The sequence below is a fragment of the Apodemus sylvaticus genome, chromosome 13 (assembly GCF_947179515.1).
Source record: "Apodemus sylvaticus chromosome 13, mApoSyl1.1, whole genome shotgun sequence".
Classification (NCBI taxonomy): Eukaryota; Metazoa; Chordata; class Mammalia; order Rodentia; family Muridae; genus Apodemus; species Apodemus sylvaticus.
The window spans coordinates 12,636,543-12,780,721 of record NC_067484.1 but is presented as its reverse complement, the minus strand read 5'-3'; the positions used below and the strand labels follow the sequence as shown (position 1 = coordinate 12,780,721).

Genomic DNA, 144,179 nt, shown 5'->3' with positions numbered 1-144,179 from the left:
CCCAGGAGGAGTAGAAGGCAGGAAATCATCAAACTCAGGGCCGAAATCAATCAAGTAGAAACAAAGAGAACCATACAAAGAGTCAACAAAACCAGGAGCTGGTTCTTTGAGAAAATCAACAAGATAGATAAACCCTTAGCCAGACTAACCAAAGGGCACAGAGACAGTATACAGATTAGCAAACTTAGAAATAAAAAGGGAGATATAACAACAGAAACTGAAGAAATTCAAAAAATCATTAGATCCTACTACAAAAGCCTATACTCAACACAACTGGAGAATCTGGAGGAAATGGACAGTTTCCTAGACAGATATCCGACACCAAAACTAAAACAGGATCAAATAGATCATCTAAACAGTCCCATAACACCTGAAGAAATAAAAAGGGTCATAGAAAGTCTCCCAACCAAAAAAAGCACGGGACCAGATGGCTTCAGTGCAGAATTCTATCAGACCTTCATAGAAGACCTAACACCAATACTCTTCAAACTATTCCACAAAATAGAAACAGAAGGAACTCTACCCAACTCGTTCTATGAAGCCACAATTACGCTGATACCAAAACCACACAAAGATCCAACAAAGAAAGAGAGCTTCAGGCCAATTTCCCTTATGAATATTGATGCAAAAATACTTAATAAAATTCTTGCCAACTGAATCTAAGAACACATCAAAATGATCATCCACCATGATCAAGCAGGCTTTATCCCAGGGATGCAGGGATGGTTCAATATAAGGAAATCCATCAATGCTATCCACTACATAAAAAACTCAAAGAAAAAAACCATATGATCATCTCATTAGATGCAGAAAAAGCATTTGACAAAATTCAGCATCCTTTCATGCTAAAAGTCTAGGAAAGAACAGGAATTCAAGGCCCATACCTAAACATCGTTAAAGCAATATATAGCAAACCGGTAGCCAACATCAACTAAACGGAGAGAAACTTGAGGCAATCCCACTAAAATCAGGGACTAGACAAGGCTGTCCTCTCTCTCCATATCTTTTCTATATAGTACTTGAAGTTCTAGCTAGAGCAATTAGACAACATAAGGAGGTCAAGGGGATACAAATTGGAAAGGAAGAAGTCAAATTATCACTATTTGCAGATGACATGATAGTCTACCTAAGTGACCCAAAAACCTCCACCAGAGAACTCCTACAGCTGATAAACAACTTCAGCAAAGTGGCTGGTTATAAAATCAACTCAAGCAAATCAGTTGCCTTCCTATAAGCAAAGGATAAGCAGGCTGAGAAAGAAGTTAGGGAAATGACACCCTTCACAATAGCCACAAATAATATAAAGTATCTTGGTGTGACTCTAACCAAACAAGTGAAAGATCTATACGACAAGAACTTCAGGTCTCTGAAGAAGGAAATCGAAGAAGACCTCAGAAAATGGAATAATCTGCCATGCTCATGGATCAGCAGGATTAATATAGTTAAAATGGCCATCTTGCCAAAAGTGATCTACAAATTCAATGCAATCCCCATCAAAATCCCAACTCAGTTCTTCACAGAGTTAGAAAAAGCAATTCTCAAATTCATCTGGAATAATAAAAAACCCAGGATAGCTAAAACTATTCTCAATAACAAAAGAAATTCTGAGGGAATCAGTATCCCTGACTTCAACCAATACTACAGAGCAATAGTGTTAAAAACTGCATGGTATTGGCACAGTGACAGACAAGTGGACCAATGGAATAGAATTGAAGATCCAGAAATGAATCCACACACCTATGGTCACTTGATTTTAGACAAAGGAGCCAAAAACATCCAGTGGAAAAAAGATAGCCTTTTCAACAAATGGTGCTGGATCAATTGGAGGTCAGCATGCAGAAGAATGCAAATTGATCCATTCTTATCTCCATGTACTAAACTTCACTCCAAGTGGATCAAGGACCTCCATGTAAAACCAGACACACTGAAACTAATAGAAAAGAAACTGGGGAAAACCCTTGAGGACATGGGCACAGGGGAAAAGTTCCTGAGCAGATCACCAATAGTTTAAGCTCTAAGATCAAGAATTGACAAATGGGACCTCATAAAATTACAAAGTTTCTGTAAGGCAAAGGACATGGTTAAAAGGACAAAATGGCAACCATCAAATTGGGAAAGCATATTCACCAACCCTACATCTGATAGAGGGCTAATATCTAATATATACAAAGAACTCAAGAAGTTAGACCCCAGGGAACCAAATAACCCTATTAAAAAATGGGGTACAGGTCTAAACAAAGAATTTTCACCTGAAGAAATTCGGATGGCTGAGAGGCACCTTAAGAAGTGCTCAACATCATTAGTCATTAGGGAAATACAAATCAAAACAACCCTGAGATTTCACCTTACACCAGTCAGAATGGCTAAGGCCAAAAACTCAGAAGACAGCAGGTGTTGGCGAGGATGTGGAGAAAGAGGAACACTCCTCCACTGCTGGTGGGGCTGTAAGATGGTACAACCACTTTGGAAATCAGTCTGGCGGTTCCTCAGAAAACTGGACATGACACTTCTGGAGGACCCTGCTATACCTCTCCTGGGCATATACCCAAAGGATTCCCCAGCATGCAATAAAGACACATGCTCCATTATGTTCATAGCAGCCTTATTTATAATAGCCAGAAGCTGGAACGAACCCAGATGTCCCTCAAAGGAGGAATGGATACAGAAAATGTGGTATATTTACACAATGGAATACTACTCAGCAATTAGAAACAATGAATTCACAAATTTTTTAGGCAAATGGTTTGATCTGGAAAATATCATCCTAAGTGAGGTAACCCAATCACAAAAGAATACACATGGAATGCAATCTCTGATAAGTGGATATTAATTAGCCCAGAAGCCCTGAATACCCAAGGCACAAATCGCATAACAAATGACTCCCAGGAAGAAGTATGGAGAGGGTCCTGATCCTGGAAAGGATTGATCTAGCATTGGAGGGGAGTATCAGGACAGAGAAACAGAGGGAGGTAATTGGAGAATGGATGGAGAGAAGAAGGTTTATGGGACATATGGGGAGGGGGGATCTGGGAAAGGGGAAATTATTTGGAATGTAATCAAAGAATATAGAAAATGAAAATATTAAAAAAAAACCCAAAGACCACTCTAAAAAAAACCCACATTTAATGTATTTTGGAATATTTACCTGTACATGCTTATTTACAAAGGCTAAAAAACCCAATGTTGCAAACTATAATTACAATTATTCCTTTTTGGTTATGAAAATGAACACCATATTTCTCTTTTCTCCACACTGCTGGTGCTTTTCTGCATGAGTGATGTTATTAAGAAATTACAACAGGGCCAGAGGGGTCTCTGGAGACTGGGAAAAGGGCAAAGGCAGAATATTTTGAGATGGGGATAAATGGTCACCTTAGTGGTTTCAAAATGACACTAGAACATTTACTGAGCAATCGATTTTTAGTCATCTATGAGAGTATAGACACCAGGTAGCAGCCATGTTACTGTGTGGAATACATCCCACATTACAATGCATCTGGTAGGGAGCCTGTTTCCCACAGACGAGTAAGATGATCAACAGTTTGCAGCCGCCGCCATCACGAGATCTCTCCAAGAGGCAGGACTGGTGCACATCAGCTAAAGTCTCAGAACTCCAACTCCTCCTAAAGCTGGTGACACTGTCTGATGTAACAGAAGGATATTATCAAGAAGGCCTCCAGGTTTGCCTAGCAGGAAGACTTGAGGAAGCAGTCCACAAAAGCTCAGACTATCTGGGTTCAGTTATAGGATGATTACAGCTGTGCTTAATTAAGGTCTCAGTGGAGCAGAAGTCAGACTATGAGCTGTGATATTTCTAGAGACTTGTCATCAAGCCAGAGGTCATATTAATTTTTCTTTGCTTCATAGGTTAAAATCCCCTCCTGTTTTCCCACTGAGAGCTTCACAGTCCATTTGAGCCTATAGAAGCAAGGACAAGAAGGCCCTGTATCTGTTTCCTGCTCTAAGGATGTTCATGATCTTCCTATCAAGTGTTCCTCCTGCAAACACTGACCTCCAGAACCCATAGAGTGTGTGTGTGTGTGTGTGTGCATGCGTGTGTGTGTGTGTGTGTGTGTGTGTGCATGTGTGTGTGTGTGTGTGTGTGTGTTAAGTGTTGTAAAGGCTAGGATGGCAGCATGCACTTGCAATCCTAGGACTGGGGAGACTGAGACAGAAGGATTCCCAGAGGCTCACTGGGGCCAGCATAACCTACTTGGAGAGGTCCGGGACAATGAGTTTGTCTAGAAACACACACCTTCACAATATACACACACATACACACACACTAGAACAAACAAATGAAGGTCTTACTACCAAAGACCCTGGAACAAGACTTATACTGTATTTGGATGTTGAATTTCTTCCATACCCTATCAATATTTAATATGGAGAGGAAAGTGGCCCATTACAAAGACCAGCTTGTCTCTGCCCAAGTTCTCCCTGAGGATCCCAGCACTTGAGGGAGATAAGTCCCTAATTGGATATTATGTATTCTCTCTGCAACCGTAGAGTTCACATAACAGTGTGAAGGCTCCATGACCAAAAGTGTTTCTGGCTCATTCAGAGTTCAGTGAAAAGGAGGCCAGGAAGCATTTGGGATAATGAGGTGAGGCCAGGCTAACCCTCTAACCCATCTCCTGTTTCCCATTAAGTACTGCTAAGCAGTCTGGACCAGAGCTGGGCTAACTGGGAAGAGCTTATCCTACATAGCTATGTCCTCTCGTCCTTAATGAGTGGAAGGGTAGGAAGCTGCTCCCAGCCAAGCCAATATCCTATGAGTTATAAATGACATTTCATCCTCATATGCAGATTTCCAGCATGGAAGTGAATTATTTACAAGGCAGAGCTTGTGGCTCCAGCAATCAGCTGCCTGAGATTTACACCTACACTGTCTCTGCCTCCTGCTGGGAAAAGGGAAGCTTCCCACTGCCCTGCAAGGTCTCAAGATTTAAGGGGCCCAGGGAGGCAGGCAAGGGCTCCCTCCCCTAAGATAGTCACAGAACAAGCTCCAGAGCTCAACCTGAGGGGCTGCCAGCCCTGGGCAGGGACCTCTCTCCCTGCTCCCCCAGGACAGTGCGATCTGCCCATGAACACAAATGAGGGGCCCCAAGAAGAACCTAAGCTTTCTGAAAGGCACTCTGCACCATTGGAAGGGATTTTATGACCTTGAGTTTTAGTTAAGTAGTATGATGACCTCTTCCTGAATGTGTGAAAATCTAAATCTTCGTCTAACAAAAGCATCATGTCCAACAATGTGTTTTGTCTGCTTGTAAGTAGAGGTGTGCATTTATTTATTAAATATTAGATATCATTGTAATGTTTTTGAACAGAGATGTTTGTAGAGTCTTTCCCGCATCTCTACCATCTGCTACCATCCATGTTACTCCCCCCAAACCTGTAACCTCAACAATATAACTCATCATTTTGTCTCCAAGACCCCCAATTTACAAGTATGATATAAATATGAGCCTAGCACCATATAGACGGGCTTAGGGGTGAAAATAACTCAAAAACCACTCTAAGCATGTGTGTGTGTGTGTGTGTGTGTGTGTGTGTGCACAGTCACATGATAAAAGTGGCATGCCAAATTAGCGAGGGAGAAGTAGTTCATGTCTTTAAATATGTAGAATGAAAACAGCAGACTAATTCACTTAGAGAAATTAAAAAAAGATAGTCCCAATATCCCAAACAACAAATCCCTCTTACATTAAAGACATAACTAAAAAATATAAATCAAAAGCAAGACTTAAGGTAAGAGCTGAGTGGCAGAGTGACTGTGGGAGGCCCACAGCAACCTCCAAACAATAACGGCAGACAAACTGCAGAGGAGTGACAGGGCAACACACGTGCCTCCATGCTCACATAGCTCAGTGGGAGCACACAAAATGAAAAAGAGAGGGAAAGGGAGGAAGAGTGATGGGGAGGAAGGAGGGAGACAGAGAGAGGGGGAGAGAGAGAGAGGATGAGGAGGGAGAGGGAGAGAGAGGAGGAGGAGGGAGGGAGATGGAGACTGGGAATGTGACCCAGTGGGTAAAGTTCTAACCAAGCACACAAAGGCCTGGATGCAAACCTAGGCAGTACATAGACCTGGCCGGGTGGTGCCCAGCTGTAATCCCAATTCTCTGGAAGTGAAAGCTGAAGTTCCAGAAGTTCAAGGTCAGTCTTAACTACATAGGTAGTTCAAAGTCATCCTTGGCTACCTGAGACCCCAGGAGAGAAAGGGATGGGGAAGGAGGGAAAGAAAAGAGGATAGAGGAAATGATGTGTTCGGTTACAAAACATCACAAGCTTATTTATTTAGACTAGTGACAACCAGACTAAAGAAAACTAAAAGACACATGGCAGACTAGAGACAGTGGCAGTCACACAGACTAAATATTAATATCCCATATTCAGAGAAAGCCAACTCATCAGAAACCATAGCAAGGGATTCCCAAAAGAGATGATGGCCAGGTACAGACAAGAAGTTCAAAGACAAATAAATCCACCAAGCAAATGCTCAGCCGCACTATTGATTAAAGGAATACAGAAGTAAATAATGACACAACAGGTTTTCCAAATCTGATTGTTCTCTCGAACTGATTGCCGGTGTCTGCTGCGGCTAAGGGTGTAAACAAAGCAGACTGTGCCGTGGCTATTGTCAGGAGCAAACATGAATACAAAATTTGGGGGAACTATTTGGCATTAACTAATCAAATACATTTGCATATCCTTTGCTAAAGCAATCTCACTTTTATGAATCTATCAAAAGGATAAAAACATTATAAAGATATATGTTCAGGGCTGTTGATTGAGTACTGTGTAATAGAATATTCTGCTTAGTGCCTAAGTATCTATCAATAGTAGGATACTTTAATAAATTATGATAGAATCACAAAATAGAATGTCATAGTCTCATTAAAATTTGTGAACAACCAAATTTCCATCAATGGGGGAATAGTTAAATAAATTGTGTCACTCTTAAATTGAATATTAGGCAGCTATTAAAAAAGAATGAGATAGAGTCACACTCAGAAAGATGAGAAGACATCTGTTCTCCAGCAAATGGATAAAATAAGTTGTACACAAGCAGTATATGATACAGATGGATAGATAGGTTATTGATAGAATATGGGATTCATGAGTCCTATTTAGCTTTTTATGGAGTTTGTGTATATATCAATGGAAAGGGAAAAAACACAGGCATTGAGTCTGAAGGCACTATGTGTGTTTGTTATATTGTGTGGATGTATGGATGGGTGTGTTATGGTATATGTGCTTTGTGTGTTTATGCTTGTGTCATAGTGTGTACATGTGGTAGGTGTGTGTTTCTGTATGTGGTAGGGGTGCTATGGGAATACAGGAGTATTTGTGTTGTGCATTTGTGTCTACTGGTTTCATCTTAGGCGAAGACATTCCCACAGTCATTGGAGAGAGATCTAGTCACTGAAGCAGGGACCTTTCAGGACCCTTCAGATTCCTTTAGTCCTTCTCTTATTTTCTAAGTTCTTCTCCAACAAACCCAGAGAAGAAAATTGTGTCACCCCTCCTGCCGTGCTTGATCACAAGAAGCATTATGGAGTCATGGCTGTTCCTGCTCTGAAGTCTCTGAGTCCACTGGGTATGAGGAAAAAAAAAAAAAAACCTCATGACTCAGATTCCCCAGGCCATGTGAGGTGGTGGTACCTTGAATCAGAAACAGGGGACAGTATCCCATATGTCAGGAAGCTTCAGGGTCTGTAAGTCCCTTACCCACATGGTCCATGCAGGGTCTGTGTGTCCTTACCCACATGGTCCATGCAGGGTCTGTGTGTCCTTACCCACATGGTCCATGAAAGCTGAAAACCCTATGCTCAAGGTGTTAAGTTTGGGGACATGGCTCTGACTTACGGTCCACTGTAACAAATACATTTCTATAACCTGACTGATTTATGTTTCTTTCTGAATTCTTCTAGGTTTCTAATCAAGATTAACTTTTGTTCCTCTTTCTTCTGATGTCACCATCCCTGAGCATGAATGCAGATGCTAAAGCTACTACAGTGCAGGGTCCCCAAATGGGAGCAGTTAAGGGGAAGGATTTGGTCAGGATTTTAAAGTGCCAGAACTCTATATCTGTGTGTCTCAAGTGCCTAGTCTCTCCTGCTCTTCCCATTCTAACCCTTAAAAAACAGAAATGAAGCAAGAAATATACCCACACCTTCGTGTTGAGTCTCAAGAATCAAGAGCTGACTTAGGCTTAAGAGGGACTTCATCAATTCTACATGGACAGCAAACTAGACACACTCGGGAGCTACTTCAGTTCTCTGGAAAGTTCCTTGGTCTTAGGGACAGCCCTGTAGTCTTCCTCTCTGAGTCCTTCTTTCACTCTCCTCTGATACCTGAGAGGTATCCTGTACAGCCAAAAAAACATGTTGTGTAAGGTCTATATATGATCTATAATATGTATATGATATATGATAGATATGATAGATAATATATATGATTATATATGTGATATATGATATTCACACATATATATGAATATTCTTGCAACTCAATATTGAGTCCAAACATTCTTTCAGGACTTAGTACACACACATTCCTAATAAATAAGAGAACCTTTTTATGTGCGTATAAAGAATTTTGGAGAGCCAATGAGAGGGTTCAATGGATAAGGGTGTTTTCCATGATGCCTGATAACCTAAGTTTGATCCCCAGGAGCCACAGTATGGAAGGAGAGAATCAGTTCCCACAAAGTTTGCTCTTCCCTCTGCATGTATGTTCCTCTACACACCAAAACAAACAAATGCAACTTAAAATTAAAAACAGTTTCTAAATCAAGACACATTCTTTGCATTGCCTTGTTGCAAAAAATTTGTATTTTTTAATATGTTTTATTTCTGTGATCAGTAGTAATTTAGAACCTATCACTGAACAAATAATAAATATAGATAACAATATAGCAATATCTTTATGTGTGTGTGTAAGAGAGAGAGAGAGAAACAGACAGACAGACAAACAGACAGAAGGAGACACACAGAGAGAAAGAGACAAAGAATCTTAGAAATTATAATCCTAAGCAGATTTATCTAAGCAGAATTTTGGACATTTTTTTATTGTTGTTTTTTGTTATTTCCCAAAGTAAATACCGTGAAGGACACAGCACTCATTTGAATGTCTGCATGCCAGGCTTATTTTTGCTAATTCTTAAATGCATCTGAGTTGTCTGCATTGCATCCAATTACTGTCCTAGGTGATATCCATCCCATATTGAAATAGACAAGGTTTATTTGGGGCCATATAACCAAGAGAAAAGAAATATTCTGGCCATGGATGGGCTTTAGAAAGAGTGTTATAGTAAATATTTAATCTCAATGAGGGGTTCTACTCTGCCTTTGATCATTCAGTTCCCAGATAAAAGACTCACAATCTTTATATTTATAAGACTTTAATGCACCAGAGCTGGGCAGATATCTAGCTTCTGTGTTATACTGTCTACTTCCCTGCCAATAACCAAAGGTACGACTTACCCTGTTTCACCTGAGCCCTTCTTACTCTGACTGTCTGGCCTCATGGCCAAGTTTTCACAACTCTTCTATGGTGTCTTGTCCTCTCTTCACCTTCTCCTTGTGGTCCTGCCTGCCTTACATCCCTAAGCCCAGGAACCGAAGCCCCACCTACATCTCTTCTGCCCAGCTGCAGATTGTCTGAATCTTAATTCAACCAATGATTTTAAATTAAGGAGCAAGATATGTGCAAATTCTCTCATCCCTGGGGGCCACCAGGCCTTGGGGGCCAGGATTTAGTATTACAATACACAGCAAAAGACCAAACTTCAACAAAAGTACCTAGAGCAGAAGGATTCTGTCATCTTCTAAACACTGAGAGGTAGAACCTCTTCTGTCTAGGGCACCGCATACTGCAAGGTAGAGGATGAAGACAGTAAGCAAGGGATGCTGGGAAATAGTTTGTGAGACAGGCAAACCATGGAGGACTATCCCTAACTTACTTGTCCTGACCTACCCAGAGACACTAGACAACTAATTTTTGAGGATTTGATGTGTATGAGAGACACTAGCTCTCTGCTCTGAAAGATCACTGGGCAGCAAAATGTAAGATTACTAAAGAAGGCAATATTAGAAGCAAGATGCTCATTGTCATCCACAAATACAAATTACAAACAAATTAAGCTGGTCAGAGGGCAGATAGAAGCAAAGATGTATAGAAGTAGCAGTGGTGGGACTTGAAAACAGATGATCTTGGGTGTAGAAACAGGAATGGTGACAACCAGGTGATTATACAGGCTGGGATTCAAGATACAATGGTTGAAGAAAAAGCACCTCCAGGGCAGGGTCTTCTGGGTTCTGTACTGAAGTCATGAACTAGAAGTGCTCCAGAGACAAATGCCAGATAGCATCAGGACTCTTCACCAGCAGGAAGTCTCAGAATATGGCTCACAGTCAGAGTAAGGAGCAGTCCAAGAGGGGAGGAGGCTGGAACACAGCACAGGGTCCACATTAAGGTATGGGCTCGCACAGCACAGGCAAGTGGACATTCCAGGTGGGAGAAACACAGGAATCCTGGAGAGAGAGGGAAAAAAGACAAGAAAAGCCAGAGCTATCCAGGAAATACATGTCCTTGGGGTTTGTAACATATCCAATGAAGTATTTTCATGGTATTGAGAGTTCCATCAACCTGGCATTGGTGTTCCTGAGAGTCAGCTCTCAGAGCACGGACTCTTAACCCACAGACAACATTCCCCAGATGTTCTCAAAGAACACGTAAGCCAAAATCCACTGTTGACCTTGTATGTCAAAAGGACATGGGCTACTGTGTGTCTGAGTGCCCCAAGATGCCTTGTAGCTTCGTCAATGACAGTCGTTCTCTTCATTCAGTGGCAAAATCTCCAACTCTCGGTGTTATCCCAACACTTCTCAAGAAGCAAGGACGATCCTGAAGAACATTCTGAGCATGTGATATGAGGTTCCCATCTCAAGGCACAGGGAACCCCTGAGACCACCGGGGGTCTACACAGCAGTTTGATATTTCATTGCATTCAATTCAGCGGGGTTGGTCCTTTCGCCGTTCCCCTGTCCCCTGTCCCCTTCCTTCCTCTGCTATTCTCTCTCTTCCCTCGCTCCCACCTTCACTCAACTCTGCAGACACGCAGAAGAGGAATACTGAGAGGTACACCTGTGATCTCTTTCTAAGACTTGGTCAGAAGAGTCAGAGGTGTGTGGAGTGCGGACCCTCAGGAAGCCTCAGGGACATTTAGAAGTCCAGTTGTATTGGGGGGTCTGTGCTCTAGACTAAGAACTATTCACTCTGTGCGTGGCAGCAAGAACAACTGTAATGATTTGATTTCTTATGGCCTCTGTCACTTTCATCTGTGTATTTCCCAGTGATTTATTAATCTCTGTTCCACCTGCCCCAGTCTGCAGCAGACCTTGTGTTGCTGAATACCTTCTTCACAGTGGAAAGAAATGGAGAGAGCCAACAGGATTATGACTTATTTTCCAATGCTGAATTTATAAAAAAAGATCTTTTGTCAGGCATTACATAGTGGTCTGTAGGATGGAATTAATCCTATGAATAAAGCAGCTAACTCACCTGAAATGGGTGCTCTATTTGAGAAAGGATCGATGAGGCTTGCTAAATATTATTTTTACCATTGATAAAGCTTTTTATAATCTCAGACTGTAAACAGGGAATAAACAGACTGTCTTGAGTGTGTCACACTGGAGCAGGCTAACAATGGTCTGCCCTTACCTGTCCCCAGGATGGCTGTCTCTGCGCTGGCAGTCCTGAGTGGGAAAAGTGGCTTTCTTAGGGCCCTTGAATCTACACTGGAACACATCCCACATACAGCTTTTCCGAAGGAACATCATTTGTGACATAGAAACACATTTAGCTCATTTCCCTGCGTAATGAAAATCACCCCTGGTGTTAAGCCTTGGTCTCCTAGTCTTTGCTCCATGGCCTCATGACTTAGGTTTGCAAGGTGAACACTGATTGGTCTACCATGCTGTTCACACTCATGGCATAATTTATTCCATGGTATAAATACATCTGGCTTCTCTGTCGTCTTGGCCATGGGTCAACAAGGGCTTGGAGAAGTCCATCCACTGCAGGGTACTACTATTCTGTTGCTACTTCGAAAGTTATTCCAAGACTCCTAGCTTTGCTGAACTCAAATTCCCACATTGGACAGATCTAACTCCTGTGCCTAACCCTCTGAAGCCCCCAAAAATCTGGAAGGAAATTTAAATTTTAAAAGGTGTTCCTGGATAAAAGTAAACATTAAATTTTATTCTAGCATTTTTATTATATCCATCAAAACCAGACGATGTCTTCGTTACCCTTTTATCTTTTATAGGAAAAGTGTGAGCTCTTCTCTTAAGACAGTAGACATACAATAAATAACAGCACACTCGTGTCTCGTGGCCTTCATGTGATCCATTTCCCTTTCTCAAGATGAAAAGAACTTAAGGAGAAGTCAGATTCTAGAGGGATCAGCAAATTACTGCTCGCTCTTTTTTAAGAGCTCCACAGAGAAAGAGTAACATTTGATGAAACTGTGTCTGCTTGGCTCACAAGTCCCCTTTAGAACTCAGGGATATTCGGGAAGGGAGTTTCAGATGCCACTCAGCCCTGCGAGTCCAAACAGATGCATTGTGGCAAAGGGTGTCTTCATTAGGACATCAAGCCTGTGGTCATATTTTCAATCAGTACTGTAACTCCTCCCTAGCAAGGGCTTTCACTGACTTCGGGACCACCTAAGGCTCCAAGCGAACACAGCAACACAGTTTGAGACGTTTCTGTGATGTTCCATATATCATATAGTTGCTAACAACCTGTCAAAGTCATTCTGACACCAAACTGAGAAGCTGATGGTTTGGGTAACATATTAGAGGAGATGAAAAAGAGAGAGAGAGAAAAAAGAGAGAGAGAGTCCTCATTACTGTAATAAAAACCAGCCGAGACACACTGCGAATCAATTACTGATTGTGACCTAATGAACCAACCCTCAGTCAAGTAGAGAGCTGAGCAGAGCCTCTTACATTATCAAGTGATTTAGGATGGAACAGTGTCTGAAGACGGGCAACAAGTCGAGGCAGATCCGTTTTCTTAAATTGTGGCTGACTTAATTACCTTGTTCCTGAGCAGGAGATCAAACGAGCAACTTAAGGTGCTAAAGCTCTGAGCCAGCTGGAAATGGAAAGGAAATAATTAACACCAACAAGAGCTACGTGGAAGGTCACGGCACCTCCTGACAGGAGCAAGGAGATTCAAAGTTAAGGCAGGTGTGAAGTCCTTGATGAGCGAGCCCTGCCCTGCCCGCCTGGCTGGGTTTGGCCAGGTTGCTTGTGGCAGCTGTGTATAGAAGAATCCAGTTGGGAAAGGCAGCAATTCGGAGTCACAGCACAGCTGGGGGACCTGTCTGCAGATGGCTGGCTCCCCAGTACAAGGGACAGGGAAAGCCAAGGTGGAATTCTTATTCCACGGCCCACACTTGAGTGGCTGAGATGTGTGTGTGTGTGTGTGTGTGTGTGTGTATACATATATATAATATAATATGCACATATATATTATATATATGCACAAATGTGTGTGTATGTGTTGAAGATTGCAATCAAAACCTACAAAGTTCTCATCATTAAGGCGATTGTCTTTGTTGATAACCTAGAGTCATACCCAGTTGTCCTGTCCAGCATTACAAGTAGAGACACATAAACAAGAGCTCAAAATAGGCCAGTTTGAAGACAGCTCATTTCTCTGGCTTTTATATTAAATTTTCAAAACCCAGTTTTTCCTTCATTTTCCCCTAATGTCCTTCCCCTTATACAGGGCAAGGTGCAAGAATCCCAGAGCAAAGCATGGTGGTATCCTTCTTGCTTGACAAGATGAGCATCCTGGGTAAGGAAGTTCTTTCTCAGTGTCACAGAAGTTCCAGGAAGTAAGTAGTAAAGAAAGGGATGTGGGCTTTGGGTTCTCATTTCTACATGTTCCTCTGAAGGTCTGAGTTCCTCCTGGAGGATGCGTCCCTGCAGAATGTCTCCGCCCACCGCACCACTTCATAGGCACATTAGCATGAGAGATTGGCTTTATTAACACAAGGTTCCATGATGCCAGCTCATGTTCTACTCACAAAAGACTGTGTGGGATTCGTCTTTCCAGTCACTGACAAGGCCCTCCCATAAGCACTGCAGGTGGCAGCATCAGAAGGCGCTGACACACCTCAGGAAGTGTTCACAAAGGATTGACTCATCACTAAAGACTTGACACAGGAGTGAGTCACAGCTGGGACAGTGTTTGGACAACTGGGCTTTTAAGAAGTGGCTGGGGTGGGCTGTGCACGGTACACTGGAGGAGGCCCGTGCAATGACACACCATGAGTCAGAACCATCGACATGAGATGAGTTCCCAAAAGCTGCCCTCCTCAGAGCTAGGTATGCATAGGACTCATCTACTAAGGACAAACAAGGGTCTGGGTGGGGCCAGAGAGTATACAGCTCTAACAAGCCTCAGACTGCAAGTCTCTGACTTAACTGATCTTTGAAACATCCCGAAATAGCAAAGGTTTAATGTTTTCTTCTCCTGGGAGCTTCATTCAGACATACCAAATTCTAAAAGTATAGTTTAAGCTCAGAGGGCTGCTTACTATCCTAAGGGAGGTGGTGTAGTCAGAGGTCTCTGGAAAGAATTGGGGGGCCCAGACCGCTCAATTAGCCCATTCATTAAAGCGCTCTCTGAAGAGGATGCTCATTTCAACCCCATCCACCCACAATAAAGAGGCCAATGGGTGACAGGACATAGAATTCATCAGGGATGGGGGATACACTCTCATCAAGACCAGAAAAGAACAACACACACACACAAAAAAAAAATCCATCAGGCCTGTGGACGTGTGTGTGTGTGTGTGTGCGTGTGCGTGTGTTTGTGTGTGTGTGTGTGTGTGTGTGAGACTTCCTCACTGCTAGGCTAACCTGAGAGCCAGAGATTGTTATCAGAAATGATTCTCAATTCAACAGCAGTTGTATAAAGCGTGAGGCCATTGCTTGACCGGGTGCTTTGTGAATAAAGCAAAGACTGTAGGTTCCTTCCTAGACTGAAGGCGGCACGTGAGAATTATGCGACTCCCAGCATCTCCATCAAGAGGGGACATGTGACACAATGTCACCTCGGTAACCAAGTCCTTTTTGAATGAGTGCCTGTGCCTGCTCTGGTCCCCACCGCCACCAGGGACGCCTGGTCCAGCCATCTCTCGGTGCTGTTCCACAGCGTGCCACCCTGTCCTCCTGAAGGCTGTGATTCATTGGATTTAATATTGTCCTGAGTCTCACCCCAGGGAAAGCCGCAGGCTTGGTTTGTTTTTTTCCAAGCCATTTAAAGCAGTCTATAGTCACCATTCTATAAAACAGGCGCTTTATTAACTTAGGGCCATGGCAGCGTGCAATCTCAGCTGGTACACGGCCACAGGATAGGAAGGGGACAATTCAGATTACTTTGCCCTTCCTCACCTGCCCCTGTGGTATGGTTGTTGGTTGGTTGGTTTGTTTTGTTTCCGAACAGGATCGAGGCGAAATCCTTTGTGTGAAGTGCCAGGGCCAGAGTGAGCATAGCCCCTGCTCACCTCCTCTTCCTGGCTAATGGGCGCACTGTGAATTCATGCGGCTCACCTTGCTGACTCTCTGACCCCTCCACTCTGGTGCTGGATTATGGAAGGATGTTCTGAGTCTGCCCCTTACCTCCTCCAGAGGGGACAGCAGTGCAAGCGGACATCCCTGCTGTTTAAAATTACTCTGATTTTCTTCATCTTCTCACTCTTTCTTGACTCTAAAATAAATGCATGATCTGGCTCCCAGGACATACATGAGAAACAGCGTTCCTCTGGACCTGGGTTGTCCTGTCCTCTGGATATGCAGGAAAATTTGTCTCATCCAGCACCCAGATTCGTTTCCCTGTGAATCAAACTTCCACATCATATGGTGAGTTATGGCTGTGGAAAGTGCTGTGATTTAAAAGCCCCGTTCGGATCACAGCTAAAGCCTAGCGTGCATAGACAGCCATCTCCTCTCGGTTAGATCCCAACACGTCTTGTGCATTGAACAGCATTTTTGAATGAATGGTGAGCTCTCATTTCAGAGACTGATTTTCTGAGACCAGTTTCCCCAGCTGTCTTTCCAAGCCGACTTTCTGGTGTCAACTTTTGAGGCCAGTTTCCAGGCAGTCTTCAAGGACATTTGGAGGGTTACTCCCAGTGACTCCCAGAGGCCAGTTCCAGAGAGTAATTTCCAGAAACATGCTTTTGAGATGGAACTCCTTGATCTATAACCCTGAAGCTGTGGACCCGGCTGGTGGGACCATGATAGCTGTGAGTCTGTCTGACCAGTTCAGCTCTGCTCCATTAGGCATGATCTCTATGGAAAGCAGAAGCTGACTCAGGAAGCATGGGACCAAAAGTGAATTGCTTCCTAGAAATGTCTGGAAATTCCTGAGTCCTGTAGGATGTCCTGGACAGCCATGCGCCAAGGTTCTGCCAACACACTCCAGTAAAGAGCGACATGTCCTTAGGGTTTGCCTGCTGCCAGGTGGATACCATTCTAAACAACATTCCATGTGCTGTTTGTCTTCTATTTACTGTGGTGGTAAAACGTAAAATGTTTCCACAATGATTTAAAAATAGATAAAGAAGAATAACCATAAAGATGAGAACTTTCAAAAACCCCACCCTAGAGACAAACACAGGTACAAAGGCAGTCAAGCATCAGGTTTAGCTCTGCAACCTGGGACTCCAGGCATTGTGGGCAATAACCACGCCTCTTGGGACAATAGACTTGGAGGCACAGAACCCTCACCTGCATCAGCCTACACACACAAAGCCCACTCCAAACAACAGAATACGGTTCTCCTCCTCAGACATCTGATCAAAGGCTCCCCTTTACTGGGCAGCTCCTATTCAAACACATCTGGGAATGGGATAAAAGAGATGAATCCAGCCTAGACTCATTTGGAATGCACGCGCAGTAAACTTTTTGGGAAAACTTCCTATTTGTCATCATGAAACTGCAGAATTATGAGTGCATATGATTAAGTTTAGATGCATTATGCTCAGTAAGCAAAGTCTTACATAATCAAAGCCTACCATTCAAAACACAGAACTACCCTTCTATACCCCTTGCCAACCAAATCCGTCCTCCTTTTAGCTCCACTAAAGATAACCCTAACCAGTAACTGGGTCTCTTGAGGGCATTCCCACCCCAGTAGTGTCCTCCTCTCATGGAGTGATCTGACCTACTTTCTAGTCTGTAGCTGCCTTTACTTCAGGAGGTACCTAGGTACTCTAGGTGTTTGTTGTGGGACTAGTTCTGTCTTCCCAAATAACATTACAAAAACATCATAAGACTCAGGACTTGCAGGTGAGCATCCCTCTGCCTGTTGAACAGAAGGACCCAAGCTCATCGGATCTGGGAAAGGCTGAACTGTAGCAGCATAAGAAGGTCTTGCTGTCTGAAGCCATCTGGGGTGGCACCACGGGCTCCTGGCAGTCCTTGGAAGCCTTCTTCCACAGGAGCCAAGCAACGCAGATCCTGTTGCATTGTAGACACGTGACTGAGTGAGGGCTTTTGCTGCCAACCATAGACAAAAGCAGCCCTGGGGCTTCCGCAGACCTCCTGGTGTTCACTCTGGTCTCCATTAGCCTGGACAGAATTTAATACTGTCCGCCTCCTTCCATACTTCCACCTCTAAAGAACATGGACACTGATTGTCACTTGAGCTCCAGATCTTGAAAGAGAAGTTACTTGTGAACATTTGATGGGTAACTGAATAAATAGTAGAGAAGTGAGGGAGACAGGAGTCTTTTCCAGGACTTCAGAGGGCCAAGAACCCAGCCAAGGCCGCCCCACCCACCCACAGACAGCCTTTCCCCAGCCCCATTCCTCTAACCCATATCTTGTTAACTGTGTTTGCCACCCACCAAGAAAGCAACATAAAGCCATTGGGGTGCTCTGGAGTGCTGGGTGTGTGTGTGTCAGCTCACCTGGCTTCAAGCACACTCAGACTCTACCTGCCATTGTCTGTTGTTCTGAGAAGACAGGACTCCCTGCTTTCCATGGAGAAACAAGTTACCAGCTATGAAATGTCTGCATTCCCCATACTCGCCCCACCTGTCCTTGCATTTCTCTTAACAAAAATGAGGCTCTTCCTCTTTAGGTCTAACTAGGCTACTATGTTCACCCCGCCACCCCTGTTCATGTCCCACCCCCTGTCCCTTGATCTGTTCTTTCCATTGGCTTTTGGGGAGTCTAGAAGAGGAAATGGGGGCATAGATATGATCAAAACGTGCTGTGCATGTATTTGAAATCTCAGACAATTAGAATTCCTTAATTAATTATATGTACTATATTAATTAATATCTTAATTAATAATATTTAAGATAAATTTAAAATAAAGATAGATAAATAATATGTTTAAAAAACAATAATGCCAGGAAATACAAAACTCACTGTAGCTTTCCCTTTTGCCTCTCTTCCAGAGGGAAATGCACCTTTTAAAAGTGGAACTCCATTTGCCCTGTCACAAAATAGTTTTGCCCTCATAGTTACTGGAGTAGCTTGCTACAAAGTTATCAGTTCTTTTCTATTTCCCAAGTCCCTAGGAATATAAAGTGCATAGTCTCTCCTCAGCAATTTATATTGTTAACAATGCTTCATTTTTGCAACATTTTCTTAGCCTCCTGGTCATCACTATGTCCTGGCTTTCCTCTCTCCTTTCTGTCTATCCCGCCTTAAGCTCTTGGGCCTGGTTAATATGATTAATTGATATTTCTGAATAGCACTGTCTTAGTCAGGGCTTGTATTCTTGCACAAAACATCACAACCAAGAAGCAAGTTGTGGAGGAAAGGGTTTATTCAGCTTATACATTCATATTGCTGTTCATCACCAAATGAAGTCAGGACAGGACAGGAAGTCACACAGGGCAGGAACTTGGAGGCAGGAACTGATGCAGAGGCCATGGAGTGTGCTGCCTACTGGACTGCTTTCCCTGGCTTGCTAAGCTTGCTTTCTTACAGAACCCTGGACCACCAGCCAAGGGATGGCACCACCCACAATGGACTGGGCCCTCCCCCTTGATCACTAATTGAGAACATGCCTTACAACTGGATCTCATGAAGGCATTTCCTCAAGGGAGGCTCCTTTCTCTGTGATAACTCTAGCCTGTGTCAAGTTGACACAAAACCAGTCAGTATAGCCACTAACTTTGAAATTTGTGTCTCTGTCCTGACTTCTCCAGGATGTGAGAAGTATGTGTCTGACTGGGGCCCTAGCTGTGTGCACGGAGTGCGAAGCCAGCATGAATTATTGGCCTGTTGATTGGTTGTTCGATACCTGCGTAGCTCATCACTGGGGGGGGGGGTGTCAGTCTTCTAGATGGGCATCACCACAATCCTGCCCTGTGCTTCATTACCCAGTTCATCACGGGCATTTCAAATCTACTCTGAGAGTAAGCCAGAGCCTCCACGTTTCTCTTCATCTCTTTTACAGTTGCCTTAGATCCCAGTCTTTACCAATTTCTTTTTCCAACTTTCGTTTTCTAACTATAAATCTGATTCAGTTTTACAAAAATATCAGTATAGAGAGAACCCACAGGTGAGGACAAAAATGACTTACATGTTCCTATCCGTAATTAACTAATATTATACATAGGTGACTATGTGTAGTTACTACAGACTGGGCATATTGTCTTGCTGTCCATGCTGTTCTTTCTCATGATGCTTGTTTACTTGCTGTGTGGTATTCTATTTTATAAGTAGACAGATACTCTGTCAAAGAATCCCATAGCCTTGGGTATATGAATAGGAAAAACAAAACCATTGTAGCACACAGCACATCTGTTGTATTTTAATCATTTGAGTGCATGTGGATCTCAGAGGACAATCTTGGATACTTGTCCTCACCTTTCATCTTGTTTGAGACTACATGTCTCTGTTGATGATTTTCCATTGCAAACACGAGATTGCCCAGCCTGAGAGCCTCTGGTGAATCTCCTCTCTCTGCCTCCAATTTCCCCACAGCTCTGCAATTACAGACAAGCAAGTGCTCTTACCACCAAGCCATCCCCTGGCTCCCACTGTAGTATGTTAAGCACAGGATGCTTATTGCAAAGAATTAAGCACAAAGTGGGAACACAAAAACGGACGATAAAGTAATGCAGAGTTGGAGAACAGGAAGCCACCAGCACCCATGGCAAGGCTTACTCTTGTGTCTATTGGACACTGTTTACATGTCTTGTTACAACTAAAAGCTCTAACACAAGGATTGAAGAGTTTATCTTAGCTCACAGTTCCAGGGCACAGTGATGCTGGAGGAGGCACGATAGCAGGAGCATGAAGCAGTTTATCACATTGCCTCCTTTGTACTCAGTGAGGGGTGCTAGCCCGCGGAAGGGTATACCCACATGTAGAGTGTGTTTTCTTACCTTAGCTAACCTAACCTAAACAATCCCTCACTGAGCTGCCCAAAGACCCGTTGCCATGGTAATTCTAGATTCTAGCCCTATAATTTGTTGTTTGAGTTCTATTGTCTATGCCTTTCTTGCCTTCCTCTCTTGTCTGCAGCACATTAAGCAGATATTTTAAGTCTCACATGGGTGTTTCTGACCAGCTCTTGTGCATTATTTTTAAGGGTTGTTCTAGGGCTAACATATAGAGCTTTAACTTACATCTACTTCAATGGAAAATGTCACCGTTCAAAACATAGCACTGGGAACAACAGGGGTGTGTCTCCACTCGCTGCCCTGTCCCAGGGATCCTTAGCCTGCTGTTACTTAAGACTCTTTTTCTGCATACAATTTTTTAAAGAACCCCAGACATATAGATATGTAAAATAAACATACAAAGTTGATGTTTTCCTTATAATAAATCATAAAGAAATATGCTTTAAAACAATAATTTGTTAGGCTCATAATTTTAATAAGGAAGAAAGCAAATTTACTTAATAATAAGGTGGATTTATTTATTTACTTTTACATAAAGTCCTAAATCTTGGTTAGAAGATATGAGGACCAGAGTTCAAATCTCTGGCACCTGTATAAAAATGCTGGCGATAGCTTCATGAGCCTGTAGCATTTAGAAACAGGCACGGGAGGATCCCTGGGGCTCAATGGTCACACTGGAAAGTTCAAAAAGTAAGGTAGACAGTGATAAGGGAAGGCCTGATGTTTTTCTCAGGCCTAATCTTATGCACATACTTACACATACAGCTGTGCATACACCACACACAGAGATTAGACACTCGCAGACACATAGACACAACACAGAAAATTATTAAATCTCGGCTGAATATCTAACAGTATAGGACATAGAGCATCTTCAACACTTCTCAACATTGATTAATATTTCAGTTTTAAAATCCTTAATGTTGAAAAGTCACCTTGCCTAATTACATAGTACAAAATAGTAGTACATTAGGCCAGTTACAGAAGTTGTAAATTTTGTCCTATTCTCAAGCCAAAGTTTATTGAATAGCTGTTTTGAAATGTTAGTCAGTAACTCAAGCAGCGATGTCTAAAATCAATCATTTTAGCAACACAACCCCATGTGAACTGGTTTGAGGCTGAAGAATGAAGGTAAGATGATGCTAGGGCTTTGTTTCCTGGAACTAAGCCTCTGGGTTTCCAGAAGATCAGCAAACCATGTGAACACTGAAAGCAGTGTACAGTAGGAGCCAAGCTGAGCTAAGGTGTTTCCAGCTGTATTTATTCACGTTGTAAGTGTGCTGCCATGTGCAGTGCTAAATGAACAGCCTGTGCATTCAAAGGGAAGGCTGTGGCAAAGCTATGCAAGCCATGTGGGCGAGAGCTGCCAGCAGCACCCCAAGCTAATGAACATTTGATTTCAAATTGCATGTTCAGAAAGCCTTTTATGGTTAAAGCAGTTTTTGCCACCTCCATACCATATAGGGTTACAAAACCCAATAAGAGGTCACAGCCCACGGTTTAAGAACTGCCCTGTCCACCCTCTGTACAACTCTTGTCACAAATAGCCATCAATATAGAAGGTCTGTAGTACATCTTACATTTGCTTTAAACATATTCTTCCCATGTATTGATAGTTATCAGACATCAATATCCTTCCTAGATATGAATTTTTCATTGTCTTCTGTGAAGAATGATTTCCCGTGTACTACAAACTCTCTGTTTTCATTTACTTGAAATGTCGTGAATCACTTTTTTTCCAGGGATAGTTTCGCTAGCTATAGAAGGCTTGTCAGCAGTTTGTTTTCTTCTGGCCCTTTACAACACCCCTTCATTATTTGGGATCCTCCGGGCCGCTGATGAAAATTAACTGTTGTTTAGACCACTGTTCTTAGACTATAATCCTCACTTTCCTCTGCCTGCTCTCCATTGTTCCCTTCTATTTCAGAAGTTTGAATGTTAAATGCCAAGGTATAATTTTCTTTGATATTATCTTTGTATAAATTTCTTAGATTTGTGTGTTGATGTTTTGCACATAATTTCAGATAAAAAGGGAATCTGTACTCTCTAGCATGTCACAAAAAATACTTTAGGCTTCACTCATACATGGGTTTTTGGTCCACTCATCTTGTTCCGGTTCTCCTGATTGCCTTTATCCAAATATGATGCATAATTTTCACCCTTCTCTGCTTTTGCTGTGAACTAGAAATGGCCATTCTGTGATCCCTTTATCAGCAAGCTAATGTATTACTCATGCACTAAAGTATAGACAGAATGTCTGTCTGTGACCCTTGCCCACAAAGTCCCAGAAATATGGATGTCCCAAACGTTGCTTTTCTTCTTTTCCTAGGAAAAAAATCATTTTGTTGAATTTCACGCATCTTCCATTTGTCTTTTCTTGATGTTAAAAATTCCTATTTTCCTAGAGTCTCTTGTTTCTAGCACCATGACACTGTCTTCATACATGTCTGATAAATATTTATATTTTGAGTGGGTGGATTAAGGAACTGAATTCACTTAAGGTAGTTGTGTGTTGCAGGATTTTCCCTGTCCAATTACATTAGTGCAGAGGAAGTCTGTGATTGGACAGGGAAAAGGGAAGCAGAGCTAAGAGTCACAGAGAGAGGGAGCATCTCAGCGTAGGAGGGGAAGGAAGATTGCTGCAGATATAAACCCCTGTGGTGTTTACCAGCCACAAGTAGCTATGATTTCACAAGGTTAGAAATATTGGGATAAAGCTTTTATCATTATCAATTGGCTCTGAAATTATTGTATTGACATCTTGTAAAGTGTGATTTTATTGATACATAAATCTGATTGGTTAATTAAGCTTTAAGAGTCTTGATTCTACCAGGTAATTAGGTGTTGAGATGGCTGACCATGGGATGCATGGGACATTGTGCGGTAGTGAGAGAAACTTGCCCCACCCCCTAGCATGCTGGAGATAGGACAGGCCAGCAGAAGTGCCATCTTGGTCTGGTGTGGGACCTTGTAAGGCAGTCTGTAGCCTGGCTGAGCAAGGCTTACTCCAGAGACCCAGTAGAACATTCTACAAGGGGCGGAACTCATGAGCCATGCTCCCAGACTGCTGACTCCTCAACTCCATAATCCTGTGAGCATCAGTCATGTGTGGTCACATCCCAGGCCCCTAGCATTCTGACTGGACTCCACCCCTACAGTCACCTGGCTACAGTCAAGTTTCCCCCCCCCCCCACAGTTACCTGGCAACAGCCTCCACTATAAAAGGAAACTTCTTGCCCCTCTTCTCCCTCTCTTGACCCTCTCTCCATTCTTTCCCCTCTTTCCATGTGGTCATAGCCATCCCTCTATCTTCTCTTTCTCTCTTAACTTCTCTATCTCCTTTTCTCTTCCAACTTTTCTATAATAAAGCATTGAAACTATGAACTGTCTCTTCTTATCAAAACCTGTAAGAACATGGAGCAGGCCTCAGCATTTCCAGCCACCAAGAAAGGACCCAGCCTCTTCTCAGCCAAACTTCCTCAACAGGTACCCTGGAGGCCCAAACCAGAGTTGCACAGCCTTCTGAGCAAGGAGCCCCCTCCCAGGTAGCCAGGCAGCCTGTCGCTCTACAGGTACTCCGGTGCCCGCTGTCCCTATCCCGGTGTGAAATGGTGTGCAGGCCTAACCCGTTTCCCCTTATTTGGGCCTTGCCTGCCAGTTCTCCCCTATGCGGCCTTTGCCTGCCAGTGTTCTATGTGGGCCCACCATCACCACCGCCTCTTTTTCCCCACAGTCTGGCCCTTCAGAGAGTTGGCAGGTTCATTTTTAAATATTTCCTATAAAGATTGTGTGGTATTTCGACACACAAAAAAGTAGTGAAAGAAGTAAAACAACACCAATCCTCAGAGCTCAGCTCGATGATGACCAGCACTGTCTGGATTTTGACTGAGGACGTGTCACTCACTGGCTCCGCAGCAACTTTCCATGGCAGGCTCTCAGGTAGCTCCTGGATCTGGAGGCCAAGAGTGGGTTTAAAATCTGTGATGGATGCACAGAAGCAGAAGCGGTCTCTTTTATTATATATTACCTCCCCTGTCATTATGAAATCATTTTCTAGTCACTTTGGTAGCAACTATCATTAATGTACTCATTTGACATTCGTACGGCTCTCTTATGCACTTCCATAGGAATTCTGTGGTAATTAACTATTAGTTAATGTTAATAGTAATGGATTTTTGAAATAATGAGCCTGCAAATAGGGTCAGTGGCAGCCAAAGGATCAATGGATTTGAGCCGGAGAAACAGAGGAGCAATCCCTTTCACTGTGAAAGATCCTGAAGTAGATACAGAGCTTGGGAAGTCAAGAAGCTCAACATGCCTGGTGGGAGCCCAAAACAGGTGGTCACCTCTCTCTGAGAAAATCTTGGTTTGGGTTTAACAGAAAGCTATGACAAGGTGGCATTTAATTCAGCATTTTTTCTTTGGTTTGTATGCAGATCAACTAGGTCCTATATTATCTCTTATTTGCCTCATTTACAAGCTGTATTTCTCTGTGAAGTAGTAAATCAGATTTGCCTAGATGATTGTTCTAGAAAACTCACCTGGAGGGCAATGTGAAGATAAAAATGTATACTAATCTTCAGATCAAAGAAGCAGCCAGCTCTTGAAAACAGCACCTTGGTGCAGGTGACAGGGGGATGAGAAATTTAAAATGAAGGTTGCGGCGACCTTCACGGAGTTCACTCTGTGAATTGCTAGTGGAGAAGAAGCTTGTCTCTAGAATATGCCCAGAATTCTTTCCAAATGTGGCCCTTGTCATCATAAATACCAGTAATGGCAAGATCTGGCCAAGCAAGTGTCACGTTTCAACCATCCATCTGTGTCTCCCCCTCTGCGTGTCCTTGAACACACTTTCCATTTCATGAACAGAGAGCCCAGGGAGATGAGCTCTGAGGAAACTCTAGAATCACGTGCCTACGAGAGTTGTGGGAATCCTTTGGAGCTTCAAATCTGGACACAGGTGTGGTTCGTTGGCTTTTCCTATGTCTTACACCATATGATACCCTGTTGGCATTTTAGTCAAGGAAAGAAGTTAGACATATAATCTCCGCCTCTTTCAAGACCAGCAGAGTCACTTCTAACACTTCTCTCATCTGCATAAAATTTGACTATAAGAGTGAAGTCTGTTCCTTAAACAAAGAACTTCACATTTACAGTGAGATATAGTCCAAAGTACCACTATGACTCCTCCCCCCCACTTTGCACAGTAGGGCAACTCATTGGATTCTACACCTGGTAAAATTTGTTTGGTTTGGAGGAGGTGTAGAACCATTTGAGCAGTAAACAGGAAAAGCAAAGAATGGTCTCAGAAAACAATGAAATCCAAAGTGACACAACTTCAGAGGTGTTGGTCCTTGACCTGTTCACACACTTCCTACAGAGTAGCTTCTCGACACTGCCCCTCTTCCTAGATAGCAGGTACCTGAAGGGATGTGGTGCATACCTTTAAACTCAGCATTCAGGAGGCAGAGGCAAGTAAGGAGCTCTCCAAGTTTGAAGCCAGCCTGGTCTAGAGGTCATTCTAGAGCAGAACAAGTCCTAGAACAGTTACAGCTATTCAGAGAAGCATTGGAAAAACAAAACCAAGGCAACCAAAGGGAGTTGCTACCAAAGGAGGAAATGGTTAACCTGGCCTAGTAACATCCTGAGCACCTAGTATGTTAGGAGATATGGGAACCCTGGGACTGAGCCCCTAGTCTGTAAGGAGATTGGGGTACCCTGGGACTGAGCCCCTAGTATGTAAGGAGATTGGGGTACCCTGGGACTGAGCCCCTAGTATGTAAGGAGATCTGGGTACCCTGGGACTGAACCCCTAGTCTGTAAGGAGATTGGGGTACTCTGGGACTGAGCCCCTAGCCTGTAAGGAGATTGGGGTACCCTGGGACTGAGCCCCTAGTATGTAAGGAGATCTGGGTACCCTAGCACTGAGCCCCTAGTCTGTAAGGAGATCTGGGTACCCTGGGACTGAGCCCCTAGTTGTAAGGAGATCAGGACTCCCTTGGGTTCTGGATACAGTGGGGGGTGCTTATGGCGAAGCCATAGCTGAACTAGAAGGGTCTGGACTGTCAATGCCTTATCACCCATCAAACATAGTGGCTAACTATATGACTCTACCATCTCTCTCTCTGCCCTCAAGATGAATGCAACTTTCCTTTTCAAAACCTATCCTCCTTGATGACACAGTTGAATTCCAATCCACAGTCATCCACATCGCACTCTAAATTCTAGGTGATCAATACTGCACAGGCCCTGGAGTGGTTTCATCCAACACTTCTGTTTATAGATCTAGAAAACAAGGTCTCGGGTAGGAGATACACACTGAGTGCTATGGTCATCTATGCTCTCCTGGTGTCATCCTCGATATCTTTTGCTCCACCTCAGTTACTGAGAATCAAATATTCTATGAACTGTCGAGAGAGAAGGCTGTTCTGCTCAACCCTAGTATTAAAGTAAAAGATAAAGAGGGAGAGTGTTTCAGAGCTGGGACCTGACCTCTGGAGGGAAGCCATCCTTCGCTGGCCTTCTAGCCACTCATCTTACAAGCAACAGAGTGAGTCACACACTAACCATCCTGGATTTGGCCTGACCCATGTTAGCTTTAAACTACACAATCCAGCCACCAGTTGAGGCTCCTTGAGGTCTCTTTCCTGTAAGCAGGAAGGTATCTCAGTATTATTCACGGTGTGCACATCAGGACCAGCTGCAGAGACGGAATTCAGCCAGACATTGCCTTTTAAATTCATGCAGCAGAAAGCTTCCACAGTATCTACCTTAATCATTACGCACTTCTTGTCTCTACCAAACCGCATCTATAAAAACCATAAAGTAGAAATCTTTGATTACTCGGAAAGGTCAGGCTTCAAGTTGTATATTTAATCTGTATTGAAAGAAGCATGTTCTGTGAAGAGTTACGTTGTAGTGTCTAAACACCTGCTGCTTCCGTTTTTTTCAAGACATGCATGGGCACTCCTGGGCACAGACCCACAAATAACATAGCTATGCCTATTACCAGCCTCCTCCCTTCTCAGATGCTCCTTTTAGAATTTAAATATTTCAGCACCTGTCAGAAGACAGGTGATTTTTTTTCATGGTCAGCAGGAATAACAACAGTATAAAATAAGCTATTTCCACCTGCCTGGAGTGAATTGGGAAGCAGGCTATGCAGAGACTGGATATTCTGAAAATATCTGCTTCCTATCCTTCCTTTTTCTTCTCAGCCTTTCTCCTTCCCCTCTTCTGTTTTACTTTCAGACAATTCTATTAGGCTGCTCAGGAAGTGTAGGGAGCAGCAGCCAGAGCAGGTGGCCAGCTGCCATCTAGGAGGATATCAGGAATGTGTAGAAGCAGCAGGTTGGGTACAGGGGAGCTTCTTGTGAGGAGGTTGGCAAAAGGGACACCAGCTGGGCAAGCTTCCTCCTGTGGCACCTGGGAGACTCAGTGAGAACCCAGCCCCCTGCTTCGGACCAGGTGAAATTGCCATTGTGAAGAAAAATCAGACGAACTCAAATTGAAAAATGGTCTACAAAAATAACTGACCTTTAACCTTCAAAATTATTACTGCCATGAGAGTTGATAACACAGACTGTACAATGCAGTTCTTGGCTTACAGTGGACAATAAATCCCTACTGAATGTGTCTTTCCATGCCTGACAGTTCCTCTGTGAATAGAGCTTGGTCAAATACTTGAGGAAGCATTGACCTATGAAAGAGAATTTTTAACACACACACACACACACACACACACACACACGCACGCACACTCACATGACGAGAGAGTCAAACAATCTTCATAGACACCATTTTCATTTGTAATCCAATGATTTACAACTCTCTTAACTTGTAATAGTGTTTAAGGGAAACAAAAGACTTAGAAAACCATCCATTCCTGTGTCCTCTGATGTAGGTATGTCTGCGTCCTTTTTGGATCAAGTGAACTCCTTTCCAGTATTTGGATAGAAATGTGACCCTGGTTGCTGTCCAGCTAGAATCTTTACTGTCACTGCCTGGCTAAAGAATACTTAATGGTTTCAAGTACAGCAAGAATAGAGGAGATCAAGAATACCTGAGCTAAAGAGTTGCAAAGATTCTGGAAGCTGAAAGAAGAGTAAAGATATTCAAAACAAGTATTTGAGTTCCTCCTCTTGAATTTGAATACAAATACTTCGTTTAACATGTAAATGCAGAATAATGAGCTATTTCAGCTTTTAAAATCCATGAAAAAGGCTGAGGCCCCCCATCTTGGGAAGAAAACCCGGCTGTTTTCTTTGTTATGTATAAGCAGACTACATTCCTATTTACCACTTTCCTACTTGCGGGAGAAGGGGGTTGTTTTGGGAGCTGGTTGTTCAGGACTCTTGCCAGGACAAACTCTGACCCAGTCAGTGTTGCTAGGTCCTGTCTAGAAGTTTTGCCTGTCATTGACTGGGATATGAAACACTCAAAGTTGACACTAAACATTTCCTAGTAAATGGTATCTTTAAGAGATAATTTTTGGAGGATTTTTCTTGGTGTTAGAATTTATAGCAATATTAGCTATGCAAAGCAGGTTTTCTATGCAAATGAGTAATATAAATAGTATTTATGTTAAAGAAGAAGTTTATGAGGTTTTTTTAAAAAAACTATTCTCAGTCATTCAAATTCAGTCCCCTTAATACTCTGAAGTGGAACACTGTGGAAAGCAAGCAGACAAGTTTTTAGTGATGAGTCTCAACCACTCAAGAGCAGCCAGCCTCTCAGGCCAGTCACTTCATTCAAAGTTTGAGAAGGAAGTTTGTAAATTTGTTGTCATGGTTAGTTGGCTTTAGTTGTCAGTTTAACACAATCTAGAATCACCATAGAGAAGGGCCTCTGAAAACATCTATGAGAGATGATCTTCATTACATTAGTCAGTGTGGGAAGACTCGGTCACTGTGGGTGGCACCATTCCCTAGACTTGTTGACTCTAGCCTGTATATGTAAAGAAAACAACATAGCCTGAATGCGTTCATTCATTGCTCTCTTTTTGAAATAGAGTCTATGTGATCATCTGTTTCAAGGTCCGTCCTCCTTGACTTTCCCACAGTGACAGGAGGTACCTTGAACTGTAAGCTCAAAGAAACCCTTTCATTATTCAGTGTTTGTGTCAGGGTATTTATAATAGCAGCAGAAAAGAAACTAAGACCCTGTGTCTTCTTAAATATCTTACTATCAACAAGGTGTGCTCATATCCGCATCCCTGGCATTAGCCTGGAACTTTCCTGAAACACAACCACGGGCTCCAGAGTACCTTCCTCACAAGCAAAAGTAGATGTTTAAAAAGCAATGTCTTCCCCTGAATTGCCAGGTTTTGCTCTGCTCATTTTTAAAAATTAAAAATGTCATCTACACTTGATTTAGAACAATTGCTCAAGAGCAGAAATCAAGAGCAGAAAACTCTTAGGTTGCCCCACCAGGAATTCTCTTGGGCTGTTGAAAGGTTCTCTGCATTCTGTTTTAGCTGCATTCACCGACAGATTTGAGCCCCCCACCCCCTGGATGCTGGAGAGGGAGCCCAGCCACCAGCGTATCTCTGTTCTTCTCCTATAGCAGAGAACTCAGCTTGAACTGTTATGAATGGCAAGGAAGAGGTGTGCCCACACTCTCTTGGTTGGTCAAACTGACTCCGTGGGGTTGTCTCCTCAAACTCAGCTCCTTTTAGTGGTAGACACGCTTGGGGATGCTCCCCTAAAGACTCTTAACCAACAACCACAGCACTCACATAACCACCCTAATATAAAAGCACCCTAATTTAAAATCTAAAAGCAATTGAATCTCTATTTGACACATGATCAACATTACTGACAGCCATCATGAAAAGTAATCTTTCAGATCAGGAGTCACAGCTTCTGGACTCCCAGCATTTGGGAGGCCAAAGCAAGAAGGCCGCCACAAGTTGTTATCCAGCATGGGCTGCACAGTGAGTTCTGAGCCCTCCTGGGCTACAGTGAGGCCCTAACATACATATATACATACATACATACATACATACATACATACATACATACATACATAATCATCCCTTCAAAGTTCTTCAAGTAGCATCTCCAGACTGTGCACAATGGAAGGCAGGAGGCCTCTCTCCATCCCAGCTAGCTAATTATAATAATTGGGTTTTTTCCTTGTTCAGTGTACTTCCTCTGAAATAATAAGCTTTTCAACACACAAAGCCCCCCAAAATGGTGGCTGATGAATTAATTGGCTGGATGGGAATACTCGGAACACAAAAGGGAAATGAGAAGAGTCAGCTCCATGTCTGTCTCTGAGACTGTGAGAGGGAGGAACACACCAGCCATTACTAAAATCAGAGACAGATTGCTCAGCACAGTCTAATGACATCATTGTTTCTGTACCATGGGTAAACATGACATTTCTACAATTGGATCTAAATGGAAGATATCACATAGCAATTAGACTCCTTGTGCATTGTGAGACCAGTATCCATCTACAGGCTTGCTTGCTCTAAGACCCAAGCCATTCCTAAATATTCTTTAAATAAAGAGAAATACCCCAGTACTATCTGAACTTGTTCTTGAATGAACAAGGTTATGGGGTACCTTTTGCATCATGTAGGCACAGCTGGCCACCTTTAGGGTTAGGGTTAGGGTTAGGGTTAGGGTTTAAACATTTAGGAACATCATAAATAGGGGTAAGAAAATTCTGCCTCAGGTCTGTGCTCTCAGTGCTGGAGACATCTCACACAGAGCCTCAGTATCATAAATTCCCACTCCAGCCAGGGGCTGTGTTTCCTCCTATTTTGCCATGGTGCCTCTTGAATGCAAGCATTTTCTTTCGATTGTTTAGGTGGCCCCTCATAGTTGGCAGGTGAAATGGTTGCTTCCCCAAAGCACCTGCTGACAGATGAAGACATGGAGCTCCAGGGTAGAGTGAGGCCCTGACTGAGACTGTCCCCTAGCATTCACATTTCCAAGGCCCCATGTGGTAGTAGAGACTTGTAATCCCAGCATGTTGAAATGGAAAAGGTGGACAGATCAGCATGGCCTCCTGGCCAGTGAGTCTAGCCTGTTTGATGAGCTCCAGACCAGTAAAAACTCGTTTTAATAAATAAGGTGGACAGCACTTGAGAAACGACAGCCAAGGTTGTCCTCTGGCCTTTAACAACTTCTTCTCTCCTTCCCCGTCCACTCCCCCTACCCTTCCTCTTCTTCTTCCTCCTCTTCTTCCTCTTCCTCCTCCTCTTCCTCCTCTTTCTCTTCCTCCTCTTCCTCCTCTTCTTCCTCTTCCTCCTCCTCCTTCTCTTCCTCTTCTTCCTCTTCTTCCTCTTCCTTCTCTTCTCCTCTTCTTCCTTTCTCCTCTTCCTCCTCTTCTTCCTCTTCTTCCTTCTCTTCTCCCTCTCTTCCTACTCTTCCTCTTCTTCCTCTTCCTTCTCCTTCTTAATTTAAGATACACACAAGAGTCTCAGGTTGCACATAGGTTTCACATGTAGCAGCAGTGTGTCAGGTAGGTCCTATGATAGCAGGACATCAGGAATGACATCAGTGCCCTTGATGGCCCTTCCCTCCACTCTGGGATTCATTGCTGATAGAAGAGTAGAATCATTGCTGGCACATGGCCATTGTCAAGCTGCAGGTGTGGAAGACACTCAGCTAAAAGTGGCTGCAGTAATCAGAGCAGATCCACAGGGACAAGAAAGAGGAAGGTGACAAGGTACAGTGTAGTGTCACCCCAGGGAGGGCATAGACTCCACCCCCCAACCTTGATGAGCTATCAGGTAACAGCAGTAGCTATCTAGAGGCAATGGAGAGGAGTCCAGCACATTTGTCAATATCATACTCTTCATTATCATGAATGGTCATGTGTAATCATAAAATAGCAATCAAATACAGCTGCTCTGTAAGGAAGGACACCTTTGATACTAGGAGATTTGCATCCATCCCAAGTTGTTAGAAACCACTGACCAATGCCAGTGTCTCATCTCCAGGTCTTAAAGATCTTATGTGGTCAAGTTCCCAAGTTGCTTCTGATATATGTATATATATATTTTTTAAATTGGAACTGGTAGTATTTCCATTTTCCCTGATATGTTTTCTAATCTCAATGATTCTGTATGGCTAGTCTGTAAGTAATACTAGACAGTTCATTGGCTTATGTTCTTGCATTTCTTTTTCTTGTTTTTTCTCTCTGCTGGGCTCCCCTCCATGACGTTAGCTGGATGAGTCAGTTGCCAGTTAGGCTTGTCTTTGAGAAATGGACATGTTTCTGGGGCTTTGACATCTCATCGCTCCTTCTGTGTGCTTGGCCACTTTGCCTGTGCACCATCAGTGGCAGCAGGACAGAACTGGGCCACACACAGTGCCAGCCAGTTCCTTCAACCTTCCACCATTTGTCACCCTGAATGTCAGAAAGGCTCTGCGCGGCCATTCCAGGATGACTGGCTGATGCTGCTCTCTGAAAGAATGTCTGAGTCTGCTTGCTTCAAAGGTGAGAGAGAACAACACACAAAGCAATGGTGAACTAGGGAAAAGCTAATCTATCAGTGTTGGTTGGAGATAGCCAAACACATTGAGACCAGCAGGGAGGCTGAAGAAGGGAAGATGCCCTCCCTGTCGCAGATAGTGCTGGGTGCCAAGCCTATCAGCAGCAGGCCATGACAACCTGCCTGAAGAAAGGCAGGTCGTGGGGCATGCTTCTGAGAGTGGGATATCTGCCACTCGACCACTGAAACATCTACCTCAGTAACCAGGGACTCTGCTCTTATGGAAAGGGAATGACTCCGGTAGTTCCTCCCTACCTTCTTCTTCTCCAGACCTGTGGGAAGTAGCAAGCAACAGTCCCCCACAAACATCCATTTGTCAACTGTCATTAGGTCATCACTGATGATCTTCCATCTCTAGAAATAAAGCGCGCCGTAGACTGATGCCCAGCCCATCAGTGCATAAGGCAAGAAGTGTTTGCCAAAGCCAGAGGCCAGGCACCGGTGGTTTTCTTGTGACAAGAAATAGAGTTCCTCGCTGACATATTGTTCCAATGATTGATTTAAATGCTTCCCTCTCTTTGTAGCAACAGAAAGGTCTGTGAAGTTTCCAGTCAAAATGGCTCATGAATGGGTAATCACAACAACCCTAACAGTCTTTTGATTCCCTGACAGATCCAAGGAACACGTGAGTTTCTTGTGATTGATGGCTGTTGACTGACAGTGGGTTTTGTGGAATAATGAGAAGAGTCCCAGATGGCAAACGGCTCCAAGAACAAATGAAGTGCATACCCAGGAGGTGTACACAAGGAAAGATGGAGAACCTGCCTCCAGAGCCGCTAGGCAGTCCAACTCCACCCACCGAGAAAGTGTCGAAAGCCCAGTAGCCTCTGGATGGTGTTGAACATTGGTCCTTCTACTTCCTTCTTTCTCGGAGGTTCTTCTTACAGCCCTGGGATCATACCTGCCTTTCAGACAAAAACACTGTGGGCCTTGACCCCAGTGATGGCACTACAGGATGGGAAGGACTCTTGGCCCAGAAAAGACAATGGTGCCCAAGGAATCCAGCACTAGATTCATATCACATTAAGTTACATGCACATAAAAATTTTCAACTTGATCAACCTAGTGAATAATAAAAACATATGTGTCTGTCAGATACAAAGAAGAAAGCAGATTCTGCGACTTAGGGACCACGTGGAAAAGGCCTTTGGCTAGAAGCCAAGCCTTCAGCATGCTCACTGAAAGGTCATTTGGAAGTCAAACTGAACTCGATTGAAATACAATGTTCTCTTGCTTCCATTTTGGAAGCCAGCTGATCACGTACTAGGGAAGGGTTGTTAGAGAAGGAAGCAGCATCCCTGAATCCCCACCCTCCCCACACACATACACACTCACAAACACACATACCCTGTGTTGAAGACTAAAGACCTTTAGGTGCAGAGAGTAGGACCCTAAAGACGTGTCCACTAACAGTAAAGTGATGCAGACAGTACTATCACATGTGTGGCAAACCAGAAGGTCTATATCCAAAGCACAGAGCCTAAAATGTGAGCATGGGACCCTAAAGTCCACAGAGGCCACGGTCCTGAGACTCAGTCCAGTAGTTACACTGGAGATCACCACAGAAACCATGGCAGGCTTTGTAGAGTGCTTCTTATGCACCAGGCAAAGTGCTTTCCAGCCCCTCCTGACAGTAGTCCAGGTGGCTGTGGCCTCCGCTGCTATCATCTTCACCGGTTATTGTCTTTCATGTTGTCACTAAAGCAATGGAAACAGAGGACTGTAAGCATAATGGTTTTGGGCACTGTGTACAGGTTATCTTTGCATTATTCAAATGTCAATTTTTTTTTGCCCTAACATTTGTTTCAATATGGGCATGGCATTGCAATGCTTGTGCTGAGAATCTCCTGCCTCAAGTTTGTGTCAACAATCTTTACCATTTACTCTCTGCCTTGTCAATAAATGCTAACCACCCAATGGCTGAGCAGAAGAGAGAACAGGGCAGGACTTCTGACAGCCAGGGAAGGGAGAGAGAGAGGAAGGGAGATTCAGATCTGTCATAAAGAAGAAGGAGGAAAGAGTTCATAGAGTTTACCTGGATCATAGAAAGCCCTAAATGTAAGTGTTATGGGGATGTTGGCTGGTAGGAAGCCAGATTAGCTCAGGGAGTTAAGATAGATCATTTGACTGCCCAAGTACTGAGGTGAAGCTTGAAAATAAACTTTGGTCTCTTTGTGTTGTTATTGGGAACTAGTAGGATAAGGAAATACACCACGGTGTTAATTTACTGCTTACATTTATATTAAAAATAACACTTACAGGCCCCACCTCAGATGCCACTCACCTAAGAGTGACACGGGCCCTCTGTGTCAGACCAACGTTAGTAGCATCCAGGTAAGGCCTTCTCTGAAGGTCAACAAGTAGCCCAGATACAGGAACAATGGTGAGATCTGCTCCATAGGGAAACAGCAAGAGATCAAGCCGGACCTGCTATGATACAGCTCTGAGGGCTACCATCAGGACGGGTCTCCATCAGACACCAGTGTAAGAGGATCCTAAACTGTGGGAGTAAAGGTATAATTCTGTGTTCCAAAGAATACCACACCAGGGGCCAGAGATATTTATTCTGACAAGCACAGGTCCTGTGCATTCGTTTCTCCTATTATATCCCAGCCAGATATCTTCCATGATTTTACCAACCTATATCTTAAGGGTAAGGATTGTCTGCTGTGAAAAGAAATGTATATGAAAATAATATGTAGGATCTTTGCTGCCTTTGGCTTCAGATAGTGAAATGACCAACTGTTTAGCATCTCGGGCCTGAGGAAGAAGAACATCTTGTATATATTTTCTGCTTTGGGTGGAAGGTGGTGGAGGTGAGATTAAATTCACAGGCACAGGAGTAGACAGAGGTCTGCAGCTGCGTCAGCAAACATGAAGAGCAATGAGAGGGCTCAGGATCATGCACGTGGTTTCCCTTGCTCACTGTGGGGGTCAGTGCATGTCTACGGCTGTTTCCTGGACCTACAGACAGGAAAAGGCACCTCAGGCAGCTGTGAGAGGGCCAGGCTACAGGAGAGCTCGCAGCGGAGACTCCATGGCAGCATTGGGCTGTTTCTGTTCTTATTGCTCTCATAAGCACTGGCATAACCATTTCTTCTAGAGTGTGGAATCTCTTCTTTGAGGTCTAAAGCTGAGGAGACTTTCTTGTCTGTCCTTCACCACTTCTTTGGAGAAGTAGGCCTGTCTCCAGCCTTCCTGGGTCCAGGAACACAAGGGACTAGTGAAGTGTGTTTGTTGGCTCCCAGAGCTTGCAACAGTCAGACCAGCAAGACAGTAAGCCAGCACCCATGGAAGCCATTATTCAGCCTTTTTGTCCTTCTTATTGTTTGTTGGTTATTTGGTTGCTTTTCTTTCAGGATGAGGTGTGATTTCATAGCTCTAGCTGATCTTAATGTGCTCCGTAGGCAAGGATGATCTTAAGTTTCTGATCCCTCCTGCTCTACCTGCCAAGCCAGTTTCTGGGCTCTATGAAGTACTGAAGACCTAACTTAGGGCTTCATGTAAGCTAGAAAAGCACTTTAAAAATTGGGCTATATCTATAGTCCCACTGCTGTGGTTTAAAGGAGGATGTAGCCCATTCTAAAGTGTGTACATTCATACATGTGTGAGGTCATCATATGTGCCTCTGTGTGTGTATGCACATGCATGTGTTTGCCTGTGAATGCCTGTGTGTGTCTCTGTCTCTATCTCTGTCTCTCTCTCTCTCTCTCTCTCTCTCTCTCTCTCTTGCTTGTTCTTGTTCTGTGTGTATGTACATGTGTATGTTTGTGTGTGCAATTTACAATTCTGTGTATATTGAGGAGGTATAGGAGGATGTGGCTGTGGTTTTTAAAAGTCTTTCCAAACTAGAGCAGAAGTAACTCTAATCAGAGCCTTGGCATTTGTACACTCTAAGCAGATATACATCTTTTTTAATCAGCATTTTTTTACCTGAAGATTTCATAACTGGTACTACTCCAAGTCCTTCCTGACTCTATAAACAGTGGGATGAAATCCACAACTCCTCCCAGCATGGTGAGAGAACCCTTCTACCACTTCAGACACTGGCAGCAGCCACATGTAGTGGTAGAAGGAAGGAGTGTGTAGCAGGAGGGGAATTTGAGCAAAGCAAACTACATATATGAAATCAGCCAAGAGCACTGAAAAAACAAACCCAGCCCTGCCGTAAGAAGGCTTGACCCTACGTCTAGCCTACAGAAAAGGACACTACTGGTCCTTTCTTCTTCAAGTCTTGGCCATAGGAAAGCAGACTAAAAGTTACCACAGAGAGGATGACAACCCATATATCCAAGGTCACTAACTGCTGAACTGGAGGTACTCCAAGAATGCAACTCCTTGAACTAGCAGCAAAGAGAGCCTGGCCGAGGGTGAGGCAGAAACCAGAAGGTGTTATGGGGCGAATCTTTAAAGCCCAAAGGGTCTTGTATGCATTCACAGAAAGGACTGTGGTGGGATGGGCCAATGGGAAGGACATGAGAGACACCTGTCAGTCATCACTGTGGAAGAAGGCCAAAGGGAGGAGGCCTTGTGTTAGGAATGCTGTCTGTCAGCTTCTGGTCACCTTGAGAAAAGAGCCCACAGGAGGATGTGTCCATTTTGGCTCACGGTTTCAGGGATTTCAGTACACAGGTGATGGGTTCCATTGTTTCTGGACCCTGATGAGGCAGAGCCCATGAAAAAGGCACAGGGATATGGAAGAGCAACTTTGTTCATATTATGGTGACCAGCAAGCAGAGAGGGACAACAAGGGAAAGTTTTCCCAAACATTCCTGGGGAAACTATTTTCTTCAGCCAGACCCTGCCTTCTCCTCCCTACCACTTCCCAAAAATGCTGCCAGCCTACAAATGCCTTTAGGGATTAAGGCACTGAAGGTAGAGAGCTTCTGATCCAAGAGTCTCTCAAAAGCACCACTGGGCATCAGCCAGACATTCAGCACAAGAGACTTTTGCGGTGTTGGGCGTTACCTTACATCTACACTGGCAAAATACATAAAGAGGTTAGCAATGTCAGCTAGTGGATAGAGAAGGCATGTGCTTCAGGAGAGGCTCTGATAACTAGCCAGATAGCAAGCCTGAAGTGTTCCAGTTCGCAGGATAACAGCCCCATCTTTATTGTGTGCTGAGCAATATTCAATCAATATTTATCCCAGCATTATTAGCAGGTAAGAATGATAATGTAAAAAAAAAAAGTGTCATGTAAATATAAAGTCTTATTATAGCTAGCAAATTGGATTCCTAAGCTGATTAATTTGAAAGCTGTTTGGATTTCTTCTGGATGATATTGCCAAGTTTCTGGATTTGCAGTTTGAACTGGTGACTTTCAAAATTGATGCTGAGGGCAGGAGATGGTGCTAATTAGTGCGTGAGCTTTTCACATCTGAAAATCTGGGAATGAGTCCTGCTTGGGTCAAAAGTGAAAATGAGCTTGGGTCTCTCGCTCTGATCCCTGTTGACACTGTCGTCATCACAAAGCCATCGTGTTATCTGGCATAGATACTAGGCTGTCAGGAGAGCAGCACCCCAAGGCTGCTGGGCATGGTAGCAGATCCTGGCCACAGAGTAACAGCGAGAGCAGGTTTTAAAGGAAAAAATAAAAAGGAGTTCATGGCACACGTCCAATCTGAAAGACAGAGCCACTTTCGTCCACTGCGGTACCTCACTAGAAGTGTCCAGCAAGTGACCCAAGCATATAAAACGATGCTGTCTGGCAGAATACAGTACCACACTGCACAGCCCACCTTCCTCATGACAGACTACATGGCCTCATGCTTAGGATAGGGTGGAAAACAAGGCAATGTTTTTTACAGCAGTCCTGTGTAGGGTCTCTGAAATCAGAATTCTAGTGGCAAGTGAGGTTCAGGACTAGGAACGGGTGACAGATAGGCCATTACGAGGACACCCACTCTCTGGCTCATTCATTCGTCCATTCGCCTGTTGGTTGAACTACATTACCCGGGAGGAACTCCAGGATGCCAGCTAAAGTTCCCTGGGAGCATCCTCAGTGCACGTAGACCAAGCTCCCAACAGCATCGCAGAAACAATAAGGTATGTTCAGATAGGGTGTTGGGCCAAGCATTTCACCAAATGGGAGGGCACACACTCCATCATGGCTGGAAAGGGAGACAGGGAGATAGGAGATCCACACCTGGCTCCACAGCTATTGCCTGTTAAGCTGAGTTTTGAACTAAAGGCAGTGAAAATATAACACTAGGGGCTAGGCCTGGACTAAACTAAAAAGAGGAATGAGAAATGTAAACACAGGACAAACACAGAGAGAGGGGAAGAGGGGGAGGGCAGAGAGGGGAAGAGGGGGAGGGCGATGAAGAGGAGAAGGGGAGAAGGGGAGAAAGGGAGAGGGAGGGAGGGATGGAGGGAGAGAGAGAGAGGGGAAGGGGAAGAGAGAGAGAGAGAGAGAGAGAGAGAGAGAGAGAGAGAGAGAGAGAGAGAGAGAGAGTTGTCCATTGGCTTTTGGCTTTCAGGGACACCAAACGGCTTCATCAATCTCATTTCCCAAGTATGAAGGTCAATGGGAAATAAAGGTTAAAGGTCCGGGCAGGTGCCATATGGGTTTTTGGGTGCCAAGAGTCCCAGCTCTCTACTAGTTATCAATCAACAGGATGGGCTGGTAAACAGTGGAGCCCCAACAGGAAGAGACCAGGTCCTACACTGCCTGCTGGGGCTGTAGCACCCCACAAACATCCTCTAGGCCATCATTCCATTTCACGTCTCTCACATTTAATAACAAATTTCCAGTTTAATCTTTCAGACACAAGTCACTTATTCTCAATCCGGCTCTCCGTTTGCTGCTGTAACCTCACGGTGCTCATGCCAGGCGCTGGCAGGGAGCCCATTACACGCCCAGATCAAGCCTATTTTTTCATTAGCTCGCTCCTTCCCGAGGTGGCCTCCTTTCCAGTTGGCTGATCAGCAATCAACACTAGTTTGCTTCCATCAGAACGGCTCCTGTAACTTCTCGTTTAAGAACAGGCCCTCTCAAAACACATTAGGAAGAGGCATATGGAGTGAACGTGATTTTAACAATGAGTTGGGTTTTTTTTTTTCCCTTAAGGAAAAAAAAACCATGGCAGAAATCCAAAGGCAAAAGTTCATTTGCTTATCATTCTGTGGACTCCATGGAAGATTTAGTCCATCTTAAGTATTAATGTGATTAACATCCCCTTCTAACTAAAAGAAAATGATAGACACTATTTTCAAACATGGAAATTAAGATAGTGGTAAATTCCTTACCTGAACCATGGGCCATATGCACCATTCAGAAAATACAGGATTCTATGCCAATTCTAAACTTTGAACAATAATTTCCTTAACACTAGTTTCTGGGGAATAATTTTTATAAGGGGAGACTCAAAGATTCTCATAAGCCTTCCATCATTGGGATGCAGTTGGAAGTAGATATCGAACCCCTGTTGTTCCCAGGTGAGGCAGGAACACCCTTACAAAGTTGCTCACCCACAGGGGGTGAACTGAGGACTTCTAGATACTGCCTTATGTTGCTCGCTGTCCGTGCATGTACCTGTCTCAGAGCACACCACACGTGCAGCAATGACTGCACTGAAGGACAGCCTCAGTTGAAAGGACAGCCTAAAATCTCTTCCTGGTGAGCAACCATGGTCATTTCTAATGAAGGGTTTAGAAAAGGCATTGCTGGGTTTTACCATTTGACATTGGGCTCTTCACTCTTTCTACAGCTGGAACCAGTAGTGTCCTGAAATTCTGTGCCTTTGGAAGTGCAAGCTGTTCTGAATGTAAGGCATAATGTATGTCTGATGCTGTTTGCATGTATGTCATAGTATAATATGTGTCTGATTCTAACCCAGGAGTATAACTAAGAAGGTATACAGACAGTGTCATCTTTGCTCAGCATCATTAGAAGGCTTCTGTCCTCTCAGCCGTCAGGGCTCTACACTATCCTCACTTGGTCAGCAGCTCTAAGGCTTACAGACCACCTCTTTTCCCACCACACTCTACCAGGTGTCTTTGCCAGCTCTGTGAACTTGGCCTGTCGCATAGATTGAGGATCGTCTGCATGGAAGCAGCTTCGTTCCTCTCTCCCCTCCTCTTGCCAGACCTGTGTGAAGCTTTTGCCCATTCAGAAACAATGGATGGATGTGGACTAAAGGTTCCCTGACAGTCCATTGAGTGTTGCCTACCTACTAGGCATTTTGTGGCATGTGAGCACTCTCTTGTGTGAGGAAAAACCACCTGGACAATACATCACCCAGTAAACCTACTGGTTATAGACATGACAACATGTTTTGTGCCACAGTTTCTAAGACAGTACACCTCCTTACAGAAAAACTGTGAACCATCTTCTGGTCACTCTTCAGAACAGCACTGTCCTCTGACTGAACGTCTTTATGGAAGACATTGAGGAGGCTTGAATTGCCAGCAGGCAAATGGAATGGTCCCTTCTCTTACAGGGTGAGGTTCAGGTCTAAAGCAAGACATGTGCCCTTGACGATGTTCCAAAGGTGTACACCAACAAGGTGGTGTTAAAAGCAAACAAACAAACAAACAAATGAGCCAGAGTCCTTCCCTGCTGGAACACCCCCCCCCCATCACCTTAAACTCCTTCAGCCTCTGCCTGTCTGCTGACATTGATCCAAAAATCCCCAACTTCATATCCAATTGCCTGGGTCCTGGGTCATGTAGAATTGTTCAAATAAAACACAGACTCGTGAAAACTTGTCTTACAACAAAATTCACCGTAAACTTAAAAATAACCCTCCTGTGTTACTCTTTGTTGTGTAGTTACCCCTTCAACAGTGGTCTAACCTCAAAGGTGACTGAAAATAGATTTTTCAGGCCAATGGTCCACAAAGAGGATGGAGAGAGGCCTGTGGAGACAAGTGTGGAATAGTCACATGGTCATCTCATAGCTTACTGGTACCAAACCAGGACAAGTATGGAAAACAGAAGACTCGGAGCCTTTTGACAGAAACTGACACCACAGACCTACTTCCTGAGCTCTGTTAAAAGCCCAAGAAGTAGAAAAATGGGAGAAAACATGGACTTTAGTAAAAGAAAAAATATCATAGCTCAGGTTAGCATCCAGTTGCTTGGGAATTCAATAATCAGGAAGCCAACCTACTTTAAGCAAATACAAAACAGTCCTGTTATCACAAGCTAAGACACACACACCTCACACCAAGAAAACCAATAGCTACCCAGGACGGCCCATCTTCTCCTGTCTCCAAGGTTCCCAGCCCAGGAAGGGGTCCCGAGTCATTAGCATCAGTCATATATCAACAGTTACCAGACACCAGGAAACCTGAGTGGCAACTTGGCCTTCCGCTGCCTGCCCCTCAGGGACATCAAGGATGAAACCAATGGGTGGAGCAATGACTGGGGAGTCATTAATCCATGCATTCGACCCCAGTCCTCCATACATGGTACACCCCTATAACTCCACTGTGCTAACTTAAGCTTGGTCAGAAATGGTGGAATTAATCATCTCTCATATCCCAGCCCCATTTCTAGACCCTCTGAGTCCTGTGTCTGAACAATGGCTGTAGCCAGGGGATTCCAAGTCACTGAGCCATGCATCTTGCATCTTGTCTAGGGGTCTCTCCCTCCATGGCTGAGGGATTCCTAGCATTTCTGAGATTTCTGGGAAGTCATACTGGCTTGGGGAGCTACCTGGGGGACAGAGGTGAGCTCAGTAATCCAAGCCTCCAAGCTATATTTTTCTAAGAAGTACACACCAGGGGCAGCAGCTACCCAGTTGGTGCTAGCCACCATCTTCCACATTTGTCACCCCTCATGGATGCTTCTAGAATGAAAGCTTGGGTCCCACCCAAAGCTTGCGTCTATCCTCATGAGTAAGTCTCTAAGACATGCAGGTGGACAGAGTGCTTTGAAATCCTTAAATAAAGCTGATCTGGAAGGGTTGGCCTGTTGCCTACTCATTGAGATCAGCACAAATTAAATTTCATTTGTCATGGAGAAACACAAAGCTGTGTCACAGGCCTGTGAGCCCAGCGAGAGGAGTGCTACCTCAAGCTCTCAAGTTAAGTGCCTGCCCGGGCTTTCAAGAGAATTCAAGGACTGTTCGGTGTCTCCCTGGGCTGAAGAATGAGTTCAAAGCTTGGCTTAGAAACTTGATGAGATCCTGTCTCAATCAAAAAATAGGATCAGGGAGATAGCTGACTGGTGGGACACTGCTCTAGTGTATGAGGCTCTAGACTCAAATGTCAGTATTGAGGTGAGCAAAAATGGAAGAATGGGAGGGGAGGGCAGGGGAGGGGAGGGGAGAGGAGGGAAGGGGAAGTGAGAGAGGGAGGGAAGGAGAGGAAAGGAGGATAGGGATAGGGGAGGAGAAGAGACTGGAGGGGAGGGGAGGGAGGAGGGAAGTAGGGAGGGAAGTAGGGGTAGAAGAGGAAAAGAGACTGGAGGGGAGGGGATAGAGTGGACTAAGGAGGAAAGGAAAGGGGGTAGAGGGAAGGGATTGGAGGGGAGGGGATAGAGTGGAGGGAAGGAGGGAGGGGAGAGGAGGCAGGGGTAGAGGAAGAGAAGGGTAGCTGAGGAGAAGGGGGGGATTGGGGTGGGGAAGCCTGGTCAGCAGCCGGAGTCAGGCCAACCAGAATCTCATTGCACACTGAAGTCTGAAGTGGATGCTCAACTCACCTTGGTAGGGTCATTTTTAAAAGTTATTCAGAGGCTCCCCTCTTAGGATTATTTCTGACAGGAATGGGTTAATTGTGTAACCTTTTCTGCTCTCATTCCAGCCTCTGGGTTGTCAGTGGGGAGATGAACGAGCCTGCTGTTCTGCTGTTCCACTGTCTGTTGGACAGTGAGCTGGTTGCAGACGCTCAGCCACTTTCCTTGCTGTCTCCAAGTTGTCACCAGAATTGATAAATTTCAGAATGTTTTTCTTGCCCTCATTAGAATCTCAACATTGCCATGTAAATAAATGGATTTTGTGCCTTTTGTGGGTCCTCACTCTCTTCACTGGGAGCCATGTTTGTTCTTAAGACTATTTATGCTGTGAAAGGGGGACTCTCTGTGGAGAGGGGTGAGGGCTGGGCTTGGAGGCATCTCCAGAGCCACATGTCCTCCTGAGAGAACCAGCAAGGACAAAGGTGGGACATTCTGGATTCATTCCTGTGAACAATTTCCGACTGTGTTTTCTTTTAAATCGCTTATTTATTTATTTTACCTGTTTGTGTATGCACCTGCACACAAGCCACTCTGTGTGTGTGTGCATATGTACGTGTTGTGTGTGTGTGTTTGTTCATGTGTGTATGCATCAAGTTTGCATGTGTGTCCATATGTGCATGTGTATGGTATATGCATTATGTGTTTGCATGTGTGTGCATATGTACATGTATATGTTCATGTATGTGCACGGGTGTGCATATGTGTGGTGTGTGCATGTGTGTATGCACACTCACATATGTATGTATATATGTATCAGAGAACAACTTGAAGAGTCGTTTCTCTCCTCTCTTCATGCGAATCCTTGGGATCCAAGTCAAGTAATCAGGCTTCATGGTCAGCACCTGTAGCCACTCATCAGCCCAGCTATGATTTATGGGAAGCAGATGTGGTCATATGCAGATGACAAGGGACCTTTGTCTTCAGTGACCATTCTTCACATTGCTTCCGTCTGTCACATAAGGAATGTTCTAGACTCTAGAAATCTCTGAAAGGGAACAAATTGGTGATTCAGAAGTAAGATTGTGAAAAACATGGTGGTTAGAAATCGATGCAGGTGCTTTAGCAGGGCTGACTTCAAAAGTGACACAGTAGGACCACTAATTGGTGCCTAGGAAGATGGCTGCTGCACAGTCGTAAAGTACCTGCTGTGAAAGCATGAGGATATAAATTTGATCCCCACACCTACATCAAAAACAAACAAACAAAGAAGCATAGAGCCTCATGGTCTATACTCAAAAAAATTCTCAGTGCTGGAAATAAGATCCTTTAGGCTCTTGGGCCAGCAAGTCTAGCCTGACCAGAGAGCTCCAGGCCAATAAGAGGCACTGTCTGAGGAAACAAGATGGGTGGAATCCGATGCGTGACAGACAAGGTGTCCTCTGGCCTCTTCACATATGCATACACACATGTATGTGCACAGGTGCATTTGTGCAATCACACACACACACACACACACACATGGGCACACATACACATACATGGACACACACACACGTGAGCACACACACACACACACCCATACACATCACTAACTGCAGCTTCCAACTCCGGTGTGATAATTAAGATGACATAAACCTCGAAAACATCCATATACTGATTAGGTTTGGTTTGATTTTTCTGGGGTATTATTGTCAACCTGATACAAGACAGTCATTTAAGAAAGGAGAACCTCATTTGAGAAATCTCTTTATCAGATTGGGCTATAAGCAAGTCTGTGGGATATATTTCAAAATTACTGGTGCAGGAGGGCCGAGCCCACTGGCAATGGTGTCCTTCCTGGGCAGGCGGCCAGAGAAGGTATAGGAAAGGTAGTGTTCCTCCATGGTTTCCACTTCAATTCTGCCTTCAGGTTTCTGCCCTGCCTGATAGGGAAATTACCTGAAAGCGTAAAGAGAAATAAACTCTCCTTCCCAGGATGCTTTTGGTGAGGGTTTTATCACAGCAATAGAAATCAAACTAAGAAAACTCAACTCTTCAAAATCCAGCAACTACCATATAAAATGTTTGAGTTTCGTTAGTAGAAAGTTACTTAGGCCATAATAAACCCAAGCCAGATAAGACTGTCATCCTTAGAAACTGGATAGAAATCTCAGGGTGAGCACATGGGAGTGGGCAGTTTTCACTCCTGTCACAGACTCAGGCTTAGTGTGGGATCATTGTCTCAAGCACATAGGAACTCATGCTATTAAAGAGGCATTTGCAGTCTGAATTAAGCACAGAACCTACATGGGGGCTGGGAAGGTCTTTCGATGTTTAAGAGTGGGTGTTAGTCAAGCACGAGGTCCTAAAGCTAGATTCCAGGGCCCACATAAAAATGAGCTGAAGATGTTTGCAGCCCCATAGGAGGAACAACAATATGAACCACCCAGTACTCCCAGAGCTCCCAGGCACTAAAACACGGAGATTACACATGGAGGGACCCATGGCTCCAGATGCATATGCAGCAGAGGATGGCCTTGTTGGACATCAAAGGGAGGAGAGATCCTTGGACCTGAGAAGGCTAAATGCTTCAGTATTGAGGAATACCAGGACAGGGAAGCAGGAGTGTGTGGATTGATGAGGGGAGAGGAGGAAGGGGTTAGGAGATTTTTGGGTGTGTGTGGGGGAACCAAGAAAGGGAACAACATTTGAATTGTAAATGAAAGATTTATCTAATTAAAAAAAATCTTGAGAGAAAAGCACACACACACACACACACACACACACACAACAAAAAGTCAGCTGTGGCAGTGTGCATCTCTGTAACCCCAGCTTTATGGTGCTGGGAGCAAGGCTCACTGGGGCTTCCTGGCCACCAGCCTAGGAAGCTGGCACTCTCACTCTGAGTTCAGTGAGAGACCCTGCTTGAAAGGAACAAGGCAGAGATGGGTAAAGCAGGACACTTAGCATCCTTTCTTTAAAATTTTTTATTTTTTTTTTAACTTTCTATATTCTGTGTTTATGTTCTGAATGCTTTCCCTTTCCCGGTTCCCCTCTTCCTCCCCCCATTTCCCAATCACCCCCTCCCATTTCCGTGTCCTGGTACTCCCCTATAATGCTGGATCAAGCCTTTTCAGAACCAGGGTCCTCTCCTTCCCTCTTCTTGGGTATTTCTTGGGTATCATTTGATATGCTAATTGGACACTTAGCATCCTGTTCACACACATGCACACGGTATTCTCTCTCACACACACACATCTGGCACACGCACATACACACCAAGAAAGAGAGAGAGAGAGAGAATACATATAAATCTTGCACACATGCAAATACAAGATTAAGGTCTGCATACTCATCGGAAGGAGACATGGGCAAGAGGAAGCTGGAGGGAGTTTGAGGATGGACCCGAGAGTGGGGCTGTCTGGGCTGCCTTGTACCAGTTATTTTGATTTCTCTCTGACCAAATTCAGATCAAGAAGTCCAATTTTACCCTTGTACTATTCTGAGGGCCTGTGGGCTGCCTACTACACACAAGCTTCATGGCTTCTATCAGAGAACAAAGAAACCATACACTAGACTTGTTCAGGAGGGATCACACGCCTTTGTGAAAGTGTGACTTACAACTGCTGATAAAGAAGCAGACGTGGCATATCCTCAGATCAAATACTATTCAGCTAGTAAAAGTAACAGAGCACTAATACAAGTGTGTGGATTAGCTTCAAACACAGTCTGCTGCGTGAAGGAAGCTACCACAGTGTCTTAGTCAGGGTTTCTATTCCTGCACAAACATCATGACCAAGAAACAAGTTGGGGAGGAAAGGGTTTATTCAGCTTACACTTCCACATTGCAGTTCATCACTAAAGGAGGTCAGGACTGGAGCTCAAGCAGGTCAGGAAGCAGGAGCTGATGCAGAGGCCATGGAGGGATGTTTCTTACTGGCTTGCTTCCCCTGGCTTGCTCAGCCTGCTCTCTTATAGATCCCAAGAATACAGACCAGCGATGGTACCACCCACAAGTGGCCCTCCCCCCTTGATCACTAATTGAGAAAATGCCTCACAGTTGGATCTCATGGAGGCACTTCCCCAACTGAAGCTCCTTTCTCTGTGATAACTCCAGCCTGTGTCAAGTTGACACTCAAAACCAGCCAGTACACACAGCAACCACACACTGTATGATTCCATGCACACACAATACGCAGAACAGCTCATCCACAAAAGCAGAAACCAGAGTAGTGATTGCCTAGGGCTGGGGACAGGGAAGGACCACCAGTGCGTCTTCTGAGGTCATAGAAATGTCCTAAAGTCAGATTTGGATAGTAATTGTGCAATTACATAAATTCACTAAATAAACCAACTTGTAATCAAACAGGTGATTGTTTTATGGTATGTAAATTGTGTACTAATAAAGTTGTGTTTTTAATTGGTTAGAGATTTGAAATATTTTTCCTAAGAAGACCATAGATATGATTGAAGTAGTCTTTTGAGAAGTTCAGGGAAAGATCTGAAATAATGGATGCTTCTGTTCTGTTTTATTACTGAATATCAACAGTGTTTTCCGTATGAACACATCAGATTACAGTCTGTGTCCTCAATGAAACTGAGGACTTCCCTGGTTGATGGTGGAGCATGGGCAGGAGAGGAGAGAGTGAGACCACAGAGCTTGATGTGTGGGAACTCTAGAGTGGTTGAAAAGGCCCCAGTTACTCTAGCAACTGGCTAGGTAGACGCATTGCATTTAAATTGACCTCAAAACTTTCACACCGCGCACCTGGATATCTGGGATTCTTCTGGAGAAAAATTGCATCACCTCAACATGACAGCCCAGGAGACTATCAGAAGGTAAACTGAGCCAAATAAGGAAACAGAGCAACAATCTTCAAAATTCTAAAGAAAAGAGGAGGTCCAATTTACATGTAAAAACTTAGCAATATATATATATTATATATATTAGCAATATATATATATATATATATATATATTATATATATATATACCTGAAGGAGGTGGAGAGTGAAAGAAAGGGTAGAGAGAAACACAAAACATGCACATGCACACAGACATACACGCACTCACACACATGCAGACTCACACACATGCATACACATACACACACATGCACACTCATACATATGCACACTTATTCACATGCATATGCACACATTCACACATAGGCACACACACACACACATGCAGACTCACACATATGCATACATATACACACATACACATTCACACACATGCACACTCATACACATGCACACTTATACACATGCATATGCACACACGCACACACACACAGGCACACACACATGCACACACAGGCACATACACAGTCACATACAGGCACACACACACACTCATACACATGCAGACTCACACACCTACATACATACACACTCACATGCACATTCACACACACATGCACACTCATACACATGCACACTTATACACATGCATATGCACACACTCACATACAGGCACACACACATGCACACACAGGTACATACACACTCACATACAGGTGCACACACACACACTCACACACAGACACACACACACACACTCACACACAGGCACACACACACAGCTAATGATCTAGACACTGTAACTACAGGGATGAGTGGTACCTGCACCTCCTTCAGGCCAGACACTTTTGCTGGGTTCTTGCCCTTGGAGCACTTGATAAGAAACACATCATCACAAGTTAAATACAGTAGGGTTTCTGGAGTGTTATGGGATAAAGAGGTGCTCATGGGCAGGCATGCAATGTCACATAGGAATCCAGCAGAAGCCTCCACCTGTTCCTAGGCTGTTCTCAGCCTGGACCCCTGGCTGATGCTGTTGCTGCTGAGATTGATGTCAGTGTTTGTTGTATCAGCCTACAGTATGACGGGTTTCTCTACAGCATTTTTATATGCACTTAGTTTTGACCAACCTCCTGTGTGTCTCCTCCTCTCCTCATCTCTCTGCCCACATCCAGTATCCCTTTCCATGTCCATATCACAAACGTCCTATCACCCTCCCCACCCTTCTTCCTCAAAGTCTTTCTATCTAGTTTCTCACATCTATGTAATACACTCATTAAAGACACATGAAGTTGGATACCATGGCGCATGCCTTTAATTCCACCCTCAGAAGATCTCTGGTCTATGCACTGAGACCTGGACAAGCCAGGATATTTAGACTTTATCTTAAAACAAAACAAAAGCACAACAGTGGCAAACAAAACCAATGTAGATTTAATATTACATGTAGTAAACATTTAACACTGCATGTAGTATTTGTCTTTCTGAGACAGGGTCCTTCACTTAGTATAATATCTTACAATTCCATACATTTTTTTTTCTGAAAATCTCATGGTTACATTTTTTCTTTAGGGCTAAAAAGAATCTCAACATGTCTCTACAGTGCCAGTAGCTGGAGTCTTGGCCAGGGGTTTATAGGTTCTTGACCTCTTATTCCAAGAAATAAAAAATAAGGGCCCTCACAGAGCTAAAAAAACAGCAAGACAGCCTTATTGAAAGGCAGTTGTGTCGGTTACAAAACAATACATTCTCAGGACTGACCACTAGTCACATAGTGAGGGCACTGAGGAGTCACAATTGCTGTTTGAGGTTATGGAAGAATAGCAAAAACTATTTCAGACCTGAAGGTGATAGGAATTCCACGGGAACACCAACAGGGTCAACTAACCTGGATCCTTGAGGCTCTCGGAGACTAAACTACCAATCAAAGAACATACCTGGGTTGGACCCAGGCCTCCCCATACATAAGTAGCAGATGTGCAGCTTGACCTTCATGTGGGCCCCAAACTACTGGAGTAGGAGTTAGCCCAAAAGCTGTCCATGGGATATGTTCTAGCTGGACTGCCCTGTGTAGCCTCTGTGGGAGAGGATGCACCCAGCCTCGCACAGACTGGAAATGGCAGGGTGGAGGGATACCCAGGGGCCTCCACCTGCCTGGAGGAGAAGGGGAGGGGGGATCGGGGAAGGATTGAGGGATTGACCAGGAGGGAGCCGTGAACAGGATGCAAAATGAATAAGTAAGAAATAATAATAATAAATTATTTTTAAAGGCATCCAAGGGAAGACGTTTAACTACTGAGGGGCGTGGTTTGGGTGGTTTACTCTTTTGAGTGAGGTAATAGGTCATAAAATCATTTTTCCTACCATGCATGTCCTTTTCCACAGTGCCTCTGATTTGAGTCATAGCTACACCCCAAACAGGCACAGGTATAGGATGGTAAATTTAGGACAGAGTGTGTCTTACTGCATATGCACTAGAACAGGTTCAGACTGGATTGGCCTTTCCATCCGTCCTACTCAGATGTTTTGGGAATATATTTGAATGGAAACTGAGCTTAATGGAAGTTATTGGGGATTGGAAACAAATCTTATTTTTCAGAGAAGGGTAAGACTGAGGCTCCTAGGTGCATTGTTCCCGGGTGTGTGTGTGTGTGTGTGTGTGTGTGTGTGTGTGTGTGTGTGTGTGTAGTGTGTGCACATGAAGGAGCTAAGTGCAAGTGCATTCTCAGAAGGAAGAAGGAAGGGACACAGCAAAGCCAAGGCCAGTCGCAGGTGTTTAAGCTCCTCCCAGTGCCTCCCTGCCTCATGTGAACTGCGTCGCCATCATGTAACCATCTGCCGATGGACATCTAGGTTGTTTCTATTTCCTACCTGTTGTGAATAAAGTAGCAATGCACGTGAATACATCCGTATCTCCATAACCGGAAATAGACTCCTCTGGGTGTATCCCAGGAGTGGTATAGCTGGATGTCATGCAAGCTCTAATGTTAGCTTCCCAGCTACTGTGGAAATTGTGTGATCTTTGAAGCTCTTCACCCTTCCTTAGAGCAGAAAGCTCTGGGAGTGTCAGATGGCAGCATTTCTCCTGCAGGTTCACAGCGCTGTGCCCTGGGAGGATGTGGTCCCAGAGTTCACCCTGCAGGCTCAAAGCATCCTGCCTAGAGGAGGCAATGGATCAGGTCCCCAGCTGAGTGACCTCAGAATGCCTTTCTGCTCTCTATTAATTTATGGGGCCAGGGTTCACTTTCAGGCGTTGCATTTAACAAATTGTTAAGCTCTTTAGGAGAGGGGTCATGTGACCTCTAAAGACTTCTAAAACACAGCCCCTCTTTCACAGTGCCCCTGCTAACATCAGAAGCATCTGGCACCGTGACAGAAAGCTGGATAACCAAATGCTTTCCCTTGTTCGTCCCTGGAGCCCTCCTTCCAGCCAAGGGTCTTCTGCTTCCCTGGAATCAGTCTACACTCTCGGGAACTTGTGTATCGATAGCAGATAAGGTCCAGCAAGAAATACAAGCCCGTGACAACCCAACTACTGAAGCCCTGTCAAGTAACCCCTAATTTTGAAGCGAGTGGTTAATTCCCAGCAAATTGATTTATGCACTGTTTGAGGTTTGGCGAGTTGTGTTGTTCCTCTGTTATTACCAGGAATTCAGCTCTGCCTAATCACTCAGACCACTGACACAATTCAGTGCATCTCCCCAGAAAACCTCCTTTGTCAGCACATCTAGAATCTGCTAATTAAATCAACGATGACATTATTCACTTTCTCAAGAAAAAGAAAAAAGAAAGAAAAGAGAACAGTCCCTGTGCCCCACCATGGTGATTTCCTTTTCTCTCTCCTCTCTGTCTCTGTCTCTGTGTCTGTCTCTGTGTCTGCCTCTCTCTGTCTCTCTCTCTCATTGTCTCTGATTCTGTTTCACAAGCAGTGATCTCCAAGTTCAGCTAGTTTCTACTGACTTCCATGGTGTTGTGTAACAGCAGCAAAGTGGTGATAACTCCCATCTGCTTTGTAGGGAATTAGCAGTAATGAATGTATACACACACACACACACACACACACACACACATGCACATGCGCACACACACACACATGCACACGCACATGCACACGCACATGCACACGCACACGCACATGTACATGCATACACACATGCACACGCACACACGTGCACATACACATGTACACACACATGCACACGCACATGTACATGCACACACACATGCACACACACACACACATGCACATGCACATGCCTTCATGCCCTGGGTATATGTACATACAAGCTCAGCCATAAAACCACCTTTAGAGAAAAGAGGCTGTCCCACATGCCTCTGATGGAGATTTTCCATTCTGTGCTAAAAGTGTGGGTTTCATTAAAACGACAGGGTTGCCCACAGCATGTCTGTTGTCTGCCTTATGCCTGCTGAAGACATACGTGAGGCCCTAGGGACCAATAATCGTGGACCTGAGAGACGCTTCCCTGTGGACTTCACATGCTCAGAATCACAGAAAGGCTGAGATGAGTCGTGCCGCACATTGAGAACCTCGAGATCCTGGTTTCTCTTAAATTGGAATTTCCATCTTGGAATTCACAGAAATTACAGAGCAAAACTAGGGCGAAGTCAATTTGGACAATGTGTGGTCGTTTGGATCACAATCTAGAAAGTTTCCCTACACGGTGTGTAAGAGAAAAAAGAGAATTAAAGCAAGAAGAGGGATAGTTATGAAAATACAATTATTTATATAGTCATTTTTTAGACAATAGCCTTAAAATTCTTAATTCTGAGCAAGAAACGAGGTGTTTAAAATATTCTTAATTGACTGCAAAACCCATAGTCAATTACTGTGAGATGCCCAAGGGCATGGCCCTGTGACATTTTGAAAGGTCACTGTAGTTTATAGCCAGCTCACTTGGTCCCAGATCCAGGATGTGGCTGGCTGCCCCAGGGTGGCAGAGTCTTGCTGCACTGTACTCTCTGAAAGTCTGAGTACAGAAGAGAAGCTGCCGTCAACCCATTTGGGTTGAAATATTAGCCTTTTCTGAAGTGGTACCCCAAAGAGATAAAGTACTTAGTGTTTATAAATAAACGAGACCACTTCCGACCTGGCATCAGGCAGAGTCCAACCCACTCAAATGCAGAAAGTGGCCAGGCCACAGCTAGGGAGACGCCTAAAGCCACACATAGAACATGTGCTAAGGGCCTCACGTGTGCAAGCAGAGGGAGCCAGGATGGACCAAAGGGTACAAGCATAATCTTTGTGAAGCTGAGGCAGGAGGACTAAAGGTTTAAGAATAATCTGGGCAACATCTTGAGATTCTATAATTTATTAATTGGCTAATGGTTTAGAAAGATACTATGCCTGGAATCTGGAAGTCCTGGAGAGGGTCATATACTGAGAAGACCTGCTGCGTAGACAAGGGAGGGAACAATACTCTAGTCTCTCTCCTCTTGTTCTTCCATGTCTCACCTGTGCCTTCAATGGCCAGACCTCATGAGTGGATTCAGTCGACATCCAGAGCTTGCAGACACAGTTGTATCTGCAGTCACCTAGAGATAATCCACTTAAGATAGTTGTGGAAACAGGAGCGTCCACCCATAGATGGGACACAGTTTGAGACACAGACAACCCATTAGAAGTGTCCAAAACCATCTGGAAGGTGGATTTCTTCACGCTCTATTTTCACTACGAAAATAGAACAGAGAAAGACCCAAACATTGATGGTTAGTTTCATGCTACTTTAATGGAGCCAAGAGATGCTGGGATAGCCGAGGAAATGATAATTCTGGGGATGTCTAAGATGGAACTGGAGGAGACCCACACTTGGATCAGGAGACCGTAGACAGCAGATGGCCTGCCCCATTTGGGTGGGGACCACACACCCTGTGAGATTCCCTGGAAGAAAGTCATGAAGAACAGATTCATTCTCCACACTTGGCGCCATTTCTCTAGTCTTTAAACTCCAGCACTCCGGATGAACGGGGCCTCATATCTGGACTGCACTCACCCACTGCAGTCTCTTGGTTTTTCAAGTTGCAAGTTGCAAGTGGTGTATTGTCAGTCTCTCTCTCTCTCTCTCTCTCTCTCTCTCTCTCTCTCTCTCTCTCTCCCTCCCTCCCTCTCTCCCTCCCTCTCCCTCCCTCCCTTTCTCCCTCTGTCCTTCCTCTCTCTGTGTGACAGAGATACACAGTGTGATACATTCCTAAAAGTCTATTACAAATAACATAAGTCAAACACATGTGACATACCAAGCTTACCCTACACCACAGCTTAGCAACACAGAATAGTGTATCTTTTCTTTGCTCTTCTGAAGGTAGCTGTCTGCTTACCACTCAACATCATGAGACTGTAACGTGCCATTTATCACCATCTTGGGTCTGGTAGTTTGAATGACGATAACTCTCATGGGCTCATATGCGTGGACACTTGGTCCCTGGTTTATGGAATTGTTTGGGGTAGATTGGGAGATGTGGCCTTGTTAGAGGAGATGAAGGCTGGGTTTGCAGCTTAAGCAGACTCATGGCATTTCCAGTGCACACTCTGATTACTGTTTGTGGATTGGGATGGGAGCTCGCTCTCACAGGCTGACAGTACCAGGCCTGCCTGCTTGCTACTGTGCTCTCTGCTCTGATGGTGATGGACACCTCTCTCTCTCTCTCTCTCTCTCTCTCTCTGTCTCTCTCTGTCTCTCTCTCTCTCTCTGTCTCTCTCTCTCTCTCTCTGTCTCTCTCTCTCTCTCAACGTGTAAGTCTCAATTAACCATTTCCTCTATAAGGGTCCTCAGTCATGGTTATTTTTATCATAAGCAACAGGAAAGTTACATCTTAATATACTGGGAAAATATCAAAATTCAATGCATGGCTTCTGCTAAGCGTATTTCATGTTTGAACATGTGTGACATTGATAAATCTTTGGTCCAGTCATCATATCAAGATGGTAACAGTGTATACCCTATTGACTCTGTTTCTCTGAAGAACTCTTGACTAGTACACAGGCTAAGCATGTGTTCTAGTTCCTTCTTAGAAGTTGATCTTACATGACAGTTGGAACTACATGAAGCTAGGCAAGGGAACCCAGGGTCTTGGAAGGTGACATAGACTGTGTAGGCACGAGGGACACACTGTGACTGGGAGAAAGAGATATAGTGAATGAAGGTCCAAGGCTGTCATGTGATGGTAAGAAGCCCGTTGAGGCTCCATCTGATCATGTGATAGAGAGAGGGCTGATGAACAGTTGGGCTTTCTCGTTACAAATATTCACACCAAACTCCAAACCTGCTCATGAGAACGACAATTGTGCCTTTCAGCTTAAGCCTTCATTTGGGGACCTGAAGGAGAGTTTCCTCCGTGTATTGCTTACTAATCAACTCTATTTTTTTACAGCTTGTCATTTTGTTTAATGTTGCGAAACACTGCAATTTTTTAAAGTAGGATCTGATTTTGCAAATAGATGTCTAAACTTAAGTAAAATAATGGATGTAACAAATGCCACCCAATGTGACAGCTTTGCTCTGCCAATTCGATTTGCTGATTCTGAGGCTTAAGTGTAGAACAGACTGTGCCAGTCTAAGAACAGTGCTGCGAGTGACAGACACAGATCTTGGGTAGCACTGCACACTGCTGGCTCTGGTAACAGACTTCTGCACTCACTCCTGATTCTGATTCAGTTGAGGTTGTCAATCCTTTGGTGTTTTGTTGATCTATCCAGCCTAGCGACCCCTGTGAAGGAGGCCTTGCTTCAGAGCAAGAACATGATACAATTTAATGTGCCCCCGATTTTTATTTTATTGGCAATATTCTTTTGTGGTGATATTTCATGAAGTTGCCTTGAGTAAATTTCACAAATACCATATCATCCTTTTAAAAGACAGGTGGCATTGTTTGGCCTTGAGGGTCCTGCATAGTCAGGACAAAGAAGGGTCTATAGGCTTCACCAGGCCAGATGCTCAGGGAGGGCACATCTGCCATTCCTTTTCACAGGCAGTTCAGAAACCCAGGCAAGAGAAATAATAAGGAAGAATGATGATAGTGGATACAACTGACACCTAAGTAGTCTTACCATCAGTGCTCTGGTATCCTTAGGAAGAAAACTAAAGGACACACATTGATTTAACTAGGTCACGGGTCAACAAACTATAGGACATGGCCAGCACACCAGCTGTCTGTCCAAACATGCTTCTGGGACATGTTCATCAGATGCTGTGGGGTCAGAATGCAGACATGGTAATGATGGACTTCCTCAAACATTTGCTGTGTGACCCTTGGAGGAATAAGTTTGCCAAGCCCCAACACTATTGACAGGACTAAACTTATTGGTGGGTGACATGGTGTCCCTTGACAGTCACTTTCCTTCCCACACCCCTCACAAAAGAATGGCTCCTTGTCCCCACCCAGAGAGAAGCTATGTCTTCTTCATCCACAGGAGCTTTTCGGGAGACAGCACCTGATGGTCATGTCTCACAAGAGAAAATCAAGCCTATGACAGGAAATCCAGCCAACGACTCAGGGCTGGCAAAGTCTTGGGTCTTGGAGGAGATACAAAACCCACCACTCAACTAAACCAGTGTAATTCCTGTGTTCTAAACAGTTGTTCTTCTACCATGTGGTAAATGTAGGCCTCACCCCTCATGGAGGAAATATCTTTTTGCAACAGAGTCAATTGCAAAAAAACTATAACCAATCAAAATGCAGAGTTGCGGAGCCAGTGCCAACAGATCATCTACAAAACACTCCCATACCTAAGGCTCTGAGAATGCTGTGGAAAGGGGGCAGGGAGGAGGCGGAAAGATGGTAAGAGGACCCGGAGTTTGCTGTGAGATTGTGCCTTCTAGTTATGTCAGAAGCTACACCGATAAAGTCTCACCAACATACCTGCTTAAACATGAGCTGAACAAGGGCAACGGCAATCGTCATGTTAGCTAACATGAAAGTTAGCTAACATGCTAACATGCTAACACAGACAGGGGGAAGCCCAAGAGGCCTCAACCCCACGCAGGAACCACAGGCACCTAAGGAATGCTGAGAGTGGATATTTTCTTCAGCAGGGAAGAGCACACCAATTTTTTCGCCAATACCAAATCATCAGCTTTAAAAAACGTACAAGTAGCATCATATATGTGTATGAATATATGCATACATGTACATAGACATAGACATCATATACATATACATGTGGGGTGATTTGGAGGGATGAAAGAAAGGGAGAAATGATGTAATTATATATAATCTCCAAAATTAAGAGAAATAATTAAACATTAATTAATAATACAATAATTTAAAATAAAAGACATTGAGGCCAGTCTGGACCAGCCTGCACTGGTCCTCCTGGCATAATAAGGAATGCCAGTAGGTAGCCTAATAAGGAATGAGCACACCTAAGCCCTGGAGAAGTCAAGAATGATAAGCTAAATGCCATGTTACTGATTGAATGCGTTAGTTTAGCGGTGCCTTGCTACCCAACAAAGACAATGGCTATACTGGAAACATGATTGAGTTGCTGTCTAACAGGCATCTGCTCAAGGAGCACCACCCACTGGTGGAATGCGCCGAGGGGACTCACACCTTTATTTCCTCTAGCACAAGTTATCCAGTAGAAACCGGGACGTCCAGAAGCAGCAAGTGGAAATCCGACTTCAAGAAATTTGAGTAATGCAAAAAAGGGAGTGTGGCCAGAGCTGGAGCATAGCTGTGGTTAGAGCGCTGAGGCTCCATCCCTAGCATTATCGTAGGGCCAGTGATATAGCTCAGTGGAGAAGGGTGCTCGCCCCCAAGTCTGAGGACCTGAGTCCAACGCCCAGAAGCTACGTGATAGAAGGAGAGAACCAACTCCCACAGGGTTGTTCTCTGACCCCCCACAGGAATGCCACAACATGGCTGCATCCCCTCACACACAATTATAATTTTTAAAAACTTAAATAAGTAGAAAATAAACTAAGCAGCAAGCAACCATATCTTAGAAAACCACTTGTTTTCTCTTCGTCCACACAAACACGTGAGTCTTGGAATCAGAATGCCGGGCACATGTGGCAAGGACAAGAGTAGTTCTCCATTTCCATGAGGACTTACTAAGTGCTTGACACATTCTTATTTACCCTGGGGGGCATCAAGCTATACATTTGGGGAAACTGAGGCCTAGAGGGGCTAAGCAACTTGTTCAAGGCCACTTAGGAAGTTAATGGCAGAGGCAGAATTTGAGCTGTGTGAGACTTCAGAACAGGTTCTCAGTCCCTATGCTAAAGTCACTAGAACGGGAGTTAATCTAATAAGAATGAAAAAGACACCTCATACTAGAATCTATGGGGCAAATCACATTTAGGACCCAACTAAGCCAACTACTGGCAGGGCAATGTGGGGCCTAGAATGACAGCAGGCTTGTAGGAGGTGGGAAATGTCTGTGAGAAGTGACCTGCAGACCAGAAAGGGGAGGCAGAGGGCAATTTGGATCTCAGGCCTTCTTCCGGCACAAGGAGAAACATTGTAGCAGCAACCCCCAGGCAGAAGAACCTTCACAGCTGCATAGAGAGCAGAGGAGAGGGCTTCCGGGTCAGGGAGAAGGCAAGGTCAGAGAAGAAAGAAGTGGGTGGAGGAAAGATAATGCAGAGCTATTGCGGCCTCGGAGCAGGGGAGTACCTAGATGAAAATAGAACTGCTGGAGGTGATCCTGCTGGCTATGTATAGGCTGAACCTGGATAGGCAGCGTGGGAGGCAAGGAGCCCTGCTTTGCAGTCGCTGCGGCCATCCACTCACCATGCAGTGAGTAGGAGAGGAGGGACCCGCCAAGAAGAAAGGACAAACCAAAGAGGCAAGATGGATAAAGACTCCGCTGCCAGTTTCCTGGAGGCTTGAAGAATCGCCAAGGAACTTAGCTTCATTCCCCTCATTCCCCGGAAAGATGCAGAGAGAACCAGAGGAGCCTTGGGAACCCAGGCTAACCTTGACCTCGAAGGAAGACTGCCCCCCTACGGAGGCTGAGTTTGGGGACTGCTTTTGGCTCTGCACCTATGTGAACACTTGTCAATGTGGAGCATTGAAGGCTCCACTGGGCATCTCGGCATCTCATCTTTGAGGCTACAGATATCATGTGATTGGATTCCCTCTGCTGTGTTTCCGCATCCGGAGAGATGGGCCGTCGGAATGCGAGTCGCTTGGTTAGTGGATGGACATGACAGGCGGTGATGTCGCTGCTTCACAGAGAAATTACCATATGGAAACTGTTATTTGGTTCCCTTGACCAACATTGAATGAGGACATGCTTAATTACTGTAAGGGAGGCATCCTAGAAGGGTAAAGCACCAGAAACAACCCCATTTAGCTCTTCTGGTGAAAATCTCTTGGGTATTAGTACACCAGGATTTATCATCCTGTTTTTATTTTTCTTAAGTTTTAAGACAGGATCTCGATGCACATCCCAGACTCAGCACAAACTCATGATCCTCCTGCCTCAGTCTCCCAAGGGCTACGAGTGCAGGCATCTTCCACCATGTCAGGTAGAGTACTAGACTTACTAACAGGGCCCCAAAAGTTCTGATCCCCTCATGTGTGAATAGCTCTGTCTTTAAACAAAACCTTTTCATGGGCAGAAGCCTAAGAGAAGCGAGGAGCCCGGAAACTAGGAAGAAAATGAACTGAAGGGCAGAATGGCCAATTTTCAGGACACTGTCTGTCTCAAGAGCAGGTCTCCCCCTGAGGGGAACCTCGCAGACTCGTCTTGGTCTCTGTGGTTTCTTTTATATGATGTGAAACAATCCTTTAGTATGACTGAATGTAGTGACTGAGTCCCAGGGGTAGGATCAGGTAGCAACAGAAAGACAATGTTCTGACCCTCATGCACTCATGGTCATATTTACACACTGAAATGAAGCAAGCACCCCTTTGCACCAGATTCCAGTTATAAAGACTACCTAAGCTAATAGTGTTTCTGACCAACCACATCTATGTGAAACCAAGGTTATTTTCCGTCATCTCCAGTGTCTCACACATAGAGAAGATTTTTTCCCCTGAAACAGGCTTTCTTTCTGACTGCCAAGAACTCTAAAATCTTTTTCCAGATTTGTCTCAGGTTAAGTCCGATTATGTAGTGCAGATCACCAAGCAAATACCAGAACCTGTTCCACAGGCAACCAGAGCTGAGGGCTGAGCTCCTGGGCTGTAGGAAGCCATGGGTCATGAGACTTCTTGGAAGCAGGGATGCAGAGTGAGGGAAAGCGCCACCCCCACAGCCGCCAGCAGCACCTGGTATGTGACCCTGCAACATTGTTTTCCAGAAGCTTTAACACCTGGCTGAGTAAGAAAGGAGAGACTCAGTTGCTTTTCTCAAGTCCTCCTTCCGGCCAAGAGGAAGAGGAAGTGCTCTGCTCTCAGAGGGCAGGGCTACGTCTTCAGTAAACAGACTTCAGTAGAGGAAGAATGTCTCAATAATTAGACTGTCTCAAAATCGGGACAGTGAGTTCCCAGTTGCCAGACCTACCAAGGCAAAAGGTGAATAGATCGTGTCCAAACAACAACTACCTCAGGCACCACTTGATACTGAGGCCTCTCTCATCACAGGAAACTCATTTCCTCCTTGACATTCAAAATTGTCACTGACTTAGTTCACTAGGACTGCCATGTACCGCACTGATTGGGAAAACAGCAGAAATGGGTTGTCCCTCAGTTGAAAGACTAGACATTCAAGATCACTAGTCCTTCTGTGGCATCGAGAAGCAACATCTGGACCTCCTAATCCCTCCCTCTCATACTATTCTCCCTGTGTGTCTGTCCAGAGTTCATTCTTTAGAACACACTAGTTCCTCTGTATTAGAGATTTTCCACAGTGCCTCAATTTAACGTGTATGGTTCCTTAAACACATGGTTGTCAAATAGCTTCATGTTCTGAGGCACTAGATTATTAAGATTTCAAGCAGAAACAAAAACCTTTATGATAAGGATTTAGTTACAATTTATTGTTGACCTGTTATGAATGTCTGTGTCCAGAAATCCAAAATTCAGTCAGCTCCAAAGCAGCTGCAGACATCCATTTAAGTTTTTCCCAGACAGGCCATTTCACCCAGATAAGAGATGGCTTCACTTCTAAGTACATAGCCCAAGATCCCTGTAACTTATTGCATGCAATATGGGTGGAAACACAAGGGCTCGCTAACACAACGAATGCTTCTTGAACCCTCCACAGGTGCTACCAGCAAGTCCTGACAGGCGAGTCCTCAGGGTCACCCCTTTGTATAAATTACCGCTCGTGTGTTTCAGCTCCTCCGCAGTGCATGGGGACCTCAGTGGCTTCTTGTCCTCTCGTGGCAGCCAACAAGCGAGACACTTTCATATGCCTGAGTTATTCTTCTTGTTTCAATAAAGCCAGCCTATTTGGAGTTTTGCTTTGAATCTTGGTGCTAGAGTTGATATTGTTTTCCAAAATGCTGTGTCCGTCTGCTTGCTCAGCCCACATTTTGAAGGAAAACTTACTTGGAGATAGGGGCTTTAATCTATGATGTCGATTAAGATGACGTCACACTGGATTAACGTGGGCTATATTCCAATATAACTGGTGCCCTTATGAGAAGAGAGGAAAGACCTAGATAATCACAATGTACGTAATAATAGAGGCAAAGATCAGTACTATGTCAGTCAAGAGAAACCCAGAGCTGTTGGTGTGGCCAGACAGGACTCAGGCATGGAGTTCATTCTCCTGAAGCCTTCTGAGGAGGTCCTGCCAACACCTTGATTAGAGAGTCCTGTGATGCAAGTCTTTGTTGTTTTCAGCCCCAGTAAGTGGTCTTTGTTACAGGACACACACATACTAACACACCCAGGGCAAAGACGCTGCGACTTGCTCTTGCTAATAGTTTACCATCTATTGTTATTACTAATGTAGTTATAATAATACAATAGCAATGAACTTTTCCTCTGCATCCAGGATTCCTATGATGCCGCAGCAACTCCCAGGAAGTAAACGGAGCAGTTGTTAATTCTGCTTTTCGAGACAGGAAATGAAGAGACCAGTGGGTTAAAATGACTCGGTGAAGGTCAGACCACTGGGCTGGAGGACTGTGAATCAGCTGAAGGCTTGTCGGCCCCAAGAGGCCCTGCTGTCCAGAATATTTACCTTGTACTGAGAAGCTCACAATTTGCAGATATCAAGGCTTTATCCCAAGGTTATGGACAGAGAGAGAGCATAGTCCCCTTGCCAAAACTCTCAGTGCTTTCTGTTTTTGGAATCATTTGCAAAATTGTCATTTGGAATTTGTCTTTGATTTCACCCAGAAATATTGACACATATGCTGTTGTGACAAGGCAAAACAGTCATCATGCATAGTTTTTCATGAATCCAGAAATTAAATTTAACTGTATTTGGCTGTAATTCATCCAAAATTTAAAATTAATATGAAAAACATTGTTATATTTTTCGAAAGCAAGTCATTTCAATACAAGTGTAATTTGGATATTTAAATATGTCACAATGACAACTATATCCATACTTCGTGGGCTTTGTAGGAGAGATGTGCACACAGTGTAGACTTCAGCAATGCAAAAATGAATAAACACTCATCAGTTCTTATCAAGCAGAAATGAGGAACATATAGTTTTCTCTTATACTCTCTGGAATAAAATCTTATTTATTTATAATTACTAGGTGCTCATGTGTGGGATAATATTTTATTTTATTTATAATTACTAGGCATTTATGTGTGGGCTATGATATGTGAGTGCAAGTGTGTACACAGCATGGTGCACAGGTGCAGTGTTCAAATGTGCAGTGTGCACACACATGGAGTACATGTGCAGTGTTCACACATGTGCAGTGTGCACACGGCACGGAGTACATGTGCCGTGTGCACACAGCATGGAGCACATGTACAGTGTTCACACATGCAGTGTGTACACAGCATGGAGTGCATATGCAGTGTTCACACATGTGCAGTGTATACATATCATGGAGCACATGTACAGTTTTCACACATGCAGTGTGTATACAGCATGGAGTACATGTACAGTGTTCACACATGTGCAGTGTACACACAGCATGGAGCACATATGCAGTGTTCACACATGTGCAGTTTACACATGGCATGGGGCACATGCACAGTGTACACACAGCATGGAGCACATGTGCAGTCTTCACACTGTGCAGTTTACACATGGCATGGGGCACATGTGCAGTGTACACACAGCATGGAGCACATGTATAGTGTTCACACATGCAGTGTGCACATGGCATGGAGCACATGTGCAGTGTTCACACGTGTGCAGTTTGCACATGGCATGGGGCACATGTGCAAGTCAGTAGACAACTTTTAAGAGTCAGTTCTTTCCTACCTTTATGAGGTTAAGAGGTAGAGCTTAGGACCATTGGACTTGTGCTTTTTTTACTCATGAAACCATCTCACCAAGCTCAGAATGAAACATATAAATACACATTACACACTGCTTCATATTTTCTTCCTCTTCCTTTTGTCCACACACTCTGGGAAGGCTTGGTCATATGTCAGTCAAGGCTTCTTCAACTTGGCCATGTGATAATATTGGTCTCCCAACCTTGACTCTGTTGACATTTAGGAACAGATCCTTCTGTGCCACCCTGTGCATCCCAAGCTGTCTAGCAGCACTGGGGACATCCTATCCCTGAATGCTGGTGGATAATCCACTCACCCCACAAAACACATCTCCAGATATTGCCAATGCTTCTTTGGAAAGTTTTGAGCACGATAATTGATGGTACCACTTGTCTACGTTCTTTCTGTTTTGAAGCTGAAAGACTGGATACTGGTCTTGGACTCAAGCCACATTGAAACAATAATTCTGTAAGCAAACAGGAGGATGGAACAGATAATAAATTGTCCAACACATTCTGTATCTCCGCTCCTCTCAGTCCAAGCTCCTGGGGGGAATTCCTGTGCTACAATCCTATCTCCTTCCCCAGGAGCATACCACTCTAATACTACTGCTCCTTTCTCTGCTTTCCAAAGTTCTGCTCCAGATTGACCTGCACTGAATGAAAGACACAAGATGCCTCTCAGCCAACATATTGCAGTCAATGGTGGCCAAGAAATCTCTCAAGCTAAGAAGAATCCATCCCTAACATATAGTAGTGCTTTACCCTAGCATTATTATATTTGTTAAATACTATACTTTTTATTGTCCAAGAAAAACATACAAGGTCAATCTTGCCATCAAGATCTGAGCACCCTAAAGCTCATTCTGTGTGTGCCAGGGATGCTGTAACAAGGGGATCACCTTGTCGTGTGTTTGCATCTAACTCAGACACAGTACACACTGTGCCTGTTCGATCAGGCCTCTTCAGCCATAAGTCCCACATCCATCTACTCAACTAACTGGGAATAAAAACAGCTAGAAGGAAAGGGATAGGGAATGGCTCCCTTGGTTTAATGCTTGCCTAGCATGTGTGAGTCTCTGGGATCAATTTCCAGTTCTATAAAGTAGGCAGATCAGTGCATGATTGTAATCCTAGCTCTTGGAGAGTGGAGGCAAGAGAATTTAAAGTCCAAAGACATCTGTGGTGCATAATGAGTACAAAACCAGTCTGGATTATATAAGACCTTATCTCCTAAAGAAAAAGAAAAAGAAACTACCATACCAAACATGTATGTACCTCTTTTCCTGCCCTTATTCTCAAAATAATACAGTATAACTATTTATACAGCATTTATATTGCAAGGACTTATAAGTAATCTAAGAATGCCTTAAAATATGGAGATGTGCACAAAGGATATGTAGAGATAAGAGACTTGAGAATCACAGATCTTGGTATCCTCAAGAGGTCCTAGAACCAGTTCCCCAGGGATGCAGAGGATGGTTGTATATCTAGAGCAAATGAATAATCTTGGGCAGAGGGAATAAAAGAGCAGTGTTTTTAGTGGTGGTAGCCATAATACCTAGGTTTTGCTTTCTTTGTATGTTTGTACATGAATGTAGGCACATGTACATGCATTCGTGTGTGTGTGTGTGTGTGTGTGTGTGTGTGTGTGTGTGTGTACAAGTGGGTGTACTCGTGCCTGCATGCATGAAGGGAGGGAACGAACATCACTCGTATGTGTGAATGTGAATGTGGAGGCCTTGGGTATCATCTTCAGAAATGCTCCTTTGAAACAGGGTCTCTCATTGGCTTGGAATTCACCAATTAGGTTAGGCTAGTTGAGCAGTGAGCTGCAAGACTCCAGCTGCCTCCAGCTGCTGCATACTGGCACTCAAAGAAAATAGCCTCATGCCTGGCCTTTTTACATGGGGTCTGGGACTCGAACTCAAGTCCTCATGCTTGTGATGCAAACACTTTCCCAACTGAGTTATCTCACCAGCCTCTTCATAATGCTGTTTTTCTGTGACCTCATCTGACCACAAACAGTGACCACAGTCAACATAGGTGGCCTATGAGTGAGGACAGCTCTGAGGATATGCGTGGGAAGGGAAAGACTGGATGAGGAGGAGACATGCTGTCTATCCCGGGAAGGACAGCCCGAAAGTCATGGAGGAAGGCTGTTTTCAATTTCCAAGATGTACCAAACACCAGAGGCTCACACTCCATCTGAACGGTGCTTGAGGACAGCACGTGAAACTGTTCTCAGACACTGAGAGTGTCGGCTTGTTAATCACCTCATGGTGTTGTCTTAGACATTGAAGAGGTAGTGGAGACACCCCTGTGTGGTAAGTTCCCAGCATCAGGAGACTAAATGTTAAAGTCCTCACATGCTGTTCATTGAACACGCACACATCATGCCAAACAAGGCTTGCCGCACTCGTAAAGCTCTGAGTGCTGGGGCTCAACACACAGCACATTGCCTCTCCAGCAAGGTACAGACGCCACTGTTTCCTCACACTAGCGGCGCAGTTCTGAATCCACTGTTTAATAGTTGTGTTTTGAAATGGCCTTTCAGACGAGGCCTTGGTTTCTAAGCAGCTCTGATTTTTCTCAGTGGGTTTTGACCATTAATCACCCTCCAACTCTGGCTTACACTTACTACGTGGTACATGGTTTCTTGTTCCAGATGCATGCATGTGCCTTCGTGGAATCCAAGTTTGCTGCAGCCTCAATCTTTCTGGTTCTTGATTTCTGTTGTAAATCCCAAAGTATTCATTAAGACAGAGTCCCTTGCAGCACACGTGTAGCCCTGTCAACGGCTCAGCCGCCATGGTTGCTAACTGTATGCATAGGAATGAAGACCAATTAGGCTCTAGTGAGATCAAGAGGACAGATGCTCTCAGGGAGAGCGCTTTAGAGGCTGCTCTGCATGTCTTACTCTTTTCCAGGAGTCATAGGTGACTGTGGACTCCTGGACTCTGCCAACTGCACACCCGCGCTCTGCTCTGCCCTGCTCTGGGGTTATTTCTATACCTTTGCCTCTGCGTTTCAAAGGCACCCACATGCTTTTCCCATGGTCTTAGGTGCCCGCACATGCTAGAATCCACGGGCACTTATGTCCCATTGAATGATTTCTACAGTGATTGTTCTTCACTGCACAATGTCCTGTTAAAGGGCAAAACAAATTCTCTTCTAGAACAATGGGGGAGGGGGCATTGTAAAACATAACGTGGAAAAATCCCGGTGTAGGTTAAAAACAAGAAGCCATTCCTGAATAAGTCGCATGCTGCTATTTGAATTTATGCCCTGGGGAAAAGTTGAAGAAATCAGAAAACACAGTTCATTATTATTTGTGTAGATTATGCAAACTTTTTGCCTCTTTTTTTTTAAATGAATAAGTTGCAAAAGATCAGGCAGGAATTTGGACTGTGTGTAAGTGGGGATTAGGTAGCAGGGTGTTGATTTATAAACGGCAACAACTGATTCCTTATGTCTCCACAATGGTTGTGTCTCCTGCACAATAATTCCCACTGTTCCCTTTTGAAAGCCCTTGGTACTCAGTTAGCCCCGAGGTGTAATGTTTGATAATGCAGCTGCTGCTTCTGTCACCGCATTTTGTACAAACGCATTATATGTGGCCTGGAATAGTAGAGATTTATGTATGGGTATGGAAAATAAGAATCAGCATTGATTAAAAGCCCCAGATAGACCATCCAATACCGCCCAGAGAACATCAGTTATTTTGCATTTTGACGTGGCGATTGATAACTCATAAATGCAGGCACGAATGACAAATGCGGATGGAAACTGGCTTTGACAAAAACGATAACAGTATCAGTCTCCAGGGGCGGCGGAGGTATAAGCAGGAGCTGTTTAAAATATTTAATCATTTTATGAAGGCTGCAAGATGTTGTTTGACCCTGAAGGATCGTGAATGTCACATGGATAGAAATGGCCAAGTCTTTGAAGTGAAATAAAAAAAAATGGTGTTATTATAGATCCTTCTTGACACCCTATCATTTTTGTATAGGATTAAAAATATGTATACAAAGCACCAGATAAAGAGCTTCTGCAGCAGATGTCTTGAGTTGAAGGGAAGGGAATTTTCACTTCGGGATCCCAACACATTTTTATTTTCTTCCAAATAGGCAGAATTAGAGCTAGGAGTTCCTACTGGAAAAGATACCTTCAAATTTTCTTTGTTGTTGATGATGTTACTTAGGTGTGTGTGTGTATGTGTGTGTGTGTGTGTATGTGTATGTGTACACGTGCATGTATGTGTGCGGGTATGTGTTTGTATGTGTAGATGCTCATGTGTGAGCACCTTCACATATAAATGTGTATTGCTGCATATAGAGGTCAGTTGATTGCATAGCAGCTGGATAGTTTTTTGAGAGCATCTGTGACTGAAGTAGAAGCCCTGAAGTAGGCTAGGCTGGCTGGCTAGCAAGTCCCAGGGATTCATCTTCTGCCTCCCCTGCACTGAGATTACAAATGCACACCTTCCCGGCTTTTCTACGTGTGTCCTGTAATGAACCTAATTTCGGCTGCTTGCATGTCAGTCACTTTACAGACTGAAGCACTTCTCCAGTTCTGGTAAATTTGTTTTTTAAATCAGAGGTAGATCCTCTTTTGTCTCTGCTTCCTGGTGCCTACTGCTCACATTGTGTCCTCACCCTTCATCCCAGGCATTCCGCATCAATGGGGTTTTGTGTTCTCAGTATGTGTTTGTACACGGTGAATTGTGAAGCACATGTGGCTATAAATAAGCCAAGATGTATTTTACACACCAGACTCCATGGTGGATTGACTTGGTTCTTATCTATCTACAGATCTAAGCTTATTAGGTTGGCCCAGCCTTTGTTTCTGTGTGTATCCAGGTAGCTTCTCTGTGGCATCCCCCTCATCCCACTGAGTCAGCATCTCTGTGACATCCCCCCCTCATGCCACTGAGTCAGCATCTCTGTGACATCCCCCTCATCCCACTGAGTCATCATCTCTGTGACATCCCCCCTCATCCCACTGAGTCAGCATCTCTGTGACATCCCCCCTCATCCCACTGAGTCAGCATCTCTGTGACATCCCCCTCATCCCACTGAGTCAGCATCTCTGTGACATCCCCCCTCATCCCACTGAGTCAGCATCTCTGTGGCATCCCCCCTCATCCCACTGAGTCAGCATCTCTGTGACATCCCCCCCTCATCCCACTGAGTCAGCATCTCTGTGGCATCCCCCTCATGCCACTGAGTCAGCATCTCTGTGACATCCCCCTCATCCCACTGAGTCAGCATCTCTGTGACATCCCCCCTCATCCCACTGAGTCAGCATCTCTGTGGCATCCCCCCTCATCCCACTGAGTCAGCATCTCTGTGACATCCCCCTCATCCCACTGAGTCAGCATCTCTGTGACATCCCCCCCTCATCCCACTGAGTCAGCATCTCTGTGACATCCCCCCCTCATCCCACTGAGTCAGCATCTCTGTGACATCCCCCCCTCATCCCACTGAGTCAGCATCTCTGTGACATCCCCCCTCATCCCACTGAGTCAGCATCTCTGTGACATCCCCCCCTCATCCCACTGAGTCAGCATCTCTGTGACATCCCCCCCTCATCCCACTGAGTCAGCATCTCTGTGGCATCCCCCTCATGCCACTGAGTCAGCATCTCTGTGACATCCCCCTCATCCCACTGAGTCAGCATCTCTGTGGCATCCCCCTCATGCCACTGAGTCAGCATCTCTGTGACATCCCCCTCATCCCACTGAGTCAGCATCTCTGTGACATCCCCCCTCATCCCACTGAGTCAGCATCTCTGTGGCATCCCCCCTCATCCCACTGAGTCAGCATCTCTGTGACATCCCCCCCTCATGCCACTGAGTCAGCATCTCTGTGGCATCCCCCCCCATCCCACTGAGTCAGCATCTCTGTGGCATCCCCCTCATCCCACTGAGTCAGCATCTCTGTGGCATCCCCCTCATCCCACTGAGTCAGCATCTCTGTGACATCCCCCCCTCATCCCACTGAGTCAGCATCTCTGTGGCATCCCCCCTCATCCCACTGACTCAGCATCTCTGTGACATCCCCCCCTCATCCCACTGAGTCATCATCTCTGTGACATCCCCCCCTCATCCCACTGAGTCAGCATCTCTGTGACATCCCCCCCTCATCCCACTGAGTCAGCATCTCTGTAACATCCCCCTCATCCCACCTAGTCAGCATCTCTGTGGCATCCCCCCTCATCCCACTGAGACGTTCTCTAGCACAGAGGTGAAACACAAGGCTGTACTCCATATCCCCCCAGCCTCTGGGCTTCCCTGCTCCCAGTCTGATTCATCTGCTATGAGTGTGTGTCAGGAATGGTAGCTTCTGGGGTATTTTTCCTCTTTACTGAGTGTACATGGCTTCTCGTAGGGGCCAGTATTTAGCTGTTCTTAAATATTTTTGCCATTAATTTTTGGACTGTTCTATAGTATTCCTGGTAGCTAGAGTTACTAATCTTGGCTGAAGGCCTGGGTTCCTGGGATAGGAGCTGTACATGTGCACACACATCATGGAGGTATCAGAACAACGTTCCCTTTTATTCAAGTGGCTACTTATCTTTCCGTGAATTAATAATTTCCCCACTGTATTAACTATTCCATTGTGATAAAATCACCATGAACCAACATAACTTAGAGGACCAAGGGTTTACTCTGATCATCATGGCCCAGGAGGCACGGTAATGGTCACAGGAAGTGTGATGGCAGGAAAACAGATGACCACATTTCATCTACAAGCATGAAGCCCAGGGTGAGAACAGAGCATGAGAACACCAAAGCCCACTTCCACTGACACACTTCCTTCCAGGGAGGCTCTAAATGTCCCAAGACCTTCCCAAACAGTATGGCCACCAACCAAAGACCAAGTATTCAAATACATGAAACTATGGGAGACATTTCTCGTTCAAAGCCACCACACCCATCAACCTTTATTTCGAGTGTGAGGAATATCCCTTCAGAAAGATTTTCTGTTCTGATGAGGCAGGGATACCTGACAGAGACTTTCTAATGTCACTCCTTTCACATCCCTGCACTGAACACACCCTTTCTCATGCAAACCCTAACAAGCTCTACAAACACACACTCACACACTGGTACAGCACCTGACCCCTGGAGCAGACCTTCCCTCCATCCTGTACTCTGGAGGTACCAGGCATACCTTGATTTCTGGCATCTGGCCTTCAGAGCTATCTGTCACAAATTCCCTTGTTCCTGCCACAGTATGTGTGACCTTGTTAACTGCAGTTCTGCGAAACTAGGAAGCCCTGGGAGGATGATGCAAATGCTTATTCTGGATAGTTCTGAAGCCTTGGATGTAATCACATGCATTCTCATAAAGAAGTGGATTTGATCAGAGGAAGTAGCCACTGGTAGGAGTTCAGAGGGAGAAATGACCAGCTATTGGCTACTTGGAAGACAGAGGAGGTGATCAGAAGCTGAGGAATTAGAGAAGTACCAGACATCGGCAGTTTCTTCCTTTCTGGACCACCTAAGAGACAGCCCTGCTCACACTCTGATTTCCACTCACTGGGACTACCTTCTGGCCTCCATAAATATGATACAATAAATGTATGTCATTTTTAGATATTGAGTTAAAATATTTTGTTATCATTAACACAAGGAACTGTAGAAGAATTTTAATCTAGGAACATGGCCACTCTGGCAAGGGATCACATCCAAAGGTCTTCCTAGGTCTGTGTGTCTGGCTGGAAGGACACACCTTTAATCCCTCCTGTTGGAACACAGACACACCATAGTATACACCTTTAACCCAAGCATTGAAGGTAAAGTTGGTTTGGAAAAAGGAAGCACCCATGTTTGAAAGTGATATCTAATTGGGGGGCAGACAAATTGATCAATCAGAAAAAAAAATTGACAGAATGAGTCGGAGATAAGACACACCCAACTCTCATAAGAACAGCAGAGGAAGGAGAGGCTATGTAAGAGCATCACAGAGTTAGGGTTGAATCACTTCATGCAGTGCAGTTGAGTTCAGCTGAGTTCATTCATGAGTTCCACTCAATTTGTGCAGATCATGTAGTACAGGTCAACAGAGGCAGTTGAAGATGAAGGACCCACAAGATTAAAACAGATTTCCAGAGTTAGTTTGAGGCCAAGCAGAGCAGTTCAGTCAGAAACCGAGAAAAGCCAATTTGAATTGGTCAGCTTTGAGCTGTTTGAGCCAGAACAGCTGAATTGAACCAACCAGCCAGAGTTCAGAAAGAACTAGGAAGGGTGATTCACCAAAGTTACTTTTACAGGAAACTAACAGAGCCAACACAGACTACCTAGGAGGAAAGGCTAAGGTAAACATTTCATGGTTTGTTTGTTTTTTATGTCTATCTCCAGTGTTCCACTAAGATGCCATACAGAGAAGTATCTCTATGTAACATCACTTACAGGTTCCTTTCACACAACCCCATCCCACAGATGCAGCCTTTAGGGGCAAGGTCACTACACCATCCTAGTTCAAACCCGCAGGTGCTACAGAAGCCCTGAAGCTGTCTGTCACAGCCTTATGGACCTGAGCTGCCCACTCCTCCTAGCCTTCCGCACTCCCACAGCTCTTGGTCCACCCACAGGCCCACCACTGCCCCTCCAGAAGTCTCGCTGCGTAGGTCCCGGAATGCTCCCTCTCTTCTGCTTGTAAAGACACAGCTTAGATTCTAGGGAGGATTTTTGATTTTGTTTTCTTCTCTGCCGCTGTACTGTGTGCTAAAAAAGACTCTCCCACAATCCCAGCATGTACTCCACCACTGAGCTACCAGTCTTCTCTTTACTTTGCTTTTTATTTGGAGACAGGGTCTCACTAAGTTGCCCGGACAGCCTTGAAATGACTCTGTAGCTTAGGGCCAATCTTGAACTTGTCCTCCTCCTAGTTGGGATTGCTGGCCTGTGCCATGACTTGTCTTCTAAGACGATTTGTCAATACTTGCAGCCCATACAAATACCTCCTTTTACTGACCATCTTCCCATTGCATACTCAGATCCGTATACAATAACTCCTTGTGATGTCATATGTGTTTCTTTTAGATTCCGTAGCTAGACTGCATAGTTCTAAATGGTGCTGCAGAAGGCTAAAATAGAGCCCATATTCTGATTTCATCTCTATGGCTATACTAAAATACCTAAGCAACTTAGTGGAGGAAGGGCTTATGTTAGCTCACAATTCCCGGTTACAGTCTATCCTAGCAGGGGAGTCTCAGTGGTAGGAACTTGAAATGGCTATTCACACCCATACTCAAGGGCAGCGAGAAACGAATGTGCGCATGCTCATTTGCTGTTCTTGCTTATGCTCAGCTTCATTTCTCAACTCTGACAGAGTTTAAGACACCCAACACTGCTTAGGGTAGCCATTCTCAGCCTGTGGGCTGTGGCCCCTTTAAGGGTCACATATCAGATATTTGCCTTATTATTCATAACAGTGACATAACTACAATTATTTAGTAGTAACAAAATAATGTTATGGTTGGGGGTCGCCACAACATGATGAACTGTATTGAAAGGTCTCAGCTTTAGGAAGGTTAAGAATCACTGGCTTAAGGAAATGGTGGAGCCAGTCACAATAAGCTGGATCTTCCCATATTAATTAGTCAATTTAATCAAGACAGACTCCCATAGACATGCCTACCAACCAACCCAGTGTAGATCCTTCACTGAGAGCATCTTCCCTGGTGATTCTACATCATGTAAAATTGACATTTAAAGCCAACCATCACAGTCTTTATGTACATAGGATTATAGTTCAGCTGTGAAGATAAAACATCTGAACAGAACAAGTAACATCAGACCAGTCTGATAAGAAGTCTAAGTAATCCTAGAACACAGGACTAGAAGCCAAAAGACTTCAGTTCTGGCTCTGGGTCTGTGCCTGGGGAAGCCCATCTGCCCTGCCAGATTATTTTCTCGTCATCTATAACCTTAGTTAGACACGAGCTGGGTGACCTCTAATATCTCTGCCATCTCCACATCCTATGATTCAGTCCTGGCATGAGATGGTGCTCCTAATTGGGAGACACCTTTCTCCTGGGCCAACAACTCTGCCAGGGCCTGTGTGAGTCACAGTTCCCCATAAGCACCATGTGGCAGGTTATTACTCATTATGCAAACCTAGGTCAAGTACACTTCAGAGCTAGGGAAGCCCTACTTGCCACCAAAGTCTCTGTTGGCACTGAAGCCTTGACAGCAATCCCTGACTTCTGTTGCCTTGGCAGGCTGCAGTCAAACAAGACACTGTCATCCAAGGCCCTGGAACGAGGGATGCAGAAAGCCAATCTGGTATGGGCATGTGAGGAAGATGTAAACTAAGAGAGAAGCTGATAAAGCCATGGCTTGTTCTTACCAGCCCTAACAATGGGCCCTGCACTTCACAGTCAGCTCCTGGAAAGTTCTGTGTGCAGACATATTGCTCTACCTAATTCCAAGTGCAAGGTTATCAATAATGAGTTCCTGAGCCATAGTCAGTCATTTCAGTATCCTTGAGACAACAGTGGACATACTGGTAGGGATAGACAGCAGCCCACAGAGACATGAGGAAGGTCACTTGGAAAAGAACCCAGTGTGGTTTCCAAGAAAAAGATGGCATATCAACAGCAAAGGTCCCTGTCAACTACAATCCAGCATTTTCTAAAGCCACTATTTTAGTTTTGTTTCTGTTGTCTGATAGAAAGAAAGAAAGAAAGAAAGAAAGAAAGAAAGAAAGAAAGAAAGAAAGAAAGAAAGAAAGAAGAGAGAGAGAGAGAGAGAGAGAGAGAGAGAGAGAGAGAGAGAGAGAGAGAGAGAGAAATACCCAGACAGAAGCATCTTCAAGGAGAAAGGTTTGTTTGGCTCATTATTCCAGATTACATCCCATCATTGCAGAGAAATCAAGACACCAGGAACTCAAAGCAGGATGTCATAGGACATCCGCAAACCAAGAGTAGACAGCATTACAAAATCAATGTCTGCAGCCCAGTGCTCAGCTTGCTTTTCTCTACTATTATACAACCAGAATCCCCTACTCTGAGAATGGTGCCACCCACAGTGGATAAGTCTTCCTACTTCAATTAACATAATCAAGATAATCCCCATAGGCCATCCTAATATGGACGGTCCCTCATTTGAGACTCTCTTCCCAGGTGGTTCTTGATTGTATCAGGTTGACAAAACTAACATCACAGCTATGAAATGCCTTTTATCCAGTGTTCTCCATAGTAGCTGAGAAGGGCAGATACATTAGTATTAGTATTAGTATTAGTATTAGTATTAGTATTAGTACCCCCACACTTACCTGGTAACAGCCAGGTATGCCCCGCCCCATAGACCTGGCCCACTATAAAAGGGGCTGCTTGCCCCTCCTCTCTCTCTCTCTCTCTCTCTCTCTCTCTCTCTCTCTCTCTCTCTCTCATCGCTCTAGCCTATTGGCACTCTCATCTCTCTGCCTCTCTTAGGCTCTCCTCCCCTCCCCCTATCTCCACATGGTCATGGCCGGCCTCCACTCCTCCACTTCTCTATTCTCTACTCTCTCTCTCTCTCTGCCTTTCTGTACTTCCACTATACCATTAACTCCCATTCTCTGCCCTGAATAAACTCTATACCATGTCTGTGTGCGTGTGGTCCCTCAGGGGGAAGAGGTGCGTGGGCAGGGGCTGCCTGGGCACCACCTTCCCCCACACTGCTGTGCCACACTCCCTAAACCCCCCATTCTCTCTTTTTAAGCCCCCTTCAATTAGGATTAGTGTTTACATCTACGGTCAAGAGAGTGTCCTCTCTCCACACAGGTCTGATTCAGAGCTGCTCAGGTCTCTCTCTCACCCTTGAACCCAGACAAACTATCCCTAGCCCAGCTGAGATGAACAAAGCTCTGAGCAGGCAGGTCCCAAGACCTCCAGTCTGACTCATCATGCCTTGCCCATGCCTGTGCACTGTCAAGAAACTCTCCGACCCTTAGTGTTAAGTACATCTTATTATGTAAGTATAGTCACTACCTCTCCCTTTCAAAGGCATTTGCATGCAAGCCTTTCATCTTAGAGTTACAGATGTAACTCATCCCAGTACTAGTTGGGAAACCCTATTGACAGCCCTAGCCTTTAAAATCTTCCTCCAGGATAGAAATTTCCCATAAGCTAGGCAGCACCATGGGAAAGCCACCAGGCAAATGTAACTTCTGAGCACTTTAAACATTGGCATTACAACAAGGAAATGATTTTTAGTTTGACTTAATGCACGTGTATTCAAATCTAAAACTGAAAAACCACGTATGGCTTAGTGGTACCATACTAGACGGGGCAGTTTCTCATGCTTCCCTCCCATTTCTCTGTGTCAGTAATTTAACTGCCATTGCAGTGGACCCTGGACATTGGTAGCACCATTCTAATAACATAAAAAAGAAAGATGGAACAAAAATGAAGATGCTTCTGTTGACCACACCCTTGGTCTTCCCAGCAGGTATCATGGGTACTTTAGAGACAAATCTCTTTCCATGCCCACAATAAACAACAAGAGCCTTTCATAAATGAGGAGACAGACTAGAAAAGAGTAGACAGTGGCTAAGTTCTACAGACACTAAGTGGTAAAACCAAGATAGGAATCCAAAGTTAAATGTGATAGATCTCCTGAGAGGCGATAGCATGTTGACTGATTCTTACAGGATCCAGTGTGGGCTGGGTATGAGTTTGTGGGAGAGACATAGGGCAGAGTGAGGGTAAGTGGAGGTGAGAAACACTAGGGAAAGAGTGAATGGCATGTGTGACGATGGGGTTGACCACAGGCCCTGCACTGTGGCATCTGATAGGGAACATGGCAGGCTATCCTCTAGGGAGGAAGTGGCCAAGAGGGCAGGGAGAGTGCTGGTCTACCAGATGAGACTCTACCCTGAGGGTCATGAGAATGCTAAAGGCCTGGAGGGACAGAATAAATGTGTAGTAATTAGAAGGTCCTGGGTGGCACTAGAAGAACACAGAGAAGCAGGAGGACTTCGGAAAATGAGGAGGACAGGAAGGAAACAGGACCTTTAAGGAGTGAGAGGTCTGCAGGGCTTTGGAAATTGTGCACTTGGGCAACAGGCAGATGGGACGATCCCAGATTCTAGACCCAAGGACTTGAGGCAAAAGCTGCTATGGAGACTCCGTATTCCCTAGTTAGAGGCATTCTCTGAGCTGCTCAATTAGTGCCATTCCCTGTGGGAAGTTTCATTCAACTTCTGTGAATCCCAAACTCTCCTTACTTGTGGACTCTCTAGAAATGAAGATGCCCTCAGAGACTTCTTCCAGATCCAGAGTGCCCAGAGTCCCTTCTCCCACCAAGGGCCTGGAATAGGCTCCAAGTAAGTAGTGCCTACCAAAAATAACTGTAGGTGTTTTCAACTTTTTGTTCATTTACTTTATTTAATTTACTTGTTTTTTCTTTTTATTTCTTTCTTCATTTTTTAGACAGGGTATCACTGTGTATCACAAGCTAGCCTGGAATATACTCGACAGCCCAAGCTTACCACAAACTCATAAAAATCCTTCTGCCTCAGCCGCCCCATTTCTGTGATCACAGGCATGAACCACTACGCCTGATGGAAACATTTTAATTAATGCATTGTTCTCACTATTGATGTATCTAGTATCTTAATACCTTTGAAAACCTTGCTTTAAATTAAGTGGTTATTGGCATGTGACTTGATATACATAGGGTCCCCAGCACCCGTTTAGTCAGTCCTGAAGGCAAAACTAGTTTTCATTCTAAGAGTTAGCACTTAGTTTGGCTTCCCCCCTATTTTGTCAATTGTTCTGGAGTTTTGAAATCATCAGTGAAGGAGACCATGGATACCAGAGCACAGCCATCCTGGAGGTCACTATGTGTCTTCTGCCACATCCACACTGAAAAAAAGAAAGCCAGTCTCACATTCTTGATGAAGCCCTAAGGACTACCATTTTGTTGAGTCTTGATCTTCAATGCTCTCATTTACTCTTCTGAGTGGTGAAATGGGAACCCTTGCCTCAAAAGAAGATGGCTTCCCAAGACCAACATTTAGTCTACTGTTGGGTCAGGATCAGAACGAGATGCTTTGTCATGGGACACCATTTGATTACCTCAAAAGAATAACTGTTATTATTTACACAATTATAGGAATTTGACAAACACTTTCCAAAAGGAAACAAAGTAAGCCTATAACTACAGAGAAAATAACTAACAATAACTATTGCCAAGGAAAAACTTCAATTTCTGGAGAAAAAAAATACTATTTTTAAAAATAGGAGCTGTGAGGTAGCTCAGTGGATAAAGATACTCACCATGTAAGACTTCTGGCCTAAGTTCAGTACCCAAAACCCCACATAAAAGTAGGACCAGAGAACCCAATTCACAAATTTATTCTATGATCTTCACAAGTTCTCCGTGGCATATGCCACACACATACAGACATACCAAACAAACACACACACACACATGCATACACATACAAACACACACATACATGCATGTACAAACATGCATGCATGTGCATACTCATATGTACACACACAAAATTATAGTAATAAATAGTTTTTTAAAATTTAAAACAGACTGAGCATCGTGACATTGACAGCTTCACAAATCAAAATCTTTTCTGGTGAGATCGTATTATATTAATCAATGTGGTACTTTAATGGTGCATAATGAAGGTGCACATCGTTCTGTAGACAAAAGCATTTAAAAGAATGCACAGCTTTAAGCCAGTGGTATAGAAGCATGTGTGTATTGATTCTGATGTTGAGCATAGGAAGGTAACAACAAGGAGAAGCACTAAAAATGGCTGGGGCGGGGCTCCTTCCTCACCGACACAGCATCTGCAATCCTGAGAGCTCTTCATCCTACAATTGGAATGTTGAAAAACAAAGCAATAGACATCCCAAGGAAGGGTGTTTTGTGTCCTGTGGTGAGTGACTTTCATAGTGGTCACATTGTGAATGATCTTAACCCTGATCATCATTCAAACCTCTCGTGGTTCCTTCTGATACTGAGCCCACTAGTTGGCTTCTGACAAAAGACAAGGAAGCTGGCCTCATGCAGTCATGTACCTTGAAAGACAGCCAGCAGGAGGCATCCACTTCTGGTTCTCCACATTGACTAGGCCAAGCCCAGCACTGAAGGGAAGAGGTTGTGGCATCTGCAGAGTAAGGCCATTGTGGGAGTGTCCACACCCAGCATCAGGCCAGACAGCGTTGGGAACCTTAAGAGCTAACTGCAACCCAAAATGGCACCAGAAGGAACAACATTATTCTTAAGAAGTGACCCAAGGATTTTAACATCTCTGGTGTGTGTGGGGAGGAGGTGGGTACGAACTCCATAATGGAATGAACTTAAAGCTCTGTGACCAACGAGGAATTCCTGCAATGTCTTCCCCTTCTCTCCCACCCTGTCTCTCACACTGCATAGATGATTGTTTCTAGAAATCCACATTAATAAAAGCAATGGTAACTAAGACCAGGAGCCATTCAGAGAAGGTCCAACAGGCTCTGGTGCTCCTGCCTATCTCATAAAGTGGAGCCGTTGCACACAGGGGTCACCAGGGCTGCCCCACCCGTCCCTCCCCTCTGAGTGATGCAATACTGGCATCAGGCTGCCCAGTGGAAGCCTTTGCTTCTAAGAAGTCATTAGGAAAGTGCTCATTGGTCTTCCAGAGCATATCTGAACTCTTTCCCGGAGGAGGACGGCACATTACCAGACCCCCATCTGTTTTCCAAAGAGGCGATTTCAAGGCCCGGTGTGCCGCCCAGTCATGTAAGTTGATGCTTTTCCACCATCTCTGACTTGCTTTAACCACAAGGTAAAGGGCACTGAATATTCTGGAAGATTAAGGAGTTTCCACATGGCCAGAGTTTGGACTCTTAAATCATTGCTTCGTGTGGCGGAGAGGAGGGTGTGCAAGGGGGGATGAAAGCCAGCACCAAAGATGGATTATCTCATTCCAGCTGTCCTGACTCTGCCCATCAAACCATGCAATTAGCAGCCGTGCAAACGGAATGCCCTCCACGAAAACAGAACACAAGTCCGCTTTAAAAGATTTGCTAGCAAGGCCTTTTGGATGGAGGTTTGTAGGTCTTTCTGAAGACAGTGGAGAAGTTGGACTTTTGTCTCCTCCTGCCTCTCCTTCCCTACCTGTTCCCCTCCCCCCACCCACTGAGGCCCTCTCCACATCCCTATAACAAAATTGGAGACAGTGTGTAATTATACAGCAGAAAGAAACTGTCAAGAGGATCGCTGAAGTTGCTTAAATTGTGCTGATTTACTGAGATAAGAGACTTTTTCCTAACTCAAAAACAAAACAAAACAAAACAAAACCCTTCTTCTTTTTCCGGAACGGCAAACAATCTCCCCCCAAAGTCAACTCCTTTTCTGAAAGTCATTGCTAGTTTTCTAATCTCCGAGTCATTAGATAACAGATAGAACTCCACACTCACTGCTTCCAAATGTTTATGGTCTGCAATTCATTCTTAATGAGCTCTCTCCACGTCTTTATTCTTCCTCACACCCTCCTGCTGGGAAGTGTCTTGCTCTGCCTTGCCTTGCCTTAATGATTCCACAATCATTTCAGAGCCATTTCTCCTGCCTTATGTAATTCTGACACCACAGAAGAGCCCAACTCACTGCCTCACAGTTGGAAATGTAACCTTTAATGTATTAATTTCTCTTGCTCAAAACAATTTAACCTCTGTCTTGGTTTTCTGATTGCTAAGTGTTCCAGTCAAATGCCTCTTACGTTTTTTCGGTCCTGGGGGGCTTGCTCATACCCGATGCATGTACAACACACTCACGGGATGAGCGTGCTGGGCGCCTCGCGTGCTAACCATCAATCCATTATCTTTCTCATGATTGCTGGTCTCATTTTCAAACGTCTCCCTCCCCCCAAAAGATTAATTAAAGGAGTTTCAAGTGCAAGTCAACATTGCATGTGGAGAAACAAATCGAATGAACCCAGAAGATGGAGGTGTCCTGGAGTGACCCTCTTATCCCTTCCTCCATGACTGGACCAAATGACTTGATCAGTACAGCTAGGGAACAAGTGCTCCTAAGATGTGTGGACCATCATCAGACTCATCCACACAAGAATCATAGGGTGTGAGATGGAAAAATTAACATTAACAAAAGTCTCTTGAAATGTGGCTTTGAATTTGAGCACCTGCCTCTGTGCAAAACAGGGCTCACAGCATGGAAGATCCACTGAGGGACTCCCCTGCAGAGGCCTGTGAGTTCAGCCCACCACAATCAGCCCTGTCAGGGAACTCAGACTGAACATAAAAGCAAAGGACTATTCTGGACACAGTTCACAGAGTGAAGGTGCCATGGAGGCTGGCCTCCATTTCCCCAGGGTAAGAAACACCTGTCTGCACACTCAGGCGTCTCCCTCTTCTGGGCCTCACGTCACGCTGTTCTGTCTTGTAGCGAAGAGCCCACACTTTAAACAGCCTCTACTGTGTGCTGTGGAGTCTTAGGAGATGTGGCATTTCAGAGCGGGAGCCATGAGCCCACTACCCATTGGGAAAATGTGCCCTACAGTATCAACTCCAACTTAGACTGGGGGTTGGGAAGGGACAAGGAGCCGTCCTGAGGTCCAAATGTACCAGGAGCTGGAGCCACGCCCATCTCTAATTTACATGCATAACACACATTCATTAAACCCATCTCTATCCTTAAGGCCCTTTTGTATTAATCCAGAGTGCATGGACTAATTAAACAGGCCTGTGGGTGAGGAGAGGGAAGCCACCTGATGAACTCTTCTTCTGTGAGTCAACAAATAGATAATTTGGATTTGTTTTATAAAGAAATGGAAATACACTATACAAGACGTCTGGCTGGCCAACTGGTGCATTTTTTTTTAATTGATAAGGATTGTATATGCTCCAGTGTACCCGAAGCCTTATCACTTTCCTTCTGGGAAACCCACCACAACGGAATATCCTTTACTAAAGAGAAATGAGACCAGCTGACCTGTGGAAGCTGATAGGTGCCAGTCAAAAGCTTCACCAAGTTCTGGATTCCTTTTCCAAGAACTCCTTTACCAGCTATCTTTCAGAAGAAACTCAAGTGCCAGGCAGAAGATCAGCTCACCAAAGTAGGAATGCTCATATTTGTGAAACACGGCTGAAATGCACGGAAGTGCTATATTTTAAATAAGAAGTAGAAGCACTTTAAAAATAGTTTCAAATACTGCTTAAGTGTAAGTTTTCTTTAACTAATGTTACTGGAGCATGAATCATTCTTAACAAAAAAGAGAGTGAATTGAATGAATGAAACAGGAATGAATGAATGAATGAATGAATGAATGAGGGAAACCTGAAGGTGACCTAGACCCAAACACTACTTCGGGAAATTTCAAAAAATGAGCAGCTGCGAGATGAACATGGAGAGGCCATTGATGGAGAGGCTGGCTCCACAAAAGAAACGCTCCATTCTCCAAAATGTCAACCACATACAGAGGGGAAGCCTATAGAGGAAGACTCCATAGGAAGAGGTGTAGTCGCCATGCAGTGTGTGGGCCTCACCGAGGTGTGGGTTTGAAAGGGTGGCAGAGAATCCGCAGAAAACAAACCAAGACAACACAGGCTCTGCAGCCTGTGCCTTTAAGAAAGCATGGCTACGGGCTAAGGAGTTGGCTCAGTACGCACATGTGCAGCACTTATGAAGTAAGCTTGAGACTCAGGACTCCCTCCTGTAATCCCAGCCCCAGGAGACAGAGACAAGCACCCTGCAGAGCAGGCTGGAGAGCTAGACTGGCTGAATCAGTGAGCTCGGTGCTCAGCAAGAAACCCTGCCTCAACAAATGAATCAATGAGCTCTGTGCTCAGCAAGAAACCCTGCCTTTAACAAATTAAGTAAAGAGCAATTGAGGAAGGCATTCAGCATCAGTCTCTGGCCCCCACGTGGACTTGCACTGGCACGCACATGTCCTCATTCAGGGACATCTCACACACACACACACACACACACACACACACACACACACGTACAATGGAAGAACTGTGCTTAAGGTTGATGTGATAGTGATAGGTTAGTATGGTTTTGGTTTTGTTTTTTTTTTTTTAAGAGTCCTTCTAGTAAAATGAAGTATATCCGCATGAAATACAATAATAGTTGGGATTTGTTTCTCAGTTGTCTGTCTGGAGAGGGAGGGGACCACAAAGATGTGGCCACGGTTGAAGCTAGGTATTTGATATGCACAGTTCCCTCCTCTCCTTTCTACTCTGTGTGTTGTGAACAGTTGAGGGAGGCTAGCTCCCCAGCCCCTCTGTGGCCATCTTCGTCTTGCTATGGAGACCCAACCCCTTCCTCAGCAGGCTGAGCGGCCACTGCTAAGAGGATTCATGGTCCCCATAATTAAGACTCCCCTGTTCACAGAAGCATTCAAGGCGTGGCCCAAAGCATTTAAAGGTAAGGCAGCCATTGCAAAGCTGGTTCTTGACACAGCAGAATCAGCATTTCCCAGAAGGGGTTGGAGAAAACCGTCGGTCTCCCACCTGTGACCTTTGCAATGCAGACATTCATTGAGACATAAGAAGGTCTGATCTGACCCTATATTAAAAAAATAAATAAATGCCCACATGTTGAATTTATCCACCAAGCCTAATTAACACATTACATACAGCATTATTCACTTAATTTTTAAGATGTCTGTTTTCCTTATTATATGCATATATAAAAATTAATTTCTGCAATGGGCAGAAAATAATTTAAACGTGATAAAATGGATAAATTAAGACTTGACACAATCCCATCCACCTTTTTTGTTTGTGAAATGCCAACTACTATTTACAAATTCCCCCACATGATAACTCTCCACAAGTTAAAAAAGAATCTTATATGCTTTCTGGAATTGGGTTAAAATGGGTTTGAAAATCTTTGCACCTCGCCTACTTGCAAAGAAATTTTAAGAGGAACTTGGACCATTTTGTTTTATTTATCTTTTATTTTAGAGTTCTCTTATTTTAAAAGCAAATGAATCTTGAGCAGTCCTCAAGGTTGCATAAGGATACCGAATGCGGCAGACGCCACTGCGGGTACTTCTGTAACAGGCCAGCCAGGGAATCAGAGAAGGAAATCATTGGGATTCTCACCCAGCTTGGGAAAGGCTGCCTGGCTAGTCTGATAGTAGGATGTCAGGTTCCCACTCCCTGGGTGTTGTAATAGCCATCCTCAGCAGCCACTGTGGCATCACAAGCAATGCGTAAATAACTCCTAAATTATTCATCTTTGATAATGATCATAGGCTCAGAGCCACACCCTGAGTGTGGAAAGACCCATCAGGGTATTTCTTGAATGTGTATGTTAGAACCCAAAATGATGGGGGTTTTACCAATCAGGAAGACAATGGTGGCTCATTCTGGGTTTGTACAAACTTGCTATCTTTGTCTGTGGTACACTGAAGGAGCACAGCCCTCTAGCAATTGGTTTATTGTTTCTTTTCCCTCACAGACGGCTCCCATTCTGGACCCCAAATTTCATGTGTCTTTTTCAGAATGGCGAAGAATAAGAGACCTTTATCTTCAACCGAATTAAATAAGGAACTTTTCTAGAATTAATTTCCCAGGTAACCATTTCTTGCCTTGTGGCTGAATCTGTAAAGGCAATGTCTTCAGGAATACTGTGTGTGTACCTGCCAGGCCGCACTGCTGCGTTCCGTCTGCCAGATCTGTGCTTTCCTTGTTTAATCCTTTCAAAAATGGTTTCTTGGAGTTATTCATACTAACACAGTCCTGTTGCCAATAGGCTTTAAAAGCTGGGTCACTGTAGCTAGAGATGCAGTAAAGAGGATTCTGGGAAGAGACCTGAGGGAAGGTAAACCTCTGCAGCTGAGCAGCCCAGGGGAACAACAGTGTTACCTCTGTGGACTCCAAGCCCCACATACAGAATTCTCAGCAGACACTTTATGGTTTGGCCTTTCTGCACTGACACAGTTGGCTGGCTGGATGGTAGTGTGGCTGGAGTTGTTGTTTGTTTCCTTGTTTGTTTAGAGACAGAGTTTCATGTAGCCTGCACCTGCTTCAAACTTTGTATGTAATCAAGGATGAACTTGAACTCCTAGTTCTTTCCTCTCCACTTTCTGAGTTCTGGAATTACAGATATGAGGCAGAGTTGGTACTGGGGATCCAACCCGGGGCCTTGCGTCTGGTAAATAAGCATTCTACCAACAGTGATCTGGCCTATCCCTGGATCTGCTCAGTGACTAAGGAAGGAGGCGATGGCCTGGGAAGCTTGCAGCTCCACAAAGTGCAACCTGGGCCTTGAGCCACAGCCCCACAGTCCGGACAAGGAAAAGAGTAGTAAGCAGTCGACCCTGATGGACCGCAAAGGAGGCAACGCCAAAGTACATCTGTCCCAGCAGCCAAAGGTAAGAGCTTGGTGAGAACCAGGAATAAGCCCAGAACCCCTCTGTGTTTCTAGAGAGAGTATGAAGAGCCTCTGACCACAGACCTTCACCTCAGCCCCCTTACAAAAGAAATATGGCTCAACTGAAAACCAAGCACCTGCAGTCTGGGTGTAGTCATGTGCTAAGGGCAAAGGGCAGGGGACAGACAAGGTAGAAAGCACACTTCTGACCTGCTAGCCACCTTCCTCAGGAGAGGACTCGTGGCTCATGGCATAACCTCTGTCTCCTCTTAGTCACCATATCCTTTTGCCGTCATTCCCTAGGCAAATGGAGGGACAGGACCACAAGACACCCATGCAAATCTCAGCCTCCCCAGCCTGCTTGCTGGACTCTGCTGCCTCCATGGGGGAGGGGTAGTAGGTGCTGAATTGTGTCTGTCTCTCCCGGAGGAAGCCTGCCTGCCCCTCACCTCTCCTGCATCGCTCATGATTCACAAGACTGGCTCCACTCTCTGGGGGATCCTTGTGGTGACCTGAACTAAAACTGTGCAGGCCACTGTTTCTTCTCCGTCCTAGACCATGTGAACACAAACCTCTCCGTCGCTCTCAAGGGAAATCTTCACCTCAGAGCACATCCTTGATCATCTTTTTGTTCAGCTGAAACAGGATGTCCTTTAAAGGGAGGGAAGGAGCTGGTTTGTACCATTCTTCCTAATTTAGGAAGTTCATGGCGCAAAACCTCCTTAAAACCATGTTCGTGCTCACGTGCGCTGCTCATTTTGTCTTACAGGGACCGTGTTTCTGTAGCAATGACATGAATTGTTTTACATCTTAATTCGATGCAATTCTCCCAGGCAGCCATGTGATACTAGAGCATTGGACCACAGGGTTCAGACATCACCAAATCTGATGAGGGTTTTTCCCTCTAGACAATAACGCGGGCCCGTTGACTATGTCAGTATCTTTCACAAACCCACCAGACTGACCTGTGGAAATGCAGCCCCTGGGACAACCTCAAGGGCCAGCCCAGAGAAAGGAGCTACAGTGTGTTATTCCCACCTCTAGCCTGCCTCTACTAACTGTTAAAAAATGGCAAAGGAGGACATAGGTCATGTCACTATTGATGCTTTGAGATGATATCTGTCCTTAGGATACTGGGTGAACCAAAGAAAATTTAAGCTTGTTTCAGATGCCTCCTGGAGACACTAGCTCTGGGGCTGATGGAACCAGACCGACCCTGACAGCAGCTTCCCCGTCTCCCCATTGCTCCAGCCCTCAGCAGCTCTGGCGGAAGCACAGAAAAAGATGGGCCTGAATTACAGAGCATCATTAGAAATTCTTGCCTCATGTAGCCAGGGCTTTAACAGCTAATGATTATTGTTGCAGATGTAGACACCAGTCCCTGGGACTCCTTCTGCATCTGAATTAATCTCTTAAAAACAATCGTCGGCTCCAGATGAAAAACAATTTCCCAACAGCTGGAGAATGCTTGCAGGAGGCAAGTTTTAAAGAACTAAAGAACGGAGCCAGAAAAAAAAAAGACAGAGAGAGAGAGAGAAAGAGAAAGAGAGGCAGAAAGATAGAGACAGAGACACAAAGAGAGACAGAGACACAGAGAGACAGAGACAGAGACAGAGAGTAACCATAGCACTGTTGTCTGGAGAAGTCTGCTGTCTTCAGGCTGCTCACTATTAATTACCACACCTACAGCTACTCACCCTGTGAAGCCGCGGTTAAACTGGCTAGTTAAGTCAGAAGAGTGTCCCAGGTTGTCTGCACAGTCAATCAAAAATTATCCTACCTTTAACTGCAAACCATCAAAGGGAGAGATGCCCCCCCCCCCCAGTATTGGCATCTTCTTACTGAGTTTTAAGGATGAAAGATTGAAGCCAGAATACCAAGCAGATGCCTGGCGGATCCAGCTGGATCTTGGGTATAATAAGCAGCACAGCACAGGAAGACCTCGTTCTATTCGCCTGATGCAACAGGTCAGGGAGCAGCCAGGGGATCATGGGTAAGGACCAAGGACGTGAGAAGGGAGTGACTGCAGTGGGTTTTATGCTTACATAATTAAAGAATTTATATTGGAACCAGGCTCAGTGAAGCAGGCCCATCTTCCCAGCCCTGGGAGGTAGAGGCAGGAGGATCACGAGTTCAAGGCCATCCTTGGGTATGTAGCGAGTTCACTATATACCCACTATAAACAAGAGCCTGTCTCAAAAAAACACGAATAATTTTTGCAAATAATTTAGCTCAGAAAAATTGGTCTAATGCTTAAGAACACATAGTAGAGTTGGGTACTGTGACACACACTTTTTGTTTTGTTCTGTTTTTGTTTGTTTTGGTTTGGTTTGGTTTGGATTTTTGGATTTGGTTTTTTTCGAGACAGGAGTTCTCTGTATAGCCCTGGTTGTCCTGGAACTCACTCTATAGACCAGGCTGGCCTCAAACTCAGAAATCTGCCTGCCTCTGCCTCCCAGAGTGCTGGGATTACAGGCATGTGCCACCACCGCCCAGCTATGTGGCACACACTTTTAAACCCAGCACTGGAGAGGCAAAAGCAGATGCATCTCTATGGGTTTGAGGCCAGCCTGGTCTGTAAAGGAAGCACGGAGTCATCCAGGGCTACATAGTGAGACCCTGTTTCCAAAAAAAACAAAAACAAACGAACAAATACACTGCTCTTTCAGGGCGCGTAAGGTCAGTTCCCAAGACTGGCATCAGGCAGCGTCTATCCAACCCTGCCTCCAAGCCAGGGGGTCCAATGCCCTCCTTCACTTTCCATAGGCAACTGTATTCACATGCACAGATGCACATACACATGTAATTAAAAATTAAAATCTTAAGAATTTTTTATGTTGTGAGAATTCAGACCAATGTTCTAAATTAAATACCTATGGTTTGGGTCTTAATCGGTCTTATTCTGTCACCATAATATAGATTCAACACAAAGGGTAAGATACCATTAGCACCCATGTGAGGACAGTGGCAGACACTGGCCTTCCTGGAACATAGTCTGTGTCTGACTTCCCTCCGGATGCCACGTCCTGTTTATTCCTCACAGCTGATAAGAGGTGGAAGCTCTTGTGACTCTGTTGCAGAGGAAGAAACTGAGGTCCCTGCTCCAGAAAATGGCAGTTCTCAGTCTGGAGCTGTCTGCACTGAGTCTTCTCTGCTGGCAGGGAGAACACCCAGGCTAACATGGAATCATTTTAAACACACTGTTTCTTGCCTGAAATGGCAACCACCAAGCAGAAGGCCTGCACCAACCAGGCCATCCCCCAGGGTCAGGATAGCCCACAGCAGAGGGCAAATCGCTAACCGTTGCACTTACCTGCAGCTGGCTAGGGTATGCCTGGAGATTTGATTTGTTTTGACTCTCATAAATGGGAAAGGTGATTTAGGAAAAGGTTAAGAGCTATGGCACCTGACAACAACAACCTAACAAGCAAAGGCTAGCGACAGAAACACAAGAATCACCACTCCTTACTCAGCAAGATCACAAAAGGCGAGCAGAAAACAGCCCAGATTGGCGACTCGTGCCTATAAAATTGGCACTTCTGGAGATCACCACAAATCTGAGACAACCCTGAGTTGCATAAAGAGTTTTGGGCTAACCTGGACAACAGTGTGAAATAGTGTCTTACAAAATGCAAAGAGAAAAAGAAAAGGAGAAACATTAATTTGCCTCCTACTGTTAGAGAGCCCATCTGAGTTCATCGCAGATTGAAAGATCAGTTAATGACTTCAGAAAGGCATTATAAATAACAATACCCTGAAGATCAACACACAGGAATTGGAGACAGCAATCTACAAGGCAAAGGAAAACTATATTAAGTAAAATAGCTTGAAATATTTTATTTCACTAACATAACCAATTTTGCTTCTGTATTATACGTGCTTCATGATGCATCTAAAATTAATTTCAACATCTATACCTGTTTTGTAAATAATAAACATGTGCAGAAGGAGATGTTTAAAGATCTCCTTTTGATAAGATTGTGCAACCAAAAAAGTTTGGATGGGAAGGAAGACCAATGGCAGAGCAGAGCACACCCTGTGTACACTCTCAGGTAGCAAGGGTAACGCTAATCCCTGGCTAGCTTTTGGCAAAATGTTGGCAAGCCAACAGGGAAGTAGGGAGGCAACAGTGGACAGAGCTCTGCTCTATTTTCATCCAACCACACCGTTACTGTCACAGCTTCACCACCTTTGGTGGGTTTCTGGTGCTCATTCCAAATCACCAGAACACTTTGTAAAATACAAACAACTTCTTCTGTGAGTTGACCCTACTGCATGTGACCTATGAAAAGTTGTGAGTTTGAGATTGCCTGGAATCACAGAATCCTCACTCTGTGGAGGTAAGAACGAAATTCATGAAGCAAGATGTCACAGTTCCAAACAGTCACAAGAGGAAGGATGACCCTTTAAATATGAAGAAGTAAAAACTCAAGAAAATAAAAAGAGTATCATGCAAGATGGTAATTATGCCCCCAATTCCAAAAATCTATTCAAGTCAAACTACCTGAAGGAAGTATGAGATGGTGAGTCGAGAACTCCAAATCCCCAAGGTCCACCCACTCAGCCTATCACCTTCCCCAAACCCGGCCTCCTTCCCACAGAGCATGTTCCTGCACAACAGGTGCTTTCCCTTTTCTGTCTTCAAAATGAGGACCAGAAACCAGTGGAATTTCCAAGCCATCAACAGAAATGATTTGGCTAACACATGTCTTTGAGCCGTGGGCAGGTAGAGGCTTCATGGTAAGGATTCAAAGCCAGCTCAGCAGCTTTTACACTCGGTGCTTTATAAATCATTAACATGAGCAAAGTACAAACCAAAACAGAAATACCCATTTCATAAGTGTGGAGACAGTTAACCTTTACACAGATGGGTAATCCAAGACAGCTTAGTAAAATTCATAGAGCTGAAACCGGAAGTCTCCAAGCAGCAGAACTCATCTTGGGAGACACGGTTTAGAGATCATCATGAATCAACGTTTTCACCGTTATTCCTTGACCTTCCAGGCCATGAAGATGTGTATCACATCCACCACAGGAGCCAGCATTCTGGTCCTGTCTGGTACCAGGGGTCAACGGGTATTTCCCCTGACCTTCTTACCACTGGAAGCAATTCTTATGGTAGGATTGTTACCTGGATATAATGTGGCACCAGGAAGGTGACAGACACCCTTTTACATTCATGGCCCAAGCCCCAGGCACCTTCAGGCACTCCTGCCCTCTTGGGAATAGCTTTTCTGTTTCTCATTGGTAAACACTCGCTTGTTAAATCAAGGTCCTTCGGAGGAGCCATTTCCTTACTGAAACATGTTTTTTGGTCACCAAATTAGTGATTTGGTGGCAATGGGCTGTCCTCCAGCAACCGCTGCCTAAGCTGTGAGGGGGCTATCTCCCAGAAGACTGCTGCCTTAACTCTCACAAGAGACATGGTGGGCTGGTCTGCAGGAAATTATACAGAGAAGGGAAGAAAATGGCTGGCCAGCAGTGTTCAGGTTAGCATTTCAATTTCTCAAGTCTTTGCAGGAGTGTTTAAAAATTGGATTAAATTCACAAGCCCTGCTAGAATGTGGATTTGAAAGCTGCCAGCCTCAACCACACCAATCCCAGGGTAGCGAATGGGAAGACAGGCTGTGTTGCGGAGCAAGGCCTTGTACCAGGTTGTTCCTTGCCTTAATACCTCGAAGGCTACCACACACCATGAAGCTATGGGCCATATACAGGATGCTTATATCAGATATTGGCCAATTTGTCATGTTGCTTCACAGAGACAGGAGTTACACACCTCACAATGGGGAAATACAAACTGTCATAGCAATGTCACCTCAGTACAGAGCAACGTACGACAGTAAATCACCCTGCCGGGGGGGGGGGGGTCACAGTATTTGGAATTTTCCATGCAAGTCCCACATTTTTCTCCCTTGCATTGAGGAACCCTGGAAAAGTTCATAATGTACATATTCACAGTTAGCATTAGTAGGAAAGTCAATTAAGCATCATCATGCCGTAACTGTCAAGAAATGTGAGCAGTCTAAGAATCCAGTCAGGGCCTGGGCGGAACACAGATGCCCATGTTGCCCACACATTTAGAAAATGTACCTCAGGAAGTCCGTGTTGGAAGGAAGTGACATGTGAGCTTCCAAGCAACCTGTGACCTACTGTAGTGAGGCCTTCCTTCAGTGGCACATTAGCATGAAGGCCACACACTGTGCCTGTGTGTCTGCTTTATCATTGTTATAGGTATGTCATTATCCAGAGGGGCCTGTTACCTTCTTCTGGACGTAGAAGTCTACCTGTGTCTCACTTTCTAATCAGCCTGTGGTTGCCCTCATGAACTAGCTGGCCTGCAAGTTCTCTGACCCACAGCACACATGCACAGCCATGCAGTGGACCAGGCCCCCTGTAGAGACCCTTCCTGATGAAGGCAGCGTCCCAGCATGTGTGTGACAGGAGCTCTGCTTCATAAAAGACATAAAGAGTAACGCCCCGTGACTGGAAACAGATACTGTGCCCGTGAGGATTCACAGATTCCCTGTCAGTGATCTGGGGGAGGGGGGCATCTCTTCCTAGACTTGCCTTCTTTAGCTAATTGGTAGAGCCACAGTCATCAAACCCAGTCAGTGGCAGTCCCAGACAAATGGCCTCTTGACCTAGGAATTTTTATTCAGAGATTTCTGAAAGACACCTGCCCGACCAGTTGAAAGTTTAGTTCTTATAATTGTTTTCCTTCTTTCATTTTCTGTCTCCTTATAAACACAGAATAAGCAATCCAACGTTCTCCAGTCCAAAAATGTAAGCAAGAAGAAAAGTGTCTCCATCTGTTAACGTGTGTGTGTTGTGTGTGTGTGTGTGTGTGTGTGAGAGAGAGAGAGAGAGAGAGAGAGAGAGAGTTGAGGGAAGAAGGAGAGAGGTGTATACGCTTGGGGAACTTGCAGGAGGGGCTTATGTGAAGGGGCTAGAGGTTGGCATTAGTTTTCTATAGCTTTGACGTATTTTTGAGACAGGGCCTCTCTCTGAGCCTATAGGCCACTCGTCTATTAAAGACTGGCTGCGGGTGAGCTCTGGGAACCTTCTTGCCTCCACACTCCTCATCACTCAGCGCCCATGTAAATGTTAGGGATCCCCATGTCTCCATTCTAATAAAGGACATCAGCACTCTGTGGACTGTGTATCAGGGTTCAAGAGGGGAAGAATAGGATGACCCTTAGAGCCAGGAAACTTCCAGACGGTGGCCTCGGGTGCAGCCGGAAACCTGTGGGAAGCACATTCTTGCCTTGGTCCCCGGCTCCACCAAGTTCTTTTAGAGACAGACTAAACTCAAGCAGCTGCCCTTCTGCTGCCTGGCCTGGCCTGAAATTGATCTGAGAGAGAGACGCTTGTTGCCCCGGGTCATGGCTGAGGCTTCCAGGATTCTGAAGCCCATCCACACTGGTAAGTAGCCTTATAAAATGGCCAGCTCATGATTAGAGGGGAGGGAAGCCATTGTGAAGGCACCTGAGGGATTACATCAGCTCAGTCCTGCCACCTAGAAAGTTATTTTCTATAATGAAGATTAGAATTCTATCACCAAGTCCCTGAGTAATATGCTCACCGTTAAACAAAATTTTATTGTCTGCATGTTTGTTCCATGAAATAAATACATACTTTATCTAATCTGAATTACATCCGCCTGTTATAATTTGTGAGAGATATTGAAGTGCTTTTCTCATTATTTTTAATGTGCCTTTCTAGGTAATGAGCTCGGACTGGGGATCACAGAAATTAGAGATTGAGAAAGTCTCTCAGACAAGCTGGGAGTCTGGCTGCCAGTCTTGGAAAGGGCCTGACTCTTCAGGATCCCAGTCAGAGGGGAGAGGGTTCTAGTTTGTCAAGGCTACTCTGAGGGCACCAGTTTGCAACTCCTCCTCACAAATTTGAGTGTCTTTACCTTTATGGACAGATATTTTCCTTTTATTTGGGGTTAAAGGTCACTGGGAATAAAGCTCCATCCCCCCAGGAAATCTATAACAGTTGATAAAAAAATAATACAAAGGTAGTCTCCTGCCTCCACCAACCGAAAGCCTGCTTCCAACCCCATTTTTTAGATGAAAGCCTTTTGTCTTATTATCTAATTAATGAAGATTTTCATTTAAAACAAAATCTCTATATTAACCAGTGCCTCACTGATGTGACAAAAACACCTAAAGAAAGAAAAGGTTGAGTCTGACTCTGAGCCTGAAGTTAGAGTCCACCAGGGTGGGGAAGTCCTGGCAGTGGGAGCCCAAGGCCAGCGGGAGTGCACACTGTCACCAGAGGTTTGCTTGAAGATACAGACCTAGCCTTGTCTCTGGATATCATATGAACCATGGCCACTGTTCAGGACATGTCAATAGTGCGCATGCACACACACACACACACACACACACACGATAAGAAAGTCAAACAATCTGCATAGATACCATGACACTGTTTTTCATTTGTGTACTTGGCTGGGGCCTCTGGGGACCACTCACTGGTGGAGCCTTCAGAGCCATTTTCTTGGGGAGTTCCTCGGATCCTTTGGCCTTGAGCTTGAGTGATTTCGTATCAGAATCATCCACAGTGGAGAAAAGATATCCCCACCTGTAGGCAATGACATCATCTCAGCCAGTGAAGACAGAAAGGAGGCAGCCGTGTGAGCAGCACTTCTTCCAGACTCTTCCCCACTGCAACCCTTGGGCGGCTACTGCCTCATCGACCGCTTACTTATGCCTTTCTGTTGAGAACAACAAACAACTCTGTCCATGAAGTTAGTGCTGATAGTTATCATGTTACGCATTAAGACAGAGAAACTTATTTGCTAAGTCATCTAAAATAGCAATAGAAAACTCATTATATGAGACCATGTCTTTTATGAAAAATAACTATTTTTAAAGGTGAGGATAGTAGCATCAATATTTCATCTTTCTGAATCTTTCTACAAGTCCGGCTTAATAGAATCTCATCTCCTGCATTTGGTCTGCTAAGTCCAGCTCACTTGTGAGGATAAGAGAATATCACCAGGTCAGCATTATTATTAAATATGGTGAGCTACAGATCCCCTCAGCATCCTGTGCAGACCTCCAGAGGGTTGTTCTTGAGAACTGGTGTGTGCCCTTTTGAGGATATTTCACTCAGCTATATGATCAGGAAAACATAGGTGACACATATTTCTTCTGCTCCTCGGTGCTGAATTTGGAACAGTAAATGAATAAAAGAAATAAAAGCCATCCTTGAGCAAGTAGCCCAGGGATGCTGTTCTGGGGTCAACAAGGCAGGAGATGCCGAATCTCTCCTCCCACAGTCCTGGCAATGGTCTCTCTTCTGAGGTCCAGCAAGGTTGCCATGACAGTGAGAAACTCCGTCTCAGATGGGGAGAGGAACTGTGACTGATGGAGCACTTCCTAACTACTAATGATTTCAACTCCATCATTTAACATTTTGTTTGTCAGCTCTCTATTGCCTTGACAAAATACCCAAGGTGAACTGCTTAAAAGGGGAAAGTTCTTCAGGCTCACAGTCTTGGAAATTCCAGTCCATGGTCATTTGACTCCATTGTTTCTGGCCCGATGTGAGGCAGAACATGATAGCAGAGAACATCCTGGTTGAGCCACTTCATGGTTGACAGAAGGCACTCTTCAAACCCATAACTCAGAATCATCTTCCTCTAAGCAGCCCTCACCCTCTGCGTTTCCTCTCAATAGCCCATTAAACTATGAATTCATCAATGGATTGCTCCATTCATGACGTCAGAGACCACATGAACCTATCCACCCTCAGTGGCTCTGCCTATGAGCATTGCTACACTGGAGAACCAAGCCATCAACATACAAGGTTCTGGGTGATGTTCTACATACATAGCAAATCCTTTAAAGAATTCATTAAGGTAAGGTGTAAAGAAAGACCAGGCGTTAACCTGCCTGCTTGGCTGGGGATGATCTCAGTAGGTACATTTTAACAGTGTGCCGAGGGCTCTGGACCTTCTTTCTGGTATTATCAGAGTGGCCAACACCATTTCAGGCTGGGGGTGGGGTTCAGCAGTTCTGTGGTTCTCCTTCTTCTTCCCTCCTTCGCTCAGAACTCAAGTTCAAATAAGGCCTATAGATATAGAGAAGAAAATAATAAGAGAATAAAGTTACCAGCGCTTTGAGGCATGGAAGCTGGTCACACCTGGCAAGTCCCTTTTGGAGATCTCTCTACAAAAAGGGCCACAGGCCAGTTCTCAAGAAATACCAAGAGGCGGTTCATCCACCTTTACCCTTGCTAGGAGGAACAGAGCATTTCTCCCTTTTGCTGTCTGACTCTACCTCCTCTACCCTTAACACAACACCATAGACCACACCAGGATGTCTACTGAGGCCCTTCGGGGGTCTGTTACCACAATCAGGAAGGTATCAAAGTCAGTTAGATTTTTACCAATGCATAGCTCCATAGAAATACACTACTATGGTCTTTCTAGCAACACAGAGAGACTGCATCCTCTGCAGACTGCAACTTACATGGAGGTCCTTCAGGAATCTGATCAACGTTCTCAGTCAATCATGAGAATGAATCACGGCCTGTGTGCAAACCAGAAAGTGCTTCAGGTCCTCAGCTGCCGCCTCCTTGCATTGAGGTTCAGGATAACAAAATGTCTCAGGGTTTCTATTCCTGTACAAACATCATGACCAAGAAGCAAGTTGGGGAGGAAAGGGTTTATTCAGCTTACACTTCCACATTGCTGTTTGTCACCAAAGGAAGTCAGGACTGGAACTCAAGCAGGCCAGGAAGCAGGAGCTGATGCAGAGGCCATGGAGGGATGTTACTTACTGGCTTGCTTCCCCTGGCTTGCTCAGCCTGCTCTCTTATAGAACCCAAGACCACCAGCCCAGGGATGGCACCACCCACAAGGGGCCCTCCCCCCTTGATCACTAATTGAGAAAATGTTTTACATCTGGATCTCATGGAGGTATTTTCTCAGCCGAAGCTCCTTTCTCTGTGGTAACTCCAGCCTGTGTCAAGTTGACACACAAAACCAGCCATTACCCTAAGAAAGAAGGATCCCACCCTCCAGTCAACCACACTGTCAAGACTGTATGTGATGCTCTATTTCATGGAGGCAGTCCCAAGCAGGCCTGAGTACTGCATGGAGCTGTTGAGTCCCCCAACCCACCAAGGAGAGAGAACCCAGACTCTGGAAGCAGGTGTGCCAAGCTCCTTGGCCAGCATCTGCCCTCCCTAAGCATTTCAGTGTCTGTGTGTCTAGTGTTCCATGAAATAGGAACACTAAAGCCACTCTCGGCTGCTGGAAAAGGCCAAAGGAGTGACCTGTGTGAACTGTTTCCTAAATACATTGTTTTAACCAATTCAATTTACCGTCAACTCTATTAAAGCTGCAATGGCTCCCCCTAGCCTCCCAGGCATGTGAAGAACACACAGAGGGCATAAAATACAGCCTCCGGCTACATGTGAAACACACTTGGATGTGGGAATCATACATAGCTATGCATAGCTTCATCCCTGTCCGTCAGACTTGATTCAGAACCCATGTTTCCTGTATTCAGAAGCCCAGGCAAGTACATGAGTGCATGTTCACACGCCTCTAACCTGCAATACAGCTCACTTTCTGATACTAAGAAAATGATATAGCTTCTGGGAGGTTTTACTTTTTTCTAACCCCCCCTTTTTTTCCTTTTCCTTATTTTTCTTTTCTTTTCTTTCTTCTTCTTTTTTTTTAATTCACAAGAGAGCAGTGTTTGTCAGATGCTAGGTAGAGAATAATGACACCGTATAAAAGAAATAGCCCTGGTGACCTGCTTCTTCCTCTGGATGTGGATGGGTGCTTTTGAATTACAGGGAAAAGCCCTCTGCTTTTTGAGCTACTGAGTAAAAGGGGAGGGAGTAAACACAACTCTGTGCATTAACGTTTTACATGTGCTCTCTGGGTGTGTGGCGCGGAGCGCTGCGCAGGAGGATGGGATTTGATATAAATCTTTTCTTATTTTGTGTTTGGGAAGGTATGCAATAGAAAACCCATTCTAACAATAAATGCGAGTCACCCGAGGTCCATAGCTTGTTTTGCAGCTAAGAAAATAAAGCCCGTGCTCACCCTCGGCCAAGCAACTTACATTTTATGCTATTATTAATGCATTGCAAGGCTTTTTTTTTTTCCATAGCAATTTGAAATTATACATCTGGGAAATCCCTGCACAACAGCACGCAATGCACTGCTCCTCCGCGTGGCCCTCTGCAATTACGAGAACGCGCGACTATAATTTAGCACAGGTAAAATTCAATCACTCACCCCAACCACAAAGAAATCCGTGTCTCACGGGAAAGGGGAAGAGGAAACAGGAAGGGGGGCTGGAGAAGGAGAGGAAGAGGAAGGAAAGCAGAAAGGAAAGAACAATAAATCAGGGAGGAGTCCCTGGAAGGAAGGGACCCTGCAACTGAGGGCTTTTGAAACAAGTTGATTTGGTCCGTAGATTTGGTGGCTGTACGAGGGAGCTCAGGGACGAAGACAGCAAAGCCAAACCAAAGCCGGCCACACAGCTTCCACACGTTCTCTATCAAAGAAGGGTCTTTGTTTTCAAAACTGAAACAGAGGGCTGGAAAAACAGCTCAGCTGGTAAAGTGCTTGTCATGTACCTGTGAGGACCTGGGTTCCGACCCCAGAAGTCATAAAGGAGAAGCGATCTGTGGGCTGGGACAGTGGTGCATTGTGGGAGACTACTTCCTATGTAAATGAACGGACCTGCTTTTGATCCAGCATACAGGTCAATGTTGAGCATGGCTCCGTGCCTAGAGCGACAGTGTTGGGAGACAGACAGACATATCCTGGGAGCTCACTGGTCAGCCAGGCTCAACAAAAGGGTGTTTCTGTCTCAAAAATAAGATGGACAGAGATAGAGACTCACAATGCCCTCTGGCCTCGTGTGTATTTATAATCCCAGAGCTGGGGGAGGCACAAATGGATCCCTGGAGCTCCCTAGCCATCCAGCTTAGCCCGCTAGCCAAATTCCAGGCCAGCCAGAGACCTGTCTCACAAACCAAGGTGAAGGGCACCTGAGGAACACACCTGAATCTGCTCTCTGGCCAACCCACAGGTATATACACACAAGTGCACATGTGTCCTCACGTGCACATACATGAGCACACATTCATGCACGAGCTCATACCAAAAAGAAAACTTAAAGGTAAATAAAGAGAAGGGAAATTTTATAGGTGTCCTAAGATCCACAGGAATAAACAGAGATGAGTACATAAATGAATTTAAAAAATAGCCATGTACAGAGGGTCCTCAGCTGTGCCTGACGGGAGGGGGAGAGAGCACAGAATGAAGTAAATGCCAAGGCTGCTCTTCATTTATTTTCTTAATATATGTCTGTGAATTTTAGTTTTGTTTTATTTGTGTATGTGTGTTTGTGTATGTGTATATGTGTATGTATGTGTATATATGTATGTATAAGTGCTTATGCCTATGCATGTGTATATATGTATATGCATGTGTATGTATGTGCATGCATGCATGTATGCATAAGTGTGTGTACAAGTATGCATATGTATATATGTATGTACATATTTGTGCATATATGCAATGTGTGTGAGTGTTTGTGTGTATAAGTGTGTGTCTACAAGTAAGCATGTGTATATATATATATGTACCAGTGATTATGCCTATGCATGTGTATATATGTATATGCATGTATATGTATGTGCATGTGTGCATGCGTGCATAAGTGTGTGTGTACAAGTATGCATATGTATATATGTATGTACATATCTGTGCATATATGCAATGTGTGTGCGTGTTTGTGTGCATAAGTGTGTGTGTCTACAAGTACGCATGTGTATATATGTATGTACAAGTATTTATGCCTATGCATGTGTATATATGTATATGCATGTGTATGTGTGTGCATGCATGCATGTGTATGTATAAGTGTGTGTATGCAGGTCTGCATATGTATATATGCATGTACATGTCTGTGCATATTTGCAATATGTGTGCATGTGTGTGCATGTTTGTATGCATAAGTGTGTGTCTACAAGTATGCATATGTATATATGTATGTACATATCTGTGCATATATGCAATGTGTGTGCGTGTTTGTGTGTATAAGTGTGTGTCTACAAGTATGCATGTGTATATATGTATGTACATGTGTGTATATGCATGTGTGTGTGTGCCCTTTGTCTTTGTAGGCAGACGTTCATGACAGCTAGAAGAAGCAACTGGGGGTCCTGGAGCTGGAGTTAGGTGGTTGTAAGCTGAGCAACACAGGTGCTGAAAATAAAACTTGTGTCCTCTGGAAGAGCAGCAAGTGCTCTTGACCACCGAGTCATCTCCCCAGCCTCTCTCACCGTTTAACTCATCCTTTTTATTCTATGATTTCTATGTGCCCTGTAGGGAAGGATCTGTGTGGGTGTTAATAGAATCGTGTTTCTAGCCTTTTGTATTCTGTGGTCTCGGTTCTACGGACATCATGTGAAGATGATAGACTGTTTATCAGTCATCCACAGAGAGAACCACAGTTTTCCTCCTTGTTTTCCTCCTTGGCACTGCTTGGTGAGCACTCTGCTCTGCAACCTCCTTATAAAGGCAGTATTTTGATTTGGCACTGAGTTTAGCTAATGTTTGTCCACATCTGGGCAAAGGCCATTGTAAGCTCACATTGTCCTCTCCCTGCACTAAATCAACAATACAAAGTATCTGGGGTTCCCTATGATATGTGTACTGTCCAAGATCACCCCGTCGCATTCCCTCCCACCCCATCACAAATTCGACAAGCCCTGACCTCTCCTGTGCCATCATTTCAATGAAGTTGTGTGGATGGAGTCACACAGAATAGAACCTTCTCAAAGAGCTTTAATCAATAGCAGAAGCCCTACAGCTCCGTCAAAGCTGTGATGCCCACTATTGGCTCATGTATGTGAACATGTGGTCCACACTTTGTGGCACTGTCTGCAGATGCTTAGTGGTTTTTGTCTTTTTGGAAGAAGGGAGTCACTGGAGACTGACTTTGAGAGGTAAAGTCCTCACAGCAGTTCTGCACCCTGTTACCACCATGCCTACCACCTGTGTGATGCCTCCCGGCCATGATAGACTAATCTGTTCTGGCCATGGTGTCTCCTCACAGCAACAGAAAGAGGTAGTGTGCACGTTGCTGCATTGATGGCGATCCTCTCCTTGCTCTTACTGGGTGGGGCTGCTCAGCGGTGCCGTGTATACCTTGCTTAACTGGTCTTTGTTCTGCCTCATTTATAGCTTAGGAAATGGTAATCAAAAGTGCTAGGTGTGTGTGTGTGTGTGTGTGTGTGTGAGAGAGAGAGAGAGAGAGAGAGAGAGAGAGAGAGAGAGAGAGAGAGACTCTCTGTGGGATCAATGCCTAGATGTGACATGACTAGGTCATATGGTAGCTACGTGTTTTTTTAAGGAACCCTCAAGCTCATTTTTGAAGTTTCGATGCCATCTCACATTCCTCCCAGCAGGCTAGAGTATCCGGTTTATCCTTGCCCTCAGTAGTACATGCTATTATCATGTTTTGCTTTACCCATTCCCATGGATTTATTGCTCGTTGTGGTTGTTATTAGTGTTGTAGCTGCTGCTGCTGTGTGTGCTTTCTTATTGTTACTTACCACCTATATGTCCTCTCGAGTGAGTGCCTCTCTTCTATCCTCTGGGATAACTTACTCTCAGGCTTTGAAAGTTCTTTACAGTGTCTGTCTGCCAGTCCTTCCATGACAGGCTTGGCAAATCTCTCACGCTCTGAATGGATCTTCTGTTCTCTTGATAGAATTCATCACAGAACAGGGTTTCATCCTCAGTTTATACAAGTCACCCAGATTTCTTTTATGAGTTGCACTTTTGATTTAGTATCTAAGACCTCTTTAGATGGCACCTCAATTTGCAAATAATTTCCCTATTATTTTTCCTACTTGTTTTGGAATTTTAGATTTTATGCTCAAACCATTGATCTGTTTTACAGGGCATTTTTGTATGCATGCTGACATTTAGGCGAAAGGCCCTCCTACTGACATATGGATGTAGTATTTCTCTCCATATCGAAAAGGTCATCTTTCCTTCATCAAAGTGTGTCTATGGCTACCTTGCTTAACTGGTCTTTGTTCTGTATTCCCTGTTTTGTTTCACTGATCTATGCTTCCTGCCTCTGCCAAAGTCATACAGTCTGGATCACTGTAGTTACAGCAGTTTACAACTGGGTAGAATGATCCTTCTAATTTTATTCTTCTGTAAAATAAATAAACAAACAGACAAACCTTCTAGTCTCTTTAATGTTAACATCACAATAATGTAATAAACATTTACAAAAATTCTTCTGGGATTTCTGTAAGGAATTTTTTTAATTTGAATATATATTGGTGGGGTGGTGTTTCTACAAAGTTGAATAAATTTGGTGTCTCTTCCTTCATTTGTATATGATTTGATTTTATATAATTTTGTATATGTGCCAATATATTTAACGATATATATATCTAAGTATTTGGATATACATTTGGATATATATTTGGACATACAGTTGAAAATTGCACTAAGTCTAATGCTTTAAAAGGAAATACAGTTGACTTTTTTTATGTTCCTCTTGGATAGAACCACCTTGCCTAACTCATTTATTCCTTAAAGAAGGGGGCTTTTATAGTTTCAGTATGATTGTATTAACCGGATGCGACAGACACACAAACCTTGCTCTCAGCCTTAGAGAGTGGATATCCACTCCTTTAGTATTAAACATGGCCTTCATTGGCTCTTGGTCCTTTAAAGCTGAGGACGTTGTTGCTCACCCTCATCATTATTAGTTGTTTTTTTATTTTAATCAATGGCTGTTGGATTTTGTCAAAGCTACCTTGGCATTCACTGTTATGAGTGTGTGCTCGCCGTTCTAGTTTGTTCAAGTGGCAAATTACATTAATTGATTCTTGAACACTGAGTCAGACCCATGCACCTGGAACTTGACCATGATACAATATTCTTCTCATGTGTCTACATGACAATTCTAACATTTACTCTCATGAAGGATTCTGGTCTGTAGTGTGCATTTTTATGCTGCATTGTGTGGGCATCTTTATAATACAAGCTTCATAGAACATTACGACACACCCCTCTTCTATTTTCTAAGATAGATTTTATAGAAGTGACAGTATTTTTCTTTGAAATTTTGATAGTAAACATCAAAAGAAACAATCTGATGCTAGATACTTGACTCAGAAAAAAAATAAACCAGGAATTAATTTTTTCTAGTTAGCTACAGGGCTATTAAATTGTCCTGTTTGAAGTGAGTATGTTGTGGCAATTCGTGTTTTAGAATAATTGCCACATTTATGACTGTAGATTTGCTTGTGTAATTCTTCTACTATTCTTTGTGCTACCATAAGTTAGTAGAGCCCCATTCTATTCCTGATCCCTGTTGATGTCAGTATTTGTTCTTTTTCTTTTTATCAATATTATTGATCTGCTCACAGAAAACTGGATTTTATTTCATACCTTTTCTCTACTGTTTTTTCCTGTTTTCACTGTTATAGATTTCTGCCCTTACACTTATTTCCCTCCTTCTTGCTTGTATTTGGATTTATTTCACTGGTTTCCACTTTCCCAAGACGAGGGCTTTGAGAATTGATTTGATTCTTTTCTGCTTTTCTTGTATATGTATTTGATTTGTAAATCTCTCTCGGTGTGATTCACCATGCCCCACATGGTCTGTAAGCTGTATTCTCATCACTTAGTTCAAGGTATTTTGAATTCTTCTGAGACTTCCTTCTCACTCACACCTATATGGTTCCTATCCCGTGTTTGAAGTGTCTCCAGATTGTGTGGAAGACGGTAGCAGCCACTCCACTTTAAGAACTAAGAGAAGGCTCCCTCAAGCACAGAGACTGTTGAAACTCACTCAGTCCCAGAGGGCTTCATAGCTCCAGTGGTGAGAAGACACGGAAAGCACCTGGCCAGGACCAGGCCAGAGCTCTTCCTGGCTCAAGGCTAAATCTGCAGTGTCCAGATGCGAAGAGAGAGATGTCCTGTGCATGATCTGGTTGGGGCCCATTAGGCCAGAGGAAGTAAGATCAAAGAAATTACAGAGAAAAATTCTCAAGAGAGGCTTTATTTTCATTTCATTTTTTATTGTTATGATAAAATAATTAACTTATTAAAATTAAATTAATTTAAAAAAAATAAAATTAGATTGCCCAAAAAGGGCAACTTAAGGGAGAGAGGGTTCAGTTGGTGCCCATTTTCAAGCTAGGATCCATTATTGTGTGTAAGTCAAAGCAGTGTGAAGTTGAAGAAAGTAGTTACCTGTCTTCGGCTAAGAACAGAGAGCAATGAATTGGTGTAGGCAAGTGCTCAGCTTCACTTCCTAACCTTACACGGTTTAGAATCACCTGCCTATGGGATGGCGTCACCCGCAATGGGCAGATCTTCACTCCAGTCAACACAATCAAGACAGTACCCCACAGACATGACCCCCGTTCTGCTTCCCAGGTGACTCTAGATGTATCAAGTTGACGGCTTTAATAACTATCACAAGCCTCCAACTAAAAATTCAAACTTCACGTGCCTCTCAGTACAGAGAATAAGGTCAGCAATCAGGGAATGAAATTATTCACAATGAAATGTAAAAAATCTTGAAACAGTTTTAAAGAGACACACACATACACACACACTATCACACATAGACACGGAGAGAGAAGAGTGAGGAGAAAATGGGAGAGGGGGAAGAAAAGAGAGAGAGGAAAGAGCGGAAGAGGGGGGAGGGGAGGAGGGGGAGAGAGGGCTGGAGGGAGAGACAGGAAGAGATGTGGGGGGGAAGGGGAGGGAGGAGGGAGAGACAGGGAGAGATGTGGGGGGAGGGGGAGGGGAGGGCGGTGCTTGCCAACAAGAATGGAGAGTTCAATGCCCAGGATCCACACTGCTGGGGGAGAGAACTGACTCCTTTGGGTTGTCATGGCCTCCCCTCCATAAGTGCATGTGGTATGAACCCGCACACACACACACACACACACACACACACAAATATGCACACATACAAATAAATAAACAAATATAATTTTAAAAATAGAATAACAACTTTTTTTACATTTATTTTTTTATTCGATATATTTTTTATTTACATTTCAAATGATTGCCCCTTTTCTGCCCCCCCACTCCCTAAAAGTCCCATCAGCCCCCTTCCCTCCCCCTGTTCTCCCACCCACCCCTTCCCACTTCCCTGTTCTGATTTTGCCCTATACTGCTACACTGGGTCTTTCCAGAACCAGGGGCCACTCCTCTGTTCTTCTTGTACCTCATTTGATATGTGGATTGTGTCTTGGGTATTCCAGTTTTCCAGGCTAATATCCACTTATCAGTGAGTACATACCATGATTGGTCTTTTGAGTCTGGGTTACCTCACTTAGTATGATGTTCTCCAGCTCCATCCATTTGCCTAAGAATTTCATGAATTCATTGTTTCTAATGGCTGAATAGTACTCCATTGTGTAGATATACCACATTTTTTGCATCCATTCTTCTGTTGAGGGATACCTGGGTTCTTTCTAGCATCTGGCTATTATAAATAGGGCTGCTATGAACATAGTGGAACATGTATCCTTATTGCATGCTGGGGACTCTTCTGGGTATATGCCCAGGAGTGGTATAGCAGGATCTTCCGGAAGTGAGGTGCCCAGTTTTCTGAAGAACCACCAGATTGATTTCCAGAGTGGTTGCACCAATTTGCAACCCCACCAGCAGTGGAGGGAATCACAACATGAGTAAACAGTAGGAAAAACTATGTCACTAAGTCTTGTTACTGACAAAAAAATAAAAAACTTTAAAAAACAGTTAACTGTTGTAGATTGAATGTAAAAATGTCTCCCATGGGCTTATGTGTTTGAACATGTGGGCTCTAACTGGTTGTGCTGGTTTGGGAAGTTGTAGACTTTGGACACAAGTCTTGGCTGGCTGCTGTGGGCAACCAGGTGTAGGCCTTGAAAGTTAAAGCCTGGCAGGCTCCAGGTTTGAGTTCTCTGTTTCTTTGCAGCCACAGGTATTCCTCACTATGAAGGCCTGTGTTCCAGAAATGTGAGTCAGTAGACATCCTTCCATCTTTGATGTGTCCTGTCAAGTGTTTGATTCCAGACATGAGAAATCTAACTATACTAATAAAATAAATACATGCTGTTAATGCAAGGCATGATAAGATAAAAACTCCCGATCAGTTTAATTCCTAATCAGGACAGGAAGTTTGAGAACCTCACTGAGTGGATGCTTTGCTGTGATGTGAATAAGCTGAGAACAGTGGGTTCACCCCGGAGTCAAAGTACGCCAAGGTTCTCCTCTTTTTGTAGGAAGTGAGATGTAAGGAATAAATTTAGATTTAATTAGAAATTTGTCCATCTGCTGGGAGGTGTTAGACAAGTGTTTGCCAGGTTTTTGTAAGCCATTTTGGGCTGCTCGAACAATTAGCATCACTAACACAAGACACTTGCACCCTGGGTAAGATAGTATATTTTGCCATTAAAAGTCATCCAAGTAGGTTTCTCCCATCCTGAATGTCTCGAGATTACCCTCTAATGTATTTTGCATTTTTTTTTTAGGCAGCAATAACCTCCACTTCCCAAGCAAACTGTTCTAGAAACCCGTCTGCTGAGGTTTCTGGAGGATTTGAACAGCGATCAGAATGGGAAAGGTCGATTAAGCCACCACACTTAATGTGCAAAACTTTTTACTAACACAAGGGATACTCTCTGCCTAAATGTATTGCTAATGAACTCCGAATATCAAAATATTGTAAATGTCCATCAGAGCCCTAGTCTGATACTTTTCAGCATAGAAAAGCACGTAAGTTTTCTTTTTAAGGACTTGAGAGGGAAAAACAGATCCAGTTACGTCCCTAACACTTTCTAAATATAGCAGTGGGCACTGAGGCAGAAGGACTGCTCTGAGTTTAAGGCCAACCTAGGCAGTACCATGGGTTCCGGGCAAGCTTAGCCCAAAGAGTGAAACCCTGAAGGAAAGAAGAGGGAAGTCAGCAGGGAAGCCAGGGAAGATCTTAGCTGGACAAGGAAACAGGGCCGGTTATCACCGATATTTTAGAGCTGACCCTCTTACATTCAAAAGCAACGCCTGGGTTCTAGGAAATTGCTCAGCTGGTAAGGTGCTTCTTGTGCAGGCATGAGAACCTAAGCTTTCCATCCTAGGCTAAAAGGCCAGATGAGGTGGTGTGCATTTGCAATCACAGCACTGGGGAAGTAGACGGTGGATCTCTAAGGGTCACTAGACAACCAGCCTAGCCCAGGTCCCAGTGTGGAGCCCTGGGCTAAAAATACAAAACTTTGGTTTTCTGAAGAGAAATAATCTCCAAGTCTTTTCTCTGACCTCTACATTCATGAGCACAGTAACAAGCATGGAGTGTACACTCTAAATAAATAAACCCATTTACATATGCACACACCTACAACTGCATACACATACACACATATACATACGCCTACACATGCACACACACTAAATAAGTAAGTAAGTAAATAAATAAATAAATGTGTTTATTCACTACATAGAATTTTGGAAAACTCCATTTTATTTACATCTGGTTTTTAAGACAACACATGAAAGGTGTGTGTGTTTACAATGCATGTGTGTGTGTTATTCCAGAAGATCTATACTCACAGCAGCACCATGGTTCTGGGGTGTTATTCCAGAAGATCTATACTCACAGCAGCACCATGGTTCTGGGGTCTTTCCTTCTAGATCCTCCTTCTGCCCTGTCGGTCACTGTGTCACATGTTGTCTGGCACTGCCTTGAGCCAAGTGGCAAAGCCAGCAACTCCTTCAAGCATTTGAGTTGAGGAAATGGAGCCACAAAGTTGTGTGTCTCATGTCAAGGACACAGTGCTGCCAGAGGGGCAGTTTAGGGGCTCACACAAGGCCAGCCCCCCAAGCTCTAGTTTCCCACCGCTCTCTACCATGGAGAGTCAGCAGCACGAAGTGTGCTGTCAGGCAATGCTCCCCCTGCACTGCTGTGAATTCTAACAATGTTGGGACATGATAAAACAGGAAGGGATTTCCAGGTCCAGAGGTAGGACAGGCGCTTGTGGCTGTGTCTATCTCTTCTGATGTTCCAGGAGGCAAAACATGGAAGAGCAAAACCAAGCAGAGTGAGAAGGCTGGGGGGATGGAGGTGGGAGGATGGGGGATGAGGCATGGGAGGATGGGGGATGAGGCATGGGAGGATGGGGATGAGGCATGGGAGGATGGGGATGAGGCATGGGAGGATGGGGAAAGAGGCATGGGAGGATGGGGGATGAGGCATGGGAGGATGGGGGATGAGGCATGGGAGGATGGGGAATGAGGCATGGGAGGATGGGGATGAGGCATGGGAGGATGGGGGATGAGGCATGGGAGGATGGGGGATGAGACATGGGAGGATGGGGATGAGGCATGGGAGGATGGGGGATGAGGCATGGGAGGATGGGGATGAGACATGGGAGGATGGGGATGAGGCATGGGAGGATGGGGATGAGGCATGGGAGGATGGGGATGAGGAAATGAGGGATGGGAGGATGGGAGGATGGGAGGATGGGGGAATGGGAAGATGGGAGAATGGGGGGATGAAGAAATGGGAGGTGGGGGATGGAGGGTAGGGGATAAGGAAATAGGGGATGGGAGGATGGAGAAATGGGGGATGAGGAAATGGGGGTGCACTTGCTGGTTTTGTGTGTCAACTTGACACAGGCTGGAGTTATCACAGAGAAAGGAGCTTCAGTTGGGGAAGTGCGTCCATGAGATCCAGCTGTGGGGCATTTTCTCAATTAGTGATCCACAGGGGAGGGCCCAGCCCCTTGTGGGTGATGTCATCCCTGGGCTGGTATTCTTGGGTTCTATAAGAGAGAAGGCTGAGCAAGCCAGGGGAAGCAAGCCAGTAAGAAACATCCCTCCATGGCCTCTGCATCAGCTCCTGCTTCCTGACTGCTTGAGTTCCAGTCCTGACTTCCTTTAGCAATGTGGAGGTGTAAGCTGAGTTTATTTGAGTCACTTACAGAAGCATGAATGACTCACAGGTAGCCCACGTCACTAAGAAGTTTCATTCATGGGTACAATTCAAGAAGGTTGGAGCACTAGACCCCCACACCAGCTCTACTGCCTGTATACTGTATTCTGTCTAGGCTACACACATCTGAACAGTGATTTCTAGAACCTCAGATAAGGGTCTCCTACTTGCATGAAGTGTTAAAACCCCCATTTCTGTTACTATAGAGATGGCTATATACCACCATCTCTCACCACAATTACAGCCAGGTATTCTGTAGGTCACCAAAACCACTCCCCATGATGACACAGGCTGTGCTAAACTGGGAAGATAGGAAATACCTTTTCTTTGGTGGACTGAAGATAGAATTCTTGCAGGCTCGCTGGTTTTCCCAGTCATTTCTGGGCACTTATCTGGGCAGTAGCATGTGAAACTGGGTGGCAGCCATCCTTACTGACTCTATGGTGAACTTAAAAACAGGTGATTAAATCATAGCATTTCAATAAGTAGTAGAAACGAGCACAAACACAGATTCCTGCTAAGGGCTGACTGTTCACTGTAGATAGGAAACCCAGGGATATTTGTCAGCCAGGAAGAGAAATATGATATCTTTATTCCACCAGAGGGTCCCTTGAGGCCCGTCAGAAGAACATCGATTCTGGATTAAAATTGAAAGCAATTATAGACCAGAGGAAAAACAAGAAAGCAAAAGTGAAAAATTGACAGTCACTGCAAACAGAACAGCAACAGTGGCGTTGCCTAAGAAAGTCACAGGGCCTGTTCTGGTGACCGTTTTTCCACCACGTCCGTGGACTTACGTCCCTACCCTGCCTTGGTGGCATATTCTAAATTCATGTATTATTTTCGACCATTCCCCTCTTCAGCCCAGGGTCGGGTGTAAGACCTCCTGCCTCCGCCTTTTCTGCTCCGTCATTCTCCTTACTGGTCAATATCCCAGGACGACAACCATTGACCAGAGACTCTTCTTGCACTCATGGCCTGACATCCTCCTCACTCTTCGTTGGCTTTCTGTTGCGATTTGAATATAAAAGCCCCCATAGGCATGTGTACTTGAATACGTGTCCCCTTCCCTACCTGGTAGTACTGTTTGGAAAGGTTATGGAGGTGAAGCCACGCAAGAGGAAGTACATCACTGGGAAGGAAGTTTGTCCAGGAATGTAGGCTTTGAGGGAAGTGGGGCCATTCAGGAGGAAGTGTGTCGCCAGGCGTGGGCTTTGAGGGTGATAGCCTCACGCCACTTCCTGCCCTGGTTTGCTGTTTCCATGAGTCTAGGTGAAATGTGATCCGCCAGTATCCCGATCCTGCTGCCTTGCACCACCACCTCCACCCCTGCCTGTGGCTGTGTCTTCTCCACCATGAGTCCATTTCTCTGAAACTGCACACAAGAATAAAGCTTTCCCTCCCAATTTGCCTTTGGTCAAGGTATTAGATCATAGCCACAGAAATGACTATTTCCTCTGGAAAGCTTCTCCTCCCACCCTCTCTGCAGAGATGCTCCCCTTCGCTGATGTTTATTCTTCTGCCGTCCACTAGAGGACGCTGTTCTGACTGTGCTGCTGCGATCTTGGGACACTTGTGTGGACACACCGTCTGACTTCCTGACTTCCCTGACCCCTTACTGTTTGTATCAACATCTTGCATGTTTTGTTGGGTTTCTATCTGTCTTTCTTCAGTGAACTGGGACCTCGCAGGTCAGGGATTCAAAACAATCCTATTTACCACTCAGTTCCCAGCATCCTTCACAACATCTGAAATCAGCACATAGTAAGTATGTGTGAGCAAATAAATTAACTGGATTTTAGGGCATCGACATCATTGAGTAATCCATTTGATGTTGCCCTGGTTCAAGAGGCCCAGGTGTCACCTTATACTCTTTGTACCACAAAGAAGGAAATGTTTCTCATATTCTACTTGGCCCTTGGCGAATACTATTTACACAGTGCGTAAACACAGCCTTTTCCTTTTAAACTTTGGGAATCCACCTGAACAAATTTGTTTGTGGTTGTCGGATATAATGTAAATGTTAGCAGCCTTGTGACGTTGCAGCTGACAGAAAGCAGGAGGCAGAAGACAGAATAGAAGCCTTCATCTATTCATCTTACAAATTGGATATTCGGGTTGATGGAGGAAGAAGGAAGTGTAGGGGGGTGTTTGGCTTGTTACTCAAAGCCATAAAAGCAGCCATAAGAACAACTCAAAGCAAGAACAGAAACCCCAACAATGTGAAGATGTCGGAGGGAGGAGACACACTGGAGGAAGCCAGGTTCTGCTTTCCAACTGGAAAGCACACTGCTTAAAGGGCAAGCGAGGCTGCTGTCATGAGATGTCATAGGGCATCGAGGGCGTGGACAGGAAAACTACTGATCCCCTTCTTCATGTGAGCATAGGTGGATAGCCCAGGCTAGGACAGCTGTGCTCTCCTTGGTACTCCTGGAAGCAAGAGCCCCCCGCCCCGCCCCCACGTCCAGGCTCCAGCACTTGCTTCAGTACTGCTTCCTCTACTGGGATGAACCAGGCTCCCCTCTCAGCTCCTATAAGGAAAAAGAGAAGAAAGGACAACAGCTTCCGCTCCTGGTTGCCACCCAGAAATTTCACTTTCCCTCCGACATCTCATTGGTGACACATCATTACAGTAGGGCTGCCTTGGACTGTACTCTTACCTCTCAGAGAAGAAAGGATGGCTGATGGGTAATTGTCAGGTGTTAACACAATGTATAGTATATGTTATATAAGTTACAAGCCAAAAATAAATCTGAAAGTGTATTGATATTCACATTGGTTGAGTACAGTGGCTTGAAAAATGGTTGGTGTTGTTCATACTGTGTCCTGCCTGGGGCTCCGTAAGTGCTGTCCTGTTGAGGGACCAGCTGGCAGAACTGGATGTCTTGGAAGTCATTGCTGGAGGCTGAAGTGCGCCCTTCTTGGCTATTTGTTGAAGGCCTAACACTAACACTCACTTTGTGGCCTTATTTGAAAATAGAGTTGTTGCCACTGTAATTAGTAAAACTAGGACCTACTGGACTCAGGTTCTATGTCTCTATGAGTAGAGAGGAAGACACCGAGACACGGGAGAAGGCAGATACAAGCACACTAGAAGGATGTTATATTAGAACAGAGAGAGACATGAGCCAAGACATGTCACAGGCACAAACATAGATAGTGTCCAGAGGGTAAGTGACCCCAGAAGGTAAACTCCGTCTCCCACATCTGTGAAATGAGGTAATATCTATCTAGTTGGCAAGATGTTGGGGACAGAGAAAAGTTTCATTATCTACTAATATAATGTATATGCACTGCCATGACTACACATGTATGTGTGTATATGTCTTTAGAGGGCATACAGTAGCCTCAGACAAGCAACATCATGTTGACTTGTTTTCATGCTAAATAAAGTCTGGAGGTATCAGCTGCTTGTAGAGTCTAATAAGATGTTCCTTACAGATCTCATCATTGGTTAAAAAAAATCTCCTGTGGACTGTTCTCAGAATCACATGGGACAAGGTACTTACTTACAGGTCTGGGGAGCTTCCCATGGATTATTTAGCCAGGCATCATTCCCTGAATCTGATGGTTGCATAGGGTCATTACCACTCATCCTTGATTTGGAGAAAGAAGGATCCCAGAGGCACATGTCAGCAGGTTTCCTGTTTGGAAACTCAAGAAGGAATGTCCACTGAATGAGTGATGGGACCCAAGATGTGCAAAGGGAAGGTGCTTGAGAGGAGAAAGAGCCTCCCCCTCAACATTCTTGCGATAAAACACGTCTCCTCAAAATTACAAAGTCATGTAAACTGAGAATCTTTTTGGACCTTATCTTACCTGGTAGAGTGCTTCCCAAGTATCTACAAAGTGCTGGGTTTGATGACCAGCATTACATAAAGCACTGGGCGTGGTGGCTTACACCTGTACACCCAGCACTTGGAAAGTAGAGCCAAGATGGCCAGAGGTTCATGATCTGATGCAAGCTTAGGCGATGTGGAGCCAGCTCTCAAGAACAAAAACAAATCAAATTTTGCTCTCAGATCTGCCTCATTTTAGAGGGATCTTTGGAAGGCAGCATCCTCTGTGACTAAGGCAATGCTTGCTGTAAGAATGAGGAAGGGTGTTAGCAATGCTTAGAATGCTGGCTCTGTCTTCATGGGGTTGTGTTCCTGCTTGCTGTGTATCTTATCAGCAGATTTGACACTTAACTGTGCTGCAGGGCATATTGGCACTCCTGGGACTCTTGGTTTGGGATAACTTCTTTAAGAAAAAGTGTTGCTCGATGTCAGTTGTCTATCTATGTTGCATTACTTTTTGTTATCAATTAATGCACCCAGTACTTAACTTAAGGAAGTAACTTAAGGAAGTAAAGGTTTATTTTTAGCTCATGGCCTTAGACTTTAAGTCCTTCATGGTGGAGAACGCATCATGGAACATGGACTCCTCATGGCCAACAGGAAGCAGGCAGGAGTGATGCTGGCACTCTACTGCTTTTCTCTTTTCCCGTTTGTGTGTGTGTGTGCACACACACAAACATACATGCTCACATACATTCTATGCAGAGGGCTTATCACCAAGGAAGACATCAGCAGACACACATGACCTGCTACTTTTATCAAACAAACCTCTTGTCTACAGAGCACCCATCACCTGCTCCATGGTTCCTCTCAGCTGAGGACAGGCAGGAGGGAGGACTGGGTCTGTGGGTTGCTGAGAACACACACGGGAGGGCAGGGAGCAGCCCAGTTCAAGCTGTATGAGAACTCCCCAGCCGTGTCGCCTCTAGGAAGCACTGAAGAAATGAAGTACAAATCAGAAGACTCATTTCACTCCATAAACCCCACTAATCCTTCTTCTTAACCCTTCAAATATTTATAAAAATAGTCTGGGTCTCTTGTCGCAGTAGTTTGAGTGGGAGTCCAGGCAGAGAAAAAACAAGATACGCCAGAACATGGAGGAATCTTCCAATTCTGATAAGGCCAAACTGAAGACAAGGGAGATTTAGGAGAATATAGTGCCTCCCAAAGACAAGGCTAAGCAGAAAGAGTACGCTGAAGTTCCCCCAAAGCCTAGACTGGAAGATAGCTGTCCCCACTGGCTCCAAGCTATACCCTAAAGGAGGACCCTAGGCGAGAGCTGCCCTGGGCACCCGGGCACTCTAAACTGATGCCACTGGCCTGTAGGGCTCTGAAGGGAGACCTTCAATCAGACTGCCAAGTTTGTTTGGTTTGCCCTGGGATATTGAGGAATTATTTATATGACTGATGAAAACAGAACATATCTCACAGCAATATAGAGAAATAAATAAATGAGTGAATAAATAAATAAGTTCCAGAAACATATTTTTTAAATCTAAGTGCTTGAAGGCACGGGAGAGGCTAATAAGGTTGTGTGCTTCAAAATTTGCTAACAGGGTTGATTTCATGTTAAGTGTTTCTGTCACAGAAAAATACAGAACACACAGAAAATTCTGGGATGGGTATGTGTCTTACGTGTATTGGTGATGATGTCAAAGTGTTTGAAAATATCCAGAGCTTTTTAATATGCACCAAATATGTATAGTCTTCTTACTTAATTATATCTCAATAGAGTTGTTTTAGGGAAATCAATTAACTAATCTGTGTCCTGAAGTGGTCTATTAAATTACTGGACAGGCCCACCCATCATCTTCTTACAATTAGATATACCCATAGAGATGAGAGTGCAGGAGTCTACCAGTGTACATGAAAATATGTGCATACGTGAACACCTATGAGTACATTGTGAATATCTGTGAGTACCTGTGTGACCACTTGTGTGTCTATGTGTGAACACCTGTGAGTACATGTGTGAACATCTGTAAGTGCATGTGTGGACACCTGTGTGTCCATGTGTAAACACCTGTAAGTGCATGTGTGAACACCTATGAGTACATGTGTGAACACTTGTGTATCCATGTGTGAACACCTGTGTGTGCATGTGTGAACACCATGAGTGCATGAGTGAACCCTGTGGGTGGTAGTGTTGGATTGAGTTTGAATAAAGACTACTTGCATCAGGGATTCTCATTTTCATATACTAGTCTATAAATACTATACAAGTTACAGAAATGAAGAATAGAATTACCTTCATTGATCATCTTGAGGACTGCTAATCAAAGCATCTGAAAAGAGAATTCCTAGTACTGCTGTCTGAATTTGGGACTGAATTGTGAAGAACATTACACCTTGACATCAAAGTGTACACTGCATTTGGACTCAAGAAAGAAAATCTGAAGAATTATGCAGACAGATCCCAGTGAGTGGCCAGGTTTAGCAAACATGTTGCTGCTTGTTTCTGCCTTTATTACCTATAAAAGAACACTTCAAATGGTCAACCACTCAAATTTATGTGGGCCTAGAGGTGAACTTCCAGGACTGGGATGGGAGTCTCTCACATAGTTCTCATTATTGTTAATATAGATTGTATGTTCCCCTTCCACTAGGAACAGCTTGTTGAGAATAAATTATGTGTGTGCATGCCTGTATGCATACATATGTGTGTGTTCACATATGTATGCATGCATGCATGCACACAGGTGTTCATACCCTAAAAGTCTCTAACCACCAGTACTTGGCAGTGATCCCACAGGGGAGAGGGGCATTGAATATAAGCAGAAGTCTATTTCTCAAACAATCTTTCCACTGTCTTTTTGCTAATGATATGTTTTATATTAGTCCTATTAAAGTTGGAAAATTCTTAATCCCAAGGCCACGTTATGGCCCACAGAATACGTTGTAATTAATGTGCAACCCTGACATATGGAGGGAGCATTTTATGATCAGTCTTGCCATGAGAGTCAATCTGGCCACCACATATGTGCCCATTTGTGTGCATGCAAACCTACACAAATATATGCAAGTGACAACAGGAACATGATGTCATATACACAAAGAAATGATAAACCCAATGGGATTATGTGCTTTAAAAGCCGTAGCTTCTTCTGTATACAGACTACGAGGAGCCAAGCATCTCATCAGGCTCACTTTCCCAAGGGTTTCTAACCCTAACCTTGAGTTTACAAGAACTTATCAAGGTGAAGCAACTAAACTTGGAGAGCCACACCAGAAGGCTGCAGAGACTCAGAGGAGCAGGGAGGGGTGTGTGTGCTGATCCTTGCCTACGCACATAGTAGTGGACTGTCAAAAGCTTAGGCATCGAGACTGTAGCCCTAAAGACAATTCTATAAAATAAAACAAACCCTCTTACCACTCAACTCTCTCTTAGATATTGCACATGCATACACTGAAAGAGGAATGAACAGTGATCTGAGCAAAGAGAAAATTGTAACTACCAAACTATGTCACACACAGAAGTCCCAGAGCACAAACAAAAATCACTCATCCCACATTAATGAGTCCCAGAACTTCAGGGTCCTTTGGCTTCTGTATCCAAAGAGTAGGGTTATAAGTATATCAACCTTCCTGGCTTAATTTAAATTTATTTTCAAACTGACAGATTAAAAAGTTTATATTTATAGGGTCATATATAAGGTTTTATATGTTGAACTACTGAAATCAAGCCAAACCTATTTATCTCCTCAAATACTGTGCTTTTTTATGGTAAAAACTTTCAAATCCTTTTACCTTTGTGAAACATGTACAGTACATTGCTATTGTCCATAGCAATCACCCTTCTGTACAGTAGGACTCTAGGATGCCTTGTTCCTTTATAACTGTAGCTTAACATCCTTCAACCAACACTTTTCCAGTCCCTTCTCTTGGATATCAACATTCAGTACAACTTCAGTGAGGTCAACCTGCTCAGATTCTGTAATTGTGATGGCATGCTCCTTGATTCTAGCTTCTTTCGTTTAACATAGTAAACAGTTCCATTCATGTTGTCACAAATGCCCGGATTCTGTGTGTGTGTGTGTGTGTGTGTGTGTGTGTGTGTGTGTGTGTGTGTATACCATCTGGTGGCAATCATACCACCATCTTTATCAATCCATCTACTGATGGACAGTTCAGGTGTTTCCTTCCGCTCTCAACCACGCTGAACTGTGTTGTAATGAACAACTAATGAGGAAGGTGCTTTCCTCAGGTTTCAGATAATCTCAGAATTCCCAGAGATGGGGGTGTGTACCATTTGATATACTCCATAGAGTGATCTGGGTCCCTCGTGTGGGACCCATTCAGGAGCTGTCCCAGAGCTTTTACTTGAATGCAGACGACAGTTTTCTTTCATTTGAGCATTTTGGGGATTCCATTCCATTAACTGTCACAACATCCTCCTCAGGCTGCCATCAACCCTGGTGACTGGGGAGGGAAAGGAGAAGCGCATGAAAGTCAGATTGTTAGATTTCAGGAAGGTAAGAGGACTCTGCTTCTCACATAGCAATGAGTTCTCAGAGACAAGCATAAAATTTCAATTTTCTACGTTTTAAACTGTCTCAACTACTATTTTATTATATTGAACTGTTAAACCTGAATGGAAATAGATAAATGGTTTTCTTTAAAACTATTGAATAATAAATTATAGCTAAGCTGAAAAAAAAATACTCCTGAAGCTGAATTGCAGTAGTTGTCTAAGAGATGTCAATAAGTCCAGGGTGGGGGAATGTTTGTAATTTTAAAAATCAAGACCAGACAAAATTGGAATGTTCTCATTTTTCACTCTAAGTTTGCCTCAGAGATCTAGTATAGCACTGTCATATATTGACCAATTGACTTGAATAAAGCTTCATGCAATTTCCAGAAGATTTTGGCAATTATTCCAACCTCACGCAATGAAGATAGATCACTCTCTTCAGTGTGTGGTATAGGACCAGTAGAAAGCCATATGCTGTCTAGAAGGAATTAACTCAACCATATATCATATAAAAATTAACTCAAGGTGAGCCACACACTTAGACATGAGAGTTAAAACTACAGAACTCTTAGAAGAAAATATATAGAAAGTGTTTGCAGACAGTGGATCTTGTGGTGGATCTTAGATAGAAGACATGAGCAAACATTTCCTGAGAGAAAATGTAATGATCTGTGATGCATGGGAATGCGGCCCACGTCACCAGTACTCAGGGAAGGCAAAGTATTGCCACTGGGAGCTATGCTTCCTACCCACCTGCATAGCATGAACAAAAGCAACGAAAAATTACAGGGGGTCATGAAGATAACGGAGAAGCTGGACTCCCTGAGGATTACTGATGAGTGTGGATGGTATAGTGTAATATTAATTATTTTGGTAGATTGTCACATGATGTTTGAGTTCACTGAGTGACTGACTCCAAACATGGGGTTGGCTACCTTATTGCAGATCCTAGGTATCCCCTAAGACCTCCTGTGTGGAGATGGGCTACCTCCAAAGTCTATGACATAAAGAAAGAGAAGAGAAAACATAGCAAGAGTCAAAGCAGTTAGATGGTAAACCATGCCTGCAGTGGGAAAGCAGAACGGGAAGCCCAGCCAAGATGAGCTCAGCGTGGGGAGGAAGTCGCATCAGGGGTCCAGCTGGCAGCTTTAATGAGGCTTCCCCAGCCCTATCTGCTGGATGCCAGACTCTCCAGCAGGAGCACAGTTGACTGCCTTCACAGGGCTTCCTCAGCCAGTTTCTGTACTGGTTTTTGTGTTTCAACTTGACACAAGGTGGAGTTATCACAGAGAAAGGAGCCTCCCTTGAAGAAATGCCTCCATGAAATCCAGCATTTTTTCAGTTCGTTATTAAGGGTGGGAGAGCCCGTTGTGGGTGGTGCCATCCCTGGGCTTGGTAGTCCTGGGTTCTATAAGAAAACAAGATGAGCAAACCAGAAGAAACAAGGCAGTAAGCAGCACCCCTCCATGGCCTCTGCACCAGCTCCTGCCTCCAGGTTCCTGCCCTATGTGAGTTCCTGTCCTGACTTCCTTTGGTGATGAACAGCAACGTGGAAGTGTAAGCTGAATTTCCTCCCCAACTTGTTTCTTTGTCATGTGTGTTTTGTGCAGGAATAGAAACCCTGACTAAGACAGAAGATCAGGTGTGGATTCCAAACATTGAACCAAGAAACTGTAATGTTGTTGCCTTGGAGACCCCAGAGATGTTCAAGATGCCAGAGCCATGGGTTATCTGCTGAGGAAAGCTGCTAATATGGAGTGGAACCAACTCAGCAGAAAGAAATTTGTTGCAGTCAACACAGATGAAAAAGGAGTGAAGATCTGAAGACCGCTTTGACATCAGACATGGAGATGCAGAGTCTGAAGTTTGCCCAACTGGTTCCTGTCTTGCTCTGGGGATTACAGTGAAGTGATTGGATGAATCTCAGAAGAGACCTTGAACTTTGGACTTTTAACACTGTTGAGACTGCTATAGACTGTGGGGACCTTTGAAGTTGGACTAAATGTATTTTGCATTATGCTATGTTTAGATATGGCCCCCATAGACGAATGTTTGAAAAAGCCTATGGGGGCCAGGGAGTGGAATGTGATGGTTTGTATATGCTCAGCCTAGGGAGTAGCACTATTAGAAGGTGTGGCCCTGTTAGAGTAGCTGTGTCACTATGGGTGTGGGCTACCTGGAAGGCAGTCTTCCCCTGGCAGACTTCAGATGAAAATATAAAACTCTTAACTCTACCTGCATTATACCTGCCTGGATGGTGCCATGGTCCTGCCTTGATGATAAAGGACTGAACCTCTGAACCTGTAAGCCATCCCCAATCAAATCTTGTCCTTCTAAGAGTTGCCTTGGTCATGGTGTCTGTTCACAGCAATAAAACCTTAACTAAGACAATTTCCGCTGGGCTTTTTCAGATATAATTTATATCTAGGAGTGTTTTTCCTACATGCATGTATGTACATCATACTCATACTTTATGCCCTTAGGGAACTGAAAGAGTGGTCCTACCCCCTGGAACTGAAGTGGCAAATGGTCATAAGTCACAATGTTGGCGTTGGGGAACCGAACACAGGTTCTCTGCAAGAGCAATGAGTATCCTAATCACTGAGCAGTTTATCTAGTCCCAGTTTCCTTGAATATTTTGAGAACATGATAACACTTTGCTGGCTGACTGACTGACTATATATTCTTTTACTTTGCTTGCTATATGCTTAATGACCTCGCTCATTCATTCAAAACCAAAAGTGTATCCACCATAGATCATTCCCAGGACTGCACAGAATGTATAGGCATGATGGAAAATAATTTGTTGGCTGCTCAGAAAGTTCTACTCTAAGATTATATCCAAAGAAATTAGAAATTAAAACTCAAATAGTCACTTGTACACCCATGTTTATAAAAGCTTTAACCACACTGTCCAAAATATAGGAACAATTCACATCTACACTGAATAAACACAACACCATGTACATGTGAATGCACATGCACACACACACACATATATATATACACACACACACACACACAGAAAGAGAGAGAGAGAGAGAGAGAGAGAGAGAGAGAGAGAGAAAGGAGGAGGAGGAGGAGATTTTATCATATACCACAACATAATAAACCATGAGAACATAATGCTAAGCGAAAAAAGCCAAGCCCAATTAACAAATGTTGCATGATTCCATTATAGCTAACTATATATAGCCACCTATATCACCACCAGAATCATCCATATAAAAGTAAAGTGCTGGCTGACAGGGAGCTATGGGGCATGGGAGTTAGCATTTGGTACGTAGAAAGCATCATTTTGGGAGGTTGGGAAGGTTCTAAGACTGGATGGTGGTAATGATAATATAGCACTGTTCATAATAATGTCACTGAACTGTGTGCTTTAAAATGACTAAATGTTGTGGGTTACTGTGATATTTGTTTTTGATTGTCAAGTTGATATAACCTAGCTAGATCCACCTGGGAAGGGAGTCTCAGTGAGCAGTTGATTGTCTGCATTTGATTTGCCTGTATGCATATCTAGGCGATGGATTTTCTTAAGACATCAATGCATGAAGATCCAGCCCACTGTGGGCGACTTCATTCCCTAGGTGGTAGAGGGATGTGTAACTCTCTTAAGAATGCTAAAAGCAATCTGCGTATAAGCAAAGCAAGCATGGATGCATGCATCCACTTCTCTCATCCTGTGATATAATCTGACCAAATGTTGTAAGTCCCCACCACCTTGACTCCCTGCTATGATGGATTGTAACCTGGATTGTGAGCCAAAATAAACCCTTTCTCTCTTAAGTTTCCTTTTGTCATATTTCTGCAGAAATTGAAACTATAAGTTATTATATGTGTTTGTGCATTACCACAAAACAAATAAATAAAACCCTAAAAGCCAAATATGATAGTTCATAGTCTTTACTGAGAAGTCTCCATTAAAGCTGGCTACAAAAAAGGTCTCTTTATAAATAGGGCTGCTATGAACATAGTAGAGCATGTATCCTTATTATATGGTGGGGAATTCTCTGGGTATATGCCCAGGAGTGGTATAGCAGGATCTTCTGGAAGTGAGGTGCCCAGTTTTCAGAGGAACCGCCAGACTGATTTCCAGAGTGGTTGTATTAATTTGCAACCCCACCAGCAGTGGAGGAGTGTTCATCTTTCTCCACATCCTCACCAACACCTGCTGTCTCCTGAATTTTTAATCTTAGCCATTCTGACTGGTGTAAGGTGAAATCTCAGGGTTGTTTTTATTTGCATTTCCCTAATGACTAATGAAGTTGAGCATTTTTTAAGATGCTTCTCCGCCATCCGAAGTTCTTCAGGTGAGAATTCTTTGTTTAACTCTGTACCCCATTTTTAATAGGGTTGTTTGGTTTTCTGGAGTCTAACTTCTTGAATTCTTTATATATATTGGATATTAGCCCTCTATCTGATGTAGGATTGGTGAAGATCTTTTCCCAATTTGTTGGTTGCCGATTTGTCCTTTTGATGGTGTCCTTTGCCGTACAGAAACTTTGTAATTTTATGAGGTCCCATTTGTCAATTTTTGATCTTAGAGCATACACTAGAAAGAACCCAGGTATCCCTCAACAGAAGAGTGGATGCAAAAAGTGTGGTATATCTACACAATGGAGTACTATTCAGCCATTAGAAACAATGTATTCATGAAATTCTTAGGCAAATGGATGGAGTTAGAGAACATCATACTAAGTGAGGTAACCCAGACTCAAATGGTGAATCATGGTATGCACTCACTAATAAGTGGATATTAACCTAGAAAACTGGAATACCCAAAACATAATCCACACATCAAGTGAGGTACAAGAAGAAAGGAGGAGTGGCCCCTTGTTCTGGAAAGACTCAGTGAAGCAGTATTTGGCAAAACCAGAACGGGGAAGTGGGAAGGGGTGGGTGGGAGGACAGGGGGAGAGAAGGGGGCTTATGGGACTTTTGGGGAGTGGGGGGCTAGAAAAGGGGAAATCATTTGAAATGTAAATAAAAAATATATCAAATAAAAAAAGAATACACAGAGAAAAAAAAAAGGTCTCTCTTTAACCTAGTGATCCCTAAAGCCACTTGAGCAGAGAAGCATCTCCTGCCTCGTGTACCGCCAGCCCCCTCTCCTGGGCACTGACTGGTCTGGGGAACTCAGTTTCAAACACTGCCTTGATGAGGTTTTATCATCAAGCCAGATTCCTTAGGGCATCTGTGTTGTGGATTTGGCTTAACACTTGTATTATGTTAATTGGGTCCCCAAGGAAATCCACATATAAGACTCTGAGGGTCCCTGCCCCCCCACACACAGTTGATTTTGATTGGTAGATAAAGTTGCCAGTGGCCAATGGCTGGGCAGGGAAACAGAGGCAGGACTTTAGGACTTGCTGGCAAGGGTACAGAGAGGAAGGATTAAGAATCACCATGCAGAGAAAGGAGGACTAGGCCTGAGGGGTATGAAGGAGAGAGCATGGAAATCATGTAAGAGCCAGGGAAGAGCAGCTCTAACCCCCCCCACTCACCCCACCCCCACACACACTGGGTCTAGGGCAACAACAATGGAATATAGATTTTTAGTAAGCAATAACTCAGGAATATTGGAAGGGAGGTGTTAGACATGTAGACATGTTTGGAAGTAACCCAAGCATTGAGCTGACTGAGGCATATTAAATATAAGGCTGTGTGTGTTTATGTGTTTGTGTGTGTGTGTGTGTGTGTGTGTGTGTGTGTATCTGTCTTTCATTTGAGAATCCAGAACATTGGGGCAGGTAGCAAGGGCCTTGTGCCATTGCCACTGGGGTATTTTGAACAGCGTTAACCACCTACTACAACTTCAGCTTTGAAGCAGAGTGAAATATTTGTATATAAAGATGGTTCTGAAAAGCAGAGAGAAAAAAATTAACAAGGGGATGCTGGGCATGGGAAGAGGAAAGACTCCTCTTGTCCGGAGGACAGCCTCCGACTTTGTCTTGCATTCATCATCAACAGGTAGGAGACATCTCCTCCATGATAGAGCATCCGCAGTGCCCCGCATCCCTGAGAGCAGTTGAGCTGAGTCTGACTGGGGAGTGAAGAACTGGCAGACTCTGGGGAAGAACTCCAGCTGGTCTCCCTAGCCGAACATCCACCCTGCCAGATTCCTGTTGGGTTCCTTCTCCAGCTAGCCTCTCCATGGATTCTAAACCCACCATGAATCTTTCTGGCAAGGGCATGGACTTCAGATACCAGACTTTTTGCCCCCAGTACTCTGAGCCAGTTGTGTCTTTCCTTCCGAGTGCCCACGCATGCCCAGCATCACCCTAATGCTGCAGTCATTCATAATTGTGAGGCCATGTGTTCTCATTCAGTAGTAGGGATTCCTGGGAGAGAAAAGTTAATGGGAGGAGATACCCTTTCTAATGGGCAGAAGGACTCTGGAGCCAGACCAGAACCAAAGCAACAACTGGAGCACTGCAGTCCAGCCTGTGGTCCCCACACTGATGCCACAGTGTGCCTGGTCCCTGGAGAGACTAGAACTTGACCTCATCCCAGTAGGGCCCCCTGTGCCCTGAGGTGGTGTTTTCGATACCCTCCATCTTCCTGTGTTATCATTAGTTTGCACCTTCCACTTAGCAACGTCATTGCTACATTGGCCTTCTACAGGTGCACCTAGGTGGGATCCTATGACAAGGGTGGAGGATGGTGAGGGCTAGTAGGCTGCTCTGCCACACGCATCCAATTAGTTACTCGTGAGGACGAGGACATTCGCTAGGCACACTCCCTTCACTTGTGCCTGATTATGCCTCCAGCTGGAAGCAATGCCTCCTCTCAGTCTCCTCTCGCCCTCCCCCCTTCCTGAGAGTAGTTCCTTCCTGTGTCTTTGTCATCATCTGCTCCAGGCTCCCCACTGTCCGCTTATTTCACAAGCATGTCGCTCTCCAACAGTCGCCTCTTTCAACAGCAAAACCTAATGGAAACAAATTCAGTCCAAGGGTCAATTATGGGCTTATTTTCATATTTATGGACTGAATACTTTCCCCTAAAAGACGCTAATGATAGCCTAAGGGACAAACTAATCAAAACACCAGCCAAGAGCAGAGGGAAGGGAAGCATCAGCTTTGAAACGCTCCCGCAGCCCGCCCTGCTCTCGCCTGCCTCCTTCCCGGGTCTCACTTCAGTCCCCCCACCAAATGAACACTTTTAAAATATCTTGACAAAAATCAGTGTCTTCACAAAGGAAGGCTTACCATTCCCTTCCTCCACTGGCAGAAATAATAACATCGAACAAACAACCCCTCCTGCTTGGGGCCTCTGGAGGTTGTAGCACTCAGATCCTGGTGAGGGTCACACTTGGATGTGAAATTTCAGGGACATGTGAGACAATCTCTCACCGGCTTGGTGACACACATGGCACCAAGAGAATCCTGGATGACAAGCTCTGACTTAGCCATGTTGGCATCCAAGCCGCAGCTAAGGAGCACAGTTGAGACCACCACCACTGACTTACCCCATCGGCTACATGATTTTTATCAAAGTATTCTAGGGATTCCTGGATTGCTAACGATTCAACAGTCTCTCATTTATTTAGCTGGAGTGTAGCTATATTATAACTGTTTGGCAAACCAACAATTACCAACATGGAAGTTACATCTGTAACTTGTAAGATCTAAAGTCTGGAAATACTTCACAATGGATATTTAGTAGCCCCTCATTTACCTGTGTGTGCATGTATGTATGTGTGTGCATGTGCATGTGTGGATGCATGTGTGTATATTGTGTATGCAAGAGCATGTGCATATGTACATATGTGTGAAGGCAAGAGGTCAGCCTCAGGTGTCATTCCTCAGATGCCATCCTTATTTTCTGAGATCACATGCTTCAGAAGCATCGGTGCGCCTGCTGAGCCTACAAGCAAAGCAGACCTACAGACCCGGCGATCTGCAGAAGATCTGCAGAAGATCTGCAGAAGAGCTGCAGAAGATCTGCAGAAGAGCTGCAGAAGATCTGCAGAAGAGCTGCAGAAGGCTGTTGACTGCCACTATGCCTGCGGCAGTTGGGTGTCCCTTAGTGCAAAGCAAATAGCATAGAAGAGCAACAGAAAGAAGGAAGAGTCTTCACTATGCTGTGAAGAAGTGATGTGAAGTCCAACGTTAATGATGCTGAAGACTGTAGTTCTGTTGTCACTGGAAGTGGCTCTCAGTATCCATGGCTGTATGTGACAGCAGTGTTGTTTGGAGCATGACGTCCCCTCCATGGAGATTGGACATTGAAGGTCATTTTGTAATGAGCTAAATCTATATTCATGCTAGTTAAAAAATAAAAAGTGCATGAGAAGATTTTTATGAGCAGACCTTGGTGATAGGTTGGCGAACTGTAGAAAGAATGATGAAAACCAAAGTAGATGACAAGTCAAGATCAGAAACAGCTCGAACAGCTGAGACACCCAGCTGCAGACAACTGACGGAGAGGCTGAGGCTTGGGAGATCACTCAGCAGCTGGAAGCACTTGCCACACAAGGCTGCCGACCTGAGTTCTGATCCCCCGAAACCATGAAACCCTAACTGAGTGAGGTCCATATCTGTGATTCCTGTGCACCCAGTGGGAAGGTGGGAGGCAGACACCTTCAGAAGCCTGGGCTATAAAGCAGCAATAGGCCCCAAACAAAGGGGAACTGTGGGGACTGGCTGCAGAAGGCTGTCCTCTACCCTCCGTGCCCTACCTATCTATCCTCCATGCCCTATATGGCAAGTGTGCACCTGTACCTACAATCAGGAACAATACACACATACGCACACGCACATGGGGCAGGGCACAAAGGCTGAGAGACTTGTACATCAGACACATACACAATGAATACATTTTAAAAAATAAAAATGAAGAGGGAAAAAAAGTAAGGCCAGAGTGGTAAAGACACGTGATGGGAGACCTTCCAGGAACAGAAGGCGAACATCACCAAGACACCACAGTGGAAACAATCAATGCATTTGCAGAATGGGATCACCGTTTCTCTGACTCACCAGCTCAGGTCCTGTGGCAGAAAAGAGTGTGTGGTCTTCCCTGTGGGATGCCAACTCTCCCACCTACTGGCTTCACCCTCAAAGCCAGGGGGAGCCTCAGACTTTCCTGGTCCTGGCCCATACCAAGCCAAGGAGGAGGAACCTGAATTCACATCAGGGCCAAATACAAGGAACAAGATTTGGTGAGACTTTGGTGGAAACAGAGCAGAGTCCAGTTCCCCCATTTATTTTGGCGGGCTGCTCTTAGAACTCGTCAGACCCCACCCCAACTACTAAGAACTAAAGATGAAATCCTGGTAAAGGACAGACTGCTTCTGCTGGGGTCTATAAAGGCCAGAAAATCCTCCTGACCACTTGTTCAGCTAGCTCTCCTGCCCAGCTGCTCACATTGCAATCCTCATCTGTAAGTTAAGAGCAGACTGGAAGTATAGCTGGCTACAAAGTGGTAAGGCTTACCCACTGCTACCCATTTTCTCCAGCAAGACTCCATGGATCTCCTAAAGGCTCCATAACCTCCCCCAAATAGCGCCACCAGCTGTGGACCAAGTGCTCAAACATGTGAGCCAGGGGACAACATTGCACATTCAGAGCACACAGGTGTCCAATAGTGCTAAGCATCAGAAATGCACAACATCAACATGCGTGTGGGCAGAGGGAGCTGGCTTACTCCAGTGACCCGTAAAAAGCAGGGTCATCCTGAGCTATAGCTTTCTAGCCTGCCCCGGCTCATCAGCAAGCTAAGAATGATTCTGCAAGTGGAGAAAGACGGACCCCACTGTCACTGGTCTTCCAAATTCACCACAGGACCAGATACAAAGACAGGGCGAGCACTGTGTACAGGGTGGGGGGTGGGGGACAGAGCAACTGAGTCTGAAGACAGCAGGACCAGTCTCTTCCCAGCGCAGGCTTCAGGTCTCTCTGGCTCAGAACTGCATCTGTGTGTGATGAGTCTTGAGAGAAGGTGGGATGGCGGGTGCGAAATGATCTGATAGCATGGAAAATGGTTGTTAGGAGGTGTTGGCACTCGAAAAACAACACATCTCTTTCCTGTTGGTGTCAGCCTGAGCCTTCTCCCAGATACCATGCTCCCGTTAAGAATTAGAGCTGATAGTAAGCACAACGCACTCTGACACCTGCCCTCTCCTCACACAACACTGAGAATCAGTGGGAGCCTCCTGTCTCGGGCTCTGCTGGGTTTATCTTCTTGTTTCCTCTTGTTTTTAATTGACAAATACTCATTGTATATATTTAGGGGTAAGATGTGACGTTCTGAGGCGGGTATGTATCGTAGAATGAGCAAATGAGGTTACTTAGCATATCCATCACCTGTCTGTTTACCGTATACAGGTGTATACACACTCATATATTGCTCATTTGTGTGTGCACACATGTATGTGCATGTGGAGCCACAGTTAAGCCACTGATGCTGTTTCCTATGGGCCATTCACTTTGCCTTTTTGAAGCAGACTGGGACTGGGGACTCGCCAATTAGGCTGGCCTGGTGGCCAGCAGATCCCAGGCATCCTCTTGCGCTCGCTCCCTTTTCCAGCACTGGGATTAAAAGTGCACACTATCATGAGCAGTTCTGTGTGGGTTCTGGGAATCCAACTCAGGTCCTCATACTGGCATGCACACACACACACACATACACACACACACTCACACACAGTATGTATATGCATATGACGAAAACAGAATATACCTGGCTTTTTTAAAGTGGGAAGTTGTGTTACTTGTGAAGACACACATTAAGCCTGAGAGTGTTACAGTAAGCAATGTAAGCTGGGTGCACGGAAGCCATGTGAAACTTGCGTGTGGAAGCTGAACTCATACAGGTAGGATGGTGGGAAACGAAGAAGGTAGACACAGTAAGGGAAACGCTGCTGTATACACATTACTTAATTTATTCCCTAAAATCACACAGCATGGATGGATGTACATGCAGATACACACTTGCATATGCATGCATGCATGCGAACACATATGTGCATGCCACACACATACAGGCAAAAAGAATTCTGGATGTTTTTATGATTAAGGATTTAACAGCCCAATTTTGTGTGAATAAAGTTCACAAAGGATGAATGCCAGTTGATGCAGCCCTGCCTTCTCTTCTGGAAGACTCTGTGCGGATTTCATTGCTCTTGTGTGCTGGGAGGGCTGGGAAGAGTCTCCGGAAGATGGACTATGACATGTTCATATGTTCCCCAGCTCTTGGTGCTGCCATGACTGTCCTGTCTCTACTTACTAACCCCTGCTTCCTCCTGTCTTCCTATCCTCCATTCTTCACTTTGGACCTCTCAACCTCTGTTCCCGTCTCAATGAGCATGGTGATGTTGAGCAGCAGATTCTCTTGTCTATCTGCTTGTTATATAAATATAAGTGCTTTGGAGCACACTGACCACTTGTCCAGGAATAACTCTCATCTGTTCTTACATTGCTTGCTTCCTGGCTTGCTTGCTTGCTTTCCTTCTTTCTTTTTAAAATGTGCTCAGAGGAAAGGCTGAAAAGGTATCCATGTGTGCCCATGTGCGTGTGCATGTGTGTCCATGTGGGTGCATGTGTGCCCATGTGTGTGCATGCATGTGTGCCCTTGTGTGTATGTATGTGGCATGTGTGCCCATGTGTGTGAGCATGTGTGCCCATGTGTTCCCTTGTTTGTGAGCATGTGTGCCCATGTGTTCCCTTGTTTGTGAGCATGTGTATCCTTGTGTGCATGCACGTGTGCCCATGTGTGTATACACATGTGTGCTCATGTATGTGTGCTTGTGTATACATGCATGTGTGCCCTTGTGTGTATGCATGTAGCATGTGTGCCTGTGTGTGAGCATGTGTGACATTGTGTGTGTGCATGTGTGCCCATGTGTGTGTGCATGTGTGCCCATGTGTGTGTGCATGTATACCGTTGTGTGTGTACATGTGTGCCCTTGTGTATATGCATGTGGCATGTGTATACATGTGTGCCCATGTCTTTCCTTGTATGTGGGCATGTGTGTCCATGTGCACACACATGAGTGTCCTTGTGTGTGTGCATATGTGCCCATGTGTGTATGCATGTGTGCCTATGTGTGTACATGTGTGTGCATGTGTACCCTTGTGTATATGCATGTGTACCCTTACGTATGTGCATGTATGCCCATGTGTATGTGCATGTGTGCCCATGTGTATATGTGCATGTGTGCCTATGTGTGTGTGCATGTGTACCCATGTGTGTGCATATGTGTCCATGTGTATATGTGCATGTGTGCCTATGTGTGTGTGCATGTGTATCCATATAGGTGTTCATGATGGCCCATATGTGTGTCCATATGTGTCCATGTGTGTGTGCATACGTGTTCAAAGGAGAGGGGGTTGGAAAGAGAGAGAAATACAGAGCACCAGGAATTATCTATGCATAAAGAAATTAGAGAGAATATTTCCAGAGCAGCCGAAGCCCATCTCGTGAACAATGACGACAGCTCCTCATTTCGACAACAATAGAGGGCACGTAGGAGTCAGCTCATTAGAATATCTGCGGCTCTTTTCTGTTCTCTCTGCATTAAGCCCCCATAATGTCAGTTGTCACTTATTAATGACAATTAACTAGTAATCAGCAGTGAGACTCTTCGAGGTGGTCTTTGCCTGACAGGTGAAGAAAGAGAACACTGCGTAGTGCCACACAGTGACATGGAGCCTTCAAAGGGAGCACGGCATTTCCATAAATTATTTCAGAAAGAGTTTTCTTTTATACATTCTCTCTAAAGCTTAAAGATCTTTAACCCTAGACAGGCCACGCTCCAGTTCCCTTTTGCTGATGTTTTCTTTACCAACTGACATACCCAAACCATCTACGACTGTCAGATCTGGGTCCTTCCAAATGCTTAGTTTAGTTTTTGTGTCTCTGTGGCATATAAGTTGTGTCCTGTTCACCAAGCATGCATTACCTCGTGGTCACAGACCCAGCATCGCCTTCTCCAAGCCAATGCCCATGCATAGTCTTGGTCATATCCGCCATGATGCATAGCTATACCTGTTGCTTTCACCAGATGCTTCACTGGATCTGTGGCTTGATTCCAGCTTTGTTCTGTCTCTCTTCTTCTCTCTCCTTGGTGACCACATACTTTTCTTTCTTCTTTCCACTGGAGGTGACAGAATGCCACCATGAACTTTAAAAAGATAACAATGGTCATGGTGAACTCTGCCCCACAATCCAGGGCTCTCCAGCCTGTCTGACTTGTCTACAATTCTGTTCTCCTAACTCCCAGATGCCCTGCCATTCTTAGACTCTCTCTGATCCTCTCCTATGCTTAATGCATTAAAGACAAAGTAAAGTATCCTGGTGCAGTAAGAGCTGTCCTTAAAGGCCACACTATCTTGGGTGCTTTCGATTAGGATAAGAAAAAAATCTTCTGCACTCTGGTGTTTGGGAGGCGAGGGGAGGGTGCTGTAGAGATCAAGTGCTCTGTCTGACACTCCAAGTCAGGGTCTCTCTTCCCTCAGCAAGGGATCAGAAGACACTTGGCCCATGTGGGGAGTCAGCTAATGGAGCACTTGCTCTCTACAGCACCCTTCCCTGCCCCCCAATCCCATAATGCAGAGGCATTTTCTTTTCCTAATCCAAAGCACCCTAGATAGTGTGGCCTTTAAGAACGGCTCTTCTGCCCCAAGATAAATAGTTTACTTTGTCTTTAATGCATTAAGCTTAGGAGAGGCCAGCCGTGCCCTTGGGGAGAAACATGAAGAAATGAACACATCCCACTAGTATCTGCCAGAATTGTATCAAGCAAGCTTATTGCCAATTTCACACCAAAAAGACTTTTTTTTAAAAAAAAGTTCATGCATCTATTCATGTCAAAACAATTCATTCTCCTAGCATGGAAACCATTGGCAAAGGGGAGGGGGACGTCAAAACCAGCTTGGAGACAGCCCACTTCCCGTATCCCAGGCAGACTCCACTTCTCCAACACAGCTGCGGACAGCACTTCAGTGGAACTGAAAACTCTAGGTGCCTCCAAAACCAGGGAGGTGACATTTTTACAGATGCACATTTTAGGAATAGTAAGAGGTAGGTCACCTGGTAACTCTTTTATAAATCTCTTGCTTTCCTTTGAGCAGTGCAGAGTTGGGAAACTGCACCTATGGTAGCCTTCTTTGTTTTGTTGGAAGGATTTAGTTAGGAGGGTATTACAATGCTTCCATGACAACAAATAAGATGTCATTTATTGCCAGGTTCCAACCATCTACCCAGAACTAAAGGGGAATATTCATGTGAGTTTAAGAATGCCATCACCAAGTGAAGAACTATTTAAATGTTCTTGTTTTATTTTTTTAAATGATTTTTTTCACCGCCCTCTGTCATGTGAGCACAGCCCTTTCATTCTGGCTTCCTCTTGAAAATTACTTCAGATTTCAATGCCACCTGCTTCTACTCATTGGTAAAGGAATGGCAGAAAAAAAGTAACGAGTCCCCAACCAATGCGTCAGAGACAGCATGAGAGGTAGTCACTGGTGCCACCAACCCATGACACAGGGGCTCACAGTCCGCAGCAGTAACAGCTCCTTGAGCGCATGTGCGGACACTGCCAGTTCACACTGATGACTTGTGAACTCCATGTCTCTTACGGAGCATACGAAAGGAGAGAGCCAAGAGGACAATCCGCTGCTCTGGAAGTGACCACTAGGTCGATGTCAGAAGTAAACATTTCACAGATGACATACAGGGCTTTGTGACACTAGCCTCTCTCAAGTTAACAGATCAGAACATAACCACACAACCTGACATCTGTTATTTTATATTTAAGATTTAAGGTTTATTTTGGTTGCGAGCTTAGCCTTTAACAGCTGAGCAATCTCTGGATTCTCACGGCCAACCATTGAACTGATCATGGGATCCCCAATGGAGGAGTTAGAGAAAGGACTGAAGGAGCTGAAGGAGCTGAAGGAGTTTGAAACCCCATAGGAAGAACAACATCAACCAACCAGAGCTTCCATGGTCTAAACCACCAACCAAGGAGTACACTTGGAGGGAGGGACCCATGGCTCCAGTCACATGTATAGCAGAGGATGGCATTGTCCAGCGTCAGTGAGAGAAGAAGCCCTTGGTCTCTCTCGATGCCCTAGTGTAGGGTAATGTGAGGGCAGGGAGACAGGAGTGGGTGGGGGTACACCGTCACAGAAGCAGGACGAGGGGGGATGGGATAGGGGGTTTCTTGGGAAATTGGGTAAGGGGATAACACTTGAAATGTAAATGAGTAAAATATCCAATAAAAAGATTTAAAGTTTGATGTTAGGTGATTTATTAATAGTTAATTGATATAAATTGAGTAGAATATCATGAAACATATAAGGAAAGCTGTCCCTTAGAGGCTGCAGAGATGGATAAGCCAGGAAAGTTTCTCCCTTGCATACACGAGGACCTGAGTTTGATGCCTTGTACCCACAGTGGTACCCAACTGTTATCCCAGTCCTGAGAGATGGATACATGTAGACGGCTGGAGCACGGTCAGTTTAGCCAAACTGACTGAACTCCGTGTTCAGTAAGATACCTTGTCTTGAGAAAAGTAACGAATGAAGGAAGACAGTTGACCTTGACCTCTGCCCTCCACAGGGTGAGCATACACGTGTACACGCATGTACCGGCACACAAACAATACAGAGTTTTCACTGCATCACTTTAACCTATCTTGATCATAACCGGTTTAAGAGTCTCTTTGGTTTTGCAGTGCTAGAGTGTAAGTTTCATGATACATATTTTTGGTGTATTTTAAAGAGGAAAGGAAATTCTTAATGTCCAGTCTATGAAAACCTGAGAAACCATTCTAAAAAAGAAAAATGAGTTAAATTGTATTAAAGAGAAATTTTACTGATGGAAAAAAAGGGGGGTTTCCTGTTGGAACTGATTGGTACTTTGTGACAGCTCACTGGGAAAGCCAGCTGAGTTGGAGTCACTAGAACATGATTGGTGGTTCTATTTGTGCAGAACGGGGTGTCCTTGTTGTTTATCTATTTAGAAACTGGTGTTTCCAGTATTCCTGTCCCTAGTCCTTTGCTAATAATGGTCAAACAAGTTTTCAAAGAAAACTGTCCTGGAATGGTGGTCTTGTTTATAATGCTTCCCACTTTAATACGTGCTAAATCTATCTTCAAACTGAGCCTCTTCCCAGGCAGACGCTTCCTTGTTTTTAAAGCTTCTGTTTAAGTGTGAAGGAAGCCATGTAACAAAATCTGGTCAGCTGTGTGGAATCACTTCTACTCTTTATTCCAAGTAAAAGTCCCATCATCCTCTGCTGCAGCCAGTCATGCTGGGATGACTGAGGTGATGTTTCAAGTTCGTCGTGTGACTGACTTGGGGTTGGCCCCGAAACATCTCCCTACTCTTTGTGGGAAAGCATCCATCTATATGTGCTTAGGAGCCTCCTGGCTGTAACTGAGGAGCCTCCTGCCAAGCTCACCTTGCAGTAAGCTCCTGGACATGTCATGAAACACCTGGTCGCAGAAGGTAGGTCCTCAGCAGTGCCCCTCAACTACAACTCCGGAAGTAACTCAGCTATGGGAAAAAAAACAACTAACAAGTTTTTGCAAGAAGACCCATGCCTGCTAGTAGTAATCATAAAGAACTACTTTTGGCAGAGTCAACCGTAAGTGGTCTGTCTCAGTTTACCACTTGATTCTGAATTTTTTTGTTTTGTTTTGCTAACATTAAAGATTAATTACATGTAAATCATAGGATTCTCAACCTCACTTCCTATGAGTAAGTTGGGCTATTTGGAAGTAGTCCAGAAGTACTCTCTTGATTAACCTGGAGTTGTTCAGAGTAGGTTGTTGGTGTTTTAGCACTAGGGACTGAACCCAGGGCCTGACATATGTTAGTCAAGAACTCTTTCAATGAACTAAAATCCAAGCCTACTTTTTACTTTTTATTTTTATATAGCATTTTATTAAGTAGCCCTTGAACTCACTCTATAGCTCACAAAGTCTTAAAATTGTTAACCTTCCTCAGTTTTCCAGATAGCTGGGATTACAAACCTACACCACCAAGTCCAGTTTACGGAGTTTTTGTTTGCTTTGTTTCTAAATGATTGTTACAGTTGCTATTTTGTGTTCTCTTGGTTTGTTTGATTGTTCTGTTTGAGACAGAGTATCTTCTCATCCAGACTACCCGCCTCACTGTAATGGAGAATGACCTTTAACTTCCGGTCCTCCAGCCTGTACTTTCTGTGTGCTAGGGTTGAAGCCCTGTACCGGCACACCCAGGTTGTACAGGGCTGGCGTTGGAACCCAGGGCTTGGGGATGCTAGATTAGTACTCTGCCAGCATATAAGATGTGGTGAGATAAAATTCAGACGCCCTCAGTCCCAGGTGAGCCAGGTAACTTGGGGGTACTTTGTCTCATTATTGAGGTGTCTGTAAAGCTAATTACCCGAATTTAAAAATCCCCTGAAAACATGCCTATAGCCATGTGTGTTTATGCATTTCCTTTAGATAACTTCAATAGGCAATACATACTGCAAGTACTCCCAATTAAGATATTGTTAGACAATTAATGAAAACACCCCAGTTTTTTTTTAAATCTTCCCCTATGTAGAAGGCAGCGTGGAGCAGGACAGATTGTCTTCGGGATAACTCCACAAGCTGCCTTTGGGTGACCTGACCATATGTTTCACTGCACTGTGAGGGAATTCTTAATTCCAAGTGTTGGGTTTAAAAGTAGTGACCAGAACTATTTACAAAAATATTGTGAGGAATAATGAAAATCTAAAAATGAACCTAGGGGTAGCTTTTAAATTTTTTAACAATTAGCGACTTGCTTGTGTCAGAGCATATACCAATAAGAATTCAAATAATCAGTTTTTAAAAGAATCAGGAAGATATGAATCAATCCATTAAGTATTGAGGTAGAAAAACAAGGAACAGTGTGACCTCTATTTTGTGGAAACATATTGAGGAAAGATGCTAGCACTAAAATGTTAGCAGCGATCATCTTTAAATTGCAAACAGTGTTGTTCCCTTTTGTGTTTTTGTTGTTCACACTTCCTGGGGAGAGCTGTAACTTTAGTCACTGTCATCAAAGTTAAGTAAGAGTTCAAGTTCTCTTAATTTGTTTTTTAAAAACTCTTCCATGTCTCTTAAGTGTTTAGTTCAATGGTTAGAATCAATAGAATCTGTTGTCTTCTAAGAAATCATAATAAAAAACAAACAAACAAAAAATGTACCTCAGTAAAAATACCCAAACCACAATTTGTGTGTGCTGGTTTCTTGAAACTGACTAAGATATGCATTTGTCTGATAATGATAGCTTACTTAAAAAAGCAAATGAAACAGGGTCTTAGCATGTAACTCTGACTAGCCTGGAATTTGCTATGTATACCTGGCTGGCCTCTGACTCAGATATCTACCTGCTTTTGCTCCTCAGGGCTGAATTCCAGATGTGTACCACAATGGCCAGTTCAACAGCTTTTGAAAGATCATCAGTCACGAAACAAAAAGCCATAAAACTTCATGTGTGAATATGTGAGTGTGTGTGTGTGTGTGTGTGTGTGTGCACGCATGCGCGCACGTGCAGGCGCATGCGCCGTGTTCATGTATATATGAACATGTGTATATAAGTAAGGGTGTCATCCTTAGAAATCCCATCCATCTCCTGTAGGTGTGGCCTCACATTGGCCTGCAACTCACAGAGTAGGTGAGGCTGGTTGGACAGTGAGCCCTGGGGCCCGTCTGTTTGCCTCCCCTGTCCCTGGGCTTACACAGGCATGACCACACATCTGGCATTTTTACATGGGTTCTGGAGATGAGCTACTCTGGGTCTTATGCTTTTTCAACAAACACTTTACCCGTTGGTCTCCCAGCCATAAGAGACATACATCTTGAAGTGTTTAAACACGCCTTTTTCTGCACACTACCTAAATGTTAGTTTCTCCTAAATAAACTATTGTCTGTCATTTCGCAGGCTGGATCCCACTTCAAATACTGACTAAATAACAGCAACTCACATGCAGAGAAACAGTTCAAGCTTTTAACATCCAGCTTCCAAAGGAGGGAAGTATTTAATTAGTTATTAAACCTCATGCTCAAACTGCAAATAAAATGCAAACCACAATTATTTTTTTTATGCACAACCACCAGCCTGACCCAACAAGAACACTAGTCTGAGCAAGCAGCTGCCTGCCATCTTCCCTGCTTCCACATCCTAAGGGTGCGGGTAATCTGCCCTCCAGCCACGTAGGGCCCATTCATTGCTCAGGACGAAGGGAGGAGGTGGGGGAGACCAGGTCTCATGGTGCACAGAAGCATGTACTCTGTCTGGGTCAGATAAAAGATGGTAGACATTTGCCCCAGCACAGTGAAAGAAACAGACAGGTTACGTCTTTAAACTGTAGGCCTTCGATTTACCACTCAGGTTAGTCTGTATGTGTACACACGTATGTTCATGTGTAGGTACCTGCATGCACATGTGGAGACCGGAGGACAACCTCAGGTCCTTCCATTCTTCTGCACCATCCACTTTGTTTTATAAGATAGGGTCTTCCCCTGGGCTGGAACTCAGCCGCAGGCCAGGCAGGTGGGCCGGTGAGCCCAGAGACCTGCGTTCCCTCTTGTCCTGCTCTGCATACAGCTAAGTTTACCACACCTGCCTTCTCTAACCTGGCTCTGGGAATCCAACTCTGGTACTCTGCTAACAAGGCAAACACTCTCCAAGCCTGGCTTGCTCTCCAGCCCTGAATCTGCTTCTGTCTGTCCTAGCTGAGGTTCTGGGTCACTGGGCATCCTCTATGCAACTCCAGTTGTAAACTCACAACCCACGTCATATTGACTCATTTTCAGGTCCAGCAGAAGATAAAGTCACTGAAGCTTGTGCCCCGCTGCAGCCTCAGGTGGAGGTGGCTGGCAGCTTGGTAGGGTGTCTGCTCTGGCAGCTCCCTACCCACCCAGGCTGAACCTCAGTACTCCATTGTCTAGGGCTAGATTCTATCTCATCACCCTGTAAAAGAAAACATTCCTGGCCTCTTCCAGGGTTCGAATCAGAACTTTTCCCCCTAGGGCCTGCCCTCTGGTAATACAGAGCATGGCCACTGCAGTAAATACTCCGGAGCCCACTGTCCAACTGCAGCCAATCACAAGCCATGTGACATGGATAAATGCCTGTCCCTTGCTGTGACCGGCTGACAGTCAGGGCCCTGGTGCAGAGCTGTGAGGAAGGAATGAGTCCTACAGCACATAGTAGGACTTGGTACTCTAGAGGGACTCAGTAACCTTAACTGGGGTCACAGTGTCTGTGGTGTTGAGGAAACCATCTGCCCACCAACTGGGAAACTGGAATGGTAACAATGTACCAATGAGCTGAGGAACTCCAAAGAAGGGGAACACTAAGAAAGCTGGAGTCCTGTCCTGTTGCGCAGTGCTCAGAACTCAAGCTGTAAGTGACTTTGACACTGGGACTGTCCACAGCAGGCCCTTCCTCAGAACTCTAACCTCCCATTAAACTTTGGCTTCATAGCTCTTATTACATGGTCGAAACATTTGCAGATCTGCAGTTTGAAAAACATATTCATCACCCAGACATGGTATTGCAAGGGCCCCGTGTCCGCTCACACCACAGGCCTGATTGCTGGTCCAGTATCAACCTTCAGTCCAATGTTTACAGTCACCCAATAGTGTGTCTAAATGGATGAAACATCTATTTACTAATAAGAAAAAAGTTAGAAAAATTCAGCGAGCATCCCTGTGCAAACATGACTGGCCAGCCTGCCCTATGCCACCTCCGTCAGCCATTAGCAGAAACAGGATGGACCTTCACCTTGAAAGCAAGGCAGGGAGTCATCAAAATGTGGTTGCCTAGGTATTTGTGAACACAGTGTGAGTTCTTACTTTCCTGGGGACATAATTCTATAGAGACTTAAGTAAATAGTAAAACAAAAACAAAGAAAAAAACCCTTATGTTACTAAGTGTTTGGAGGGAAGAGAACAGGGGTCGTGGTGTCCTCGGTACTGAAAATAGTCCAGGGTAACCAGGTCAGGTATCTAGGAGCAAGGCATGACAGCTCAGGACCAGGGCTGGTTCTTCCGGGTGGAGCCCTCAAGTGCCTTGGAAATGACAAAGCAAGAACTCTACTCAATGACTGAATAGAAAAACTGCCAGATGATACAAGCCACTCACAAGCCTGCCATACAGAACCCCAGGGCCTGGGCTGTGGGAGGCCTAGCCTGCTCCCTAGCCAGGAAGCCCCAGGTGTACTCAGGAAGCTGGTGGCAACTATTTCTAACAGTATAAAGGATTCTCTGAAAGAATCACCACAGTCACGAGGATCTCCGGGAATCCTCGATACCTGGTGAAGGTAAGCATGCTAATTACACCTTTACACTTGCAATACTTCCCATCTGAATGAAGCATGCCAGCACACATGTCATGGGACCATGCATCTGAGCAGAACTGTTGTTGGTTGACCGCATAAGCAATACCTCCTCTGGTTGAAAAAACATCTCGAAGGGAAAGTAACGACAGTCAGGACAATCTCTGTAAATCAAGAACTGTGTGTGGGTTTATTTTACATTTGAGAAAACAGTGGATTTAATTGTGTGAACCAAAACGGACTGTACAATATTAATGACGGGACATCAAAATGTATAATTAATAGTGCACTGCTTGCTCTGTTTTTTTTATTTATTTATTTTTTGTCTGATAGTTCCTCTGAGTACATGCATCTGAGAAGATGCAGGTGCAGGTAAAATTTTCTCTATTTAAATCAAGCTGCAGGAACTAAATTTTATCCAAAAATTGTGGTTTTACATTATATACACAGAAATTTAATATAAAATGACAATATAAAAAGTTAAAAGAGAAAGGATACAGCCAGAAGGTACGAAGAAAGTTGGATAGGTTAAAATGATGTGATATGTAACATACAGGCGTGTGTAAGCTGACGCTGGCAATTTACAAGGAAAGGAGCCAACATTTGCCCCAGGTTTTGTTTTTTCAGGTTTTTTTTTTTTTTGGTTTTTTTTTCTGTGTTTTTTTTTCATTTACCAATGCATCACGCTATAGAAAGGTCAGCTGATACCAAAGCTCACATTTGTAAATAACTATAAACTGCAATATTTTACAGGAAAAAAAGAAATAGCATTTTTTTACACTTTTTTTTAAATAATAAGCTTGCATACTTTTTTTTGCCAAAAGTGGCATTTTTCAGCATCCAGAGGGTTTGGGCATAGTGGCGACTGGGGTGTCCGTTGTTTTTGTTTTGAACATATAAAGTTGTGGCTTCCTAACCCCATGAGTCCTAGACAGCTTTCTGTCTCCAACTGCTGCATGCATGTCTTGACGAAAACCGGTCCTGCATATAAAAGCTCATTTTTTAATTATTAAATAAGTTTTGTGTCTGACACAGCTTTTGATCTGAATGAAATGCCTTTAAGCGCCTTTCCCCCCTTTTTTCTTTCTTTTTTTTTAAAATTTTTTTTTGTTTAATTTTTGAGTGAAAGGCACAGAGATAAAGTCCTCAAAAGGGTTAAACTTGACACTACAAGGTCCTGTGACCTTTATTGTCATGACAACTTTGTAGTTTTAGGATGTCTCTTTATCGCTGCTATTTGTGTCTTTTTCTTTACTGCTAAACAATGTCTCCAAGCGTGCCCCCACTATTTCTACAAAAGATAGCTTAACAACAAGAACGGATGCTGAAAATAAAGGTCAGACTTTGACTCACTGGGGGGAAAAAAAGAAAAAAATAACATGCACAGATCAGACAAAGAGCATATAAATATAACTACAAAATATGTGTGAGAAAAGCAAGTCCAGATAGGCAGGTCAGCAACAAAGGAGAGACTGATTTCAGAGGCTCAGGCCAGGCCTAGCGCAGCACAGGAGGGAGTGCATTACTCAGCGACCACCTGACACTATTGCTTCTCCAGCTCCGTCACGTAGATCAGGTGGTCCTCCGGCGACTTGCCGTGGGTCTTACTAAGGTGCAGTTTCACTGCGTGCTTGCTCGCAAAAGTCCGGTTGCAGAGTTTGCACTGGAATGTGGAGCCCAGGTCTTCCTCGGAGGACCCCAGTGGGCCCAGAGTCTTGCTGGCGAGGGCTTTGGAGACGCTCTGCTGCTCCTGAATCTGACTGAGCGGCAGTTTGGAGAGGTCCTTCAAGCTGAAGCCCAGGTGCGTCTCCAGGTGACTGATGTACGTGGAGGCAGTTCTGAACTGAGAGGCACAATCGTTACAAAAGAAAACAGGATGCCCTGTGTCGAGGTTCTTAAGGAACTTGGTTCCCCCTGTCCTCCGCAGCTGGTACTTAACGTTGGCCAGCCAGTGACTGATGGTGGTCATGGACAGGCCTGTGAACTTGGAGATGTGCACCCGCTCCTGAGGGCCCAGGTCCGACATGATGTATTTCCCTTCTGCCGTCTCTCGGAGGCTGGAGGCAAACTGGGCCTGCAGGATGAGCAGGTGCTGTGGGTTCCAGTTGGACTGGCGCCCCTTTCTCTTGTGAACAGGTGACAGCTCGTCCAGGGCCTCCTCAAAGCTGCTGCCATCAGCATCTGACTTGTCTGACACGGTGGAGGGGGTGGAGGACTTGGGAGTCAGACGACCCGTGAGGTTCTTCACCATGTCTGAGATATCCATGAGGGCGCTCTCCCGCAGAGGCGAGGACACAGCGTCTGCCACCCCGGAGACCAGAGGCTTGTTCTTGGACTTGGTCAGATCAATGGGCTGGTCGCTGTTCTCATAGTAGTAGCGGTCGATGGCGTCGGCCTGCTTGGCAGGGGTTGCGGGGTAGGCAGGCTTGTCCAACATGCTGTTGCTGATCTTATAGAGCATTGCCAAAGGGTCCAGAGAGGGGCTCACGGGCTTGGACACCTTTCCGAGGTGGGTGTTCATGATGGACTGCAGAGCGCTGAGCGGGTTGATGAAAGAGGGCTCCGGCGAGTGGTCGGTGATAATACCCAGATTGCTGCAGCCATTGGTGACCTTGGCTTTAAGAGGCTCTGTACCATTCGGGGTGTGAGCATCCACCGCACTCTCCTTTTTGGCCTTCCCGGGTTCCAAATCTGAGCCCTTCTTCTGCATCTTACCCCCAGGCTCCTCTGGCTTCGGAAGATCTTTATTCTCCTTCGCCACAGGGGAGACGGCTTTGACAGGGGGGGTCCTCTCCTTTTCAGGGGGCCTCTCCTCCTTCTTGATGCTGACCTTGCCCGTGACCTTCTCTACCAACTCCTCCATGGCAGACACATTGCTCTTATGGGGCGGGGGCGTGAGGCTCCCTGGGGAGTGCAGGAGGGCGGCGTTGTGCTCTGTGGAGGACAGTGACTTCACACTGCTGGCATAGGAAGGCTGTATCTGCACACTCTGCACAGCTGACTGCAGTGGCTTCACTGTGCCTGGCAGCTGGTAGGCTGCATGGATGCTGGGGTACCCACCCCATGAGGGCGCACCATTCTGGGCTTTACTGATGGCTGTGGACACAGTGTTCTCAAGTGACTTTAAGATATCTACCCCACCCTTGGGGCTGTCATCTAGGTCTTCCTCACGCAGGTACTGATAGAGGGCAGTGGGCTCAAACTTCTCAGTAGCGTCTTCAGTCTCCTCTTTGATTTTTCTCTCTGCATCCCCAGCTGCCGGAGGGGCTTTCTCCTTCTCCTTTTCCTTCTCCTTCTCGGGCTCCTTCTTCTCTTCTGAGGCTACCGAGCCTGCAGGAGAGTCCGGTTGTTTCTTGATGCTGGAGGCAGGCAGCCGGGTGTGAGTGGTCGGGGGCAGGGGGATGGACTGGATCTTCTCTTCCACTACAGGGTCCAGCACCAGCTGCTTTCCTTTCTTGGAGGCAGAGGTTGTCACCTTTAGGAAATGGCCAGTGACCATCATGTGGGCTGTGAGCTGTTGCAAGGTGTCATGGGAGCTGCCGCATTCCATGCACTTGAGTATCTGGGCTTTGCGGGCCTCAAACTGCCACGTGTAACTAGCACCATTCTGGTAGCCATAACGGTTGTTTGGAGTCACATACGGGTTGGCCGTTTTCTGGTCCTTGGCCGACTCACTCAGTGCAACCTCAGTGGCCATACCCGTGGGCTCTGGGGAACAAGGGGATGCCAGGTCCTGGAGCGCTCGCTTCTTGGTGGAAGGGACCAGTTTGGTGATGGCCGGCACAGGCTCCTTCAGAGGCACTTTCTGGTAATGCTTTGTTTTGATCATGTGGACACTGAGGTCTTGCAGGGACTCGAAGGAGTGTCCGCAGTACATGCACTTCAGCACCTTCTGGGCATCCTCCTTCCCCTCCATCTCCATTAGGGAGCGCTTCCTGGGCTTGGACCACCGCTTGGTCTTCTCAGAGTCCTTGTCTCTGTTGTCATCTCGGTAGTGGCCTGTCTCATTCATATGCACCGTCAGTTCCACCAACGTGTCGTAGGCTGCGCTGCAGTCTTTGCACCTGAACTTGCTGGCCCCTGTGAACACCGAGCCGTACAACTTGTTATTCTGCCGGTAGAGCTGCACGGTGCTGAACAGGCTGGGTTCGGGCAGCAGCCCGTAGGACGACGTCTGCTGCAGCGTCTTGGCCAGGGCAGCCTGGTGCCAGTCATAGCCGGAGCTGCTGTTGTTACTGGTGGTGCTGCTATGGCTGGTGCTGGTGCTGCAGCTAGTAATGGCCGTGGAAGCCGTGGTGCAGGTGGTACTGGCGGTACTGGTAGGCGGTGTGGGGGTAGGTGTGGAACTCTCTTTCTGGCTGGCGTCATTGTTGCTGGTGGTAGAGCTGGACTTCTTTAAATCCAATGCTAGGCTAGACCAGCAGGACTCTGAGAATAAGTTTGCATACACGGCTTTGATCTGTGCCAGGCTGTCCTGGGGGTAGGAGACACTGTCTGGACCCTGGAGCTCCTCCTTCTCTTCTCTGGAGGAGGAGCTTTTGAAATGGGCCAGCTGATCACTGCCCTCGCTGAAGGGCGATCCGTAGCCAGCGTCTTGATTGGTGGCAGTGCTGACAGGGGAATTCTGATAGCTCTGGGCTTCTTTGATCTCTGCCTCTTCACTGCACACGAATTGGCTCTCCTGAATGTCCAGAGACAGCTCGCCATCCTCCACGTGCTCCTCAGCTCTCGCGGCCGCTTTCAGCTCTTCTTCGGGAACATAAGCTAGGAGAGAAAAAGGACCCACAGTCAGAGGAGTAAATCATCCTCAAGGACGCAGGCTCCCCAGCAGTTCGATGGTCTTTAAAAAGATGGGTTTCAGCCAGGCTCCCCGCCTACAAGGCCACCCCAACCTCAGTTCCATGTGCCTGCCCACTGGACCTCAGCAAACAGAGAAGGACCGCACTGAGACTGTCCCCACACAAGTGTGCCCTCCTCACAGCCCTTTCTAACTCAGCTCTCCCCCTTCTGCTCTTCCTCCCTCCTGCTTCCCCAACTCCTTTCTCTCTCCCTCCCTTCCTCTCTTTCTCCTTCCCTCTCTTCCTTCTTTCCTACAGGGTCTCAAGTACCTCAGGCTGGCTTTGAACTCGAGATCCTCTTCCCTCCACCCCCACATGTTAGCATTAGAGGCATGCACCACCCCTTCTTAAAGATATCGCTCTGCCTAGAGGCTGGGGAGAACAGGAAGGAACATGCTCTGCCTCAGTGGACCTGCCAGCCCTCTTTGATTTCCATAGGGCACATTTGATGAAATTAGGAGGAACCCAGCTCTCTTCAGACCAATGTATTTCCCAGGCAATATTCTATGTTTTCCATAAGGAAAAATACTCTTTTGTGGGAAGCAGTAAAAAATAATATGGTTTTCACTAAAAACAAATGCTTATCACGTCCTGAGTCTGCTGCCAGGACAAAGCCCAGTGTTACCCACGAAAGAATGCTCAGGGATGACCACAACCATTGTCACACATCGATACCCAAAGCAACACCACACGCCACAGCTAAAGGGAGAAATAAGATGAGCGTCGGCCATCCGGACAGATGTGCTCATCCACACCACAGAACATCATCCAGTCCTAGAAAGGAAAACATTGACCCCTGACCCCACCGAGGCATGGGTGAGCCATGAGAACCCTGCACGAAGGAAAACTAGCTACTTACATAGGACAGATACTGTGAGGTCTGCACAGCAGTCAAGTTCACAGACAGAGAGTGGTGGGTGGCAGGGCAGAGTGGGGTTGGGACAATGGGAAAGGGATGTCCCTGGCTACAGTTTCAGTTTTGGATGCTGAGAAAACGATGGGAGAGTTAGGGGGTGGGGACGGCATCCCAGCAACAGGAATGTTCTGGATGCTGCTGAGTTGTGCCTTTAAAAATGGTTGCAGTGGTCACTATCATGTTATGAGAACTTCATCTTAATAGTTTTTAATTATGAGGGCAGTAGCAGCATATGCCCGGGTGGCTGCCACAGGCCTACGGTTGCCTGCACGTCCGCAGGCTGAAGGACACTAGGTGCCAGGGAAAACCTTGATTCTTACTCCAGGTCATTTTAAATGCTTTGATGTGTGATATATCTTGGTACTGACATTTTTTTTTACTACCTCTTAAAGTTATTTGAGCAATGTGCTTCTCTCTCCCTCCCTCCCCGCCTTCTTCCCCCTCCCTTTCTCTCACAGAAAAACTAGGTGACCTACTGTTTCTTGAGAAAGTAGGAAATTTGAGGTTGAGGTATTCTCCAGCAAGCCCCTATTAGAATGCGCTGGCGTGACCTGAGAGGGGCGTCTCATTAAACATGATCATTCATTATCACATTATCAGAGCCGGGTCCTACGGGAGTGTGGCAAAGAGCACAGGCATTTTCAGAGAGGGATGACAAGAGAGACAAAGAACAGCTCTGTGCCCCGGGGGAGGACGCCAGGGTGGGTGAAGGACCAGGAAGCTTCCACACCTGCAAATGAAAG

The 144,179-nt window shown here is 44.8% G+C and overlaps 1 protein-coding gene across 1 annotated transcript in view; it reads right to left on the bottom strand.

Annotated features, from left to right (window-relative positions):
• Positions 1 to 137,847: 137,847 nt before the first annotated feature.
• The window catches only part of Tshz1 (teashirt zinc finger homeobox 1), a 75,595-nt gene continuing 69,263 nt past the window's right edge, over positions 137,848 to 144,179 (bottom strand). The window contains exon 2 of the mRNA XM_052155466.1: positions 137,848 to 142,446. Coding sequence (XP_052011426.1) covers positions 139,226 to 142,446 — 3,221 coding nt within the window. The 3' untranslated portion in view covers positions 137,848 to 139,225. The remainder of the gene's footprint in view (positions 142,447 to 144,179) is intronic.